This window comes from Mauremys reevesii, linkage group 12, assembly GCF_016161935.1.
Source record: "Mauremys reevesii isolate NIE-2019 linkage group 12, ASM1616193v1, whole genome shotgun sequence".
Lineage (NCBI taxonomy): Eukaryota > Metazoa > Chordata > Testudines > Geoemydidae > Mauremys > Mauremys reevesii.
The window spans coordinates 39140581-39282150 of record NC_052634.1 but is presented as its reverse complement, the minus strand read 5'-3'; the positions used below and the strand labels follow the sequence as shown (position 1 = coordinate 39282150).

The following is a 141570-nucleotide window of genomic DNA, read 5'->3' as shown; positions in this document are numbered from 1 at the left end:
TCCTCCTGGGAAAATACGGACGCATGGTAACACTATTGGTACAAAAAATACATACTGTGGCACATCCCTTAAATCAGAACTTTTTATAGGGAACCGGTTCCTAAGGAATGAAAGTCTTTTTTATATATACATATATATATATATATATATATATATAAATTTTTAGTTATCCCTGCCGGGGCCCGGCTGAAAATGACTGCCCAGAGTTCGAGAACTGTCCCTGTTCTCATTGGACAGATGGGGAGAAGCCTGAAGTACAAAGAAGGGAAGTGACCTTCCCAAGGGCCTACACAGCAAGGTGGTGGCAGAGCCAGAAAGAGAAGCTACCAGTCCTGACTCCTGTTCTAATGGACAAAAAAAAACAAACAAACAGAGAAAGGGATAGAGCCCAGGAATCGAGATGGTGGGGAAATTTCATTGAAACCATTTCTGTCAGAAAATCCCCTTCAGACTAAACCAGTTTGTTTCTCGAAATCAAAACAAGTGAGATGAAAGTTCTTTGCAAAAATATTTTGTTGCAAAACAAAAGCATCTCCTGTTTGTCACAGTGTGTTAAATTGTCTCGTCGCACACAAAGAGGAGACACTTAGATCTCAAACATTAGATAAGATGCTTCAGTCTGAGCTAAGTAATTGCTGCTCTTAACAATTTCAAAATAAAAAAATACAAATCAAATAGACTATTTCAGCTATTCTATTATGTCATAATCTGCTCTGAGTAAACGTGATAGGACACCGCATATTATGCACTACTCCTAGTGACACTCTCCAATGGATCCCCACCCACCGTGGGGTAGATAGGAGCGGATCATTATTATCCCTACTTGAAAGAGGAAGAAGCTAAGGCTGAGAAAGGAGAATTGACTTGTCTTAGGTCACACGGCCAGTCAGTGGCAGAGTTGGGAATAGGACCCAAGAGCCCTGATTTTCAAACTAACCATCGGATCTTGAATTTCAGACACTGAATGACCTGAATAAAGTGCTCTCAGATGAGCTCCAGCCCAACAACAGTGCACAATAAATATTCAGCAAGTATTTGAGGAGAACTGCAATGTTAGAGAGAATCATGAACTGCTCAGAGACAATTAATGCAGAGGAGCAGCAAAATTCATCAAACATATGACGGGTTCTGACTTATTTCCTTGGGCTTAAAAGAGAACAACAAGGACCTGAGTCTCCTCCCTGTCAATAACCCCCTGCTCAGCCAATCAGGGTAGAGACTGAGAACGGGAGGCTGAGGGTTCTCACCAGAGAGCCCAAAGGATGGCCCAGGTCACCGGTGGGGATCACTGCCCGAGCACTGTTTCAGCCCCACATTTTTGGGTGGACCTCCCACAGTGGGAGCTGCAGAGCACTTGTTACCTGATTTGGGAAGGGTTAGTAGGGACAGTGGAATTTATCCACTTAATTTAGGTTTATTTAATACTTAATTTTCTAATTAATTAAGAATGTTAGTAATAATTAATAGATATTAATAATATGGGTATGGCTCGCCAATATGTGTGATCAGAAGATAAAAGTTCGTCTTGAATCAGGCTTCACAGAATTTAATACCAAGGAGATTGGGGTATAACAGGAATTACACTGAGACAAAGTTTAGTCAAACAAGACCTTTTATTTAAAATCAATGAAACAAGAAGTAAATGTAAAATGTTAAAAGCAGTATGAGATTACAAAGTATCACAATTCTTTAAGAGATATGATATGATATTATACAGTCCTAAATGCACTCTGCAGCAAAGAGTACTAAAGTGAATTTCACACCTCTGCTAGAGGAAGTATAGTTATAAAGAAACTGGTTGTAAATTAAACCCTTCTTAGCATAGATGCTTAGAGGTGAAGTAGAAATTAAGAATTATTTCATACTCACAAAGAATTAATACTACGACTAGCATTGACAGCTTTCGTAGGAGAAGGAGGCTTCGAAGCAGGTTGAGACGACCAGGAAACAGAGAGATGTATCGCCTGCCCTAGTGGTGGATTATCACACCTTTTATAGGTAAAAATCCTTCCCTTTATGCCCAAATTTGTCTTTCCCCCATGGAAAGGTGAGGGTACCTGTTTTCATAGGCTGACCTTTGTATACGTACTAATGACAACTATCTACGTATCTTGTGGTAGACTTGTTGTATTTTGTGGGCAGAAATACCCTACTTTTGCACCTAACTAGGTGAAAGGTTAGCAGATATTCAGAAAGTCCCTAGACAGTTTGCGTAGGTTTGTTTCCTAGTATCACTTTTCTGAGTAAGGGTCTTAAAGGTTGCTTTCAGCATCACAGAGGAAATAGGCCAGGATGTCTGGTTTAGAAGCTTCTAGGTATCTTGCATTTATAGCTATTGCAAATTCTATTAATCTATGCAGCCTACACACTTTTATCAAAAAGACATTTTATACAGACCAACAGATTAATCCTCAGGGCTACACACTCCCCTGAGACACATACGCACACCCCTCCTGGTGTTGGGAGGGGAACAGGAGAAAGGACAAAAGAAGCAAGAGACAAAGAGAAAGTAGGGAGGGATGGATGGAGGAAAAGGTGAAACCAAAAGGACAAACCCTAATGACCCCAGTGATTCTAAGGGACAAAATAAATTTCCATGCCTAGAATTCAATGGTCACCAGATGGATCAGACTGAACAGGTTTCAAACCTCAAGGAGGCGCTTACCTTCTAAACAGGGATGGCTGTTTTCTAGTAAAATCAGGAAAAGGGAAGGAGAAAACTCGAAAGAGGTTCCTCCTGGCGCTCACGTACGTGAACCCGAATACTCTCTCAGTCCTCAAAGAGAGACCTGGAGAAGGAGACTTGCTGAAGCAAAGCCACAGGGGTCTCTGAGGTTTCCCTGGCCCCTCGCCCCTGTCCTGCCGGGCTGATGTCAGCATCTCTCTGTGAGGTCACCACCTCCCCACCACCTTTGACCAATAGTTTGAGGTCCTGCAAAAAGCCTTTGTGATGTCACTGCCACACCCCTCCCTTGCTGTGCTAATGTCCTGCCCCTGCCCAGGCACTTTGGAGGTTTGAGCTACTCCCTGTGGATCACCCCACTCAAGGAGCGTTCGTTCTGGGCAGCAAGCCGGCTAGACAGGAAAACATCAGACGCTGCTCCCAATGCTACACTCAGTTTTTCAGAAATTAGTCGACTTTATGGCCAGAAGAGACCATTAGAGCATCTAATCTGATCCCCTGCATATCACAGGCCTCCTGTATGACACCAGAGCTACTTTTGGGGCAAACACATTCCAGAAAGGCAGCTAGTCTTCATTAAATGACATCAGGAGATGGCAAATCCAACACTTTCCTTGGTAGCTTGTTCCTGTGGTGAATCATCTTCGCTGTTGAATATTTGTGTCATTTCTATTATGAATTTGTCTCTTTTCACCTTCCAGCCATTGGGTCTTGTTGTGCCTTTCTCTGCTACACTAAAAAGCCCTTTAATACCCAATCTTTTGTCTCCATTAAGGCCCTTCAACACTTCAATGAAGTCACCTTTCAATCTTCTTTTGATAAGCTAAACAGGTTGAGCTCATTCAATAGCTCACTAGAAGGCATTTTTCTCCAGCCCTCAGAACACTTCGTGGCTCTTTGGTCATCAGATTCCTGAACTGCAACTGGATGTGGTTCTTGTTCTTCTGCACAACATAGCTCCTGGAGAAGAGGGATCTGCGAATGTACATTCGTATGATACCTTTGTTTAACTGATGAAAACATAAACTAGACACTTAGAGGATTGGAACTGATTTCAGCTGATGGACAGCTTCGCTAGGTTTTTATGCATTTGGACAGCAAAATGTTGAGTGTTTACATTGATATCAAGCACTCCTGTATAGAGGAGCCCCTGAACATAATGGAGAATGGAAATTAAAATGTTTAACTTTAAAAAAAAAAGAAAGAAGGTTATAAGAGAACACAGGGGTTTGAACTGAGGACTATGTGAAAACTGCAGTTAAGCACTCTAACACTGAGCAATATCCCCAATGACAACAGGAGTATGGAATCGTGATGTCCAGGACTTTGAAGGACAAACCCTGATTCATCGAGCTCCTTTGCCATTCCCAGACCACAGGTGGTTTTCAAAATGGGGTTTGATTAAACTTCTTAAATGTGGCAAACACCACAGCTTGCGCACCCACCGATATAGCTTCTCCCACTGACATAGCTGCCACCTCTTGGGAAGTGGATTAACTGCACCCACAGGAAAACTCTCTCCCCTCAGTATAGAGGAGTGGTTCTCAAACTGTGTCAGGACCCCAAAGTGGGTCATAACCCTGTTTTTATGGGGTCACCAGGGCTGCCATTAGACTTGTTGGGGCCTGGGGCTGAAACCAAAAGTCTGAGCCCCACCACCCAGGGCTGAATCCCTCAAGCTCTGGTTTTGCCCTCCCCCAACTGGGGCAGGGCTCAGGCTTTGTCTCCTCTGCCTGTGCTCAGTGTAGAGGGTCTTCGTGTGTCTTTCTAGGGTCATGTAGTAAGTTTTTTTTTTTTTTGCAAAAAGGGGTTGTAGTGAAAGGAAGTTTGAGAAACCCTGGCATAGAGCCTCTGAATATGTCTAGACTTGGCTCCCTGGGGCAGATCAGACACTGAAAGTACAGCCATGGAGACACCACACACAAGCCTGGCCTAGCAGGCAAGAATCAAACCTCCACAGAAAAACGCCCGTTGTTTTCTAACCCATCTCCCTAAGCCCTCAGCCACCACCACTTAACAAAGGGGCTTTTCTACACGATGGTTCTGGTCTCACTGAAGGGTCATTTCCAATTGTTTGCTCAGACCAGCATTAGGGGAAATGGTGCCCTGGGCAAAGCTTGTACTTTGGCACTTCCCCATTGCCCCTGGACGATCCCCACTCCCCCTTTACCGCTAGCTCCTGCACTCCCAGCCCTTGCGCCTCCTTCTCCCCTAACTCCTGCCCCCTCCTGTGCCCCCTTTGCCCTTAACTCCCTGGGCCACCAGCCATTGCCCCTCTCCTGCAGACCCTCACATGGCTCCAGTGCTGGGGGCCCCGCACTTGTTCTCCCTTTCCCTGGGCTTTGGCATCACTAGCCCCTGCTTAGCCAGTAGGGTTCAGTGGTTCCCAAAATGTGGGGCATGACTCCTAGGGGGACACAGAGGAACATTCATGGAGTCAATGAAATCAATTGAGCTTCTTCAGTCTCTCGCTGGAGACATTTCCCTTGTTTTTAAAGGCAAAAATCCTGATCTTTCCAACGGGAGCTGCTGCTTCAATGTTCAGTTTGGGGATGGATTTGGCTGCGCTCAGAGATCTGCCCGCGGGTTACAATCTGCGATCCGAAGGGTCGAACGCAAACAGCGTTTAGATGGGACCGTTAGTGCCGCCCCCGTGTGGCCAAAGATCAGAACTGACCAGCAGAGTTTACAGCTGGAGCCTGGGACGCTCCTGAACAAACTGGGCACGAAGCCTCTCGCGTGGGACCCTCGCTGTGCAGCAGGAGGCGGAGGGAAGCTGATTGTCATGGCTTAGGGCAGCTCCCTGCCAGGCTGAGCCGGTGTCTGTGCTAAGCTCGGCATCAATCAGGTGATTCTGGGCAGTTCGGGGTCATGCTATCATGTGAGCAGCTTGTTTAGTTTACAGCAAAGGTTGAGTCCTACTTTGTGCACCGTGTGTGAGAATGAAAATCCTAAACCTCCCTTTGAAATATCAAATGCAGCAGGACGTGTTATTGTCCCTGCCCCAAAGCAGACAGACCAATGGAGAAATGCCGTCGAGTCCAAGGTAACACTCCACTGCCATTTTACCTTTTTTGCTTGCTAAACTCCTTCTTATCTGCCCGGCCCAGGCTGTCCTCTGCCTCAGCTGCTGCTCCCGGCCTGCTCTAGAGTCAGACACGCAGGGCCCCCAGGGGAACAGAGGCTGGGACAGGGCAGCTGCCTGGGCTGGGCTGGGAAGATGCTGGGAGTTCTCGTTCCCTGAGAGCTGGCCCGGCTCCCTTCTCAACAGCAAACAAATCAATTCCACGCCCCCTCCCCAGAAAAACCAGCCTGGAGCCAAGGGCAGCAGGGGACGATTCCCTCCAGTTCCCACCGAGGCAGGAGAGAACCCAGGGTGTTTCTAGCAGAGCTTATGGAACTGAGGTGCGGAAACCAGCCTTTAATAACAGGCAGTTCCAGTTTAAGCTCAGTGTTTTTAACAATTTCTACAACATTAAATAACCCTTCAGTCCTAGTGTCACCATCCATAAAATTGCTTCAGCCTCCTAAGTGCACAACTAAACATCTCTTCAAATCCAAGGGAGTGGAGATCAGTCAATGTTCAGAGTCATCCCACATAAAAGAACCATGTTGTGGTACATACTGGCCCCATCATGTGGCCATCGCTTTTCCCTCCTCCTCCAGAGTCAGAATGTGACCAGCTCTTACTGAAGGGGTGCAACACCCCTCCCTTGGTCTCTATGCCAGAGCTCCTATCAGCTCAGTGTCCTTCCCGCAAGAGTTGGCTGCTGAGAGGGTTGCGATGGGGTAAATGAAGGCAGAGGAGGATTGTTCCTGATGGGTTTTCTTTGTGTGTCTCTGTGATCCTGCTGGAGGAAGCATCATTTGTGCTTGTTTCAGTAGCTTGAGTTGGGCTCAGGTGGTGACCCTGAGTACAGGGATTCCTGCACTCTCTGCTCTTAGCCCCTCAGGAAATGGACAATGGAGCAACTTCAGAAATTGGATAGAAAGTAGCCTAAGAAAGTGTAACATAAGTGAGAAGAAAAACAGCATCTGCCTGTCCCTGGTGGTCTAGTGGTTAGGATTTGGCACTTTCACTGTCAAGGCCTGGGTTCAATTCCCAGTCAGGGAAAAGTGACTTTAAACCAGAACCGCTTTTGTTATTCTTCACTTACAACATAAACGAATCCCTGGTGTTTTCCTGATTCCCCCCATCTTCCCAGTGTCTCCATGGCAGGGCTGGCTCCAGGCACCAGCCCAGCAAGCAGGTGCCTGGGGCGGCCAATGGAAAGGGGAGGCTTCAGCAGCAATTCGTCCCTCTCAGAGGGAAGGACTTGTGGCCAAAAGCAGCAGAGGTTGAGCTGCCATTGATTGCAGCTTTTTTATTTTTTTTTCCACTTGGGGTGGCAAAAACACTGGAACTGGCCCTGCTCCATGGAAGACAATTTGTTAAATCCCAGATGAGTGCAGTTCTATCAGTTCTCAGCCTGAGTTCTTAGGTCTTAATCCTGAGGATATTGTCCCACCATGGGGCCATTTCCCTCCTCTCTTTCATACAGAAGCACAATTTTCTTTGCACAGACACAGGAACAGCAAGATCTTTCTCTGTCCCTTGTGCAAAGCAGGGGGCCAAATTCCATGGAAACAATGGACAAGCAGGGGGCCCTGGGCACATCCAGCCCTGGCCGTGAGATGTTCCCTCCCCTCTTTCTTTATGCCCCTGTTGTTATTTCATGGATAGTCTGGGATGGGGGAAAAGCTGAGTTCACTGCAGGTGGAGGGTAAAAAGGACCCTGAAAATCTCAGGCCCCAACCCCTGCTACCAGGATCACTGAGGTGCTGGGGATTTGAGTAGGAAAGGGACTGTGTGAATTGTCAAGGTGGGGAATGAATAACAATCTACAACTAGATCCACCTCATTAACCACTGACACAGGCTAATCCTGCTGCAGATAGAAGGGCTCTTCCAAGGCTCTATCTTGCTTTCTCCAATGCCATGAATGCCTGTCTTTTGCCCACTAGCTGTTGTGACTTGAGCACAAGAGGGGACGTTTGATCCAGAAGCCTGGCCATGCCTGGAGTCCTGGAGGGAGGGATGCGAGCTCCATTTCCTCTGAGTCCTGAGGCTGGGCTGCAGCCTGGCCTAGGAGGCAGCCCTATTGGTTGACCTACTGGCCCAAAGTCACTTGGGTGGTGTTGTCTTTCCCCAGGGATGCTGAAGGGCCTAAGGGAGGGAGGCTCAATACTCCCCCCATCAGTCAGGGCGGAAGAGGAGGGCTGCAAGAGTGGGCAGGTTGATGGCTGGGCCTTCTAGTGTTCGGTTGGGGTTGAGGTGGGGAACGCGAACTGGGAGAAATGGTTGCTGGCCTGTGAGGAATGGCTCAGCCGGTGGTGTAAGTGGACCTTGTCATTACCTACAAGGTTGTCATGCTCAAGACCCATCTGTGGTGAATTTCCTCAGCCAGGTATTTCCCCCTGCTCCACGAGTGCTGCTGAGACCGAACACGATGGCCTTCCACTTCTTGTGGGGCACTAGGACGTCCCTACCTAGTCAGGAGAAGTGCGGCTTTTCTGCCATATTAGAAGAGGGGTTGGGCCTGGTGGGCTTTGAAGCCTTGTACGGCTCTACTGTTTTGTGTTTCAATTTTCAGTGGTGGCTGAGCTGGAGGGCAGGTCAGGCCCGAGGGGAATGGTGGGGCAACCGCAAAGAACGCAACTGACTCTTCTGATATGGCCGTACTTTTTTTACCCCCCTAGGTGCAGCACCGGATATGGGATGGCGAATAGTGGGGGAAGGGGGATGCCCTCCCCCTCTAGTGTTCTTCTACCCACACCTTACACCCTACATGATTTTCAGTGGGTGGCTAGGTGGAAGGTGCTTGCAGGATGGCTTCATCCGCAACAGTGGCCACCCTCACAGCAGCGGCGGCCACAGCAGCGAGGCCCCCCCACATTTGGCTCAGTCTGAACAGAGGTCAATGTACCACTGGGTGAGACAGGCCAATTTTAAGGAGCTTCCTCTGATGGTGATCAACTGTCCCCAGAACTTACTGACAGGAGCTTTAAAGTATTTGCAAATGTGCACGGCCGGCATGTGCAGAGCAAAGGCTGCCCGGGAGCACTGTGTCAGGCTCTGGCACCGCTTGAGACAATGGACCATCTTCAGCCACCAGGCGACCCAGGATCTAACGCAGGAATGGGATGAGGAAGCAAGTCAAGCTGAGCAAGGCAGGCAAAAATTCATCTCGCCTTCGTGGGCGCTCACAATGATACCCTTTTTGTGTGCCAGAGCTGACAGAAACCTCCCAGACAGAGAAGCAGCAGGCCAAAAAAGCCCTCTACACCAACATTCCACACAAAGATGAACTACAAGCCACCAGGAACAGTATCCCCGATAATGTCACGGCAAACCTGGTGGCTGAACTTTGTGACTTTGTCCTCACTCATAACAGATTTGGGGACAATGTATACCTTCAAGTCAGTGGCAGTGCTATGGGTACCCTCATGGCACCACAGTATGCCAACATTTTTATGGCTGACTTAGAACAACGCTTCCTCAGCTCTCATCCCCTAATGCCCCTACTCTACTTGCACTACACTGATGACATCTTCATCATCTGGACCCATAGAAAAGAAAACCCTTGAGGAATTCCACCATGAGTTCAACAATTTCCATCCCACCATCAACCTCAGCCTGGACCAGTCCACACAAGAAATCCACTTCCTGGACACTACAGTGCTAATAAGCGATGGTCACATAAACACCACCCTATACCGTAAACCTACTGACCATTATACTTACCTACATGCCTCTAGCTTTCACCAGAGCACACCACACAATCCATTGTCTATAGCCAAGCTCTAAGATACAACTGCATTTGCTCCAACCCCTCAGACAGAGACAACACCTACAAGATCTCTATCAGCTGTTCTTACAACTACAATACCCACCTGCTGAAGTGAAAAAACAGATTGTCAGAGCCAGAAGAGTACCCAGAAATCACCTACTACAGGACAGGCCCAACAAAGAAAGTAACAGAACCCCACTAGCCGTCACCTTCAGCCCCCAACTGAAACCTCTCCAGTGCATCATCAGGGATCTACAACCTATCACTCACTCTCACAGATCTTGGGAGACAGGCCAGTCCTTGCTTACAGACAGCCCCCCAACCTGAAGCAAATACTTACCAGCAACCACACAACAAAAAAACACTAACCCAGGAACCTATCCTTGCAACAAAGCCCGTTGCCAACTCTGTCCACATATCTATTCAGGGGACACCATCATAGGACCTAATCACATCAGCCACACTATCAGAGGCTCATTCACCTGCACATCTACCAATGTGAGATATGCTATTATGTGCCAGTAATGCCCCTCTGCCATGTACATTGGCCAAACCAGACAGTCTATACGTAAAAGAATAAATGGACATAAATCACATGTCAAGAATTATAACATTCAAAAACCAGTTGGAGAACACTTCAGTTTCTCTTGTCACTCATTTACAGACCTAAAAGTCGCAATATTACAACAAATAATCTTCAAACCCGACTCCCACGAGAGACTGCTGAAGTGGAATTAATTTGCAAAGTGGACACCATTAAATTAGGCTTGAATAAAGACTGGGAGTGGATGGGTCATTACACAAAGTCAAAGTATTTCCCCATGTTTATTTGTCCCCCTACTGTTACTCACACCTTCCTGTCAACTGTTGCAAATGGGCCATCCAAATAATCACTACAAAAGGTTATTTTCTCCTGCTGATAATAGCTCACCTTAACTGCTCACTCTTGTTATAGTGTGTATAGCAACACCCATTTTTTCATGTTCTCTGTGTATATATCTTCCTGCTGCATTTTCCACTGCATGCATTTGATGAAGTGGGTTTTAGCCCACAAAAGCTTATGCTCAAATAAATTTGTAAGGCCTGGTCTACACTAGGACTTTAATTCGAATTTATCAGCGTTAATTCGAACTAACCGCTCAACCGTCCACACCAGGAAGCCATTTAATTCGAACTAGAGGGCTCTTTAGTTCGAATTTGGTACTCCACCCCGGCAGGTGGAGTAACGCTAAATTCGCACTTGCTAGCTCGAATTAGGCTTGGTGTGGATGCTAATCGAACTTAGCAGCTCCGGGAGCTATCCCACAGTGCACCACTCTGTTGACGCTCTGGACAGCAGTCCGAGTTTGGATTCTCTGGCCAGCCACACAGGAAATGACCCGTGAAAATTTGAATTCATTTTCCTGTCTGGGCGGTTTGAATCTGACGTTCTGGTTGCACATCGGGGCGAGCTCCGCAGCACCTGCAACGATGCAGAGCTCTCCAGCAGAGGAGTCCGGGCAATCCCAGAATAGAAAGAGGTCCCCAGCATGGACTGACCGGGAAGTCCAGGATCTGATCGCTGTGTGGGGCGAGGAGTCTGTGCTTTCGGAGCTGCGCTCCAACAAGCGGAACGCGAAGACCTTCGAGAAGGTCTCTAAAGCCATGAAAGAGAAAGGATACAGCCGGGATGCGATGCAGTGCCGCGTGAAAGTGAAGGACCTAAGACAAGGGTATCAAAAAGTCAGAGCGGCAAACGGACGCTCCGGAGCCCAGCCCCAGACATGCCGCTTCTACGAGGCACTGCATGCCATTCTAGGTGGGTCTGCCACCAGTGCCCCACCAGTGACGGTGGACTCCGAGGACGGAATAGTGTACCGGGACAGTTCCTCCTCCCTGTTCGCCGATGGGGAAGATGAGGAAGGGTCTTTTGAGGACGGCGCAGGCGACATCGAACCCACTCCCGCTTTCCCTGACAGCCAGGATCTCTTCATCACCCTCACAGAGATCCCCTACCAACCCTCCCCGCCCGTTAACCCGGACTCGGAATCAGGGGAAGGATCAGGCGGTAAGTGCTACAAACAGGGAAACATTTATTTTTTTAAGAAACAGGGATATATATAAAAAATAGAAATACTATATAAAAATTTTCAAATATGAAACTATACAAACAGCAGGTCTACACATATAGGAATGGAGCAATAGTCCTCTGGGGATAGTTCAAAAAAGCTCTCAGAGAGCAGCTGGAAAAGCCTCAGCAAGAGGTTTCTTGGGAGAGGTGCTTTATTGGGTGCTCCGTTGAAGCACACTCTTCCACGCCATGTCATCCTCAGGTACAGGGGGACCATCACCTCTACGAGCATGGCAGCGTAGGGTCCTGGTCTGTGCAGGGCTTCTGTTAACATCCGCTCTCTCTGTGTGCGCCTGACACGCCTCAGGGTGATGTCGTTGTGGAAGTGCTGCATCTAATTAGTGGAATTAGTGTACTCTTACTATTGTGCATGGTAGACTTTTACTTTGCATAAGAATGACCCTCGCTTAACAGAGTTTTACTTTGCATAAGAATGACCCTCGCTTAACAGAGTTTTACTTTGCATAAGAATGACCCTCGCTTAACAGCCACGTGTTGCAGGCCTCAGAGGAAAAGCATACAGGGGTCTTTCCCGTTCACTGGCGGGAGATGCCGCATAACGCTCATCTTTTCTGCTTTGCACATTGCCTCCAGCAGGAGAGCACAGCTAAGCACTAACTGATAAGCACTCTGTACTGTAAGGCTTACCAGGACTTTGTGCAAGAGGGATGCAGCTGTCTCTCCTCGCTTGTGCGCTATCCAGTGCAATCGCGCCGCCAATGAGAGCGTATTCCGAAATCTCGGACTAGTTCCGAGATCTCCTGAGACTTGGTTCCCTGTTTGGTCTTCTTAACTGAAAATGACTAGACTGTGTTTACTGTTGGCAAACATGTATTTGTTCAAGGAAATCACCTACTTTTTCGCATCACACAGCTTCGGCTCCTTCCCGGACTGCCCCGCCATCCCCCTCGCAGAGGCTGGCTCAGATTAGACACCGAAAGAAAAAGACAAGGGACGACATGTTCCAGGAACTGATGGCCAGCTCCAGAGCGGAGGCGGCAGAGCAGAGACAGTCGAGGGAGAGCCTGTGTCAGCAGCATCGCACACACCTGGAACGGGAGGATAGGTGGCGGCAGGAAGACCAGCAGGCGACTCAAACGCTGCTTGGTCTAATGAGGGAGCAAACGGAGACGCTCCGGCGCCTTGTAGATGTTCTGCAAGACCGCAGTCAGGAGGAGAGAGCCCCCCTGCAGTGCATCTGCAACCGCCCTCCAACGCCAAGAAGTCCTGTCCCCCCCTCACCCAAAGTGACAAGACGGAGGGGCGGTAGGGGCCGTGAGAACTGTCCCTGCACCGCAGCACACCGATAATGTTCGAGACAACTGTCGCGCTGTAAATTTGTACAAGCTCTTTCCTTACAGCATCAACCAGTCCCAACTCCAAGTTCAAACCCCCCACTGTGTATTACATTATTAAAAGCGGTTTGGTGTTACTGACTGTTTCCGTCACGTTTCTGGTGTCAGAAGACTTTCTGTTGTTCTGGGGATTGTAATGTCAGTGCATAGCCCACAGTGCCATGCTACAGACTTGGCTGCAGGGTCAACTGCAGGGCACACACAGACTGCAGTCACTAGGCACCAGGGACAGTCTGTGTGGTGTATGCTGCCCCGGGTCTTTCCTTGATGTGTATGCTTGTGCAGGGTCCTGGTGCCTGACATCCCCGAATGTAAAGGCAGGCTTCCCTTCACATGCACTTGGATCCTCACGATCCTCCCCGGTGCCCTGAGCCCCAAAAAGAGACCTCATCCAGGGGCAGATACTCACCCTTCCCCCACACCCCTCACCCCTTCCAACGCCCAAACCCACAGCCGTCATGGTAACCCCTATCCAAAGATGGCACCCTCGCCCTTCCTGCAAACCCACCCATCAGTGCACACCTTAACCAGCACAGAATGCTTCCATGTTTCAACGAAGAAACAGAAATGCAAAGTCAACGAAAGATTTATTATTAATTACTAAAACATGTCCTTAGTTTTAAAACGTCCTTGGGAAGTGGGGGAAACTTGGTTTATGATCAGGCTCTCTTAAAATCAAGTGGACAGTCACAGGTTACCCTGCTCTGCGAGGAAACTCGCTTTCAAAGCCTCCCTGATGCATATCGCTTCCCGCTGGGATATTCTCTCAGCACGGGTGTCTGGCTGATCGTAAACAGCAGCCAGGCGATTTGCCTCAACCTCCCAAGCGGCCAAAAAGGTCTCGCCCTTGCTCTCACAGAGATTGTGGAGCACACAGCAAGCAGCAATAACTACGGGGATATTCTTTCGCTGATGTCCGAGCGAGTCAGTAAGGTCCGCCATCTCCCTTGAGACGTCCGAAAGCACACTCCACCACCATTCTGCACTTGCTCAGCCGGTAGTTGAAGAGTTCCTTTTCAGTGTCCAAGGCGCCTGTATAGGGCTTCATGAGCCAGGGCATTAGCGGGTAGGCCGGGTCCCCGAGGATCACTGTAGGCATCTGCACATCCCCAACCGTTATTTTGTGGTCCAGGAAGAAAGTGCCTGCCTGGAGGCGTCTAAACAGACCAGAGTTCCTGAACACACGCGTCATGAACCTTGCCCGCCCACCCGACGTTGATGTTGGTAAAACGTCCCCTATGGTCCACCACAGCTTGCAGCACCATTGAAAAGTAGCCCTTTCGGTTAATGTACTCGCTGGCCTGGTGGGCTGGTGCCAGGATAGGGATGTGAGTCCCATCTATAGCCCCACCGCAGTTTGGGAATCCCATCGCGGCGAAGCCATCTATGATGACCTGGACATTTCCGAGAGTCACTACCTTTGAGAGCAGTTGCTCAACGATTGTGTGGGCTACTTGAATGACAGCAATCCCCACGGTAGATTTGCCCACGCCAAAGTGGTTCGCTACTGACCGGTAGCTGTCTGGCGTGGCAAGTTTCCAGAGGGCTATGGCCACTCGCTTCTGCACACTCAGGGCTGCTCGCATCCTTGTGTCCTGGCGCTTCAGGGCAGGGGACAGCAAGTCACACAGTTCAAGGAAAGTGCCCTTACGCATCCTGAAGTTTCGCAGCCACTCTGTGTCATCCCAGACCTGCAGCACTATGCGGTCCCACCAGTCTGTGCTTGTTTCCCGGGCCCAGAATCGCCGTTCCACACCATGAACTTGACCCATTGCCACCATGATCTCCACTGCCCGGCGTACCCTGCTTTCTGAGAGGTCTGCTCCACTCTCCTCACCGTGCTGCCGGAGCCTCCTCGCCCGGTTTCTCAGCATCTGACTGTGGAAGAGGTGGATGATAACGTGCGAGGAGTTGACAACGGCCATAAGTGCAGCGATGATCACAGCGGGCTCCATGCTCGCAGTGCTGTGGCGTCCGCGCTGTAACCGACCAGACAAGGGTGCGAACAGATTTCCCGCCGGCGCTTTCAAGGAAGACAGGGAGGGCGGGATTGACGGTTCAATGACGACACATTTTTCCCCCCAGCATGCATTGGGGGGAAATCCCACAATTCCAATGGGCAGCGGGGAGTGCGGGAACTGTGGGATAGCTTCCCACAGTGCACTGCTTCCAAAGTCGAAGCTGGCCCCGTGAATGTGGACTCAGAAGTTCGAATTTGTGTATTTAGTATGGATACACAAATTCGACTTATTAAGGTCGAATCCACAAATTCGACTTAAGTAGATTCGAAATAGTCCTGTAGTGTAGACAAGCCCTAAGTCACACAAGTGACATAGTCTAGGGGCTTGGCTACACTTGCAAGTTAGAGCCCATTAAAGCAGCCCTGGGTGCCCTAACTCCTGAGGTGTCCACATTCGCAAGGCACATGGAGCACCTGGGCTCTGCAGCTGGAGCGCTCCTGGTAACCCACCTCCATGAGAAGCATAAAGCTTGCTGAGCCCTGCTGAAATACCTGGGCATCAGTGTGGGCGACGTGTTGCATCACTGCACTGTGTTTGGCCTCAGGAAATGTCCCATAATCCCCTGAAGTCAAGTGCCCACTCTGGTCATTGTTTTGAAATCGGCTGCAGGCATGCGGATATCCCCTTTCAAAGCTCCGTTTCTGACAGCCGGCTGCTTATCTGCTCTGGGACAAAGCAACCATTAGTGTGGAATGCTGCTGCTGTTGTGAGTGTGTATGAGGGGAGGTGGGGGTCTGCTGCTGTCCGAACACACAAGACAGCATGCTGACACACTCTCAGCCCCCAAACACACTGTCGCTCCCCCCACGTACACACAACACACTCCCTGTCACACTCCACCCCCGTCCCCCATTTGAAAAGCACGTTGCAGCCACTTGCACACTGGGATAACTACCACAGTGCACTGCTCTCTGTGGCATTGCCAGAGCTGCTAATGTGGCCACTCCAGTGCGCTTGCAGCTGTCAGTGTTAACACACGGCAGCAGTTTCCCTTCTGTGGTTTAACTCCCAGTGCTCTGCATCTGCAAGTGTAGCCAAGCCCTAAATTTGCCAGACCAACTGAACTCAGTGACTGCCCTCCACCACCATGTGCAGTGAGTAGGGACACAGTGAAGCACACACCACACTTGCTGGCTCAGCCTTGTGCATGCTGGGGTGGCCACCTCCCCATTGATGAGACCTGGTCCCACCATCTCCGTGGAGCTCCAGTCTGCCCTGCTGCCATCCCTGTCTGTGTTGTCTTCTCTAGCAGTTGACTGGAAGGTGAGCATTGGCCGCACGCCATGTAGCCGTGTTGTCTCGAAGGGCGAAAGCAGGAGGAATGGTGCCTTCATAGCCCACCCAATATTCCATAACATAGTTAAGGAAAATATTTCTCAATGAACTCTCAGTAAAAGATCAGAAGCAGCCAGTGTCCGCATCAGTCTACGAGCATTGGTATTTTCTTGAAATTTGTCAGACCAATCTAACTAACATCTAACACACATTTGAAGTTCTTCTTTTCATACTGTTGCTCATTCTCAGGTTCTGCTTTGTCTCCAGACAGATCCATTCTCTTTCAGGACAGCCTTACTCTTTCTGTCTGTTTCACTCACTGAGGTGTCGGAGTAAACACTCCCCTTCCTTCTATTCTCAGACAAACACTAGTATTAAGTGTTTGCTACTGATGGGTCTAGAAAGCATTTGTCAAGTGGAAGATGCTGTTTCTGGGGGATTGCTCCCAAGATCCAGTACTTTGGGTTCAAACGTCTCCCAGCGTCCTTGGGGAAAATAACACCAGGGCTTTGTTGCAATATACAAGAAAGAAGAAGTTATTCCACCCCAGATGGGACTTGAACCCACAATCTCTGGCTTAGGAAGCCAACGCCTTATCCATTAGGCCACTGGGGCCCTGAAAAACAGTAAAAAGAAGGATGGAAATTCCCTCTCAGAATTGCACATTCCTCACATTCACTCAGAAGCCAAATACCATTTAATGACCTTACAGAAACGTCTGCATCCCCGGGCAGCGAGGCAACTGGGCAGGTGGCTGACAGAGCTGAGCACCACCTTTCTGCCAGCCATCTTTAGAGAAGAACCCCACCCTAGAGTCACCCCTCCCTCCTTCAGCACCTCCACGGCTGTGGCTCTGAGCGGCAGTAGGATGATTAGGGGGCGAATCCGGGGCTGGAAGGGGGGTAAGGTCAGCCTGTAAGGAGTAACCAGGTGGGGCAGACCCAGGGGGAGGCTGTGGGCTGCTGGTCGGTTGTTGGGATCCGAGCTCTAGATCAAAGCTGCACAGTGACCTGACACCCAGGGTTATAAGGCCGACATAGTGACCCCCTTACTGGCCTCGGTGACCCCCAAACCCTTGTTACTAAGGGCATTGAGGAGTCTCTGTCCCTTAATAACTTCTGGGAGCTCCCCAGCAGGCTGCAGGCATCAGCCGCCTCCTGCCTCACAGGTTAGACTCTTGGCGCTGTGCCAGCTGCCCCCTCGCTTGCAGGCCCAGTGTAAGAAGCAGGAGGCCCGGTGCTGGCAGAAGAGGGTTTTGATTGATTGACCTCTGTGTGATGGGCACAGGACGCTTCCACTCAGTAGCACAGCTGGGGGGGGAGCAGGGGGAGCAGCTAAGGGCGCCGGGTTCCTCCGGTGGGGGTGTGGAGCAGCCGTTCGTTTTCCTGTCCTTTTTGTGTGCAACTGCTGACAACAACATCCCAGACAGAGAAGCAACAGGCCAAACTATTACTACATAGCTGCCAAAGTAGCTCAGCTGGGAGAGCATTAGACTGAAGATCTAAAGGTCCCTGGTTCAATCCCAGGCTTTGGCAGGCCCTTTCATGTCTTTTTGCCCAGTGGTGGCTTGTTTTCTGGGAGCACAGTGGTCCCTGCACCCAAGGTGAGTCCCTGAGCTTGGGCTCTGCAGTAGGAAAAGATACTGTGGCCTTTCACCCCTAATTGGCTGGCCTGACATTTAACAATGAGGGACAGGAGCTGTCTCTCCTAAGTGAGTTATTGGTGGACCCAATATGGCAGGAAGAGAGTGCTAGAGGGGGTGCTGGGCAGTGACAGGCAGGTATAGAGGATGAAAACTCTTCTGTGCAGCTGAGGGAGGGCAGTACCAGGGAAGGGGCATGTGTGAAAGTGACCCTGTGGAAGGGAGTTGGGGGCCCAGGAGGAGGCACTTGATGTTCAGTGTCTTGGAGCAGCTGGACTTGGCCATGGTGGGTGTTCAGGAAATGCACATTAACAACTCTAGGGTAGCTTGATGGGCAGAGGGTGATTGGTGGAAGGGCCCATCTCTCTGGTCCTCCAGGCCAGGGAAGAATGATGGGGTTGGAGTCTTGTTCTTCACATTCATGGTGCGAGTACAGAAGGGGCTGGAGCTCCGACCAGGGAGGGCATTACTGGTGGCTTTGTCCTCCGTGTCACTGGTTACTGCTATATTAGTGTGTATGGTCCCCAATTAAGGCATGAAAGGAAAGTTCTATGAAGGAACTGGCTCCCTTCTTCTAGACTGCACGGTGTTTGGTGTCGGGGGGGATTTCAATTGTTGCACCGGCCTGAGGACTGCTGGTCCTGTTTTCCCGACTGTCAGAGGAAACTCTTCTATGATGAGCACTACCTGGCGCAGGTCTGTAGTGAGGTCGGCTTAGAGGACGTGTTTCTCCAGTGGAACCAGTGGAGGGTGGGCAGTAACCTCCTATTACTCTGACCCGAGCTCACACCAGCCGCAGAGGGGATACACCTTTCTGCGGGGACAGGCCAGGAGTCGCATTGACCGGATTTACGTGAAGGAGAGCACGTCGACAGCCCAGTGCAGGGTGGTGCCAATGGACTGTTCGGATCACGCAGCTCTCACCGTGTGCTCAATGTGGGCAATTCCCTGACCCAGGGCAGAGGATATTGGAAGCTGAACATCTAGAGCTTGCAAGATAAAGGAGCAGGGGGGCGAGGCCTGGAGGTGTTGGCAGAACGGGAAAGCATCAGAGGGTTCTGTGGTTACCAGGGGGATTGGTGGGAGTCGGTGAGGGAGGAGTTGGCGGCTTTGTTCCGGCGGTCGGGCAAACACCACAACATTAAAGAAACCAATGGTGCCACATCCTGCAGTGTCGCCTGTGGGATTTCCACAAGAGCATCCAGGCAGGGTAGCCAGTCAGCGTGTGACTGTACGATCGGATCAAGCGACAGCTGCCCGAGTTCCAGGAGATGAGGCTGCAGTTGGCTGATATGAGCAGGAGCATCGAGTGAAGGGAGGAGCAGACTCCCCTGACATTTTTGCAGCCTGCAGGGAATGGAGACAAAGCAGGGGGATGCAGGGACTCAGGGCAGGACCGACGGATCTGGTAGTGCAGGACCACAGTCACTGGAGGAGGAGAGAGAGTCCTGCGAGAGGAAGCTGCTGGTGGGAAGCAATAAGTGCAGAGTGCAAACCAGCCAGCTGAGAGTCACAGGGGTCTAGAAAATGAAACAGTAGCTGGTCCCATGGTGTAATGGGCAGCACTCGAGACTCTGAATCATAGAATCTGAGTTCAAATCTCAGTGGGACCTTGTGGTGATATGTTGCTTTGCTACACAAGCCCTGGAGCTCAATGTGCTTGGTTACCTTCTCTCAGGGTGAACTAGAGTGAGTTTTTTCCCTCACGCTGGGTGACTGATGCCCACTGGAGATAGGTCTTTGGTCTGGCTGGTTCAATGGGCTGGCGGCTATAGGTTGGGGTCCTAGAACTTAACAGTCTGGCTAGAGTTTCCTGTGGATTGATCATATGGTTGTTTCTTGCTGCTTCACCTGATGTCCACAACTTTGGTCCCTGCAGCTGCCACACTCTTCCTCTTGCCCACATGGCATTTAAAGGAAGGAGGGCCAGGGCCAGGCTTCATAGTCAGGGCTAGGCAAGAGGGAGGCAGAGTCCCAGGCTGGAGCCCAACACACCTCTCCTCCTCTGGGCACCTGGGGTGTTGTTCCCCCCTGTTCAGGCACCCCTGGGGCCCTGCACTTCACACAGCTCTCCCTGATTTCAGCTGTTAGTGAGGGAGCCTCACTGCTAGCGCAGACTGGGCAGTTTCTTGCATGAAAAACACTGTCCCAAAGCAGGACTAATGCTTAGAGCTGGTTATCAGTGATTTCAGATCTGTTGGTCTGCAGCAAGACTCTCCATTGAGTCTTAACCAGCTCTGTTATTACACAGGGAAGAACAAAAGGGTCAAATGGGGCCTGGAAGCCTTAAGAAGAATCCACCCCACCCAGTACAACACTTGTCGCTACCTACTCTCAGCCCCACTGAGAATGTTTAGGGGTCACCCGTCGCCTGTATCAACCTAGGAGTCTCAGAGAATCCTAATCAATAGGTGCTCCAGTGGCGCAATTGGTTAGCGCACAGTACTTATAGGGCAGTGCTGAGAGGAGCTATGCTGAGGTTGTGAGTTCAAACCTCACCTGGAGCTCTGGTTTTCATTAACCAAGTGGTGTCACCCCCTCATTTGGCCTGTGGAATGTAGAATTCAAGCCCTGGGTACCCTCAGGAGGGGGCTAATAAAAATGCCCCCTTCACTTATTACCTCCTCTCCAGGTCAGAATCTACCATCCTTTCTCCCCCCCAGCCCCTGTGCCAGGATCCCTCAAGCAGAGCCTGGAGTCCTGCCCTGTACTATTGACAAAGACTAAGTGTCAGGGACAAAACACTCAAATCCCGCCTGGTGCGGGGAGCCAGGTTTGCTCTTCAAATTCTGTCCTTGGTACATTTCCAGGCCTGGGAATGTCCCACAACAGCATTTAATGGGAAGCTGCCTGCAGAACAGTGACACTGCACAGAGCTCCTGTGGAGGAGGGGTGGGAATTAGTAACATTTTGAGGATCGTTTGGGAAATGAGCCTTTGCTGACAAGGTTTGTCTCTGTTCATATTTCACCTTCAGGTGTTATGTTGAGGGATCTTTAGTATATTTTTGTGAGGTTAATAACTATCTCCTCAACTTTATTTACTCAACTCAAAAATTGGTCACTTGATTTTTGCATCTCCCTGTGAAACTACAACTGACACGTGTGGCTTTCTACAGGGGGTCATGATGTTAAAGTTGGGGAATTCAGTCTCTGTACTTCTGGGGGGGTGGGTTGCTTTTTTACAGCTGCCTCAGGGCCAGGCACACCAGGCTGTTAGCTGCACCCACTGTCCTTGCCAGGGGCCCCTGCTGAACCCTGGGCGGCTGCACTGCAGTGCTGGGGTGACTGCAGGTAGAGAAGCTGCTGTGGAGCAATGAATTAGTCGTCACTGACAAGATTTGTCTCTGTTCCTATTTCACGCTATGGTGTTAGTTAGAGGAATCAGTACAGATTTTTACTATATTAATTAAACACTTAATTTTATTTAATCAAGCCAAAAACTTAGTATCACTTATTTTTTCTCTGTCCTAGCAAGAATGAATTGAATTTTGTGACTTTCTGGAAATGTGGGAAATTCAGTCTCTGTGTTTGTGAGCTGATGTTTTCCTCTCACAGGTCAGTGCCTGCATTGAAATACCCAGAGGGATCTAAGGGCAGGTGTACGCTGGGCACTGAACTGGCAAAGTGATGTCTCCCAGGGTGTGACCCCCCCACAAACCCATATAGTTAAGGTGACCTAAGCCCGGGTTAGATAGTGCTAAAGAAAAGGAAGAATTGTTCTGTCCATGCAGCTATTACAGGGATGGGAAAATCCCTCCAGTCACTGTCTACTCCAAAGTGCTATAGCAGTGCCACAGCAGCGTTTTAAGGGTAGACACAGTGAAAGTAGATTTATCTCCAGTTTGCACTATGGATGCTCAGGCACTAAGACTACGATAATAACAACAACAGCGCAGCGCTTGCGTAGTTGGCAGGATTCGAACCTGCGCAGGGAGACCCCAATGGATTTCTAGTCCATCGCCTTAACCACTCAGCCACAACTACTTAACATGTGTTTGTTTCACTGCATGATGATTTTGTTCTCACTGAATTGTCACTTCAAATTGTTTGCTCAGACCAGCTTCCCCAGCACACTCACGGCTGCACATCAGTGTAAGTGTGTCCTGGGCTGAACAGCGAGAATTCCTGCCCATTTCCTTTCCGGCTGGAGCAGCATGAGAGTGTGTTTGTGTGAACGACATTGCTGTAGATTGTTGTTCATTCCCCACTCTGACAATTCAGACAGTCCCTTTCCTAGTCAAATCTCCAGCACATCGTTCCAATAGCAGGGGTCAGATTTCTCTGGGGCACTGACATTTTTCAGAGGGATGGCGTGTGAACTCAGCCTTGCATTCTATCCCTGATGTTTCATGGACTAACAACAGCAGCAGAAAGAAAGAGCGAAGCCAATATCTCCCTGGCAGGGATGCAGGTGCCATGACCCCTCTGTCTGACCGTCGCCATTGCAGGAGAAAAAGGTTCACTGGCATCGAATGCCCTATCTCAGACCAGAGACACAGGGAGGTTTTGCTGTTCATGGATCTGTGCAAAGGAAATTGTGTCTCTGTGTGAAACTGAGGTCAGAAATGAAACGTCCACATGGTGGCCCAGTGCTCTAGGGAATGTGGGTGAAGGACTCGGGCTGAGAAATGATTTAACAGGGTTTGTTTCAATTTATTGCCCTGATTAAAATCTATGGCTAAAAGGCAGCCACTGTTGTTAGTACTTGTACCTGTGTAGGGACACCCCAGTGGGTGTCAAGTCCATTGTCTTCACCAGGGGCAGTCGATTATTTTAGCAAAGTACAAATTTCTTGGTCAAGGCCTAGGCTCCGGAGAAAACAATACACTGCTGATAAGAAGAAGTACATTAAAAGATTTTGCAGCCACCATGGGCATAACTATGATGTGTCGTGTTTCACTCTTTATAGCTGGGGCCACCTCCTTTCCCTTTAGCCTTGTAGTTGACCAAGGGCAAAGCTGAACATCTCCTCAGATACCAGGGAGCGTTTATGTCCATTCCTGTGAGCTACACAGGGGTTTGATGTTGCTGCTTTCAGTCCTCTGGCTCTGCCGGGATAAGGAACAATTCAGGCTGTCACTGCCCTTCCCCCAACACAGTTGCATGGGAACTGACCAAAGGAGCCTGCAGCACTGCCAACTCCTTTAGCACCCTCGGATGCAGCGCATCCGGCCCCACGGATTTGTGCTCATCCAGCTTTTCTAAATAGTCCCGAAGCACTTCTTTCTCCACAGAGGGCTGGTCACCTCCTCTCCATGCTGTGCTGCCCAGTGCAGCAGTCTGGGAGCTGATTTTGTTCATGAAGACGGGGAGGGGGGAGGGGGGGAAGCATTGAGTACATTAGCTTTTTCCACATCCTCTGTCACTAGGTCGCCTCCCTCATTCAGTAAGGGGCCCACACTTTCCTTGACTTTCTTCTTGTTGCTAACATCCCTGAAGAAACCCTTCTTGTTGTTACTCTTCACATCTCTTGCTAGCTGCAACTCCAAGTGTGAGTTGCCCTTCCTGATTTCACGCCTGCGTGCCTGAGCAATATTTTTATACTCCTCCCTGGTCATTTGTCCAATCTTCCACCTCTTCAAACGGCGCTGCCTGCCAGTGCACTCAGCCTCACTTGGCAGATAACAAAAGGGATCGAGTGGCCGTCCAGTTTCTGGAGAGTGGCTGACAACACCCGACCTTCTGCCCTGAGGAGAAACTGACGTGAGACAAGGCAGGGGAGGTCATTCTTGTATTGGACCAACTTCCGGTGGGGGGAGAGAGAGAGAGAGAGAGAGCGAGAGAGAGAAGCGACACGCAAGCTGCGCTCTTTCCCCAGTAGCAGGTGGGCCACGTCGTCTCTCTGCTGGCCTGGCTACCACCGGTATCTCGGCGTGGAGAAGAGAGGGGCTCCGGGGGATGCGTCGGGGCAGCTGTCGGCAGTGGGGGCTGGTGTGGGCGAGGCCGGCGGTCGGTCTGCCCCATGTGTTATAAGTGCGGGGCGAGCGAGGCGGCGGCCGGGTAGTAGGAGCTCATACTTATCTGGTGGAGGAGATTCCATGATCATGAAGGTGGTTTTCCTAGGATGAGGCTCATCCATTGCACTGCGGGTGTGCTGATCTCTGCCATTTCCCCAAATGCAGGAAACTTGACTGCATAATTTGTGGTAGTGGGGGACTGCATTTGTGCTCTCCCCTGGCAATTGGTTGGAACAACAGAAAACCAAAAATGTGCTGCTTAGGCTTAATGCACTGCAAAGCAAACTCTAAAGAAAGCAGGGTTTTTTTCTGTATCTTTGGGAGTGCTTTTTTCCACAGGTCTTGTACTTTTGGGCACCTTTGTCCTTCCTCCTTGTAAGCAAAGCTCAGCTCTGAAACTTTACTCGGGCCTTATAAGGCTCTCTGTCTTCTTGGGTTTTCCTGGTCTTTTGCAGCTGGTCTGCTCTCTAGTCTGCTTTTGGGGGTCTTGGACCGGTGCCTTCTTTGGCTCTAAGGGGAGCTGCCTGCCTGCTCTGCTTCTTTGCCTGCTTGTAGTTTCTTGCCCGGTGCTCCTTCTCAGGCTCTTCCACCTTTGATGGGAGGACGGCCTGTCCAAAACGCCTGTCCCACCTGGTCCCCTCGTCCAAGAGGCAGCCTCGCCCCCTGCCCTGGGGCCGCTTTGGCTTTCGCTGTCTGTTCCTGTCTCTTGGTGGCCACCCTGTCTGTGCTACGGAGACTAGGCTGTCACAACCCCATGCTGGAGGAGGTCTTTCCGTCGCTTGAGGCCCACCCACCGCCTCCCCGAATGCCCTTTAGCTACGCTGCGGGTTAGGGCGGCGTGGCCGTGTCGCCCAGCAGCGGGTTTTCCCTTTTGCACACCTCTGACGGACGGAGCTGTTTTGACTTAACTGTTCAGCACGCACCGACCCTCGGGCCTGGGCTGCACGGGGAACGTAAATCGGCGCGGCTACATCAGTCCGTGCCTTGGTCGGAAGAATTCTTCCCTCGACCTAGCTCCCGCCTTTCGGGGAGGTGGATGGCCGGCACCAACGAGGAAAACCCTCTCCAGGACCCTTCTCCGGGAACAGTGCCCTTCCGTTTGGGGAGATTATGCTGCTTTAAAAAAGAGAAATTGTTTAACTGCCTTTCTCTGAGGCAAGGTTGACTTTGTATTGCTTCCCTCGTGGCTCCTTATAGCAGTTGTGTTCTGAAATCTTTAGGGTTTGACTTCATTTATGATGAAATCTTGCTGTAACTTTATTCTAATTTTCAATGAGTAACTAGACCTGAGCTGTTTGGTGTGTTAGTGGAGGATTGTTTAAAAACCTGGGATTCCACTTTCGGCTGCCTTTCCATTACATTTCCTCTGAAAGCCCACCGAAAGCCTCCACTTCCCACATAACTCTCTCAAACCTGCAGTCATCAGGCATACAGAAGATGCTTACAGTTTCACTCCATACGAGTCCAGTTCCTTGCTGTTTCCTGTCTAACCACTGCACACATATGGTATCCCCTCCCTACCCGGAGCTGCTTCCTGGCTTTTCCGCTCAGGACAGGAAAACGAGAATGGAGAAGTAAGCTGTGCAGGGAACTCTTCCTCAGCTCGCACTCCACCCCCCAAGGGCCTTTCGAGGTCTTCTACGGACTTCAGGTTTCATTTGATTTCCAAGGTTTATGGGCTCATTAATTAGCCATCTCTCCTAATGCAGGGATCCCACGGGTCAGACCAAAGATCGATGGCCCAAAAGAGCTAAGAAACAGAAATAAAGGTGAGCGCTAGGCGTTACATTCAGATGAGCATCCAGAATCTGACTGTGCCCTAGCATGTTCAACGCTGCTGAAAAGAAGGAGCTCGTCAGGTCCCTCTGCTAGCACCCAAATCTGGTGGCTAGTCAGTCTGCTGGGAAATAAGGAAAAGGAAAAGAATTAAAGGAGTCAGGCAATAACAAGGAAATGAAAAGGTTTGTCGAACGGGTTCTGTCTGATTGACCATCTTCCCAGCTACCCATCCAAGTTAAAGACCTAGCCCAGTATCCTGTCTGCTGACAGCAGCCAATGCCAGGTACCCCCTACTATACTTTTTTCATACTATCGAAAAGCTTCAGCCAGTGACACCAGCTCAGGGAGCACTCTTCTGTTTTTCTCACAGCAGGCAACAGCCTTGCCAAAGCAAAGCCTTAAAAAATTGGGTACAAACTCATCAACATTCCTCTCCACGGAAATCTTTAGTAAAAGGCGAAAGATTTATACAAAGTGAAGAGAAAGCAGAGTATGTAGAACACGTGGCAGAGGCGCTGCCGGGGCAACCGCCTACGCTCCCAAAAGTCAGGGTGACTACTCTCCCAGCCCATGTCAAGGCCTTTTGGGGCTGATGTCATTTGCATGGTTACACCCACACCGGATTGCATGATGGGAATGCTTGTCCAAACGGTCATTTCAGCTGCTGCGGGTTCCCCAGTCTCTTTGTTATTGGGGCAGGAGTTATCCAGTGTATTTTCCTGTTGATTTTGGATCAAGGACAGAGTAACTGTACCTGGCATTTGAGGCCTGAGAGCGTCACCCTCGCCTGAAAAGTACTCACCATTAAGGGGTAGGGGTTCCTAACGGCAGCACATGGTGGGTGGTAGAAGTGGATGTTTCTTGGTCTCTTGCAGGTGCTGCTGATGTCCTTTCTGCTGTTCCTGGTGTGGAAAAGCAGAGGCAGAGGCGGTTTTGAATCTCTTCAAATTGTTGTAAGTGCTGCAGTTGCTCACCCTAAACTTATGCTGTTAGATCTCTTTCACGGTGTATTTTGGCCCTGAGAGGTAAAAGGTGTGTTGTTAGTGAGTGAGGTAGCAAACGTTAGTTGCAGAGGTGGTACATGTGCCACAGAAATCTTGTGTCTGCCCCTGCCCCTGCTCCTGTTCAAGAGTCCAGTATTTCCATAAACCCACCCACTGACCTGTGACTAACAATCTCGCTCTGCTAACTCTTCCAGCAAAACAGGCCAAAGAAAGTGTATGCGAGCGCTGTACCACAGCCCCGGTGCTCTTTTCGGTTCCTTCCCACAGAACTTTCCCTCCATAGCAGTCCAGTTCCTTGCTGTTGCTTGGCTAACCACTGCATGCATGTGCTATACCGTATGCCCTGAGCTGATTCCCAGCTTTTGTGCTCAATACAGCCTTGCCCCTCCATGTCTCTGTGGCGTAATGGGTCAGCGCGTTCGGCTGTTAACCGAAAGGATGGTGCTTCGAGCCCACCCAGGGACGACGCTAAGCCTGTGCTACTTTCTTGCTTCCCTAAGGCCTGTGGGGGGGAGCCTCAAAGGTCCCATTTTGCTGCCTCAGTGCTTTCAGCCGGTGGTCCAAAGAGCAGGCTGGATGCCATTCAGAAACCCATCTGCCAGCAGCCATGCCGGAGGCTCAGGCTTAATCCTCAAAGCCGATCACAAAAACTTTCAGCCGGGAACGTTTCGCTCCCTTCCCGCCTCTGCCCAAGCGGCAAGGGAGAAGCGGAGGAGACAGGCCGGCTCAAAGACGCCTCCCTCCCACTTCCCTGTACGCTGTGCAAAGCTCTTGGCTTGCCTCATGCCTCGTCAGGAAAGCACGGCCATGCGGCCCAAGCCTGAGTCACGTCCGCGGCCTGGCCCGCCCCGCCCCGGCTGACGGCGCGCAGAGCCACGCGGGTCAATGGCAGGTCGAGTCAGGAGCCTGGGCTCTTTCCCCTGACAGCCACACACACAGCGCTGCCTAGCGCCCCCAGAGCCTCCCTCGTGTTCTCCCGCAGCAGCCGCCTGCCGGTGTGGGTGGGAAAAGGAGACCAGGAAGCACTGCAGCCTCATTCCAGGACAGGAGGCCCTCGCCACGCCCAGGCCTGCCTCTTGCCTTCAGCCCAGGCAGCCGGAGGTGCCAGGGAGCTCCCTGGCAGGCTGCCGCTTCGCCTCAGCCACCTCTTGCCCCATGGCCTAGGCTCTTGGGGCTCTGCTGGTCACTGGCTCGCTTGAAGGCCCAGAGGGAAAAGAAACAAGCGCACGTGTAGCAGAGGATGGTTTTGATCCATCGACTTCTGGGTTATGGGCCCAGCACGCTCCCGCTGCGCCACTCTGCTGTTTCTTCACATTCTCCCCCCTGCCACCTAGCTGCCACTATCCGGATTAGTGCCTTACACGCCCTCGCTCTGGCAGGCAGATGTGCAGGCTGCTAGGCAGCTGCCCTGGTCACAGGATTTTACAGCTAGCTTCTACAGGGTAAAAAGGATCTAGTTGGGGTTTGGACCCCACTGGGAGCTGGGTAGCTGAGTGCCGGAGACGGGAGCACTTCTTAAACTGTTTTCAGTTACGCTTGTGGGGGACGAGGTTCAGCCTTGGATCCGTGTCTGCAGCAAGCAAGCACCTCTGGCTCAATCGCCCCCCGCCGTATTAGCAGACTAAAACGCGGCACGAACGCACACGCCTTGCAAAGAGGAGCCGGGATCTCGAACAAAAGTCAGCATTTTATTAAGATGAGGTTCAAAGAAAAAAAAAGTGTGCGGTTCAGAGTTTTGGCGTAGAAGTTTCTGGTGCTCAGGGAACAACGTACAGCTTACCCAAGGGGTGCGAAGTTTGGTTTAAAATGGGGTGGCGTAAGGAATACATAATCTGCAATAGCCCTGACTGGGGGTAAAAGGTTAACGTACAGACACTGAGTTAGGAGGGTATGTTGTCCATATGAGGGCTACGATCGGGTGTGGAGTATAACGAGCGGCTACGACGATGAGGATGGATTGACCCGCGTTAGGTGAGTTTTAACATTCGGTGTTTGGGAATCTTTGCCACAATCTAGTTGAAGCAGGGTCAGTATGAAGTCTACCCTGCCATCTGTTGGTGATCTGTCATCAAGGCCTTTTGGGGCTGATGTCATTTGCATGGTTACACCCACCCCGGATTGCATGATGGGAGTGCTTGTCCAAACGGTGATTTCAGCTGCTGCGGGTTCCCCAGTCTCTTTGTTATTGGGGCAGGAGTAATCCAGTGTATTTTCCTGTTGATTTTGGATCAAGGACAGAGTAACTGTACCTGGCATTTGAGGCCTGAGAGCGTCACCCTCGCCTGAAAAGTACTCACCATTAAGGGGTAGGGGTTCCTAACGGCAGCACGTGGAGGGAGGTAGAAATGGATGTTTGTTGGTCTTTCGCAGGTGCTGCTGATGTCCTTTCTGCTGTCACTGGTGTGGATAGACAGAGGCAGAGGTGGTTTTGAATCTTTTCAAATTGTTGTTAGTGCTGCAGTTGCTCACCCTAAGCTTATGCCGTTAGATCTCTTTCAAGGTGTATTTTGGCCCTGAGAGGTAAAAAGTGTTTTGTTAGTGAGTGAGGTAGCAAACGTTAGTTGCAGAGGTGGTGCATGTGCCAAAGAAGTCTTGGTCCTGCCCCCGCCCCTGTTCAAGAGTCCAGTATTTGCATAAACCCACCCACTGACCTGTGACTAACAATCTTGCTCTGCTAACTCTTCCAGAAAAACTTTTCTGCCAGGTTCTCATTCCAAACTATATTCCTATGAATTTAAGCTTTTAAATAGCATCAGAGTCCATCTCCTTCAGTATAACTCAATTTTTCACTTATCTGTCTAAGATTTTAAGTGTATGCTTTAACACATTATTTGTAATAGGATAATAATTAATTCTATTTTTCAACTAAAGAGAGAAGAAAACCATAAAATGTGCATTTAGAGAGTTCAGAAGAATCTCATGATGTTAAACACATATATTTTTTTCAATCTGTCTTAAATTGCGATTCTTTGGAACCCATGTCCCTTGTCTAACGATTTTTATGTAGGTTCGGGTGAGTCCCAAAATCATGAACTGCTAAGTACCATTCTACTGTTTTTGATTCATATGACCAGGATTACTACACTTTATTACTCCTGCCCTATTAAGAAAGAGTTTGGGGATCCCACAGCAGCCAAAATCACCATTTGGCCAAGCACCCCCATCGTGCAATGCGGGGTGGGTGTGACCATGCACATCAGCAACAAAAGGCCTTTACAACACATCACCAACAGATGGCAGGGTAGAGTTCATTCTGACCCTGCTTACATCCTCCCCCGAGCCAGGAATTGGTGATCCTGATAAATCACACTCCCTATTTTACCAGCTCACTGGTATTGAATGCTGATGTTATTGCTAGCGAAAGTAGCCACCCATCTCTGCCCTGTAGCATCCAGCTTAGCCCTTGTTAACACAGAAGTCAGTGGATTGTTCTCTGTCCATACCTGAAACTGAGCACCGGACAATTAGTCTGGAAATTTTTCAGTGATGGCCCATTTCAAGGCCAAGAACTGCAGCCGGTGGATGGGATAGCGAGTTTTGCTATCAGACAGTCCTCAGCTGGCAAAGGCTACAGATTTACATTTACCTTCCACTTCCTGGTAGGAGAGTGCTTCCAGACCCTCCAAACTGGCATTAGCATGCAGGATAAACGTTTGTTTGGGTCAGCAAGGACTAGGACTGGCACATGAATCAGGCAAATAATGATTTCCCGTAAAGCCCTGTCACATCTCTCATCCCACCATGTCCCCAATGGAGAGGAGAGGAGCCCCTCCCCTGTCCCAGGCCAGGCACACCAGATCTGTGTGGGGAGATGTCCATGATCCAGCCCAGGCGTGCTGGAGCTGTTGGGGAGAGAAGATCCTTCCTCAGCCCAAGCGCACCAGAGTTGATGTTGCAGTGGGGGAGAGGTATCTCTCATCTGGTTTTTAAATGCTCTGATGAGAGGGAGCAGGAGGAAGATTTTTCTTCTCCTTACATTTCAAACCCTTCACACCCTCTCCCCCAACCACTTTTTACTCTAGCCTGATCTCTCTCTCATGTCTCCAGGGCCGTTCTTAGCTATAGGCAGCTGCCTAGGGCACCACTAGGTCTGGGGACACTGCTCTGCTGGGAGCCTGGACAGATGGGAAGCAGTGGAGCATGTAAGAGCAGGGCTGCTGGGTCCTAGAGAGAGCCGAATGCAGCACAGTCTGAGGGAGGGGATTGGCTGCTGGGGTCTCTGGGAAGGGAAGGGGGGAGGGGTTGAGGAAGGAGCTCACCTGTGAGTGTGACTCTTTCCCCCCCCCCCCCCCCCGGCTGAGGTGAGGTGAGACAGGCTCTGAGGCTCTGGAACCAGTATCCTTTGTTGTCCCCCATAACATCCATTCTTCTCCCGCCCTGCCCCATGGAGCACCCCCTCCTTTCTCCCCCTCCCCAGGAGCATCCCTCTCTCTCCCCTCCCTCCCCTCCATCAGGGCTGGGTTGGGTGAGGTGCTTGGGGGTAGGTGGGGGGAGGCTGGCTGCCTGCTGAGGAATGACAGTGAAAGTAACTCACTTCCTCGGCAGTGAGCCAGGATTGGAATGTCACACGGGGCTGGGCTGGGGTTAGCCAGATGTGTGAAAAATCAAGACAGGGGGTTGGGGTAGGGTGAGCAGATATCCCTATTTTATAGGGCCAGTCCCAATTTTGGGGTCTTTTTCTTATATAGGCTCCTTTTACCCCCCACCCCCGTCCTGATTTTTCACACTTGCTGTCTGGTCACTCTAGGTGGGGGTAATTGGTGCCTATATAAGACAAAGCCCCAAATATCGGGACTGGCCCTATAAAATCAGGACATCTGGATCTGGTCACCCTAGCTGGGGAGCGCCTCTCCCCCAGGCTGGCAGCTGCCAGCGATCCATCTCATCCCAGGGGAGCTGCACAGGGCAGGATGAGCTGCTGTGGCTCCATGGGTGACCTGTCCCTGAGATTAGATGCTGTGCTAACTTCACCATGGTCTGTAAGGCTGGTGGTGGTGCCCATTGGCGTGTGATTGGACTTGAGGGTTTGCTGCTGCTGTTGCCACTCTGCACCCCAAGAGGTGGATTTTGGGGTCTACTGCAGCTGTTGGACCAGCAGGCTTGGGGGTGAGCCAAGCATGAAAGCAGTACTGTGTTGCCATTTAGATTGTCATTTAACAACTTTGTTTGCCAAAAATTCTTGCTAACAATCCTGAATCCAATTTCAATATTTAAAAAAAAATCAATATCTTAGCCAGAAAATTAAGTTGTTGACAATTATTAGTGACAGGTTTGGTTTGAGGCAGGGAGTGGGCCAGTTTTCATCAGAGAAACAAAAAATGTCGACTGACTTTCCTATAGTCTGTTACTCCTGATAAGAGCCCTCCAACAACTGTAATACGCTCATCTCCTTACTAGTGTATAGAGCAGGGGTCGGCAACCTACGGCACACGTGCCAAAGGTGGCAGGTGAGCTGATTTTTGATGGTACGCAGTGGCAGGCTGAGCGGCTCAGCCCATCACTGCTCTGGGGTTCCGGCTGCTGCCCTATTGCCAGCTGGGATACTGGCTATCGGCCCCACTCAGCACCTGCTGCTGGCCTGGGGACCCCCAAGGAACCCCAAGCTGGCAGCGGGCTGAGCAGGCCGGCAGAACCACCCAACCTGCTGTCAGTCTGGGGTTCCATTCACTCAGCCGGCAGCGGGCTGAGTGGGCTGGTGGCGGGCTGAGCAGGGCCGGTGGGGGGTTGAGTGGCTCAGTCTGCTGCCAGTCTGGGGTGCCGGCAGCACTCAGCCTACTGCTACTCCGGGGTTCCGGCTGCCGGCCCCTTGCCAGTCAGGAGCCCAGCCCCCGGCCCCACTCTGCCTCCTGCCAGCCTGGGTGAGCAGAATCCCAGGCTGGTAGCGGGCTGAGGGGGGTTGGCGGCCGGGATCCTGGCTGGCAGGAGTTGGTGGTCAGAACTCCAGACCAGCAGCGGGCTGAACAGGGCCTGGGATCCTTGTCTAGGGTTCCGGCCACCAGTCCCGCTCAGCCCGCTGCCAGTCTGGGGTTTCATTTACTCAGCTGGCAGTGGCCTGAGCAGGACCGGTGGCCAGGACCTCAGATAATAACAATAGTTTATTTATATAATATAGACATAGAGAGAGACCTTCTACAAACGTTAAAGTGTATTACTGGCACGAGAAACCTTAAATTACAGTGAACTTGGCACACCACTTCTGAAAGGTTGCTGACCCCTGGTATAGACTGACCATATGTTGTACTAAGATTCTCCTGCTTTTTTTTTTTTATCCTGTGAGTCAGTATAGCTTTTGCCAGCCCAGAAGTTGGGCAGCCAATGTTTTACGTTTTCACAATATTTTCTCCAACTTTCATAAAGTAAATACATAGTTAATATGAGTTAAAAAGGCCAGGGACACTTCCTTGTGAAGAATCTCTACAGCAGATCATGCTAGAGCTGTGAAAATGTCAGTTTTTGATGGAACTTTAGAGGCAGTGATTTATCATGTATTTTATCATATGAATGTGCTGCTATTGCTAATGTCTTTCCAAACAAAAATAAGGCACAATAGGACTTCTGTAACATTTCTGTGCGACCTTAATCTAGATGAGATGATTCTGTGCTGACTTCATTTTGGTCACTTTGTGCTTTACCTAGCAGTAAAACTAGGGTTATATTTTCCCACTGTTTGGAGACCCAGCTTATTAAACTGATTTTGCAGCCAAAAAAGCCAGAAAGATTGCTTTTAATTAAAAACAAATCTTTGTTTCAATACCTCTTCATATAAATTTCCAATAAAATTTTGACAAAATTAAAAAAATTATATTATTTGCATCATTCTGTCAAATCAGAATTTTTTCTATAGGGATACTTCTTTAGCGCTAGTGCATCAGCATTACAGTGTGCTTAGTTAAGTTAAACTGGTTTTAATAACGTGAATGTGGCAAGTTTTCCAATACTGTATGCTTATATTTGTGTTGCTAAGAGCAGATCAGGCACAGGGGCACCAGTTTCATAATCTCACCTAGGGCACCATAAATCCTAAGGACGGCCCTGCATGCCTCAATTATCTTTTTCCTGGCCTTGTTCCAGAGCCCTCACAGCCCAATTCTCTGCCCTACCGTTGAGCCCTCTACTGCACCCTGAATGGCTTTGGTTATTGATGGGATCTTTAAGAACTTTGGATTTAATACTAAAATTTGGACAGCTTTAGATTATTTAAAGTAAACCCTGTTTACTATTTTATTTTAATAAAGGTTGTATTGCTCTAACCCCTGGCCTTTAAGTGAGAAGGAGCAGAGGCATGGGCGGCATGGCCCCCGTGAAGGGTGGGGCCAGGTGATGGGGAGCACAGCCCCCCCAATTTTTTTTGTCTAGCCCACCTCAGTCCCCCACCAAACGAGAAGAGGCTGAGGCCACCCCTGCTGGTCACTGGGTGTCACCTTCTGTGCATTACTCTGAATGCCCACGAGGTGTCACTGCTGCTCCAAGGGAAACATGTGTTACCCTGATTGGCCACTGGGTGTCGCTGCTGCGCAAAGGGAGACATAAGAACAGCCAGACTGGGTCAGATGCAAAGTCCATCTCGCCCAATATCCTCCTGTCTTCTACCAGCGGCCAGTGCCAGGGGCCCCAGAGGGAATGAACAGAGCAGGGAATCAGCAAGTGATCCATCCCCTGCCACCCATTCCCAGCTTCTGGCAAACAGAGGCTACAGGCACCATCCCTGCCCACCCTGGCTAATAGCCACTGATGGACCTGTCCTCTGTTCATTTATCTAGTTCTTTTTTTGACCCCTATTATACTCTTGGCCTTCACAACAGCCTCTGGCAAGGAGTTCCACAGGTTAACTATGCAACTGCCCCGAATCCCCCCCCCCCCGGGTTGTATATGGAAAAGAGGATGAGGATGAGGAGAGCCATGATGTGTCTGTCACTGGCTGGTGCCTCAGTTTCCTCTAGGCAGCAGTGCTGCGGGCTCCTTTCGTCGGTTCCATGCAGCTGTGTCGGGGGAAGGGGGAGTAGAGGCTCATGCCCCCCAGCCCCACACCCCTCCAGCAGCAGCTGGGGAATCCAGGCCAAATGTAACCCTGGTAGCTGGGCCGGGATTAGCCTGGGCCGGGGTAGGGCTGGGGAGGAATTGCTGGGGAGACAGATGCACCCGCTGTGAGGGGAGATCCTCCCATTCCCTGCCAACCCCCCTCTCTCCTTGCAGCACAGTACCCCTTGGAACTTCTTTCTCTGTCGTGGGGTGTCTGCTGCCTGCTTCTCCCTTAGCATCATCTCTCCCCCGGGGCACTGGTGTTGCCCGTCCTGTGCATATAAGCAGGCCCTGGTGTGCCCCGTGGCGCTGCCCTGCAATTGGGGGGACAGCTGGTGGATGGAATATGGGGGTGGGCAAGGCTGGGGACCAGGACTTCTGGGTTCTCCCCCCAACTCTGGGAGGGGAGTGGGGGTTAGGGGGTAGAGTGAGGGAGGGGCAGGGCTGGGATCCAGGGCTCCTGCTTTTTCTGGTTTTCTCCACCTCCTGCGCTGCCTCCGTTCTTTCAGTGCATTTCCTGTTCAAATTCATTTGCTGACTTGTGCAACCCACCCCAGAGGTGGCTGCATCTCAGTGTTGGCTGAGGCACCCTTGGCTGCATCACCTCCTAACCGCGTCTCTCTCTCCCTGCAGGTGCCCCTGCAGCACTCGGCAAACATCCGCAAGATCGTGGGGCGCTTTGAGCATTGGGCAGGCAGGGGCCAGGCGCCCAGCCCTGCCTCCAGAGAATGGGACCCAGCCCCCGCTACTTTTTACAAGGATTAAAGAGGGGAAAGGGGGGCAAATCAGAGGAGGGGGGTGGCCAGGGTCTGAGCAGGGGGTGGAAATTGACTGGTCGGGGGGGGGGTCAAGCAGCTGGAGGCAGAGTTAGGAGAGGGGCTGAAGGGCAAAGTCAGGGAGGGGGGAAGAAGCCGGAGTTCAGCCAGGGGGAGGCGCTGCCAGAGGGTTAAACCCCGGCACAAGCAGGGGCAGAGGGGTAACAGTTACCCTGGGGGGCTGAGACTCCAGTGTTTGCAAAAACAGAGTGGGGGGAGCAGAGGGGCTTTTCTATTTCCCCTCCCACACGCAGCACCTCTCAGCATGGGCTTCCCAGGGCTGGGCTCTTAAAGGCACAGGCATCCCACTGCCTAGACAGTGCAGCTCCTCTCTGATGTAACCTGCTTAGGTGTTGCAGTAGGAGACTCAATTCAGTGAAACCGGCATTCCCTATACGCCCCCCAGCCAGGGGGCTGTGCACCCCTCCCCCGAATTTCCCCAAACCCCACCCCAGTGGTCAGGTAGTTACATGCAGCGCTGCCAATGTTGTCATTGGTTGCAAATTTGAATGGAAATTGAAACATTAACACACACTTTAAAAGCAGATCCAATGTATGAAAAATACTTGTACCTGAGAAAGTAAAATAGGTTTGAAAAGTCTGGACAAAGCCGGGTTCCTCACCCAGCTGTTGTGTTTGCTGACAATGTCGGTGCATTGGCTTCGGCAATGTTGGCCAACCTCAGAATTTCAAATGATGATTTGGAAGCAAGGTGTGGATGAGCTCTCCCCTGACAGCTAGTGATGAGCCAGGGTTGGGGGAGGCTTTGGGACCAGACTGTATTTACATGAACTCACCTACTCTGCCCAAGTATCCAGCAGACAGAGCTGGGCCGCCTCTGCTCTAGGTGCCCAGAGGAGGAGGGAAGGTGTGTGGGGCTCCAGCCTGGGAATCTTCTTCCCTCCTGCCAAGCCCTGACTATCAATACCAGCCCTGACCCTCCTTTCTTCAAGCACCATGTGGGCCCCAGGAAAAGTGTGGCAGGAAGAACCAGGGCCAAACTTGTGGGCATCAGGTGAAGCAGCAAGAATCCCAACCATCAGGGTAGCAAGTTCTAGAGCCCCAACCCACTGTGGCCACCCCAGCCAGAGACCTGACTCTAGGAGGTGTGAGTCACCCAGCAGGAGGGGGAAGATTGGCTCTTGCACAACTGGAGACAGGGAAGTTGAACACTGGGAGCTCCAGGGCTTTACCACAAGGTCCCACTGAGATTTGAACTCAGATTGCAGGATTCAGAGTCCTGAGTGCTGCCCGTTACACCATGGGACCAGCTCATGCTGCCCTCTCTGCACATTGGTGATCCTCACGGGGCTGGCTTGTGTAAGGGGGCTCTTGGCCCTTTACTAAAACTTAGCGTGGGAGGGGGCGGGGTTTGGTTGGCTAGTTCCCAGTCCCGGGGGAAGGGCCAATGGGGAATCAGGACCCTGAGACTGACAGTCCCCAGGGGCAATGGGGAGAGGCCAAAGCTCCAAGTTAGCCGCACTGACAGGCCAGGCAGTGTAATGGGGGAGTCACCAGGCCAGGGGGTCCCATCCTCCATGGGAGCTGGAACTGCCTGGGCCAGAGTGGGGCAGAGCTAAGGAGAGAGCAGGAGCCCGAGAAGAGCCAGGGAGCAGAGCTGTGCAGGTGTAGTGCCAGAAACTGCTCCCTGTAGGACTTTGCTACCTGGAGCAGTTACTGAGACCTGAGGTTGTTCTTATTTGCTGACTTGTCCTAATTGGCTAAAACTTGACAGTGGTTTCTCTAGCAAAGGCCAGTCCCTGGCCCCTTGGTCCAGACATCCTCATTCACCTCAGGCTTCAAGTTGAGAATCATTTCCCCTTCCCGCTCTGTGGGAGGGGAGACTTTTAAACCCGCTCTCTGTGCGACTGCACATGGCTAAGCAAAGAGAACAAACCCCCAATCCCCCCTGTGCTTTGGGGGCCAGGTTTGCGGTGGGAATTCTGTAGTTCAGATGACTTCACACCTGGGCATTGTGATTCTTTACCAGTTTCTCTGGCATTGGGGCAATTTTGTCCTCACAGCTGTGATGGCCGAGTGGTTAAGGCGTTGGAGTCGAAATCCAATAGGGTTCCCCTGCGCAGGTTCAAATCCTGCTCACAGCGAGGCCTGTCTTTTAGCCAGTCTCTCACCCGGGCAATACCTCTGTCCAACCCCCTGAGCCACTCTCAATTCTCTCCCCACCCCAAGTAAATCCTGTTCTGCTCCTTTCACAGAGATCCCTGGGACACCCCCTCACACTGTGTCCCTGAGGGGTCAGGCAAACTCTCAGCACCTGAAACCTCTGCCACTCACCTGGTGCCCCATAGATTAGCCATGTCGACGTGCTCTCCTTCACGTAAATCCGGTCAGTGCGATTCCTGGCCTGTCCCACGCAGAAAGGTGTATCCCCTCTGCAGCTGGTGTGAGCTCGGGTCAGAGGACTAGGAGGCTACCGCCCACCCTCCACTGGTTCTGCTATGGAGAAACACGTCCTCTAAGCCAACCTCGCTACAGACCTGCGCCAGGTAGTGCTCATTGTAAAAACGTTTCCTCTCACAGTTGAGAAAACGGGACCAGCGGTTCTCAGGCCGGCTGAGACAATTAAAATCCGCCCCAACACCAAACACTGTGTGGTCCAGAGGAAGGGAGCCAGTTCCTACCATGGATCTTTCCTTTCACACCTTAACATCAAGTGCCTCCTCTTGGGCCTCTGAATCACTGCCACATTCCACATGCCAGATGCCCCTTCCCCAGTACTGTCGTCACTCAGCTTTGCAGAGGAGCTTTCCTCCCAAGTCCCTGCCCCCCCGGCACCATCTCCGAGGGCCGTCCTGCCTCACTCTGTTCCCGCCATTTTGGGTCAACGAATAAGTCATGTGGGAAAGACAGCTCCCATCTCTCATCTCTCATTGTTATAGGTCAGGTGGGCCAGCTAGGGGCAGAAGCCCATGCTCTCTGTTGTCCTGCTGGGGAGCTCAAAATCAGGTACTTGCCTCAGATAAAGGTGCTGCTGCCCTCCCAGAAAACAAGCCACCACTGCACAAAAAAGGGATGAAAGGGCCTGCCCAAGCCTGGGATTGAAGCAGGGACCTCCGTCTACCGCTCTAGCGACTGAGCTACTTTGGCAGCTGCATGGGAGCATTTTGGCCTCCTGCTTCTCTGTCCTGGAGGTTTTTGCAGCAGTTGCACACAAAAAGGACGTCATTGGGAGCGGCCCATGAAGACAAGACTCGCTTTTGCCTGCCTTGCTCAGCTTGACTTGCTGCCTCACCCCGTTCCTGCCCTAGTGCCCGGGTTGACCTGGTGGTGGAAGGGGACTGGGGGCCAGTGGCACGGGGAGGAAGTTGAGCTGGACCCTGAGCTAGACTAGACCCTGACAGTGAGAGTCTGGCCACCACTTGCCACCCCACCCTGTTGTCCTGGCTTCCCCCACTGGGTGTCATTTTGGGAGGGAAGTGGGGCTTCTGCCTCCCCTCCCCAATTTTAGCTGCTTCCCCTGCTCCTCCCCCCCCCCAGCTATGCTACTGAGTGGAAGCGTCCTGTGCCCATAACACAGAGGTTAATTAATCAAAACCCTCTTCTGCCAGCACCAGGCCTCCTTCTTCTTACACTGGGCCTGCAAGCGAGGGGGCGGCTGGCACAGCACCAAGAGTCTAACCTGTGAGGCAGGAGGTGGCTGACGCCCTCAGCCTGCTGGGGAGCTCCCAGAAGTTATTAAGGGACAGAGACTCCTCAATGTCCTTAGTAACAAGGGTTTGGGGGTCACTGAGGCCAGTAAGGGGGTCACTATGTCGGCCCTATAACCCTGGGTGTCAGGTCACTGTGCAGCTTTGATCTAGAGCTCGGATCCCAACAACCAACCAGCAGCCCACAGCCTCCCCCTGGGTCTGCCCCACCTGGTTCCTCCTTACAGGCCGACCTTACCCCCCATCCAGCCCCGGATTCGCCCCCTAATCATCCTACTGCCTCTCAGAGCCACAGCCGTGGAGGTGCTGAAGGAGGGAGGGGTGACTCTAGGGTGGGGTTCTTCTCTAAAGATGGCTGGCAGAAAGGTGGTGCTCAGCTCTGTCAGATACCTGCCCACTTGCCTCGCTGCCCAGGGATGCAGACGTTTCTGTAAGGCAATTAAATGGGTATTTGGCTTCTGAGTGAATGTGAGGAATGTGCAATCCTGAGAGGGAATTTCCATCCCATGTTCTACTGCTCTTCAGGGACCCAGTGGCCTAATAGATAAGGCATTGGCTTCCTATGTCAGAGATTGTGGGTTCAGATCCCATCTGGGATAAAAAACCTGGTGTTATTTTCACCAAGGAAGCTTGGAGACATTTGAACACAAAGTACTGGATCTTGGGAGCAATCCCCCAGAAATGGCATCTTCCACTCCACAAATGCTTTCTAGATCCATGGCATCTTCCACTCCACAAATGCTTTCTAGATCCATCGGTAGCAAACAGTTAATACTAGTGTTTGTCTGAGACTAGAAGGAAGGGGAGTGTTTACTCCGACACCTCAATTAGAGAAACAGAGAGAGAAAAAGCAAGACTGTTCTGAAAGGGAATCGATCTGTCTGGAGACAAAGCAGACCCTGAGAATGAGCAACAGTGTGAAAAGAGGTTCAAATGTGTGTTAGGTGTTAGTTAGATTGGTCTGGCAAATGTCAAGAAAATACCAATGCTTGTAGACTGATGCAGACACTGGCTCTTTCTGATGTTTTACTGAGAATTCATTGAGAAATATTTTCCTTAACTATGTTATGGAATATTGGGTGGGCTATGAAGGCACCATTCTTCTTGCTTTCGCCCTTTGAGACAACACGGCTACATGGCATGCGGCCAATGCTCACCTTCCAGTCAACTGCTAGAGAAGACAACACAGACAGGGATGGCAGCAGGGCAGACTGGAGCTCCATGGAGATGGTGGGGCCAGGTCTCATCAATGGGGAGGTGGCCACCCCAGCATGCACAAGGCTGAGCCAGCAAGCGTGGTGTGTGCTTCACTGTGTCCCTACTCACTGCACATGGTGGTGGAGGGCAGTTACTGAGTTCGGTTGGTTTAGGAAATTTAGGGCTTGGCTACACTTGCAGAGGTAGAGCGCTGGGAGTTAAACCACAGCAGGGAAACCGCTGCCGTGTGTTCACACTGACAGCTGCAAGCGCACTGGAGTGGCCACATTAGCAGCTCTGGCAATGCCACAGAGAGCAGTGCAGTGTGTTAGCTATCCCAGTGTGCAAGTGGCTGCAACGTGCTTTTCCAATGGGGGACGGGGATGGAGTGTGACAGGGAGTGTGTTGTGTGTACGTGGGGGGAGTGACAGTGTGTTTGGGGGGCTGAGAGTGTGTCAGCATGCTGTCTTGTGTGTTCGGACAGAAGCAAACCCCACCTCTCTCACACACACTCACAACAGCAGCATTCCACACTAATGGTTGCTTTGTCCCGGAGCAGGTAAGCAGCCGGCTGTCAGAAACGGAGCTTTGAAAGGGGATATCCGCATGCCTGCAGCTGATTTCAAAACAATGACCAGAGTGGGCACTTGACTTCAGGGGATTATGGGACATTTCCTGATGCTAAACATAGTACAGTGACGCAACACGTCATCCACACTGATGCCCGGGTATTTCAGCAGGGCTCAGCAAGCTTTATGCTTCTCATGGAGGTGGATTACCAGGAGCACTCCACCTACAGAGCCCAGGTGCTCCATGTGCCTTGCCAGTGTGGACACCTCAGGAGTTAGGGCTCCCGGGGCTGCTTTAATGGGCTCTAACTTGCAAGTGTAGCCAAGCCCCTAGACTATGTCACTTGTGTGACTTACTTGTGCTATTGTAATAAATACAATAGACGTGCAATGGTCAGAACTTGCACCAGCAGAGAAGTATATTGCAGGGAAACCCTAAGGAAATTAAGAGTTTAAATTATCCTCCACATGTCCCGCGTCCCACTAAAATGAATCCAACCCACAGGTCACATGGGCAGAAGTATCAGTGTCAGGATGCTACATTGTTAGCATAGTAAATGAAGCTGCAAAATAAATGATGTTTAAATGACCTCACTCTATTTTTTACAATTCGGTATTAAGAGGTAATAGATACAGATGGACACCAGGCAGGGTCGGTTGGAGGACGAAGCCTTTATGCTTCCATCCCCCACCACTGTCAAGTTTGAGCCAATTAGGACAAGTCAGCAAATAAGAACAACCTCAGGTGTCAGTAACTGCTGCAGGTAGCAAAGTCCTACAGGGAGCAGTTTCTGGCACTACACCTGTGCAGCTCTGCTCCCCGGCTCTTCTCGGGCTCCTGCTCTCTCCTTAGCTCTGCCCCACTCTGGCCCAGGCAGTTCCAGCTCCCACGGAGGATGGGACCCCCTGGCCTGGTGACTCCCTCATTACACTGCCTGGCCTGTCAGTGCGGCTAACTTGGAGCTTTGGCCTCTCCCCATTGCCCCTGGGGACTGTCAGTCTCAGGGGCCTGATTTCCCATTGGCCCTTCCCCCTTCTATTGGGACTGGGAATTAGGCAACCAAAACACCCACTAAGTTTTAGTAAGGGGTCAACAGTCCCTTACTCAAGCCGGCCCTGTGAGGGTCACCGATGCACAGAGACAGCAGCATGAGCTGGTCCGATGGTGTAATGTTCCATGGGCATCCTACTAGATTGCCAGCTGCTTTTCAACTGCAGTGCGGAGACTGTGTGTGGGGAGAGATAGTGAGTGTGTTGGGGAAGAGTGAGTGTGTTGAGGTACGTAGGAGAGGATCATTATTAACCCTACTTGAAAGAGGGAGAAAAATAAGGCTGAGAAAGGAGAATTGACTTGTCTTAGGTCACACAGCCAGCCAGTGGCAGAGTTGGGAATAGGACCCAAGAGCCCTGATTTTCAAACTAACCATCAGATCTTGAATTTCAGACATTGAATGACCTGAATAAAGTGCTCTCAGATGAGCTCCAGACCAACAACAGTGACACTAATTATTCAGCAAGTATTTGAGGAGAACTGCAATGTTAGAGAGAATCATGAACTGCTCAGAGACCATTAATGCAGAGAAGCAGAAAAATTCATCAAACATAGAACTGGTTCTGACTTATTTACTTGGTCTTCAAAGAGAACAACAAGGACCTGAGTCTCTTCCCTGTCAATAACCCCCTGCTCAGCCAATCAGGGTAGAGACAGGACGGGAGGCTGAGGGTTCTCACCAGAGAGCCCAAAGGATGGCCCAGGTCACCGGTGGGGATCACTGCCCGAGCACTATTTCAGCCTCACATATTTGGGTGGACCTCCCACAGTGGGAGCTGCAGAGCACTCCCCCCGCAACACACACACACACACACCTCGTTCCTGGTGTTGGGAGGGGAACAGGCGAAAGGAGCAAGAGACAAAGAGAAAGGAGGGAGGGATGGATGGAGGAAAATGTGAAACAAAAAGGACAAACCCTAATGACCCCAGTGATTCTAAGGGACAAAATCCCAGGTGCGAAATAAAATTCTGCCTCCTTAAGCTCGTGTTTTCCATGCCTAGAATTCAACAGTCACCAGATGGATCAGACTGAACAGGATTCAAACCTCGAGGAGGCTCTTACCTTCTAAACAGGGACGGCTGTTTACTAGTAAAATCAGGAAAAGGGAAGGAGAAAACTCGAAAGAGGTTCCTCCTGGCGCTCACATACGTGAACCCGAATACTCTCTCAGTCCTCAAAGAGAGACCTGGAGAAGGAGACTTGCTGAAGCAAAGCCACAGGGGTCTCTGGGGTTTCCCTGGCCCCTCACCCCTGTCCTGCCTGGCTGATGTCAGCATCTCTCTGTGAGGTCACCACCTCCCCACCACCTTTGACCAATAGTCTGAGGTCCTGCAAAAGGCCTTTGTGATGTCACTGCCACACCCCTCCCTTGCTGTGCTAATGTCCTGCCCCGGCCAGGCACTTTGGAGGTTTGAGCTACTCCCTGTGGATCACCCCATTCAAGGAGCGTTCGTTCTAGGCAGCAAGCCGGTAGTTTTGGATCATCTGCAAATTTTGTCAGCTCACTGTTTATTAGATCATTTATGAATATGTTGACTAGTCCTGGTCCCAGTACAGACACCACTAGTTCCCTGTTTCCATCCTGAAAACTGACCATTTAGTCCTACCCTTTGTTTCTTGTCTTTTAACCAGTTATTGATCCACATGAGGACCTTCCAGAGGTGAAAGTAAGCCAGTATGTTACCGTATGGGGTACCGGCAAGAGCCGATACGCTGTGCCAGCCCGGCCCGGCTTCCCCAGGCTGGTGATTTAAAGGGCCCAGGGCTCCCTGCAGCGGCCGGAGCCCTGGGCCCTTTAAATCACCTCCCGAGCCCCCCTGCCGGAGCCCCAGGGAGCAAATCATTACCATGGATGCTGCTCTCTCCCGCTCTGCCAACACAGAGCAGGGGCGGCAGAAGCTTCCTTACAGTGGGGGGGGGGGGGAGGCACCATTGTCCAAACTGTGGCATCCCCATGACACCCCTTCCCTAAGGACCCCCACTCACACCACCTCTCCCCCCGAGGCCACACCCACAGACGCCTCTTCCCCAAGACTACACCCTTCCCCCACCCTCCATCATTTGTCCTAACAGCCAGTAAAGAGTGGTGGGGCCATGGCCCTCTAAAGCCCCTGTTCCAGCCCCCCTGACACAGAGCTAAGCAGGCAGCAGTGTGTGCGTGTGTGACAGAGAGTGCTGTGCTGAGCTGAGCCAGGGAGAGAAGGGGGCTGATGTCGGGGCTGTCCCCTGCCTCAGGACTGGTTGCTTCCAGCAGCTGTCTGAACTTAGAGACAGTGTGCGACACACTCACTCTTCTGCAACGCACACACTGTCTCTCCCCTACACACACACACGCTCTCTACCCTATCACACACATTGCAGCTGAAAAGCAGCTGGCAATCTAGTAGGATGCCCATGGACCAATGGGATAGAAACCTGCATCATGTGATGCTGTACCAGCCCCTGAGGCATTGCAAACCCTTCCCAAAGCACCCTGCAGGCAGTTGCACAGTGGGATGGCTACCCACAATGCACTGCTCTCTGTGGCAATCCAAGAGATGCTAGCATGGATGTGCTCTGGTGACACAGGGCATAGGGTGGACATGCAACAGCTGTTCAATTAAAACACTTTAACTAAAGCCGTGTTACTCTTTTACGTAGACATAGCTTAAGAGTGAGACAAGACCCAGCTCCATTGAATCTAAAGAACCACAACTTCCTCTGTAGTTGGCAGGATTTGAACCTGTGCAGGGAGACCCCAATTATAAATAAATAATGAAGCTGTTCTAAGCAGAGGGGAGAGAGCTGTCCCATCTGTGCAGTTAACCCATCTCCCCGAGAGGTGATAGCTATGTCAGTAGGGGAAGCTATGTTGGTGGGTGTGCAAGCTGTGGTGTCTACATGTGTATATAAAGTTTAATCAAACCCCATTTTTTAAACCCCTGTGGTCTGGGAATAGAAAAGGAGCTCTCTGAGGCAGAGCCCGTCCTTCAAAATCCTTAAGATCACGGACTCGCCAATGCAAATGTCATGGGGGTATAGCTCAGTGGTAGAGTGTTTGACTGCAAATTAAAAGGTCTTTGGCTCAAACCCAAATGACCCCTTACAAGCCTGTTTCTTCAAGAAAAATAATTCCATTTCTAGTATGCTCAGGAGCCCCACTAAATAGGGATTTCTGAACTAAATGGACACCCACAATGTTTTCCTGTGCAAATGCATAAAAACCTAGCAAACATGTCCCCCAGCTGAAATCAGTTCCAATCCTCTAAGTGTCTAGGTTTGTTTTCATCAATGAAACAAAGGCACATGAAGACACATTTGCAGGTCCTTGACCTCCATGGGCTACAATGTGCAGAAGAACAAGAACCACATCCACGTGGGAGGCATGAGCTAGTCTGTATTATATTTGGTAAGTAAGTTGCCATTGGGACTGAAAACTCTACCGAGGGTGGAGAGGAACCTCTTAGAAAAATAAAATAACCAAGATTTACCAAACTCCCTGTTACACAATCAATCCTCTCTTTGTGCACACGGCATCAACTGGGGCTCTAATAAATGGCAACCTTCCTTTAACACAGATCGTTGTTCCTTGTGACTTTCAGATGCATTCAAATAGCAGCTGTTCAGAGGTCATGTGCTGCTAGTTCATGAGCAGCAGCAGAGTCTCTGTACGTTTCCCAACCGTAGAGCTGGGTGTGTCTGCATCCAAGTAACTGCAGAGTCAGTGTAGTACCAGACAGTTAATTGCACAGTCTCACTTTCTGGTCTCATTCATCATTTGGGTAGAAACAGCAACGGTTTGGTGGGTTTTGTTTGTTTTTTCTCCCTTCGTTTTCTCCTAAGGAATGTGTGATCTTGAGCATGTTAGTTTCAGTTCCCTGTGGGTTGGGAAAATTCCATCTCCTTGAAATAGCTGGGGAAGTGACCTGTTTGTATAACCTAAAATAAAGGAACTTTTAAAGAAGAAACTGCTTTACAAATATGCTGGGATAAAAACAGTAAATTCCACAGTCAGACACCAGGCCAGGATCAATGGATGGGGCCAGGATCAATTAATTACAGAAGAAACAAACTCTTGGGAAGTAGCTGTAATTTGTCCCCAAACCTTTCCTTGTTCTCATATGCTATCAGGGATTCTCTTCTAGAGGGCAGAGTTAGGGTCATCTGGGCATGTACCCTCACTCTGTATTCCCTGTTTTTCCAGAGTTTGAGTTTTACTGAACTTGATGTTCTGGAAGGTAAGCGATAGTCACAGTCAAAGTTAACTCTCTGTTAACAAAGGTTTTGTTAGTGACAAATAATGAGACTAATCCCTCACTGCGGTAATTCCACGGACTTCAGTGTACTCTTTCCCCATTTCTAGTTCCAAAAAAAATAAGCAAATTAAAACAACCTTGAGAACTAAAATGCTGTGAGAAAGTGGAAATTTTAGTAGCTCAAATAATTCAGTTTCTGCTGTGTCTTGCGCATGTGTAAATGGCACAACACATTAATTTATAAGCACATCTTTCTTAACTTCTTTAAATGTTCTGTAGTACATTGACTAGATCAAGTGGGTTGTTCAATGCAGTGAGGTTTTCATGCATTGCCTCATACATATTTTTCATATTATGTAAATGAACACAACTCATCAAACACAAAATTGTGTATTTCATGCTGTGAACTGTATCGGTAGCTCAAATTAATAGGTTTATTTTCTCTCTTTCTCTCTCTGTGAGGCACAACAAAATAATTTAGTGATACTGAAAACGTTCCCTTCTCCTCCAGAACTGCCTTGGAATCACCTTCCCTTTGTAGATTAATCTGCCCCTGTGTCGCTACAAGGAAAATATAGTTTCTATGAAAAAAACACATTTTTTTAATTAAAGGGACTGAAAGAGAATAGGTTACTCAGACATAGGTTAGGGGGTTGTTACAGGAGTGGGTGGGTGAGATTCTGTGGCCTGTGTTGTGCAGGAGGTCAGACTAGATGATCATAATGGTCCCTTCTGACCTTAAAGTCTCTGAGAATAGCCACATGAGGGCGACACATCAGGAATGCAAAGCAACAGGTTCCTGGTTTGCACATTGATGGTGACAAGGGATTGAACTCGACTCCCCTCTTTTCACAGACACATTTGTTTTATTCTCTGAGGTCAAACATCAGTTTAAATGTTGTACTTAGTCCTCTGCCTTGTAGCTTCAACAGCCGCAGATGCAAGATGAGTTACTGCAGCCTAGACCTTGTGTCCGTGTTTAGGTGGTTTTCACCTAAACGTTCAAGCAGCTCCCAGTAATGTCCCGAGCTCCCCAAGTCCCACTGACAGCTGAGCTCTTCCTGCCCACTGAGCCCAGCTCAGACAGTGGGTGGGGGGTGAGTTTGTACCCGAATAACTGACAGAGCCAAGCAAGGAGCAAAGAAATGTTTGCTTCGGTCACTAGGTCTGTGTTTCTATTGCTCGTTTGCTCTCTCCCCTTCCCTGATAAGGAGCAACGGTAAGAGAAGAAGAGGTTAAAACATGTGCTAGGTGGTGGCTGGGTTTGGATGACAAATTTAAAACCATCTCAGCGCCCTCTAGTGTGACACTGACACCATCAGATTCTCACCTTTCACTCACACGTCATTAATAACAGTTTCCCTGAACTACTTTGCTGTGATTATTTCAATGGCTCCGACACCGATACCTGCTGCCCCTTCTGGCTGGTTAATTGCGCTATTTGGAACCTGCTCCTAAAATTACACCCTTCCTGGGAGCAAGATTCAGAACTGCCCAAGGAAACCCCATTGGGTTTCAAGTGCAGCCCAGGCAGGGTGGCAAGGGGACAGCACAGGGGTCTCAGAGCTTCTTCTTCCGCCTCACAGAGAGAAGGTTAAGGGGGGGCACTAGTTATGACTCCTGGGTTTTAGTCCTGGCTGTGGGAGGAAAGGGGTGTTTAGTGGATTAGAGTTGGGGGCTTAGGAATCAAAGAGGAAACATCTCCCTTTTCAGCTTCAATGCACATTGAACAAGAACATGGCTTCTCATCTCTTAGGTTTCAGAGGAGCAGCCGTGTTAGTCTGTATCCTCAAAAAGAACAGGAGTACGTGTGGCACCTTAGAGACCAACAAATTTCTTAGGTTCTGTTGCCATCATGTGGTCATTTCATTTCACTTCTTATTGTTAAAAGGTCTGGGTACTTCAATGAGGCTAATCATCTAGTGGAACAAGCTCCGCAAGGGACGTGGTTAATTCCCCATCACTGCCCTGTGTAAATCAAGACCGCAGCTCTTGCTGCAAGACACCTGGTGTGTGGGTGTCCCTGTTCCCCTTCAGAACCTCTGGGACATGGTGCTTTCCTCCTCCCACTTCAAGATCCCCATCATGTGGGTGCTCCCATCCAGGATCTCCGGTGGGTGTCTCTGTCCCCCAACCCCATGAACTAGCTCCCGTGTGTGGTTTCCCTTGCCTGCCCCAGCCGGGATCTGTGGGTGTCTCTGTTCCCCTTTTCAACATACGTGTTGCTTGGGTGCGTCCCTCACCCCAAGTCAGACTCCCCATCGTGTGGGTGCTCCCATCCCCACTGCAGGCTCTGCGGGGGGTGTCTGTATAAAAAGAGACTGTGTCTCACTGTCTTGCCCAGGCTGCGCTGCAGGGGCTACTCACAGGTGTGATCCCACTACTGATTGGCACAGAAGTTTTGACCTGCTCTGTTTCTGACCTGGGCTGCTTCACCCCTCCTTAGACAACCTGGGGAACCCAAGCTGCCCCGGGATCACCATATTGATGCTGAACTTAGTGCAGACACCCAATTGGCACAGCCCCCTGCAGCCCAGAACTCCTGAGTTCAAGCGATCCGCCGGCCTCAGCCTCGCCAGGAGCTGGGATCACAGGCACCAGCCACGGGGCCCAGATTGCTTTGCAGCCTGGCAGCTGGAGCTTTAAACTCTGCTTGTGAGCTCTGTGCCTTGGCCAGACGGGGACAGCCTGGAACTGGGAAATGCTCCTGCTTCCCCCGTCTCACGTCGAGCTGCAGGCGCCGCTGTTCTCCCAGGTAAGATCCCGGATGTTTTGGTGCCCCCTTCCCCCGCCCAGGTGTCCGGGTACCTCTGCCCCCCATACAGAATCCTGGATGTGTGGGTGTCCGTCCCTCTGCAGAGGATCCCGGAGTGTGGATGCCCTTGTTCCCCCCTACAAGATCCTGGGTGTGTGGGTGTCACTCTCCCCCCAGTAGATCTCTGGTGGGTGGGTCCCCAGGGTGTGAGTGCTCCCATCCCCGGATACGGGCTGGGGGGGGGTATAACTGGCTCTCCCTGTCCTGCCCAGGCAGTGCTACAGCAGCTGTTCACAGGGGCAGCAACCCCACTGTCACCCTGCAGCTTTAACCTGCTCCAGGGGTGACCTGCTTCACCCTCCTGTGGGAGCCCGGGGACCCCGAACCTCCCAGAATCACCTGATTGATGCCGAGCTTAGCACAGACACCGGCTCAGCCTGGCAGGGTGCTGCCCTGAGCCCTGACAATCAGCTTCCCTCCGCCTCCGGCTGCACAGCGAGGGTCCCACGCGAGAGGCTTCGTGCCCAGTTTGTTCAGGAGCGTCCCAGGCTCCAGCTGTAAACTCCGCTGGTCAGTTCTAGTCTTTGGCCACACGGGGGCGGCAGTAACGGTCCCATCTAAACGCTGTTTGCGTTCGGCCCTTCGGATCGCAGATTGTAACCCGCGGGCAGATCTCTGAGTGCAGCCAGATCCCTCCCCAAACTGAACATTGAAGCAGCAGCTCCCATTGGAAAGATCAGGATTTTTGCCTTTAAAAACAAGGAAAATGTCTCCAGCGAGAGACTGAAGAAGCTCAATTGATTTCATTGACTGGAGGTTAAGAGGCAATTTAATCACTGGTTTAAATACGTTTTACAAATTCCCAGAGGGGGGCATATGTGATTTTAAACGGTTCTTTAATTCACCAGACAAAGATTGAACAAGACCCCTTGGCTTGCAGTCGATGTTAGAAAATCCCACCTGGAAATGACCGTTTTTTAACCGTGAGGCTAATTATCTAGTGGAACAAGCTCCGCAAGGGAGGTGGTAAATTCCCCATCACTTGCAGTTTGTAAATCAAGACTGCAGCTCTTGCTGCAAGACACCTGGTGTGTGGGTGTCCCTGTTCTGTGTTTCGGGATCCCTGGTACATGGTGCCTCCCTCCCACCAGTTCAGGATCCCCACAATGGGAGCTCCCATCCCCCCACCCAGGCTCTGCGGGGGTGGGGAGTGTATAAAAAGAGACCGTTTCTCACCATCTTGCCCAGGCTATGCTGCAGGGGCTATTCACAGGTGCAACCCCACTACTGATCAGCAAGGGAGTTTTGACCTGCTCCGTTTCCGACCTGGGCCAGTTCACCACTCCTTAGGCAACCTGGGGACCCCAAGCTTCTCAGGGATCACCATATTGATGCCGAGCTTAGTCCGGACACCCGATCGGCACAGCCCCCTGACAAAGCCAGAGAGAGCAGCAGGTTTCCCCTATTGTTTCCCAATCTTGTTTTCTTGACTAGTTTCTCCTCTGCACCAACTTGCTTTTTTTGCTTTGCGAGCCTGGCTAGCTCAGTTGGTAGCATATCAGACATTTAATTTGAGGGTCCAGGGTTCAAGTCCCTGGTCAAGTGATAAACTACTCACCAAGACCTTAAGATGTCTTGTTGGAGTCCTCTTTGATGTTACTTTTTCTCTGCAGGATTTTCCCTTTCCTCAGAAGGGCCTTTTTGTGTGTGGGTTTGAAGGGGCAACTTCCTGACAGCCCCTCTGTCCTTGCAGCCTGGAGGAATAAAGGCCTCTGGGCATAGAGGATGTTCCTTCCCTGCACAGACACACACAGACAAAGACACAGAATATCCCTAAGGAATTACAATCACCTGCTGCCTTCCCCTTTCCTGCTGGATCCCCAAATGAATATGCTCTTCAGCCTAAATCCATGTCCCCTCTTTTCCCAGTGCCCCTCAGACCCAACCCTCAGTCCCTCCTATGCTCACTGCTCCTCACTCCCAATCAGAGCCTGCTCCTCTTCACCCTTCTCCTCTGTCCCAACCCACAGCCTCCTCCTATTCCCAGTGCCCCTCAATCCCAACCCACAGGCCCCCACTCCTCACGCTGCTCCTCAATCCCAACCCATGGCTCCCTCCTTCCCTCCAGCAGCAGGTGCTTCAGACCCCCTCAGGAAGATTTTCTTGCAAGGTTTCATGTATGAGTCTGCATGGGGATTTTACATTATGTTGGAAATAGGTTGTGTTGCCGAAATGATCACTTGTGGCTGGTGTTGGATTCCCAGTCTCCTTGTTATAGGGGCAGGAGAAATAAAGGGTTGTTATCCTTGTTGTGTGAAGCGAGGGCAGCACAACTGTGCTTGGCAGACCCCGATTGAAGGACTCACCCTCACTTTAATAGCACTTGCTAGGCAGGGGACACCGGTTCCAAAGCCAAGTGGGCCATGGTCTGGCTGTCAATACTAAAATTTAGGTGTTAGACCAATGTTAAAACAGGGTGGCTATGGGGGGATGAATGAGTCCCTAGACAACATAGTGAGTATGGTGCCTTTTTATTTTCCCTCTTTTCCACCCAGGCTGGCAGGTAAACTGGACAGAGGCACCTCTGGGCGTGCACTGACTAAGGACAACAGCTGTGAGTGGGGTGCAGAGAGGGGATGGCTCATGTTAAAGGACTTTTGGTTGCCGGAGTTATGAACCAAAGGGAGAAGGACACTGCCCAGCTTATTTGGGGGTGGGATTTTCCCTCGTGGTTTATGTTTATGTGTTGGGGCTGCTGAAATGACTTCTGCTAACCCTGGGCTTACATTGCAGTGTAGACATACCCTGAGAGGGCATCTATACTGTGACAAAATCCCTGTGGCCCGGCTGGCCTGGATGAGCTGATTTGGGCTCCTGGGGCTCAGACTGGAGCCCAGGCTCGGAGACCCTCACCCCTCGTGGGGTCTCGGAGGTTGGTCTCAAGCCCAAGTGTCTACACTGTAATTTTATAACCCTGCAGCACCAGCCCCACAAGCCTGAATCAACTAAACCAGGGTTTGAGAATAGTGACTTGGGTGTGTTAATGGCAGTGTAGACATAATGCTAGGCTATGTCCACACTGCAATGAAACACCCACGGCTGCCCCGTGCCAGTGCAGGCTCCCAGGCTAGGGCCGTGGGGTGGGAAATTTGCACCGTAGACATCTCGGCTCAAGCTCAATATCGGGCTCTGGGAGCCCTCAAGGTTGGGAGGGAGTTTAGCAAGCAAACAAGGTAGAACGGCAGTGGAATATTACCCTGGACTCAATGGCATTTCTCCATTGGTCTGTCTGCTTTGGGGCAGGGACAATAACATGTCCTGCTGCTTTCGTTATTTCAAAGGGTGGTTTAGGATTTTCATTCTCACACATGGTGCACAAAGCAGGACTCAACCCTCCGTGCAAACTAAATGAGCTACCCACAATGAGCCCTTTGGTGTGAGAGCTCAGACCTGCCCCTGTCCCAGAGGGAGGGGGTCACCTGTGATGGGCTTGGAACACTGACCTATCAGCTTTTAACTCCCAAACTTTCAGTAACTCTATTATCAGTGCCTGTGAGTGTAATTTAAACCCTAAGGAAAGCCAGACTGGGCTAGACCACAGGTCTACCTAGCTCTGTGTTTTGTCCTCTGACAGTAGCCAATACCAGGTGCCCTAAGAGTTACTCAGCAAGGCACCACTGGGAGTTGAACCCAGCATCTCCTGTTTACAAGGCAGGTGCTTTAGCCAGCTAAGCCATGGTGCCTGCCTGGTGCTAAAGCACACTGTCTGCCCACACCTGACTCTCTGCCATCCCCACGGGGGCCTGACAAGCTTTGCATGTGTTTGGATTCTGCAAAGCAGAGGAGCAGGTGACGTTTTCCTTGCAAGCTGTGTGTGTGTGTGTATGAATCTTTGGCCAGGTCTGCACTATACAAAGTTATTTCAGCATCATTATATTGCTCAGGTGTGTGAAAAACACACAACACTCCCTCGGTCGGCAGCTTTTGGCTGGTGCACACACTGCAATGCCACGTCTGGCGACAAAATTGCCCTGTTTTGGTGACAAAATAAAATGATTTCAATGAGAAGGCTAGAGCTTTTTGCAGCAAACTTAAAGTGACAAATTGTCAGTGTAAATGCTGCTGGTCATTATATCACCAAAACTGGTCTCCACCAGTATCCCACCATGAACTCGCCTGCCCTGCATTCCTGCTACAAAGGCTGGGTCCCTCCTGTTTCATAGCTCCAGAAAGTTCTGACAGCTGAGCTGTTATCTACACCGGGATTAGGTTAATAAAACTGCATTGTCAGCCTAAGTAATGTAATTACACCAACCTAATTTCATAGTGTGGACCTGTCCAAAGAATCACACACACACCTTGGGAGCAAAACTTCACCTGCTCCTCTGCTTTACAGAAACCAAACAGGAGCAACACTTGTCAGGGCCCAGTGGGGATTGGCAGAGAGTCAGGTGTGGACAAACAGGATGCTTTAAATAACAGCAGGTACCATGGCTTAGCTGGTTAAAGCACCTGCTTTGTAAACAAGAGATTGTGGGTTCAACTCCCAGTGGTACCTTGAAGAGTGGCTTTTGGGGCACCTGGTATTGGCTACTGTCAGAAAAGAAGATTCAGAGCTAAATGGACCTATGGTTTAAATTACACTCACAGGCACTGATAATAGAGTTACTGAAAGTTTGGGTGTTAAGAGCTGATAGGTCAGTGGTCCAGTCCCCTCAATGTGGTTTTACCGTTTCCACTTGCTAAACTCCCTCCCAACCTCTATAAAATTACAGTGCAGACATATGGGCTTGAGCCCAGCCTCTGAGGCCCCACGAGGGGTGAGGGTTTCTGAACCCAGGATTCAGCGTGAACACAAATATCTGCACCACAGTTTTTAGCCCCTCAGCTTTAACTCCAGGAGACCAAGTCAGATGACCCAGGCCAGCCCTGCTGCCATCTTTATCCCAGGAGAGATGGACTCTAAGGGGACGTCTCCATTGCAATGTCAGCCCAGGTGTGGCACGCTGTGCTCAAAGCAGCATCTGGAAGCCCCATATTCACCACTCTCATATAATGATGCCATGGTTTGTACAAAGTCTGCCTGGTGAGGTATCATTTCAAAAGTCTTGATCTGTTGAACATTAATATCGGGTTGGATTGTGTGTGCTCGCATTGGTTGAGAAGTTATGAAGTTTTGCTCTGTGTGTGTTACTGACATATGTTATGAGGTTGGGAAATGCCCCCCACCAGCCTTTCAGGTGTGACAATGGAGGACCCAGACTCGCTGCTGGCCCATTGAAGGGATCCACACTCCCAAGGACTATCCCAGGAACCGTGTACAATGCAGGCTTCTCCGAGATAGCACAGTGACAATGGACACTGCTTGACTCACATCGTAGCAAAGGAGCTTCCTAGCAAGTTGGAAGAAACTATGAAAGAGGGGAAGAGACATCATGACTTGGCCTCTCTCCCCCACAACTCAGCAGCTGGAAACACACCTGGAGGACAAAGACTGAACTGAACTGATTCAGAAATCAGAAGAGAATAATAACAATAATACTTTCAAACCAAAGTCCCCAGACAGACTAGTACTGGTGTGTCAGCAGAAAATTTTCAGTTTGGGGAATTTTGTTTTCTCGGTCAGACCTTGCCAAGGGAAGCAGGGAGAAAATGTTTGAGTTGCCTCCTTCAGAACAGCTTGGCCTAGACACTAGCTCTGGTTCACTGCTCTGGCCTTGCTCGGGTTGAGGGTATTTTAATAATTTGGGCAGGTCCCAGGGTGTTTGGGGGAGATGATGAGGATGTTCCCTTTTGACATAAAAACTAAGAAATACAGCACTAGAGAATTTTTTTTAAAGAAATCTGGGATTTAGACATTTTATTCAAAGCAAGAGAGTTCTGAGTTTCTGAGAAGGTTTTTGTTTGCAAGAAGCAACATTATTTGATCTGTCATTGTACCAAAGGGGGACGTAGTTGTCTACAAAGGAGGAGTGAAGACTAAATGCATCCAATGAGAAAAGGGTTCGAACCCATGCGTGCAGAGCACAATGGGTTAACAGTCTATCACCTTAACCACTCAGCCACCTCATCTGAGCGGTAACAAAAAGACAGGAGGAGAAATCTAAGGGCAGCAGAGATAGGGACAATAAGGCGTTTTTAAATACTGAGCGGAAGCAGGGGCTGAATGAGCTCCCCCCTCACATCTAGTGAGGAGCTGGGGGAAAGACTTCAGGAACAGACCGTGTTTGCATAGACACACCTACTCTGCCTAGCTATGCAGCATGATGGGGCCGCTTTCCCAAAATGACCAGTTTTGGCAGGTGGTGGGTTACAAATCACTTTAGGAGTGAATAGAATGAAATGTTATTATCCTTCCTGCATGAGTGAAGGGCAGCAGAACATTCCTAGTCCGTCCTGATGGAGGGCTGGGTGGGTGGGTGAGGAATTGCTTTTATTGGACTGCATAGAAGTGATTGAGAACGTCACCCTAAAACAGTGGTCCCCAAGCATTTCACACTGTGCCCTCTTAGCCATGGCTGTGGCCCCTCGGAAGCCGCAGTCAAGAACCGGGGCTGGGAGTGGGTCTGTTGCTTGCTGGGGAGAGGGGGTGCAGACAGGGGTAAGGGGGTCGAGGCCAAGCTGGGAGCCAGAGCCCCAGGCTGAGGGTGGGGTTGGGGAAGAGCTGGAACAGAGTGGGGCTGAGTGCTGCTCCCTCCATGGGGGCTGGCTCAGGCCCTGAGGTGCCCCCATGAATGTTCCTCTGTGTCCCCCTAGGAGTCATGCCCCACATTTTGGGAACCACTGAACCCTACTGGCTAATCAGGGGCTAGTGATGCCAAAGCCCAGGGAAAGGGAGAACAAGTGTGGGGCTCCTAGCACTGGAGCCATGTGAAGGGGCTGCAGGAGAGGGGCAATGGCTGGTGGCCCAGGGAGTTAAGGGCAAAGGGGGCACAGGAGGGGGCAGGGGTTAGGGGTGAAGGAGGTGCAAGGGTTGGGAGTGCAGGAGCTAGCGGTAAAGGGGGAGTGGGGATCGTCCAGGGGCAATGGGGAAGTGCCAAAGTACAAGCTTTGCCCAGGGCACCATTTTCCCTAATGCTGGTCTGAGCAAACAATTGGAAATGACCCTTCAGTGAGACCAGAACCATAGTGTAGAAAAGCCCCTTTGTCAAGTGGTGGTGGCTGAGGGAGATGGGTTAGAAAGCAACGGGCGTCTTTCTGTGGAGATTTGATTCTTGCCTGCTGGGCCAGGCTGGTGTGTGGTGTCTCCATGGCTGCACTTTCAGTGTCTGATCTGCCACAGTGCCCCAGGGAGCCAAGTCTAGACATATTCAGAGGCTCTATGCCAGGGTTTCTCAAACTTCCTTTCACTGCAACCCCCTGCTGCCAAAAAAAACTTACTACATGGCCCTGGAAAGAGGGACCAAGCCCCTCCACACTGAGCAGAGGCAGGGGAGACAAAGCCTGAGCCCTGCCCCAGTGAGGGGACGGCAAAACCAGAGCTTGAGGGATTCAGCCCTGGGTGGTGGGGCTCAGACTTTTGACTTCAGCCCCAGGCCTCAACAAGTCTGAGGCCAGTCCTGGTGACCCCATTAAAACAGGGTTTTGACCCACTTTGGGGTCCTGACTCACACTTTGAGAACCACTGCTCTATGCTGATGGGAGAGAGTTTTCCTGTGGGTGTAGTTAATCCACTTCCCAAGAGGTGGCAGCTATGTCAGTGGGAGAAGCTATATCGGTGGGTGTGCAAGCTGTGGTGTTTACCACATTTAAGAAGTTTAATCAAACCCCATTTTTAAAACCACCTTTGGTCTGGGAATGGCAAAGGAGCTTGATGAAGCAGGGTCTGTCCTTCAAAGTCCTGGAGATCATGAGTCCATACTCCTGTTGTCATGGGGGTATAGCTCAATGGTAAAGTGCTTATCTGCTGCTTAAGTGGTCCTTGATTCAAACCCCTGTGTTCTCTTATAACCTTCTTTCTTTTTTAAAAAAAAAGGAAAACATTTTCATTTCCATTCTCCATTCTGTTCAGGGGCTCCACTATACGGGGGTGCTTGATATGAATGTAAACACTCAACATTTTGCTGTCCAAATGCATAAAAACCTAGCAAAGCTGTCCATCAGCTGAAATCAGTTCCAATCCTCTAAGTGTCTAGTTTATGTTTTCATCAATTAAACAAAGATATCATAGGAATGTACATTTGCAGATCCCTCTTCTCCAGGAGCTGTGCTGTGCCGAAGAACAAGAACCACATCCAGCTGCAGTTCAGGAGTCTGATGACCTAAGAGCCACCAAATGTTCTGAGGGCTGGAGAAAAATGCCTTCTAGTGAGATATTGAAAGACCTCAACCTGTTTCGCTTATCAAAAGAAGATTGAAAGGTGACTTCATTGAAGTGTTGAAGGGCCTTAATGGAGAGAAAGGATTGGGTATTAAAGGGCTCTTTCATCTAGCAGAGAAAGGCATAACAAGACCCAGTGGCTGAAAGGTGAAAAGAGACAAATTCATATTACAAATGAGACACAAATATTCAACAGCCAGTATAATTCACCACAGGAACAAGCTACCAAGGAAATTGGTGGATTTGCCATCTCCTGATGTCATTTAATGAAGACTAGATGCCTTTCTGGAATGTGTTTGCCCCAAAAGTAGCTCTTGTGTCATACAGGAGGCCTGTGATATGCAGGGGGTCAGATTAGATGCTCTAATGGTCTCTTCTGGCCATAAAGTCGACTAATTTCTGAAAAACTGAGTGTAGCATTGGGAGCAGCATCTGATGTTTTCCTGTCTAGCCGGCTTGCTTCCTAGAACGAACGCTCCTTGAGTGGGGTGATCCACAGGAGTAGCTCAAACCTCCAAAGTGCTTGGCCAGGGGCAGGACATTAGCACAGCAAGGGAGGGGTGTGGCAGTAACATCACAAAGGCTTTTGCAGGACCTCAGACTATTGGTCAAAGGTGGTGGGGAGGTGGTGACCTCACAGAGAGATGCTGACATCAGCCAGGCAGGACAGGGGTGAGGAGGCAGGGAAACCTCAGAGACCCCTGTGGCTTTGCTTCAGCAAGTCTCCTTCTGGAGGTCTCTCTTTGAGGACTGAGAGAGTATTCGGGTTCACATAAGTGAGAGCCAGGTGGAACCTCTTTCGAGTTTTCCCCTTCCCTTTTCCTGATTTTACTAGAAAACAGCCGTCCCTGTTTAGAAGGTAAGAGCCTCCTTGAGGTTTGAAACCTGTTCAGTCTGATCCATCTGGTGACAGTTGAATTCTACGCATGGAAAACACGAGCTTAAGGGGGGCAAATTTTATTCCCTTAGAATCACTGGGGACATTAGGGTTTGTTCTTTTTGTTTCATCTTTTCCTTCATCCCTCCCTCCGTCCTTTCTCTTTGTCTCTTGCTTCTTTTGTCCTTTCTCCTCTTCCCCTCCCAACACCAGGATGTGTGTGTGTGTGTTGCAGGGGAGTGCTCTGCAGCTCCCACTGTGGGTGGTCCACCCAAAAATGTGGGGCTGAAATAGTGCTCGGGCAGTGATCCCCACCGGTGACCTGGGCCATCCTTTGGGCTCTCTGGTGAGAACCCTCAGCCTCCCGTCCTCTGTCTCTACCCAGATTGGCTGAGCAGGGGGTTATTGACAGGGAGGAGACTCAGGTCCTTGTTCTTCTCTTTTAAAACCAAGGAAATAAGTCAGAACCAGTCATATGTTTGACAAATTTTGCTGCTTCGCTGCATTAATGGTCTCTGAGCAGTTCATGATTCTCTCTAACATTGCAGTTCTCCTCAAATACTTGCTGAATAATTACTGTGCACTGTTGTTGGTCTGGAGCTCATCTGAGAGCACTTTACTCAGGTCATTCAATGTCTGAAATTCATGATCTGATGGTTAGTTTGAAAATCAGGGCTCTTGGGTCCTATTCCCAACTCTGGCACTGGCTGGCTGTGTGACCTAAGACAAGTCAATTCTCCTTTCTCAGCCTTAGCTTCCCCCTCTTTCAAGTAGGGATAATAATGATCTGCTCCTACCTACCTCATGGTGGGTGGAGGATGGGGATCCACTGGAGAGCGTCACTAGGAGTAGTGGATAATATGTGGTGTCCTATCACGTTTACTCAGAGCAGATTATCACATAATAGAATAGCTGAAATAGTCTATTTCATTTGTATTTTTTTATTTTGAAATTGTTAAGAGCAACTACTTAGCTCAGACTGAAGCATCTTATCTAATTTTCAAGATCTAAGTGTCTCTTCTTTGTGTGCGAGGAGACAATTTAACACACTGACAAACGGGAGATGCTTTTGTTTTGCAACAACATATTTTTGCAAAGAACTTTCATCCCACTTGTTATGATTTTGAGAAACAAACTGGTTTAATCTGAATGGGCTTTTCTGACAGAAACGGTTTCAATGAAATTTCCCCACCATCTCGATTCCTGGGCTCTATCCCTGCCTCGGGGGGGATTTGTCTGTTAGAACAGGAGTCAGGACTGATGGCTTCTCTTTCTGGCTCTGCCACCACCTTGCTGGGTAGATCACTTCCCTTCTCTGTACCTCAGGCTCCACCCCATCTGCCCAATGGGAACAGGGACAATTCTCGAACTCTGGGCAGTTGTGAGCCTGAGTGAGATAAGGGACGTTAAAACCCTCTGTGAAGGAGAAAGGGGAGTTTCACGGTGTTTAGCACCAAGGAATTGTAAAGTTTGCTAAAATGTCTAGTCTGTGGAAACAAGAAATGGTCAGGGCCAAACCTTTTAACCACTGCCTTTTTTAAAGCCCCTTCAGGGATGTGAGTCCCTGTCACTTTTAGGTACCTGGGGTTCTTTGCCAGCAGGAGAGAAGAGGTTCCTGCCTCCATTTTTGTGGCCTTAACAAACCAGGTGTTGTGCCCCAGTTCTCGTCTGACATCCCTGCAAAAAAAAATCCTCCCATCCATGAACAAGACAGGACCTATCTTTAAAAGGGGAACAAAGAGACCCCTGGGACTTACAGACTAGCTAGCCTCACTTCCATAGCTGGAGAGATCCTGGAATACATTATAAACAATCAGTGTGTCAGCAGCACCTACAGGATAATTTTGGTTCTTAGGACTAGTGAGCATGGATTTGTCAAGAACAAACCATCCCAAACCCAGCCTCTTTCCTTCTTCGGCAGGGTTCCAGGCCTAGTGGAGGTGGGTAAACAGTAGATGGGATCTATCGCCGGGTTACTAAGGCTTTTGACACAGTCCCGCAGGACATTCTCACAAGCAAATGAGGGAAATGCGGTCTAGATGCAATCAGTGTCATGTGGGGGCAGAGCTGGTTGAAAGCCCAGACTCCAAGAGCCCTTCTCCATGTCCGGCTGTCCAATGGAGAGGGTGCACCTAGTGGGTCCGGCAGGGATCAGTCCGGGGTCCGGTACTATTCAATATTTTCATTACTGATTTGGAAGATGGAGTGGAGAGCATGCTGCTAAAATTGGCAACTGACACCAAGCACTTTGGAGCACAGGATTGGAATTCAAAACACCCTTAACAAATTGGAGAATTGGTCTTCTTGAGCCAAACTCCATGGCTGGGCCCCTCTCTCTAGACTGGGCTGAAGTGAAACCCCAGAGCCAAACACTCCTCCTCCTGGGCCGTGCGCTCCACCCTTGAATGGTCAGATGCTGCTTAGCTCTGTCAGAGCAGCTTTGGCTGGGGGATTCTCCCAGCACTCTCCACTAGCGGGAAAGTACTAAATCCCCAGCAATGGAACCCAGGAGTCCTAACTCCCAATCCCCTGGCCCAGTCACTCCAGCAGAGCACACTCCCTCTCAAAGGCAGGGGGAGCGGCCATGAGGGCTGCTTGTAATTGCCAGCTGTGGGAGGGAGTGTGCAGCAGTGGTTAGCGAAGGGGCCTGGAGAGAAGGACTGCTGGGTCCCACCCATCCTTCTGACACTTGGTGTGACCCTGAGCCAGTAGCTTCCCCTCCCCAGGCCTGTTTCTCATCAGTGGGGTTGGAGTCGCAGTCCCGACAGCCCAGGGGGGTTGGGAGGCTCCAGGAAGGTGTGTAAAGTGCTGGGATTTCAGGATCCTGGAGGCGCTGTCACCCCTGCCCTAGGGCGGTGTTCTACACCCGCTGCTGCTGGTCAAGTTTCTCCTTTCCCTGGCAATGAGACAGACTTTTGTTTTCCCAGCCAGCCGATCGCCCAGTGCCATCACCCTGGCTGCTGGCTGGGCAGGGTAACTCCTCAGGTCACCACCCCCCTCTCCAGCCTGCCTTGGCTTGGAGTGTGAGGAGAAGGGCGAGGGATGACACTGAACATCCTCCATCCAGCGCTCCGTCACCAGAGCAAGTGAGTGGCATTAGGGCTCCTCGGTGGCGCCCCCTGTCTGTCTGGGGGGAGGCAGAAAGAGGGGGAGAGAATCTCTCCCAAAGGAGATTGGATTTGCAAACAGCCCCCAGGAGCCCCTCACTCTCAGACCGGGCAGGGGCTTCTCCAGAGCCGTCTCCAGTGTGTTTGGCAAGGTCCCAGCAATGGGGCTCCCAGCCCTTCCCTTGTGGGAGACTGTTCCCCAGGCTGAGAGTCTCTGAGCTGGGCCAGACCCGGGGAGCTGCTGAGCATGGAAATCAATGGGAACCGAGGGGGCCCTGGCCTTGCTATGCCGAGGGACTTTGAAGTGGGGAATGGTTTCCCAGGAGAAGTCAGGACACCTGGGTTCTGTTCCTTCTCTAGCCTGGGCGGGGTTGTGGGGGGGAGGTGTGAGTGTGTCCTGGGCTGGCAGGAGGGAGCTGCTTGTCCAAAGTGACCGATGGTCTTTGTGACTGACCCCAGTGCTCGAAAAGGACGAGACTCCCCGGTTCTTGCAGCCCCAGGGATGAGGAGGGGGAACGTTGAGGGGGAGCAGATCATGCAATGAACTCCTGCCAATGTGTGTAGCTTGCACTCCCTGCACCCCTGTGGGGGGAGGAGGAGCTGCTCTGGCTGGGGCAGGGATGGGGAGAGACCAAACAGGCTGGTTAGTGAGAGGCTGCCCTGACCCCAGACTCCCAGGCTCCTTAGGATGTTCAGGAAGAAGGCTCTGCCAGTGGCCCCAGAGCCTGAGGGAAGCAGCTGCCATCTTCCCCAGGAGCGGAGGCCCTCCGTCCCCACTGGCGGGGAAGGAGCTCCCGGACGGACCAGGAGGTGGAAGTTCCCAGCCTTCTGGAAGAGGAAACCTGCTCCCGGCGCAGGCGCTGAGGTGGGAGAGGCACCGGCCAGGCCAAAATGGAGCTGGGCCAGGATGCAGCTGGGCAGGCAGGACCCAGCCCAGGAGCAGAACCGGGCAGGGTGGCTCCAGGGATGTTCAGGAAGAAGGCTCTGCCAGTGTGGGCAGCAGCGGCCCCAGGAGCCCAGCCCCCATTTCCAGCAGGAGGCATCGCCCTGCCCGGTCAGTGGGACCTTCCAGCCTTCCCAGGGCAGGAGGTGGAGGATCCCTCTCCCAGCCCCAGCAGCTCGGCCCGCTCCCCTTGGGACAGCAGCAGCGCCTGCGACTCGGACAGCAGCGAGGCCGACAGACGCTTCTGCTTTGTTCCAGGTGAGGAGCCAGGCTGGGCTCAGGGAGGGGTGAGGAGGGGGCTGTGAACACCCCAGGCCCAGGCCCTCGAGCAGTGCTATGGGGGCGTGTCCCCAGCTCAGGTGTCTGGCCTGAGCCACTGAACCCCACTGTCACTAGATGCTGCCACTGTAATCCTTGGTGCTCCATTGGGTTGGGGGTGGGAGGCACCTCCCAGGAGTCCAGGACAGTGGGGTCTCTTGCTATGGGCTCCTGAAGGAGTTGGCGGCTGATGACACTGAGGCTACTTGGAATCAAATACATTTGAGATACAAGTACAGAGCCCATGTTCATAACTTCAGCTACAAAAATGGTGCACACATCCAGCCAGCGTCATTATCACCAGCAAATCATAACCTTGTCCTAGACACCACACACGCCAACCTTTGCACAATGTTTGCTGCACATATATAACAGTGGTGGCAACAATGATCTCTACGGTCCCAGTTCATATTAATAACGTCACAGCAGGCTATAGAGAAGTGGGAGGGAGGCGTCTTCCAGCCGTCGTGTCTCGTCCGTTTCTCCCTTGCCGCTTGGGCCGAGGTGGGAAGGGAGCGAAACGTGCCCGGCTGAAGGTTTTGTTCTCGGCCTTGAGGATTAAGCCCGACCCCCTGGCATGGCTAGGTCAGGGTTGTCCTGGGCTCTGGCGGGGGGAGGGCTCAGCTGGGAGAAGGGGCAGACGAGGGGATTTTGTCTCTGATAGATAAGGGCTTTGTCAGCAGGAAGCTGTAGGTCACATGCTGGGGGTGACAATGGGGTTTGAGCTGGGGCAGCAGCAGCAGGAAAGCAACGTGTGTGTGGGGGGGGTGGGGGGATTCACTTGGTAAAAATGAACCTGCCAAGCTGCTCCCTCTGCTGGAGCAAAAGACTCTAATTTATCTCCTCAACTCCCCTCCATGAAAATCTCCACCCTCCCCCCGTGCTGAGAGACCCCCTCACTCCCATGGAGATTTGTAATTGTTCTAACTCTTCCTTGGCCTTGTCCAAATAGTTTTTCCAGAAAAAATGATCAAGGACATTTCAAAAGAGAAAAACAAAACAAACCAGAGAAAGCCCCACCACACCCAGTTTGGGGCTGAATTTTTCTACTGTAATTTTGAGACAATAAAACTCACCCCTCTATTGGCCAGAAACCAAAGCCAGACCTCCCCCGCTGTAGCTGTGACTTCTGCTACCGAACCACCAATGCACTGACTCCTCTTGTGAGACATTTCTCTGCACTGCTGCTAATCCAGTTACTGACTCCAGGAAACATTTTCCTTAGCCTGGCTCCATGTGTCACTGGTTTCTATAGCAAAAGCCAGTCCCTGGCCCTGTGGTCCAGACATCCTCATTCACATCAAGCTTCAAGTTGAGAATCATTTCCCCTTCCCGCTCTGTGGGAGGGGAGACTTTTAAACGCGCTCTCTGTGAGACTGCACATGGCTAAGCAAAGAGAACAAACCCCCAATCCCCCCTGTGCTTTGGGAGCCAGGTTTGCAGTGGGAATTCTGTAGTTCAGATGACTTCACGCCTGAGCATTGTGATTCTTTACCAGTTTCTCTGGCATTGGGGTAGTTTTGTGCTTACAGCTGTGATGGCCGAGTGGTTAAGGCATTGGAGTTGAAATCCAATAGGGTTCCCCTGCGCAGGTTCAAATCCTGCTCACAGCGAGGTTGGAGTTTTAGCCAGTCCCTCACCCGGGCAACACCTCTGTACAACCCTCTGAGACACTCTCAATTCTCTCCCCACCCCAAGTAAATCCTGTTCTGCTCCTTTCATCAAGGTCCCTGGGACACCACCTCACACTGTGTCCCTGAGGGGTCAGGCAAACTCTCAGTGCCTGAAGCCTCTGCTACCCACCTGGTGCCCCATAGATCAGCCATAGCCCTGGTTCTGCTCCTCTCTCTAGAGTGCGAAAGGAGCCAAGTCAGCGACTCCATGGGAGCCATTTCCCCACAGGAAGTGCATTGAGTGCAGCTGGGGGGCTGGCGCCGCTGCTGCCTGTGGGGCTGGCAGGGGGGCTGATGTCTGCACAGACTCTCAGCTGCCAGGCCGGAGGGGGCACTTGGGACCTTACCAGACTGGCTCAGTGAAGACGGGGGGTTGACAGAGCAATACAGATGCTCTCCAGAGCACGGAGCAGCAGCCGCCCATGCAGCCAGGCAATGAGCATTTCCCACAGCCTGGAGCCGAGGGGGAGGCGGCAGCTGCTGTTCCAGCTCCTTGGGGACAGGCCCTGTCAGCCAACAGCCACTTCTTACTCCCCACAGCTAAGGGCGCCGGGTTCCTCCGGTGGGGGTGTGGAGCAGCCGTTCGTTTTCCTGTCCTTTTTGTGTGCAACTGCTGACAAAAACATCCCACACAGAGAAGCAACAGGCCAAAATACTTCAATGCAGCTGCCAAAGTAGCTCTGTTGGGAGAAGCGTTAGACTGAAGATCTAAAGGTCCCTGCTTCAATCCTGGGCTTTGGCAGACCATTTCATCCCTCTTTGTGCAGGGGTGGCTTGTTTTCTGGGAGCACAGCAGTGTCTGCACCCAAGGTGAGTCCCTGAGCTTGGGCTCTGCAGTAGGAAAACACAGAATGGGCTTCTGCCCCTAGTTGGCCCACCTGACCTTTAACAAGGAGAGATGGGAGCTGTCTTTCCCAACATGGCAGGGAGAGAGTGAGGCAGGGTGACCCTCAGGAATGGTGCCAGAGGGCTGCTGGGCAGTGACAGGCAGGGATTGGGGATGGAAGCTCCTCTGTGCAGCTGAGCAAGGGCAGTACCAGGGAAGGGGCATCTGTAAAAGTGACCCAGCAACAACCTCTCCTCCTCTTGGCAAACTCCCATGCCAAACACCCACTGAAGGTCACCAGCATGCGGGGCGGCTGCTGATGCTCTGTGGCCAAGGTAACAAGATGGTAGGAAAGCAGGGCCAGCTCCCATGGTAGGGCCTCTTACCGTTCCCACTCTCCATGCTCACTTTTGCAGTGGGGCAGGAGATTTTACCCCAAGAGGCTTTTCCCCAGCTGGCGAGAAGCAGAGAAACACCCAGGCTTCGAAGACGTTATGTAGCAACCCCCTCCAGCACAGGGACAGGCGCACACGCTAGCCCGGGCAGCCGCCCACTTTCTTTGGCAAGTCAGGAATGGCAAAGGCGAGACTGGAAGCACCTGGGGCTCATGCCCCAGCCTTTGTGACGCCCAACCCCCAACTCCTTCCCGGGGCTCTAGCTGAAGCCAGAGCATTGGCCTGAGCAGCCAAGAAGAGGTTCCAGCCCTGCAAGGAGCAGGACATTCAGCACAACAGTAAAACTGCAGCAACACAACCACCAAAGGACTCGACCCCTCAATCTTCTGATCCACACTCAGACGCCTTATTCATTAGGTCACATGGGAAAAGGCTACTCCAAGCACTTCTTTGGAAAAGGCGGATATTGTTCTTCTCAGGTCATCTGCTGAGGGGGGCCGAGACTCTTTGGGCACAAGAAGTCGAGTTCCCAGTGACACGTGAGACTTAATTCTCTGGAGCCAGGTGCAGGGTTTTGGCAGGGAGGCTCAGGCATGGGGGATTGGGGTGCAGCGGACGGACCGGCTGTCTAGGTGTGGAGATTTAGTCGCACTGAGGCACAGGAGGGAGGAGGAGGAGGAATCCTGCTGACAGGCAGTGGCTGTGCAGAAAAAGGGGAAGGGTTCCTGGGACTTTTTTGGCCTCTCTTTTGCCTGCCTGCTCACTCTTGTGGTGAACGGTGAAGCTGTTTCTTACTGTGGAAGCCAGTAAATAATTAACAAGGTTTTGAAGAGATCTTAATGAATGTTAGTTAGCATGAGTTAGGTTAACTGTGACCCTGGTGACGTGAGGAAGCAAGATAATGTAAGACAGAGTGAATTGTGTGAAAGTTATTACGACCTTGCAATGTGCAGTCTTGCAGTCTTGTTTTTCTAGTGAGATAGCAGGAAACCTTATGTATAAACAAAATGTATTTGTTGTTTTTTACTGTCTGTATTATTGCTAGAAATTGTCTGTAAAAGGTATAAAGGCTTGCTGTGATTGTTTACCAGTTGAGAGACCTGTCCAGGACCCTGTGTCCTATGGCACTCTCTCCCTCCATGGTAATTACTGGAGAAATAATAAAGTATTTGATTTTGCTGCATCCAAACAAAAAGTGAGAACTGAGTTTTTCTTCGACAATTTGGGGGCTCGTCCGGGATGGCAACGCCCACGGACCCACAGACAACTACTACGGATCATTCCCCTTCGAACCCCATGGCGCCACATGAGAGGTATGAGACCTTTTGAAATCTCTATTGGGGTATCGGAGGAGGACTTTCCGTGAGGACGTCTGTCTCTCTGTTGGGCTCACGCCATCTGAACTTATTGACTGTGCAGCAGGATCAGATGCAAAGTGGTATTGGGGAGAGGCCCCAATAAGGTTAGTTTATTGCAGTACTGGGAACTGCTGAGTTGGCCAAGGAAATGCATAAGGTAATGCATAAGGTAATGCATAGGTAAATGCATTAGAATGCACCGGTGCTGAGGGGTTTTTACCGCCTCAAGAGGGGTTGTCATACCGCCTCATGGTATTGGTCCGGACCAGGTAAAGATGCATCATGGTTAAAAAAAAAAAAAAAGATAAAAAGGTTGAAAAAGGGTTAAAAAAAGACAGAAAAAGAAAAAGGAAGAAAAAGAGGCCTTGGGGTGTGTGTGTACACCAGTGTGAGTGGCTGTTACCGGGCTAGCCCAGTAACTAGTGGATCTTTAGGAGATCCGACCCACGGTGGGCTGACTCAGCCTGGCATAGTCCGGCGAGGAAGCTGCCTGGGTCTAGGAGTGTGTGAACCCATCTTCCCTCCCCTTTCCTTGTGAGTCTCTCCTGTGTGAGTGGAAAATGGGTAAGGGACTGTCTAAATATTCCACCTTACCCCCTAAGGGAACCCCAGCATATTACATGTACGTACATTATGGTCCTAAAACCTGCAGGTATTTAAATGATTGGAATCTGTATACGCGTGAAAATTCATTTAAACAATGCCCATTAGAAGGTACCTTCAATCTAGATAAGATCATATATCTCAGTGGAGCTTTAATCATAAAGAAAAACCTCTGTTACAGTGTGAGCAATTTGTCTAGGAACGGGTTAATTTGAAATTTGGCTTAGCCCTGAGATAAGGGAGAAGTTGTTTTGTCTTCAAGGTCATGAATTAGTGCGGACTATGCTAAGTGCTAAGTAAAACTGCTTCAGCCCCAGCTGGTTGTGGAAAATAAAAAAAAGGCAAACCAAAAAAAGCAGTATAAGTTACAAAACTGAGATTGCATTTGCAAAGCTTAACGGTTCAGTGAGATCCAACAGTTTTTGCAACCCTGAAGCCGGACAGGCAGCTGACCTGAACTGAAAGAGACGCCGCAGGAGATTCCAGGGTGTAAAAGAACAGCCATCCCAAGAGTGGCAGCATGTTGGAAATGCTGGACAAGCTGTATACAGGATAATCTCCCGTCCACCTATTTCCCTTCTCTGAACATTATACACAGACATACCAGTCTGGATATGTGTAAGTATTAAAGTGGCTTAAGGCTTGGGGCATTCATATTTTTCCCGAGTGATGTGGGAGCATTCCCAACACTCTCCATTGTTGTTTTATTATTTTTAATGAAGCTTTAAAATTTGATTATATGCTCTGTCAGTTTGATCACCTGACATAAGGGATAATTGGTAACAGAAATTTGTCACAGTTTGGTGAGCAATAGAGAATTGGAAAGCACTGTAGAATTTACACCATCTATCTGTTTTACCCTTGTTAGTTTATGTTTGCTTTGTTTGGTACTGTTGGTGTTAGGTGTTAAGAATAGCATGATTATAGGTGAGCTCTAATAGAATAAGGAAACACTATTTGGTTTTGGTGCACTATTTAGCTTTGGCTCTGTTTTGTTTAACCGGTTACTGATGTTTTTCTGCTCTGTTCATTTGGGCGTTAGGTGTGTGAGCGGAACTGAACTTCTCGTTCGTAATTCCTCAGGGTGGAAGCCATGTGTGCGATGAAGCTCTGGGGTTGTCCTGAAATTTTACAGTCCCGCCCCCCCATAGCGGACAATATAATAGAAGTAGAAAAATTTGGCTTAGACTGTAATTTTCTTTGTTTTTTGTGTAATTTTCTTTTCTGTTTAAGTGTCAGCACACAAATGGGTGGGTCTCTGGGTATGCCCCCAAAGGGGTTTGGATTATGTGTTAAGTGAATGGCCATGTATTTTTGCCCAGGTGGCAAGCCTTACTAGGAAGGACTCAGGTAGTCTTGTGAGTAGAAATGTTTTGGGGACAAGACCAGAAGGGTGGGGGCTAGTTGCGTAGCCCACCCTCCTAGCTAAGAACTGGTTGTGGAACAAGCTAGTGTCCATGGACGGGACGATTCAGCGAGGAAAAAAGGATCGGGCCCAAGCGGGAGGGCAACAGACAGAGAGATTTGGAAACTTTTGAGGGTGTAGTGGAAAGAAGGAGTAAGTGAATATAAGCATGAGGATTTCAAATACTCAGAAGGATATTTGGAATGGTGATTTGCATTGGTAAAGTGGCTGTTGGAAGGAGAAAGCAATTGATTTTTAAGTGAAAATGAAAAATTGACTCTGTGTTTGCTGGGGGGAACAGCACTTGAACTTTGTGAAAAAGCTGAAGAGAACAGTTTTTTGGTGTCTTTGACATGTTTGTGAATGAATTCAGGCAAAGAAATTATTAGATTGCACTCATTTGGCTATGAACAATTTTGTTAAATCAGTTGAAGAATGTATACAGTGCTATGTAATGACATTGTATTAGGCCCTACAGGCACTATAAGTGGTGATGTTTTCTTTCAGTGTTTAAAAGCAGGAGTTAAAAGAAATAAAAACCAAGCCGGAGAGCATCTGTGTTAATGCAAATTAACTAACTGATAAGGTAGAGGCCGCTGAACCAGGGCTGTCTAAGAAGCACATACGAGAAAATATGGGGTAATTCCTCTGTTTTGCCTAGAATCAACAAGAGTATTTGTATATTTTAAGTATTTAACTGCCCCGAAGGGGTGGACCTCTGTTTTTGTCTTTCAGATAATCAAAGAACATTAATGCCAGCTACACAGCATTCAACATACTATGATTTACTGGCAGTCACAATTATGTTCTGTGTTCTGTGTTGTGGTGTTTTGCCAAAAAAATTGTTGTGTTTAATATTTTCATGAGATGGTCTGATTTGACATCAAGCGAAAATGTTGCATTGCAATGCAGATACTTGTTTTGTTCAACTTAGAGTACAAAGTGTTTAGTTATATCAGAAAAATGTGATATACTACAGTCTAATACATTTTCTTAAGTAAGAGAAAGAAACTACATTGGCCAAATCTTTTAATTGAGAATTGTTGTTAAAATTTGCATACTGACAGTCTTTGGAAGCAAGGACATGAAAAGTTAACCCACTCCCCATATTGTACAAGGGATCCTTCTGGCTACCTCAGACTTTTAGCCAGAGGGCTGGGGATGGTGGATAGCTATTGGACTAGAAGTTATATTAAGTGAACTTCTCAAAGTGGGTGTGCTTGTCCTGGCTTGTTCTTCCAAAGTTCTGTAATAAGATTATTTTAGTGAAAGGGTATATGTGGCATACATTGAATGATAATACTTCTGTACTGTATAACAGTACTGTTTATGTGTTCATGGTATGAAAAAGGTGTATAATTGAAGAGTAAAAGTTTCCTTTGTAGGTTAAATGAAGAGAAAAAAAAAAAAAGCCAAGTAGAGAATGGCTAACATGCGCTGGCCCCAGTCAAGGACACCGCTTGGCTGCCTACCAAGGGAAGGGGGGGGGAAAACTGGTTGTTGCAGTTACACGAGATTGGTGTGCAGCGGCCAGCCCACTCTCCTCCTTGGGGAATTTTTGTGAATATTCAGATTGATTTTATTTCGATGTCTACATGTTGTGGTTCTGGATATGTATTTGTTTTAGTTGATGTATTTACCAATTGGGTTAAAGCTTTTCCCTGCAGGAAAGCAGGTGTCAGGACTGTTGTGACATTTTGCTTAAAGATTTTGTGCCACGTTTTGGCATCCCTGTGACTATCAACAGTGATCGTGGAATTCATTTTTACTGGACAGATTGTACAGGAGTTATGTGCAACTCACTGCCCTCACCACCCAGAATCTGCTGGGACAGTGGAACGCCAGACCGGGATTTTAAAGAATAAACTGGCCCAGATTTGTGCTGAAACGAACTTAAGGTGGCCAGATGCCCTTCTTTTGGCACTGAGGTGTATGAGAACCATTCCCAATCGAACGACTGGACTCAGCCCTCATGAAATTTGACAGGACACCCCATGTTGACTACTAACTGCACCCCCGCTGACCCCAGCTCAGATGGACATTCATTTGCTGGATAACATAATGCTTAAATATTGTCAGGCACTAATGAAATGTGTTAAGTCTTTTTATACACAGGTGATGGAAGCACTACCAAAGGATCCTGTGCAACCTTGCCACTCGTTGGAACCAGGAGCCTGGGTCTACATAAAGATCCATCAGCGAAAGACTGCCTTGGCTCCATGCTGGAAAGGCCCTTTCCCAGTCCTGCTGACTACCGACACCGCTGTGAAGTGCCACAAACTGGCTGCTTGGACCCAGGATTCTCACTGCAAAAAGACCCCTCCACATCAGAAGAATTTTCCTATTGATGATTAGCCTATTCTTTCTTCTAGTTCTACTGTGCTTCTGGACAGCGGGGAAAGGGCTCCCTTGACCACTGACAGACCAACTGTGCCTTTAGACTTTTCTAGAAAAGAGCACAGCTATTACAGGGTGATATGTGCTGGAAACCTCTCCCCTGTAGGATGCTAAACCTCGATTGTTTTGGGAAAGAAGAAGACACACTCACTCCACTGACATTGCCAAAGTCCAGGAATTCCTGACTGAAAAGGACACTGAGAACTGACCCTGGTGAAGAAACAAAGAATTACATACTGGCAGGAAGAAATTTGTGGGACCCATGCTTGGGACTGTGGTATTATTTGGATTTTGGGGTTTATTCTACAGGCTGTGCCCTGTGTTTTGGATAAATCCTTCAGTATGTATTTCCCTCCCTAATTGGATTTTGCCTGACATTGCCCTTATCCAGTTTTCTACATACCCAGATTGCTCACAAGGGGCTACCATTAGATAAGCACAACAAAAAGGCCTGGGTTATTTCCTCTGGACAAAAAGGGAATTGACCAGATCCCTGTGGGCTGGGTTATTTCATCTGGCCAATAGTGTAGTAGCCATTTGGACTGTTCTTCCAGGCCAAGAACGTGATAAGAAATTGGGGCAACTACAAAAGGCCACTAGTCTTATTTTTGAAGCTCAGCTATCTTCAGTACAGGCTGGAGTTGCTGAGTTACATGTAATTTCCACCCTTAGTTCTATGACCCAGAAGTTACTGACAGAGATGTTATTGAATATCACTGAGGCTGGGAAGGCATTGCAGTGGGATCTGGACTAGACTTGGCCCACTGCCCTTACAGACGTCAGGAGTACCCTCTGATCTGTGGTCATGAAGACATACTTGGACACTTTCTGGATGGAAGTGTGGACATTCACAGTGCTCCTTCCAAGCATATGGACCGGTTAGGGTGGGTGTGGGCTCCCACATACCGAATCCTGCTGGGTCCATGGGGAGGATGCCTTTGGGACTGTAATTGTTTACCGAGACATCTGGGGAAATTAGACCACCTGGTATCTCCAACTGATTTCTAGACAGTACCCCTAGAATGACACCTGACATTTTGGATGAGAATAGAGAGTCAATGGACATTTTGGCCGTTAGAACCACCACAGCTCAGTGTATCTATAAACTGAAGCTAGGGGAAGTTGTCACTGTTTATGACAATATTTGTTGAGAGGGTGGAGGTCAAGGAACCACCTGACGGGACACCCATTTTTTTTCAACCTAATGATAGCTGTGTATGCATTAATGCCACCACTTTACAAGATATACATATTGATCTTACCACTGCTGCAGGCAATTATATCATTTACTGGCCTGCAGATAGAATGCAGATAGAATATTGTAAGTAGCTCTTGGATTTTAGGTATATTTTGATTGGACTAGAATAATGCCTGATCAGTTTCAAAATTTGCTTTCATTGTTACCAAAGGTTCAAAGAATCTCTGAATTGCAAGGGCAAATTCCCATGCTTTAGAATATATATCAAGATGGAAGGAATGCCTATCATACAGCTTATAGAGTGTTTATTTTATGTACTAGGTATGATGTTTTGTGCTTTGTGTTCGCAATTGTACAACAGCCCCATTATATTATTCCTATGGGATTGTTATTGTTTGTAATGTTGTTAGTTAATTTAGGATTATATTATTGTTGTTGTTGTTGTAAATATTGTAAGAATAGCAATACCTTTCATGTTCATGCTAATTATGCATTGTCATTACGTCCCATGATGGTTGACATGTTTGCTGTGGAATCTGAAGTCCATGGTTTCATGCGAATTGAGATTTGAAATTGTTTGTTGTACTAGAAGTACAAAAGGGGGGAGTGTGGAAGCCAGTAAATAATTAACAAGGTTTTGAAGAGATCTTAATGAATGTTAGTTAGCATGAGTTAGGTTAACTGTGACCCTGGTGACGTGAGGAAGCAAGATAATGTAAGACAGAGTGAATTGTGTGAAAGTTATTACGACCTTGCAATTCAGTCTTGCAGTCTTGTTTTTCTAGTGAGATAGGAGGAAAGCTTATGTATAAACAATATGTATTTGTTGTTTTTTACTGTCTGTATTATTGCTAGAAATTGTCTGTAAAAGGTATAAAGGCTTGCTGTGATTGTTTGAGAGTTGAGAGACCTGTCCAGGACCCTGTGTCCTATGGCACTCTCTCCCTCCATGGTAATTACTGGAGAAATAATAAAGTATTTGATTTTGCTGCATCCAAACAAAAAGTGAGAACTGAGTTTTTCTTCGACATCCCCATGGCGGAGGGGCAGGCGTACCAGCACCTCGGCACGCCGACGGGCTTCCGCGTCCGGCAGACCCCCGAGGACACCATCCAGGAGATCCTGCAGGACGCCGCCAAGATCGACGCATCCCTGCTGGCGCCGTGGCAGAAAATCAACGCCCTCAACACGTTCCTGATCCCCCGCATCGCCTTCGTCCTGAGAGGATCTGCTGTAGCAAAGGTGCCCCTCAACAAGGCGGACAACAACATCCGGCAGCTGGTTAAGAAGTGGCTGTCCCTACCCCAGAGAGCCAGCAACGAGCTCGTATACATCGCTCACCGTCACGGCGGCGCCAACGTCCCCCGCATGGGAGACCTCTGCGACATCGCGGTAATCACGCATGCCTTCCGCCTCCTGACGTGCCCGGACGCCACAGTTAAGAACATTGCGACGACCGCCCTGCGCGCCGCCACCGCGAGGCGAATCGGCAGACCCCCCTCCGACCAAGATGTGGCCACCTTCCTGAGCGGCTCCCTGGATGGAGAATTCGGCCGGTTCAGGGACGACGTCGCCTCGCTGTGGTCCCGCGCCCGCAACGCCACCCGCCGACTGGGAAAGCGACTGGGCTGCCGCTGGGTATGGAGTGAAGATCGGCGAGAGCCAGGAGTCCTGGTACCATGGATCGGGACGGAAGACAACACCATCGTCAGCCCTGGAGCCAGAGGCATGCTAGAGAAGACCCTGAAGGCCGCTGTCCACGCGCTCTACGTGGACACCCTGAAGAAAAAGCCGGACCAGGGCAAGGTTTTCGAGGTCACCAGCAAGTGGGACTCCAGCAACCACTTCCTCCCCTCAGGCAGCTTCATCCGTTTCGCCGACTGGCGGTTCATACACCGCGCCCGGCTGAACTGTGTCCCCCTCAACGGAGCCATCCGCCACGGGAACCCGGACAAACGCTGCCGGAGGTGCGGGTACGCCATGGAGACCTTGCCCCACGTCCTGTGCAGCTGCAGGCCCCACGGCATAGCCTGGCAGCTGCGCCACAACGCCATCCAGGACCGCCTGGTGAAGGCCATCGCCCCGCACCTGGGAGAGATCGCCGTCAACTCCACCATCCCCGACACCGACAGCCTGCTGCGCCCGGACATCGTCGTCACGGATGAGGACCGGGAAAAGATCATCCTTGTCGACATGACGATCCCGTTCGAGAATAGGACCACGACCTTCCGCCAAGCCCGAGCCCGCAGACTCGAAAAGTACGCTCCCCTGGCTGACACCCTGCGAGCAAAGGGCTACGAGGTCTACACCGACGCTCTGATCGTTGGGGCCTTGGGCGCCTGGGACCCCCTTAATGAGCGCGTGCTGCGGACCTGTGGGGTGGGCCGTCGCTACGCGCAGCTCATGAGATGCCTAATGGTCTCGGACGCTATTCGATGGTCCAGATACATTTACACAGAGCACGTCACCAGCCACCGTCAATACCAAGAGTGAGCCGGCGTGGCTTCGCGCACCCATAGGGCTGAAGTGACCTGTAGACTTCCCCTGCTGGACTTTATCCCCTGAGCCCTGAACCAACCAAACTGAACTCTGCCCCGTGAGGGTCATCCTATCATCATTACCCAGTCCGCTCATTTATTCATGCCCACGACTATCCATAACCTGTTTGTATGAGTGATGTACCCTCACTGCTTGCTGGCTGTACCTTGAACTCACCCACCGTATACCCCGCACTGGGGACATGACAGACTGTGTATATGTATATGTATATGCCGTCCAATACCCAAACGCTAACATCCCCCTACAACCTGTATGTTACCCCCAATGACACAATAACTGACGCTTCAAACACTTTTTGTATCGTTTATTTGTAAATATTCTCTAATAAACTTTAAATCTGTTCTTATCAGTTTAATAACTGATCGGTCCTTTATTTGAGGACTGTATGTTAAATTGATTTTTGAAACAAGGGGATGGAATAGGAGCTTGCTCTGTCCACCCCATGCATTGACCTGGTATTGCAGTGTCTCCAGGACCAGTGTCTCTTCTTCGGGGGGAAATTGTCTGGTTAGAAAAGCAGAAAAAGTTTCACTCTAAAGATGCTGATTTGAGAAGATTTTTTTAAAGTAGTTGAAAAATCAGGTCTCTTTAGCACTTTGGTTTCTTCATGACAACATATTGTTAAAATTTATTGGGAATGTTTTCTGAGTCTACAGATATGAGTTTCTTTGTCTTGCTGGAAGATTGTTTTAAAAGCTGAGATTCTTCTGTTTGTTGTGAGTCTTTTCAACAACATGAGGGACGAATGCTTTCCGGACTGAGGGTCTATTTAGGAGATGGTTGGTTGTGGGGGGGGGGGCTGTGTGTGTGTGTGTGGGACACAGATTGGTAATATTTGAGGTCACATGTATATCAATAACTGGTTGAGTTACACAGACTTCTCCCCACCCAGCCTACGTTCCATGTATCTTGACTGAGCCTGCCACCCACCATCCCAGAGCAGAAGCCTGAAGCCTGAGCCCCACCGCACTCCCTCAATTACAGCCCAGGAGGCTGTGGCCACAATAAAAGCCCCTGGTGGCCACATTTGAGAAATGCTGGAGCCTCACAGTAAACAAATCCCAGCAGGTTTGTCACACCCTGTCCCCCACCCTTTCCCCACCCGGGGGATTTCCTGCCCTCTCCCACACAGACCAACCTTCCTGGAAGTTCCCACCCCCTATGTATTTACTGCCCTTTCTCCCCACAAAGGGAACCCGCCAGCAACTCCCTGATAATCCCTCCCTCAACTGGCTCCACCGCAGCCATTTCCCTTCCCTGGCCCCTGGAAGGACGGAATGAGCTGGAGCAAAAAATGGATGTTGCGCTGCAGCCTGTTAGGGCAAAAAAGGCAACTGGGGACATATCAGAACAGGAAATAATTTCACAGCACAATTCCCCCCAGGCTCTTTCCCTGCACACAGATATTCCAGCTTGTCCTGCATGGGACAGAAACATTCAAATCTAGGGCTGTCAATTAATCGCAGTTAACTTACGCAATTAACTTTAAAAAAATCATGATTAATCTGTTTTAATCACACCATTAAACAATAGAATATCAATTTAAATTTATTATATTTTGTTTTTCTACATTTTCAATATATTGATTTCAATTACAACATAGAATACGAAGTGTACAGTGCTCACTATATATAGTTTTATTACAAATATTTACACAAATATTTATCTCTTTATCATTAAAGTGCAACTTGCATATGTAGATTTTGTTGTTGTTGTTGCATAAGTGGACTCAAAAAGAAAACAATGTAAAACTTTAGAGTCCAGTCAGTCCTACTTCTTGTTCAGCCAATCGCTAAGACAAACAAGTTTGTTTACATTTACTAGAGCTAATGCTGCCCGTGTCTTATATACGTCACCTAAAAGTGAGAACAGGCTCTCTCGTGGCACTTTTGTAGCCAGTGTTGAAAGATATTAACGTGCCAGATATGCTAACATCCATATGCCTTCATACTTCAACCACCATTCCAGAGGACATGCTTCCATGCTGATAACGCTCGTTAAAAAAATGTGTTGTGACTGAAGACCTTGATGAAGAACTGTATGTCTCCTGCTCCATGGTTTTATCTGCATTCTGCCATATATTTCGTTTTATGGCAGTCTTGGGTGATGACACATGTTGACGCATGTTGTTCACTTTAAGAACACTTTCAATGCAAATTTGACAAAACACAAAGAAAGTATAACGTGAGATTTCTAGAGATAGCTACAGCGCTTGAGCCAAGGTTTAAGAATCTGAAGAGCCTTCCAAAATCCAAGAGGGACGAGGTGTGAAACATGTTGGCAGAAGTCCTCAAAGAGCAACACTCTGATGCAGACACTACAGAACCTGAACCACTAGACAGGAAAATCAACCTTCGGTTGGTGGCATCTGACTCAGATGAGGAATATGAAGGTACTTTGGCTTGTTATCGAGCAGTACCTGTCATCAGCATGGAAGCATGTCCCTGGCCTCTGATTGCTAGAAGCTGGGAGGGGAGAACAGGGGCTAGATCTCTCCATGGCCGCCTGGTCTGGTCACTCCCTCTGAAGCCCATAGCCAGGGCCAGCCTTAGGGGTGGGTGCCACCAGGGAATTGCCCAGGGGTACCATGGTCAAGGGCGGTGCTGTACGGTGGCAGAGAGGTGTGTGCTGCCGGTGTAAAGTCAGAAACTGCTCCCGGCTGGCAGGGGAGTGCTGCTCGGGGTGGTGCCCAGATTTCTCCCTGCTCCCTCCCGGCATAGAAACATGGGGGGAGGGAGGGGAAGAGAAGGGGGAGATAGTGGTGATGAGCAGATACTGCTCCCCCCAATGTTCCTCCGTGCCCCCCAGGGGGCCATGAGGGGGGAGCAAGGAGCAACATCAGGGCTCCCAGCATCCAGGTCACCTTCCCCACCACTTGGGCTGCATAAGGGGAGGACAGAGAGCAGCAGCCCAGGTGGGGAAGGTAACCTGGAGGCAGGGAGCCCTAATGTCGCTCCTTGCTCCCCCTCTCACAGCCCCCTAGCGATGTGCAGAGGAGCAGTGTTCAGGGGCGGCGGGGGGAGCGAACAGCAATGCCAGCTACTCCATGCATCCAGGTCAGTTTCCCAAGTGGGCACAGGAGGGGTGCAGGGGTTAGGGAAAAGGGGGCACAGTGCAGGGATTACAGGTGCGGGAGGAGGCAGGGGTTAGGGGTGCAGGGGTTAGGGGAACTGGAGGGGGCACATGGTTAGGGGTGCAGAGGTTAGGAGGCAGGGTGAGGGTGCAGGAGGGGGGTGCAGGGTTGGGGGGTAGGGGTGCCAGAGGTCACAGGTTTAGGGTTTGGGGGGCACAGGGTTAGGGGTGTAGGGGGCACAGGGTTAGGGGTGAGGGACATAAGGGTTCTGGAGGGGGTGCAGGGTTAGGGGCACCAGAGGTTGGGGATGTAGGGGTTAGGGGTGCTGGAGGGAGTGCAGGGGAGCACAGGGTTAGGGGTGCAGAGGGGGGCACAGGGTTGGGGCGTGGGGGAGGACGCAGGGTGAACAGTGCAGGGTTAGAAGCACAGGAAGGGGCACGGGGCTCTCCTGTAGCCCAACCCCACAGGAGACTGACCCCATGTTTAAAGAACAAACCTCTATACTAAGGGCTGCAATATCCACTGGGGTGAGACAAACGGCACCAGTTCCTTGCTGCCCAGCCTGTGAGAGCTCTGACTGTGCGTCTATGAAGGGAACAGCGAATGGAAGTTAAGTGGCTCCGGTTCGCGCTCTGTTAGAGTCCCACCGGGAACAGTGAGCAGAAGTTAAGTTGCCTCCTGTTCTATAACTGATGGGTGGGGGGGCAGCAGGGATTAGGGGCATGGAGAACGGGGGTGCCTGACAGGCGTTGGGCTGCGGGGTTCCCTGCTGCGGGGTTCCCTGCTGTAGCTCCGCAGACTGGAGCCTGCTCCTCCTGTGCAGGGCCAGCTCCAGCTTTTCTGCCACCCCAAGCAGGAGGGGGGAAAAGGACAAGCTGTGGCTCTTTGGTGGCAGCTCAACCACACTGCTGCTTCTGTGGCAGTTCGGCGGCGAGTCCTCCCTCCCTTCCTCTTTGGCAGCAATTCGGCGGCAGCTCAAAGACTAAGACAGGGAATGAGGGACCCGCCGCCGAATTTCCGCCCAGGACCCAGCCGTGCTGCCCCGATACCGGACGGGCCCCCCCTTTGAATTGGCCGCTCCAAGCACCTGCTTGCTACACTGGTGGCTGGAGCCAGCCCTGCTCCCGTGACAAGCAGGGGCTGGTGCAGAGCGTGGCAGGGCAGGGAGATGACATCTCCCCTAAGGGCGGGGCCTTTTCACAGCAAGGGCAGCACCTCCCCGCAGCAGCACAGACCCCACCTGCTCCTCCTGCTTTCTCCTGACACCAGCACCACCCTTCCCAGCACCGCCTCATGGCAGCATCTGCTTCTGGACTCGCACCAGAAATGGGAAGTCTGGGCCGGGCCTGGCAGCAGCTATCAGGAAATGGAAGCAGGAGACACGACCACTCCCATGGTGCTGTGGGGCCCGTCCTGGCTGGGGGGTGATGGAGGCAGTGGACACTACCACTCCCATGGTGCCGTAGGGGTTTCAGGTGGGGTGCCCCCCCACCACCAGGGTTGGGCTCCAGGGAAGGTTTGGCCGCTTAAGGGACTGGGTGTGTGGGCGGGGGTTTGCTTGGAGGAGGTTTGAGGACCAATAGCGAAGGGGAAGTTGGACACTGGCCAGAATACCAGGAGACAAGGCAGGTGAGGTGATACCTGTTACTGGCCCAGCTTTGGAGCCACACAGGGTCTTCTTCATGCAGGGGAAAGGTGCTCAGAGCATCACAGTTCAATAGAAGGTGGAACGCTCTGCCCCGAACACCAGACTTTCCCCTACTGCCTGGACCGGGGGGGGGGGGGCTGTCCCCATTCTCCTGTAAACAGCCTGTGAAAGTAGAATAAATTATATTGTAAAAATAAGAATGGATTAAAGAAATGTTGTATGTACCTTTAAGATGAAATAAGAAATGTTGAAATACAGGTGCCAGGAAAAGAAACATTAGGCATAAACAATGGTGCTAATGGCAAAACATTAACAGAAGATGGGTAGTATTTAGTAAGGGAATAAAATATGCATGCCTAACCCAGGTAAACTTATCTGATTCTGCCTCCTTTGTTATCTTGTTAAGTTCTCATCCTTTTATCTGTATAAATAAGATAGTTTGTGTCTTGCATGGGGCTCACATTATCTGGGTGTTATTAGCAGAAGCGCTGTGCTAATAAAACAGAGTGGTCTGACAAACTGTGAGTCCTGAGTCTAACTTTGACAATTTGGAGGGTCCACCGAGATGGCAACCGTCTTCACTGGGGCTGTGTGATTCCTGACTGTTTTTGTAGGACGACCGTGGAAGCCGGCACCTGGGCATTTGGCCTGAGCGGTCCTCCACCAGAACGGAAAGGTGCACGACCACAGTGAAGTCTACGCCATTGAACCTGTTGGTTCCCACTCTGTTCTGGTAGGGATCCCGGGATCTGACATCAGGAATCTGGTCAGGTAATTATTTCTGTGTTTTGTCCGGACTGAGGACTGTCCTGTCTCTGTGTCTATCCGTCTTCCTGTGGAGTGTTTGAGTCTGGGTGCCATCTCCGTCCGGGGATCGGCCAACCAAGGGGTTCCTGTCCCTGCGGTCTGAGTGAGTGGAATCTGCACAATTGCAGCCGCACCACACTTTGGGTAAATCCCTGGGTGTGAAAGCAAGGGCAATTGAGGCAGTAGCCTGTGGGCTCCTTTTGTATGTTGCACTGGGCATTGCTCTCACGAACCCGAATTTCCTTCTTGTGCGATTGGTGTGTGAAGTCCTCCTGTATGGGTAACCAGACGTCTAAGTCGGGACAGTTCCCTAAACGAACGCCGGCTCATTTTATGTATTTAGGATGGGTCCAGACTCCTGTAAGAAGGGTCCGGACTCCTGTAAATTTCTGGAAAAATGGTCTAGGCTAACTCAGGGGGATCCCAAAACTCAGTGGCCACTGTTAAAATCTTGGAACAAAGACCGAGTGGACGTCTTAAAGGACAAACTCGGCCAACCTAAAACTAAATTGGCTAAAGAAGAGGTTAATTGTTTCATTCAGTGGTGGGAAGAGGCAAATCGTAGCTGGACAAAATCAAAAACTCGCCTCTCTCAAATATTCAAATAATAAGTTGAAAGCTTTATTAAAAGCCTCCTCTCCCACCACCAGACCGAGCGCTCCCCTTTACCCCGTTCTCAAAAACCCACCCTGGATCGATCCAACCCCCTTAATACTCCCATCTCATTGTAAAAAGGACAAAAAGCCCCTTGTTCTGTTCCCCTTTGTTGTCTGCCTCAAAAACTGATTCTTTAGTGTTCCACTAGCAATTCAGCAAGGGGGGGGGCGCTCCTCAACTAGCCCCCACCCTTCCTGGTCCCTTTCCTTGAACATTTATTTCAAAATTGTGAAGTGACCACAATATCACTCACAAACGGTTCATTTGCAGGGGGGGGGGGGAAAGAGCAGGATCGGGCTCAGAAAAGCAGGCAAGCAACAGATAAAGAAACTGAAAAACAGGTTGGAAGCCCTAAGGGCATAGTGTAAGGAGTAAGAAAAGCAGTAAGTGCAGGCATGAACCCCTGGAACAATACTTAAAATGGTGAAATCTGAGGTGATAAAGGTGTTATTTTGGGAGATAAACAAGTGATTTATGGAAAGAGAGTGAAAAGTTAACTCTCACAAAGGCTGGAGAGAATTAAGCAGTTAAACTTTGTGACAATGTTAAAAAGGACCATGTTAAAGAGAGAATTCTTGGTTTCTTTGCAGCCATTCTGAAGGGAAAATGGGCCCTTTTCCAAAAGAGTGCCTGTAAATAATCCAAATATATATAGAGCTATGTAAAAAAAAAAAAAGTGTAAAGGAATGTTAAGGAAAAGAAAATGTGTATGTATCTATTTGTCTGTGAAAATATGTAAAGTTCTAAAAATCTAAACGAGCACATCTGGTTTGTAAAACTCCTGTTTTGTAGGTGTAAGATAAATTGGTTTTGTTTTTGTTTTTAATGCCACTAAAAATTCATTTGACTCTTAATTCAAAGTTGCAAAACTGACAGACCTTTTTGCAAGACACAGGTAATTAGTGTTGTTTGGCTTTGGGATTTAGCATTTAACCCTTAAGGGGTTAAAAATTTTTAAATAAAACGAAGTCATGGCTGCAATAGGGCAGTCAAAATCAGGAGAATAGGAGAGATTCTGGAGTCTTTTGTTTGATTGGTTGTTGGTGTTTTTTTTTTTTTGTAACAATAGCAGATAAGAGCTGTAGTGAAAGAAAAAAAATTTAACAGTGCCCTCTGAAGCAACAGCAGAGGTGAGGTGCATAAAACAAAAAGAAGCAATGTTAAAAATACTGAGCCTTAAAATGGCTCTGTGTAATCAGACTGTCACTTTTGATAAGGGTACATGAAAACTCTGTAAGAAAAAAAAGAAACAGTTACATTATATGTAAAAATTGATATGGCTAATGTTTAAAAAAAAAAGTTGTAGTATAGAAGGACTGTGCTTTTTCCCTAGGACATGTGCAGTGTATATTGTAAAAAGGGGTAAAAGAAATACAAATGAAATATGCTACTGAATTAAAATCCTATTAGGGCTCCAAAAAGAGCCGCAATAGACTGTTTTCTTTTTCACATCTGTGTGTGTTTTGTAAGCAGGAGTTGAAAGTGGAAAGAAATCAAAACTCTGGTGGAAGTTGATTGTGTCCCTTTTAAGACAGAGTCTCTGAGCTCTGCTGATGGCTTTGAATCCAAAAGCCAAGCCTGTGTTGAAGCAAATTACCTAACTGATAAAGGAAGGTGAAAACTGCCAGCACAAAAGAAATTGCCTAAATAAAAGACATGGTATAACAAGATCCCTTTAAGAGATTTGACGCTAAATGTTATTGTTAATATTAAACATTGAAATAAATTTAATGTTAGTAAGTACCCCTGTAACAACGTATAGTGTGTATGATTTTTGGAAAAATCCTTTAAGGTAATATGGTAATGATGCTTCTCAGCTATTACCTGTGAATAAACTTAAAGCTTAACACAGCAGGAAAAACATTACAAACTTGGTCTGCTATATAAGAAGAAAAACTTGAGGTACACCACCTCATGAATTTAATAACTAATCAGTGAAATAATTTCCCCATAACCCTTAAAGTAAAATCCATTAAAACCTGGCCTGCCTATTAAAAAAAAAAAAAACACAGGAAAATATGGGGGTAATTCCTCTGTTTTGCCTGCAATCAGCAAGGGTATTTGTAAAAGAAAGGAATCTTTTAAGCAACAATCAATGCCACCCTGAAAGGGGTAGAAAAATGTTATTTTTGTCTTTCAGAAAATCAGAAAAAGCTAATACCAGCTACAGAACAACCTATCACAAAAACAAATAAAAGTTTTAAAAAAAACCATACTGCAATAGCTATGGAATGTACTAAAATGCAGATATTTAGAACATAAGATGTTTTGGGTAATATCAGAGAATATTAAGGTTTTAATACATCTGTTAAAGCAAAGAAACAGATAATTGTTTAATACCTATCAATATAACTGGATGCAGTATGACTCCAGTACGGTAAGACAAAATTTGTTAAGTGAAGAAATTGTTGTTAAAATTGCACACCCCAACAGGCTCTGGAAGCAAAGATATGGACAGTTAACCCACTCCACAGATTGCACCTGGGATCCTTCTGGCTACCTCAGACCTCAAGCCAGTGGGCTGGGGAGGAAGGGAAACTATTGGACACTAGAGGTTGTACCAAGTGGACTCCTCAAAAGTGGGTATGCTTATCCATGCCTGTTGCTCCAAAGCCCTGTAGTAAAGACATCTCACTAGGATCTTCTATGTGGGATAAAATTAATAATTAGACCAAAGTATTGTATAACGGGCAATGTGTGTGTTAATTCTTGGAAAGAAGTGTTTTAAAAGGATAGAAGTGTTAGCAACCCATCAGTAGACAAATGTACATGTAATGTAAGTACTGTGTTTACAAATAATCACATTTACTATTTGCCACAACCAAAAAATCTCAGCTTACTGTAAGCACTGATTTAGCTGAGTTCTCTATTAGTCTTAGCATTGAATGGCAAACAGTTACCAATTATCTGTTTAAAAAGGTAAAAAGGTAACATAGTTCCTAAAAACAAACAAAACAATGTGGGAAACAGAACCATTCATATTATCTGGATGGTCTCCCACAACTACTGGCATACTAATGTTACTACCCCTAATTGTTTTTGGTTTTAAATTGTATGTGTTTAATTGAAATGTTTAAAATATGTTGGTGGATAAAACAAATGTATGCAAAGCTAGAGCCACAGGCCCAAATCACCTCCCAGTGTTTTACTACATAAGAAGTGACACTGGCGATTGATAATCTTAGTGTCAAAAGGGGGGTATGTAGGAGCTGGACTTTATAATGTATAATTTGATTTCATCCTGCTAGCCACCCTTTTTGAATAGCAGAAAGAAATGACCCTCTGGGACTATAAGATTCTGTTTTCCCATATGCATTACAAATTGGGCCCTCTCTAAGGGCTTGGCTACACTTACAAATTTACAGGATTCTCTATTGTGTCTATGTTAAGTAAATTAGAGAAACATTGAAGGCCTGTGTCTCAATGTAAATTGTCTTGGTTATTCATTGTAAAACTTAGCAAGGTTTAATTTGCAATGCCTTTTTGCTCGATATAAAATACTACTGTTTGTATTCTCAATCTGTTTGTGTGAATGAGGAATGAATGCATCAGGAAAAGATAAGGTGTGAAGGCCATTGTTATAGCCAGAGTCAAGGAAAGAAGCAAAAAGACTTAAAGAGTATCAAAGAATCATCAGGCACTGCTTACTACCCAGACGGCTGTTAAACTGTCTGGCATCCGCAGCATGAATACATGCTTTGCCGTGTAAGAATGCACCACCCCAGCGAACCAATCATCACCTCAGGACCATGCAGAGTCAATTTTGACTCCAGAAGATGACGTAGAGGAACAGCCTGCAATACCTTACAATCTACGTTCTCGAAAGGGTTGCCAGAAGCAGACGACTACCTAAAGCAAGGCCCAAGAAAAAGCAGTAGTGAGCCTAGCGCCTGCTGCCTGGTGGACATAAAACTGTGACTACAGTTCCCTCAGTTGAGGTTGTCAGAACCAGAAGGGCCCTGCCTCCAACATGTGGTGCCTGTTCCTCGGCTGTTGGTGTCTGAAGGTCTGGGGAGTCCACAATGACAATTCTTTTATCCAGCAGCAAGTGTGGATAGCTCAGACCCTTAATATTTCTAAATGCTGGGTCTGCAGCCACATCCCAGCCCACTGTCAAACTGATGTTCCTGTCCTGGCTATCCCACTCAATTCCCCAGACCTCACTGGAGGACCTTGTCCGTTTAACACAATATGGAACAGTAATGACACCTGGGAAGAGACTATTGGCAGTTCCTTTAACCCACTTGGGGGAGTAATACACCGGGCAAAAAGGCTCCTGAGGTTAAAAGAAGTAGTTAAAATAATGGCAAATAAAACTGGAGAAAGTTTAAGAGCCCTGGCCAAAGAAACAGGGGCGGTCCGACAGGTGGCCTCCAAAACCGTCAGGCATTGTACATAGTGCTGGCGGCCAAAGGAGGGACCTGTGCTCTCATTGGAAAACAATGTTGTGTGTTTATACCTGACGATACCAATGAGGTAATAGATCACGCCACTTAGAACAAATCGCATATCTTCCCATGAAGAGCCAAGTTCTTTATGGAAGTGGCTAAGTATTCTCTGGCATAGGAAACTGGTTGTTTCAGGGAGCCCTGACTATCCTGTTTGGAATCCTAATAATTTTTGTATGTTTTCAGTTAGTCTCCTGTTGTACCCAAAATTGTGTAAGGCATGCTACTCAGGTGACTGCCCCAGAACAGAGTGCTAATATGATGATTTTGAATATTGCTGATGAACAAAGAGATAAAGAACGGTTAATATGTGGAACCTAGTAAAATTTTGGTCATGGCGTAAGCTTGACCAAAAGGAGGGATTGTGAAAGTAGAATGAATTATATTGTAAAAATAAGAATGGATTAAAGAAATGTTGTATGTACCTTTAAGCAGAAATAAGAAATGTTGAAATACAGGTGCCAGGAAAAGAAACATTAGGCATAAACAATGGTGCTAATGGCAAAATATTAACAGAAGATGGGTAGTAATTAGTAAGGAAATAAGATATGCATGCCTAGCCCAGGTAAACTTATCTGATTCTGCTCCCTTTGTTATCTTGTTAAGTTCTCATCCTTTTATCTGTATAAATAAGATAGTTTGTGTCTTGCATGGGGTTCACATTATCTGGGTGTTATTAGCAGAAGCGCTGTGCTAATAAAACAGAGTGGTCTGACAAACTGTGAGTCCTGAGTCTAACTTTGACACAACCAACACCCACAACCTCTACCATGATAGCACCCTGTCTGGGAACAACTCACTGCTCAATAGCTGAAGTGTGAAATCCTCATTTCTGTGTTGTTCTATCACTGTAGTCCCGACTTTCCTCTTTCTTGTCTGTATAATCTCTGTCTGGTTCTGTGATTGTTTCTGTCTGCTGTAGAATTAAATTGTTGGGTGTAAACCAATTAAAGTGGTGGGGTATAATTGGTTAGATAATCATCTGATAATATGTTAGGATTGGTTAGTTACATTTCAGTAAAATGATTGGTTAAGGCATAGCTAAGCAGAACTCCAGTTTTACTATATAGTCTGCAGTCAGTCAGGAAGTAAGGGGGGGGAATGGGAATGAGAATGGGGGTAGAGGAATTAGAATTATGTTTTGCTAAGGGGGGGGAATAGGAACAGGGAATGGGAACAGGGACACAGGCAAGCCTCTGTGGTGTCAGAGCTGGGAAAGGGGATCCTGAGGCAGGAAATTGGAATAATTGCTTGCTGGAAGTTTACCTCAATAAACATTGAATTGTTTGCACCTTTGAGCTTCGTGCATTGCTGCTCTCTGGTCACGCGAGAAGGACCAGGGAATGGGAGGGTGATGGGATAAACCCTCTAACAACTCCAAGTACGTCTTTCAGGGTGTGAAAACCCCCAGAACCAGTATAATTAAGCTGACCTAAGCCATGGTTAGATAGTGCTAAATGAAAGGAAAGATTCTTCTGCCAATGCAGCTGTTACAGGGATGGAAGCCCCTCCCCTCACTGTAGCTACTGTCTACTCCACAGGGCTAAAGGAGTATTTTAAGTGTAGACAGCCTCAGTGTGAGACCAGATCTGGCTCCATAGATGCTCAGACATTAGGACAACACACTAATGCTTCCATAGTTGGCAGGATTCAAAGCTGTGTGGGGAGACCCCAATGGAAGTCCAATCCATTGCCTTAACCACTCAGCCACAATTATTTGAAGTACAGCTACTGCCCTACACAATGATTCTGTTCTCACAGAATTGTCACTGCAACTTGCTCAGACCAGCTTCCCCAGCACACTCACGGCTGTGCATTAGTGTAAGTGTGTCCATGGCTGAACAGCAAGAGTTCCTGCCCATTTCCCTTCCAGCTGGAGCAGGATGAGAGTGTGTTTGTGGTTAATGACATTGCTATAGATTGTTGTTCATTCCCCACACTGACAATTCACACAGTCCCTTTCGTATTCGAATATCCACCATATCATGCCAATAGCCGGGGGCAGGATTTCTCTGGGGCACTGAAATGTTTCAGGGGGTTGGTGCATGAACTCAGCCTTGCATTCCATCCCTGATGTTTCATGGACTAACAACAGCAGCAGAAAGAAAGAGCTGAGCCAATATCTCACTGTCAGAGGTGAAGGTGGCCACGTCCCCTCTGTCTGACCATCGCCATTGCAGGAGAGAAGGGTTCAATGGAATCGAATGCCCTGGCTCAGACAAGAGACACAGGGAGGTTTTGCTGTTCATGGATTTGTGCAAAGGAAATTGTGTCTCTGTGTGAAATTGAGGCAGGAAATGAAACGTCCACATGGTGGCCCAGTGCCCTAAGTAATGTGGGTGAAGGACTCTGGCTGAGAAATTATTTAAAAGGAATTTGTATCAATGTATTGCCCTGATTAAAAGCTATGGCTGTAAGGCAGCCACTGTTGTTAGTACTTGAACCTGCGTGGAGACACCCGAGTGTGTGTCAAGTCCATTGCCTTAACCAGGGATAGTCGATTATTTTATCAAGATCCAAATTTCTTGGTCAAGATCTAGTCAATGTCTAGATGCCAGAGAAAATAAAACACTGATGATAATAAGAAGAATATAGAAAGATTTAGCAGTCACTATGGGCATAACCATGATGACTGTTTCATGTTTCTCTCTTTATATCTGGCACCACCACTGCCTTTCCCTTTAGTCTTGTAGTTTACCAAGGGTAAAACTAAACATCACTTCAGATACCAGGGAGTGTTTGTGTTCATTCCTGTTAGCTACACAGGGGCTTGATGTAGCTGCTTTCAATCCTCCAGCTCTGCCGGGATAAGGAACATTTCAGGGTGTCACTGAACTGAAGGAGGGAGATCACTTTTTGACAGGTTATGCCGCCTCTTAAAGGTGTTTGTCTGGCTGGCAGCCCTGGTTCCCAGGACTCTCCTGAGGGAAGAAAGTTTCTGTGCAAAATACTAAAACTTTTAACAGAGAGGAGGGAAAGGCGATGGCCACATGATGGGGCCAGTATGTACCACAACCTGGTTCTTTTATGTGGGATGACTCTGAACATTGACTAATCTCCACTCCCTTGTGTTTGAAGAGATGTTGAGTTGTACACTTAGGAACCTATAAGGCTGAAGCAATGTTATGGGTGGTGACACTACGATTGAAGGGTTATTTAATGTTGTAGAAATTGTTAAAAACACTGAGCTTAAACTGGAACTGCCTGTTGTTAAAGGCTGGTTTCCCCACGTCAGTTCCATAAGCTCTGCTAGAAACACCCTGGATTCTCTCCTGCCTCGGTGGGAACTGGAGGGAATTGTCCCCTGCTGCCCTTGGCTCCAGGCTGGTTTTTCTGGGGAGGGGACGTGGAATTGATTTGTTTGCTGTTGAGAAGGGAGCCAGGACAGTTCTCAGGGAACGAGAACTCCCAGCATCTTCCCAGCCCAGCCCAGGCTGCTGCCCTGTCCCAGCCTCTGTTCCCTGGGGGCCCTGCGTGTTTGACTCTAGAGCAGGCCGGGAGCAGCAGCTGAGGCAGAGGACAGCCTGGGCCGGGCAGATAAGAAGGAGTTTAGCAAGCAAAAAAGGTAAAATGGCAGGGGAGTATCACCTTGGACTCGACGGCATTTCTCCATTGGTCTGTCTGCTTTGGGGCAGGGACAATAACACGTCCTGCTGCATTCGTTATTTCAAAGGGCAGTTTAGGATTTTCATTCTCACACACGGTGCACAAAGCAGGACTCAACCTTTGCCGTAAACTAAACAAGCTGCTCACAGATTCTGGCAGCCACAATGAGCATTTGGGTGAGAGCTCAGACCTGCCCCTGTCTCAGAGAGAGGGGGTCATCTGTGTGGGGACTGGACCACTGACCTACCCGCTCCTAACTCCCAAACGTTCAGTAACTCTGTTATCAGTGCCTGTGAGTGTTATTTAAACCATAAGAAAAACCACACTGGGCCAGACTAAAGGCCCATCTAGCTCTGAACCTTGTCTTCTGACAGTAGCCAATACCAGGTGCCCCAACAACCAGTCAACAAGGGACCCCTGGGAGTTGAACCCAGGATCTCTTGTTTACAAAACAGAAGCTTTAGCCAGCTAAGCCATGGTGCCTGGGGGTAGCTATAACACACTGTCTGCCCACACCTGACTCCCTGCCATCACCACCAGGGCCTGACAAGCTTTGCTTGTGTTTGGATTCTGCAAAGCAGAGGAGCAGGTGAGGTTTTCCTTGCAAGCTGTGTGTGAGTGAATCTTTGGCCACGTCTGCACTACAAAGTTGTTTCAGCAGAATTATATTGCTCAGGTGTGTGAAAAACACACAACACTCTCTCGGTCAGTGGCTTGTGGCTGGTGTACACACTGCAATGCCACGTCTGGCGACAAAAGTGCCCTGTTTTGCTGACAAAATAAACCGACTTCAATGAGAGGGCTAGAGCTTTTTGCAGCAAACTTAAAGTAACAGAGTAAACACTGCTGTTCATTATATCACCATAACTGGCCTTCCCCAGTATCCCACAATGCCTGCTGTGAACTCGCCTGCCCTGCATTCCTGCTAATGAGCCATGGGCCCCTCCCCTTTCATCGCTCTGGGAAGTTCTGACAGCTGAGCCTGCTGCTCTGCTCCGGCAGCCATGAGCAAATCACTGCCGTGGATGCTGCTCTCTCCCGCACTGCGAACACAGAGCAGGGTGTTGGGAACTTCCTGACAGTGTAGGAGGGCCACTGGCATGTGAACTGTGACACGCCTATGACACCCCTTCCCTCAAGGAGGCTCTTACCTTCTAAACAGGGACTTCTGTTTTCTAGTAAAATCACTAAAAGGGAAGGAGAAAACTCAAAAGAGGTTCCTCCTGGCGCTCACATCCGTGAACCTGAATACTCTCTCAGTCCTCAAAGAGAGACCTGGAGAAGGAGACTTGCTGAAGCAAAGCCACAGGGGTCTCTGAGGTTTCCCTGGCCCCTTGCCCCTGTCCTGCCTGGCTGATGTCAGCATCTCTCTGTGAGGTCACCACCTCCCCACCACCTTTGACCAATTGTCTGAGGTCCTGCAAAAGGCCTTTGTGATGTCACTGCCACACCCCCTCCCTTGCTGTGCTAATGTCCTGCCCCTGCCCAGGCACTTTGGAGGTTTGAACTACTCCCTGTGGATCACCCTGTTGCCGGCTCAAAGAGCCCGAGGCGGAGCAACAGCAGGGTTCGTTGCCCGGTGTGCGTCGCACTAATTATCACACCAGGGTGGAGAAGCAAAACCAGGTTTATTTGAGCCCAAATAGGGTGCCAGGGAGAAAAGCATTCTCAAATCCTGCACACCCGCGCGCAGGCGGGATCCCAGCATTTATACCCCCCTTGTTTGTGTAAGCCTTTGTCTGGTTTTCCCCTCACCCTCCCTTCCCAGCAGCAGTTACTTAAAACATTACATTTCAGCGTGTTAGAAAAAGTTCTCATCCATAAGCTTATCTGTTGGCCTTGACAGAACAAACGCATACAGATTTTCCTTCCCCCTCTCCCCCTCCTCCCCGCCGCTTCTGCTGTTTCAAACTCCTACATTTGCAAGCGGAGATTGCTGACAGCTACACATTTTGCTTGCAGTCTGTTAGCATCTTAGGCTGGTTAAAATTCACAGCATGTAAGAACTTTGGTTCACTTCAGGCCCAAAGTCACAACTTTGGTTTACTCAGGCCTAGTGGCACCAACAACCCCACTCAAGGAGCATTCGTTCTAGGCAGCAAGCCGGCTAGACAGGAAAACATCAGATGCTGCTCCCAATGCTACACTCAGTTTTTCAGAAATTAGTCGACTTTATGGCCAGAAGAGACCACTAGAGCATCTTATTTGACCTCCTGCATATCACAGGCCTCCTGTATGACACAATAGCTACTTTTGGGCAAACACATTCCAGAAAGGCATCTAGTCTTCATTAAATGATATCAAGAGATGGAGAATCCACCACTTTCCCTAGAAGACATTTTTCTCCAGCCCTCAGAACATTTGGTGGCTCTTTGCTATTGAACGAGCTCAACCTGTTTAGCTTATCAAAAGAAGATTGAAAGGTGATTTCACTGAAGTGTTGAAGGGCCTTAATGGAGAGAAAATATTGGGTATGAAAGAGCTCTTTAATCGAGCAGAGAAAGGCATAACAAGACCCAATGGCTGGAAGGTGAAAAGAGACAAATTCATATTACAACTAAGGCACAAATATTCAACTGCGAGGATGATTCACGACAGGAACAAGCTCCCAAGGAAAGTGGTGGATTCTAATTCTAATTCCTTATGAATATTCTGTGTGTTTAGGGGAGGAACATGCTATATGCCCAGAGGACTTTATTCCTCCAGCCTGCAAGGACAGAGGGGATGTCAAGGAGTTGCTCCTTCAATCCTCCCCACAGAAAGGCCCTTCTTACAAAAGGGAACATCCTGGAGAGAAAGAGTAACACTGAACAAGACTCCAGAAAGACAGATTTTTATAATCACAGTGAGAAGTTTTTCACCTGACCAGGGTCTTGAACCCTGGACCCTCAGATTAAAAGACTGATGCTCTGCCAACTAAGCTAGCCAGGCTCACATGCAAAAAAGCACAAGTTGGTGCGGAGGTGAAGCTAGTCAAGAAAAAGCGAGACAGCCACAATAGGGGAAACCTGCTGCTCTCTCTTCCCAGCCCTGGCCTGGCTGGGTATTAGCGCTGGTTAAAAAGACGGGAAAATATCAGCATCTACCAGCCTTTCATAGCTGTACAAGACTCAGGCACAATACAGAGGTGCCCATCTGCAAGTGCTGAATGGTTGGATTGGCTAATGCAGCCTGTAGACGTCCAGGGCACTCTGGGATATAGAGCCAAGTGTCCATCACCATCATTCTTTCAAAGGGATAATGATAATGGTAGCAAGGTTCACAACTGACTCAGCAGTTGCATACAAAGGTGCACGTTTGGCAGTTACGTTGGCTCAGGTTGGCCACCCCGGTCTAGATGTAGAAGTTACAACATTTAAACTGGAAAGAGGGGCCAATTTCCCCATCATTTCCCACCTTTACATCCAAACACGATGAAGGTAGCAGATAGAGCCAGAGCAGGTTGTCTATGGGACCAAGTATATGCAGAGTATCCTCGACAGAGGTTTGTTCAACCTGTTCTTAAAAACCTCTGAGGACAGAGACACCACAGATGCCTTTGGGAGCCTATTCCAGAGCCTAACTGCACTCAGAGTCTGACATTGGTGAAGTAGGAGGCTGAGAAAAACAACACTGGCTGTCAGAAAAAGACAGCCCTCCCTGGTGCTTTAAGCAGTGGTTTCTGGTGTTTTAACAGCCATGGCCTGGGTTCAATTCCCCTTAAAACTAGAAGTTCTTCAATGAAAATCTCCATTCACTTTGCATGTGAAATGGAAAGGAAAAGAGGGCTTCTTGTCCTTATCAACAAGGCAAAGAATGGCTTTTTGCTCAGTAAATATTTTTAAAAGGTGCTGACTCGACCTGAAGATCTCATTGCATTTGTATTTACAATGGAATGATTCTCTCTAGGATAGACAGAAATTCTTCAGCTAGACTCAGATTCCACGGGAATACGAGAAGCGATTGTGTCTAACACCTGCCTTTTTTCGGACAACAGTGATGTCCAAGTTTTCCATGGACATTTCCCTTCCAGCACCTCAGGCCCCATCCAACAATACAAGAAACTGAAATGCACAGAAAGTTTCTCACCATAGGATTCACTGACCAGGCCGGGGGAAAAGTTTTGCCAGAACACTTGGTTATAATATCCCTCCCTGACCTTAAATGGAAAGCAAGGGGCTAACTCTCAGAGCACATAACCACAGCTTATGAGTCTCACATTCTACACTGTCCATGTACCCTTCTCCCTCCCCCTCTATATTGACCAGCCAAGCCTGCCCCCCTCAAGCCAGGCCAAGACTCTTCTGGGTCAGGAGCTTGGAATTTACCCAGCGAGGGGCTCTAAACGCACCACTTTTGAAGATGTTTGAATTCCCTCCAACTTCTCTCATACAAATGCTGAATAGTTGGTGGTGTAAGGTTACAGGAGAGGTTGAAATTAGGCTATTTCGTCAGATAGAAAACAGTGATTGTGTCGGGAGTGGGATGTGAATGTGCACGTACATATGGAGCCTAGAGCAACAAATGACAGTGTTAGAGGGCTTATTCCTTCACCCTCTCACTTCCCTGGTCCTTCTCGCATGAACAGAGAGCAACAATACCCGAAGTCCAAAGGTGCAAACAATTCGATGTTTATTGGGGTGAACGTCCAGCAAGCATGATTCCAGTTTCCTTCCTTAGTGTCCCCATCCCAGCTCTGACACCACAGAGCCTTGCCTGTGTCCCTGTTTCTGTTCCCATCCCCTGTTCCCATTTCCCCCGTAGCAAAACAGGATCCCAATTCCCCCATCCCCAGTCCCTGTTCCCATTCCCCCGCCCCCCGCCTTCCTGACTGACTGCAGACTGTATAGTAAAACCTGAGTTTTGCTTAGCTATTCCTTAACCAATCATTTTACTGAAATGTAACTAACCAATTCTAACATACTGTAACATGATTATCTAGCCAATTATATTCCACAACCTTCATTGGTTTACACCCAACAAAATTAATTATACAGCAGACAGAAACAATCAGAGAACCAGACAGAGACCATGCAAATAAACATACAAAACAATACAGAAGGGAGGATTTCACAACTACATCTATACAGACATAAGGGTTTTCCAGCTGTGTCTATTGATAAGTGAGTTCTGGCCAGACAGGATGATGCTACCAAACTAAGGGCTTGGCTACACTTACAAATTTGCAGCGCTGCAGCAGGGTGTGAAAACACACCCTCTCCAGCGCTGCAAATTGCGGCGCTGCAAAGCGCCAGTGTGGTCAAAGCCCCAGCGCTGGGAGCGCGGCTCCCAGCGCTGTACGTTATTCCCCACAGGGAGGTGGAGTACGGACAGCGCTGGGAGAGCTCTCTCCCAGCGCTGGTGCTTTGACTACACTTAGCGCTTCAAAGCGCGGCAGCACTTTGAAGTGCTAAGTGTAGCCACAGCCTAAGTTTCCCTTTCTCTGGAGGTGACAGGAATATCAGGACAGGATTGTATTCCTCACAGCCCAATAGCAACTTATTTCACTGTGACTAGTTGGGAATGTGTGAATGTGACCATACACTTCCCACCTTCTGCCTGCCTTTGCTGCTTAGCCGAAGAACCAGGCCTCAGACTGTCACAGTAAGAGAAGGCCATTACACAGACAGACAGTGATTTTTTATTCTTTCTTTTATACTTTTATAACTAGCTAAGTGATAAAAATACACCTAAATTCTTAAAGTACAGGCCTTTGCAGACAGGCCTGAATATCTGTATCCTAACAGTCCTCCAGGTCAGGCAGACTCTGGGTAAGGGAGTGGGAACTCATTGCTTCTCTGTCTCTCTTCCCCTCATCTCTGCTGCTCCCACTCTGAGCTTTCTCAGCACCTGGCCCCACAGCGCTTCCTGGCAGCCAGAGACTGCGCTATCTGCACCTGCAGCTGTGGCCTCTCTCCTGATTGCTAAGGAAAGGAACCTTTCCAGGAAATGGCCACAGCTTCTGGGAATCCCTGTGTGGCTGTGAACAGAGTTTGGCTCCTGGTACACAAGGCAACTTAAAAGCTGAGCACGAAGACAGGGGCTTGAACCCTAGACCCTCACATTAAGAGCCTGATGCTCTACCAAGTGAGCGACCTGGGGCCTGGTAGGAAACAGCTTCACCATTCACCACAAGACTGATTATCCCAGCGTGCAGGCAAGAGTGAGCAGGCAGGCAAAAGAGAGGCAAAAAAAGTCCAAGGAACCCCTCCTCTTTTTCTGCACAGCCACTGCCTGTCAGCAGGATTCCTCCTCCTCCTCAGGGAGACTAAATCTCTCTGCCTAGACAGCCGGTCCATCCGCTGCACCTCAATCCCCGATGCCCGAGCCTTCCTGCCAAAGCCCTGCACCTGGCCCCATACAATTAAGTCTCACGTCTCGCTGGGAACTCGACTTCTTGTGCCCAGAGCATCTCGGCCCCCTCAGTTGATGACCTGAGAAACACAGTGTCCGGCTTTTCCAAAGAAGAGCTTAGACCCTCATCATGTGGCCTAAAGGATAAGGCATCTCCCTGTGGATCGGATGATTCAGGATTTGAGTCCCCTCGTGGTTGTGCTCACTTTGTGCTGAAAGTCCTGCTCCCTTCAGGGCTGGAACCTCTTCTTGGCCACTCAGGCCAATGCTCTGGCTTCAGCTAGAGCCCCGGGAAGGAGTTGGGGGGTGGGCGTCACAAAGGCTGGGACCTGAGTCCCAGGGGCTTCCAGTCTCGCCTTTGCCCTTCCTGACTTGCCAAAGAAAATGGGCGGCTCCACTGCCAAAGTGAGCACCTGGAGTGGGAACCATAAGAGGTCCCACCGGGGGGCTGGCCCTGCTTTCCTACCCTCTTCTGATGTTGGCCACAGAGCATCAGCAGCCGCCCCACATGCTGGCCTGTGGGTGGCCTTCAGTGGGGTTCAGCACAGCAGGGAGCAGGCTGGCCCTGTGGCTGTCTGCTGGCCACACATAGGCATGGTCCTCTCCTCCTCTTGCCCTGGTCTCTGTGGCTTTTAAGCCTTCCCTTGGAGCTGTCAGCACCAGCCGCCTCTGCTCTAGGTGCCCAGAGGAGGAGAGGTGCTGGGCTCCAGCCTGCCCAGCCCTGACTATGAAGCCTGGCCCTGGCCCTGCTTCTTTCAAGCGCCAGGTGGGCAAGAGGAAAAGCACAGAGGCAAGTGCCAGACTTGTGGGCACCAGGTGAAGCCGTGAGAATCCCAACCCTCAGGTGTCAGTAGCCAGTTCTAGAGCCCTGACCCATCCAGTAGGAGGGGAAAAAATGGCTCTTGCAGAGCTGGAGACAGGGAAGTGGAGCAGTGGGAGCTCCAGGGCTTTACCACAAGGTCCCACTGAGATTTGAACTCAGATTGCAGGATTTAGAGTCCTGAGTGCTGCCCATTACACCATGGGACCAGCTCATGCACCCTTCTCTGGCCATCAGTGACCCTCATGGAGCCTGCTCGAGTAAGGGACTGTTGGCCCCTTACTAAAGCTTAGTGGGGGTTTTGGTTGGCTAGTTCCCAGTCCCAGTAGAAGGGGGAAGGGCCAATGGGAAATCAGGACCCTGAGACCGACAGTCCCCAGGGGCAATGGGGAGAGGCCAAAGCTCCAAGTTAGCTGCACTGACAGGCCAGGCAGTGTAATGAGGGAGTCACCAGGCCAGGGGGTCCCATCCAGCGTGGGAGCTGGAACTGCCTGGGTCAGAGTGGGGTGGAGCTAAGGAGAGAGCAAGAGCCTGAGAAGAGCCAGGGAGCAGAGCTGCACAGGTGTAGTGCCAGAAACTGCTCCCTGTAGGACTTTGCTACCTGCAGCAGTTACTGAGCCCTGAGGTTGTTCTTGTTTGCTGACTTGTCCTAATTGGCTAAAACTTGACAGTGGTGGGTGATGGAAGCATAAAGGCTTCGTCCTCCAAACGACCCTGCCTGGTGTCCGTCTGTATCTATTACCTCTTAATACCGAATTGTAAAAAATAGAGTGAGGTCATTTAAACATCATTTATTTTGCAGCTTCATTTACTGTGCTAACAATGTAGCATCCTGACACCGATACTTCTGCCCACGTGCCCTGTGGGTTGGATTCATTTTAGTGGGACACGGGACATGTGGAGGATAATTTAAACTCTTAATTTCCTTAGGGTTTCCCTTTAATATACTTCTCTGCTGGTGCAATTTCTGACCATTGCACGTCTATTGTATTTATTACAATAGCACAAGTAAGTCACACAAGTGACATAGTCTAAGGGCTTGGCTACACTTGCAAGTTAGAGCCCATTAAAGCAGCCCCGGGTGCCCTAACTCCTGAGGTGTCCACACTCGCAAGGCACATGGAGCACCTGGAGCACTCCATGAGAAGCATAAAGCTTGCTGATCCCTGCTGAAATACCCGGGCATCAGTGTGGACGACGTGTTGCATCACTGCACTGTGTTTGGCCTCAGGAAATGTCCCATAATCCCCTGAAGTCAAGTGCCCACTCTGGTCATTGTTTTGAAATCGGCTGCAGGCATGCGGATATCCCCTTTCAAAGCTCCGTTTCTGACACCCGGCTGCTTATCCAGTCTCAGCCCCCCAAACACACTGTCACTCCCCCCACGTACACACAACACACTCCCTGTCACATTCCACCCCCGTCCCCCATTTGAAAAGCACGTTGCAGCCACTTGCACACTGGGATAGCTAACACACTGCACTGCTCTCTGTGGCATTGCCAGAGCTGCTAATGTGGCCACTCCAGTGCGCTTGCAGCTGTCACCTCCCATTGATGAGACCTGGTCCCACCATCTCCGCTGAGCTCCAGTCTGCCCTGCTGCCATCCCTGTCTGTGTTGTCTTCTAGCAGTTGACTGGAAGGTGAGCACTGGCCGCATGCCATGTAGCCGTGTTGTCTCAAAGGGCGAAAGCAGGAAGAATGGTGCCTTCATAGCCCACCCAATATTCCATAACCTAGTTAAGGAAAATATTTCTCAATGAACTCTCAGTAAAAGATTAGAAACAGCCAGTGTCCGCATCAGTCTACGAGCATTGGTATTTTCTTGAAATTTGTCAGACCAACCTAACTAACACCTAACATACATTTGAACCTCTTTTCACACTGTTGCTCATTCTCAGGTTCTGCTTTGTCTCTAGACAGATCCAGTCTCTTTCAGAACGGCCTTGCTCTTTCTTTCTGTTTCGCTCATGGATGTTTTGGAGTAAACACTCCTTCCTCTATTCTCAGCCAAACACTAGTATTAACTGTTTGCTGCTGATGGGTTTAGAAAGCATTTGTGGAGTGGAAGATGCCATTTCTGGGGGCTTGTTCCCAAGCTGCAGTACTTTGTGTTCCAACATCTCCCAGCTTCCTTGGTGAAAATAAGACCAAGATTTCTTTGCAATATACAAGAAGAAAGGAATTTTTCACCCCAGATGGGACTTGAACCTACAATCTCTGACTTAGGAAGCCAATGCCTTATCCATTAGGCCACTGGGGCCCTGAAGACCAGTAGAAAGAAGGATGGAAATTCCCTCTCTTAATTGCACATTCCTTCAGATGCCAAATACCCATTTAATGGCCTTACAGAAACGTCTGCATCCCCCGGCAGCGAGGCAGCTGGGCAGGTCCCTGACAGAGCTGAGCACCACCTTTCTGCCAGCCATCGTTAGAGAAGAACCCCACCCTAGAGTCACCCCTCCCTCCTTCAGCAACTCCACGGCTGTGGCTCTGAGTGGCAGTAGGATGATTAGGGGGTGAATCCGGGGCTGGAAGGGGGGTAAGGTCGGCCTGTAAGGAGTGACCAGGTGGGGCAGACCCGGAAGGAGGCTGTGGGCTGTTGGTTGGTTGTTGGGATCCGAGCTCTGGTTCAAAGCTGCACAGTGACCTGACACCCAGGGTTATAGGGCCGACATAGTGACCCTCTTACTGGCCTCGGTGACCCCAAACCCTTGTTACTAAGGGCACTGAGGAGTCTCTGTCCCTTAATAACTTCTGGGAGCTCCCAGCAGGCTGCGGGCGTCAGCCGCCTCCTGCCACACAGGTTAGACTCTTGGCACTGTGCCAGCCGCCCCCTCGCTTGCAGGCCCAGTGTAAGAAGCAGGAGGCCCGGTGCTGGCAGAAGAGGGTTTTGATTAATCAACCTCTGTGTTATGGGCACAGGACGCTTCCACTCAGTAGCACAGCTGGGGGGGAGCAGGGGGAGCAGCTAAGGGCGCCGGGTTCCTCCGGTGGGGGTGTGGAGCAGCCGTTCGTTTTCCTGTTCGCACTCCCCTGCGGTGTGAAAATTGGGGAGGGGAGGCAGAAGCCCCACTTCCCTCCCGAAATGACGCCCAGTGGGGGAAGCCAGGACAACAGGGTGGGGCGGCAAGTGGTGGCCAGACTCTCACCGCCAGGGTCTAGTCTAGCTCAGGGTCCAGCTCAACTTCCTCCCCGCACCACTGGCCCCCAGTCCCCTTCCACCACCAGGTCAACCCGGGCACTAGGGCAGGAACAGGGTGAGGCAGCAAGTCAAGCTGAGCAAGGCAGGCAAAAGCGAGTCTTGTCTTCATGGGCTGCTCACAATGACGTCCTTTTTGTGTGCAACTGCTGCCAAAACATCCCAGGCAGAGAAGCAACAGGCCAAAATACTGGCCTACAGCTGCCAAAGTAGTTCAGTTGGGAGAGCGTTAGACTGAAGATCTAAAGGTCCCTGGTTCAATCCCAGGCTTTGGCAGGTGCTTTCATCTTCTTTGTGCAGGGGCAGCTTGTTTTCTAGAAGCCCAGTGGTGCCTGCACCCAAGATGAGCAGGGTTTCCCTGGGGTAAAGCAATATTGGGGGCCCCTTCCATTAAAAAAAAGTGGCAATACTGTATTCTCACGGGGCCCCTGCAGGGCCTGAGGCAAATTGCCCCACTTGCCTCCCCTCTGGGTGGCCCTGAAGGTGAGTCTCTGATCTTGGGCTCTGCTGTAGGAAAACATAGAATGGGCTTCTGCCCCTAGTTGGCCCACCTGACCTTTAAGGATGAGAGCTGTCTTTCCCAACATGGCAGGAAGAGAGCAATGCAGGGTGACCCTCAGGAATGGTGCCAGAGGGCTGCTGGGCAGTGACAGGCAGGAATAGGGGATGAAAACTCCTCTGCGCAGCTGAGCAAGGGCAGTACCAGGGAAGGGGCATCTGTAAAAGTGGCTGTGTGGAAGGTGGAAGGGATTTGGGGGCACAGGAGGAGGCGCTTGATGTTCAGTGCCTTGGAGCAGCTGGACTTAGCCATGGTGGGTGTTCAGGAAATTCCCATTAATAACTCTAGGGTAGCTCAATAGGCAGAGGGTGATTGGAGGAAGGGCCTCCTGGCCAGGGAAGAATGATGGGGCTGGAGTCACATTCATGGTGCAAGTACAGAAGGTGGTGGAGCTCTGACCAGGGAGGGCATTGCTGGTGGGCTTTGTGCTCTGTGGCACTGGTTACTGCTATATTAGTGTGTATGGTCCCCAGTTAAGGCATGAGAGGGAAGATCAAAGGCTCCCTTCCTCTGGACTGCATGATGTTTGTTGTTGGGGGGGGGGGGGTTAATTGTGTCAGCCGGCCTGAGCACCGCTGGTCCTGTTTCCCCAACCGTCAGAGGAAACATTTTCACAATGAGCACTACCTGGCGCAGGTCTGTAGTGAGGTCGGCTTAGAGGAGCTCACTCCAGCCACAGAGGGGGTTCACCTTTCTGCGGGGACAGACCAGGACTCGCATTGACCGGATTTATGCTTAGCTTTTGTGTCTTTAGCATATTGCTTCTCAGATTCTTTCTTGGCCTGACTTGTTACACTTTGACACTTAACAGGCCAGAGTTTGTGCACCTTCCTATTATCCTCACTAGGATCTGATTTCCAAATTTTGAGGAATGACTTTTTGCCTCTAACAGCCTCCAGTACTTGGCCGTTTACCTAGAGTGGCGTTCTGCTGGTCCTCCTATTGTCGCTTCTGATTTAGGGCAAACGTTTCATCTGAGCCTCTAATTGCAGTGTTTTTAAACAGTCTGCATGCTGCTTGCAGGCACCTAACACTTGTGACAGCAGCTCCTTTTAATTCCCACCTAACCATCTGTACTTATGCCGATAGGTCGACTTTAGGTCTTTAACTTTGAGCGGTAGCTGAGAAGATGGTAAATTGGGCAGAAACCCATTCGACAAACCTCTTCATTTCCTTGTTATTTCCTGACTTCTTCATTCATCGCCTTTTCCTTATTTCCTGGCTGAGGCGGAGGCCTGCCAGAGAGCTCCCTGGCACCTCTGGCTGCCTGGGCTGAAGGCAAGAGGCAGGCCTGGGCATGGTGAGGGCCTCCTGTCCTGTAATGAGGCCGCACTGCTTCCTGGTCCCCTTTTCCCACCCACACCGGCAGGCGGCTGCTGTGGGAGAACACGAGGGAGGCTCTCGGGATGCTAGGCAGCGCTGTGTGGCTGTCAAGGGAAAGACCCTTCTTCTCTAAAGATGGCTGGCAGAAAGGTGGTGCTCAGCTCTGTAAGTGACCTGCCCAGTAGCCTCGCTGCCAGGGGATGCAGACATTTCTGTAAGGTGCAGAAAGAGGGTATTTGGCTTCCAAGTTAATATGAGAAATATGCATTTAGGAGATGAAATTTCCATTCTTTCATCAGGGCCCCAGTGGCCTAATGGACAAGGCAATGGCTTTCTAAGCCAGAGATTGCGGGTTTGAGTCCCATCTGGGGTGGAAAACTGTCTCTATGTTGCAAGGAAACCTTAGCCTTATTTTCAGAAAGGAAGCTTGGGAGATGTTTGAACACAAAATACTGGATCTTGGGAAAAATCCCCCAGAAATGGCATCTTGACAAATGCTTTCTAAACCCATCAGTAGCAAACAGTTAATACTAGCGTTTGTCTGAGACTAGAGAGAAGGGGAGTGTTTACTCGCACACCTCAATGAGTGAAACAGAGGGAAAGAGAAAGGCTGTTCTGAAAGAGAAGGGATCTGTCTGGAGACAAAGCAGCTGTGTGAGAAGAAGAGGTTCAAATGGCTGTTAGATGTTAGTTAGTGTTAGAGGGTTTATCCCTTCACCCTCCCATTACTGGGTCCTTCTTGTGTACCCACAGAGCAGCAATACCCAAGGTGCAAACAATGAGATGTTTATTGGATTGAACTTCCAGCAAGCAATGATTCCAGTTTCCTTCCTCAGTGTCCCCATCCCAGCCCTGACGCCACAGAGCCTTGCCTGTGTCCCTGTTCCCATTCTCCCCCTTAGCAAGACATAGGACATATGGTGACACATTTCCTGATCGGGCCAGGCCTCAAGGTGGAAGGTGCTGATATTCCATTTGTCCCACTGTCCTGTGCGTAGTGCAGTGCCCTGCACCTTCTCTTGTACAGGTGGGCCACACCTGTTCCAATTAGCGTTCCAGACTTCCCACTATAGTGGGCCTGGGAAGGTTGGGTCCAGGTTGTCTTGTACAGGGGGGAGGGGCTTACTCCATTACTTCTAGGTTATTTCCATAGGCAACGTATCACAAGTATACTTAGCAATACACCAGCCGCTGTAACAATCCACAGCAACACCGAGAGACCTGAGCACTAGCCGCATGGTCCAACATCCTGGCCACCACCGAAACACCTCCTCTCCTCCTTCGACGGGGTCAAGCTCTTAACGTGCCCAGTTGCAATACGCTGCCGCTGCAGGTTTTCGTGCTTTTGTCCATATCATAAGTCCATTGAATGTCCACAGAGAAATGGGTTATTGTCCAAACCAACTTAACCACGTGGTGTGGAATCAGGCTGTATGTGCTGGTTTGATTATTCACAGCAGTAAGATTCACAGATCTATCTGTGCCCCAAAGCCCAGAGAGCAGTGTGTAGTGTGGAATTTGGTTAGGGGCTGGTGTAATTGTGCCCCCAGTAATATGTACATTTCCAGCAAAACACCTCATACACAGTACACCCAATTGTCCACCCCTTGCCACGGGCCATTGGGTGTGCTCCTCCATGGCCATCAGGGAGGGGCACATTCAAACATCTTCTCTGGCTTTACACCATTTTACACACACCCCCATTGATTCCCAGCGAGCAAATCCCCTTCTCATTATTCCCATACGGCTTGTGGGGCCCACCTTAGCAGCCGATTCACTTCCAGATACCACGGTAGCTATTACACAGGTGCTGGCCTCCTAGTCGAGCATTTTGAATGTCCACACACATCTTCCCCAGGTCAGCCTTTGAAGCCACCCCACCCACGTCATGAGGTTTTCTGTTCATTGAAACACAACAATGCTGACAACAAGACAAACACCACAGACAAACAACACAAAACAGAGATTCATGGTATTCTGGGTTAGTCTTTGCTGGCACCAGCTTCCTTGTAGAGTGTCTGAAAACAAAAGAAACAATTTCCACACACCTTCAGTGGGGACAGATTAATAACAATAATACCACTTCCTTTTACAAATTTCCTTCCTAATTGCAGGAAAAACAGAAGAATTCCTCCAGGCTGTCCTTATTTTGTTCTATAGTCAGATAGTGAATTACCCCACTCGGGTCCTTTATGAAATTCATGAGGTGGTGTGCCTCAGTTTCCCCTCTTGTACAACAGACCCAGTTTGCAATAGTTTCTCTGCTGCACCAAGCTTTAAGTTTATCCGCAGGTAATAGCTGAGAGACAGCTTTAGATTTAGCTTTAGCACTGTACATACACACACACACTCCTTAGGGTTAACCTGTCCCCCTTATTTTCAGGCTTGACTTGTTTTTTCACCTCCCTTTCCTGGAGGGCCACAATCTGAGTCTTCCAGTAGCTTGTTTGCTGACCAGATGTATTTATTATTTGCAGCTCCTTTGTGCTGCCACTGATGGGCAGTTCTCTCCTTCCCCCATCAGCTAGGTCATTTGCATTCACCCCGGCTTTTGGGCTTGGCTTTTGGATCCAAAGCCATCAGCAGCTCAGAGACTGTCTTAAAAGGGACACAAACAACTTCCACCGGAGTTCTGATTACTTTCCACTTTCATCTTCTGCTTCAAAACACACAGATCTGAAAAAGAAACCACAGCCTATTGTGGCTCCCTTTGGAGCCCTAATAGGGTTTGAATTAAGTACCATGTTTTGTTTGCATTTCTTTTACCCCTTCTCCAATATACACTGCACACGTCCTGGGAAAACGCACATTCCTTCCATAGTTTAACCTTCATAACATTATGTTACAAAACATAAGTCTCACTTTAGGTTTTTAAAACCTGACACAATTACACACAACATTTTGTTTTGTCTAACATCCCTTGCACTGCAATAATTTTTTTTTACACAACTGTACCCCGATTACACGTCCATCTTGTACAACCAGAGACAGCCAGGCAGGCACGTTATGCCAATAGAAACCCCGGACATTCCTTTAGTGATTTTGCTAACATTACCCAGGAGTCAAATCATTTTGATGAGATTATCTCTCCGCCTGCTGCCTGCAGCCGTCCCCTATAGACCATTTCTGTGGACAAAGGGCCCATTTCCCCTCAGAATGGCTGTGAAGGCTTCTCAGGACAAAACTTTACCTGACCCTCTTGTATAATTTAATTACTAAGCTTCCATGCAACGTGAGTGCACAGAGCTGCACATACAGTTACATTTATATAACTGGGTTTTATTATTAAACCAAAAACTGCCTTCTTGTAACACCACAACTGTTGCCTTTTGCTATTTCCACAACTCACAAATGTTTACTTTCCTCCAAACTCTGTATTATTAATTTTTGCAAAGCCCTGGGCGGCTGCACTGCAGTGCTGGGGTGACTCTGCAGGGGGAGAAGCTGCTGTGGAGCAATGTAGAGCAGGTGCAGGAAGGAGCCGGGGTCACTGTTCACATTGTGAACTGCACAATTTTCCATATTTGGGAATGTCCGAGAACAATTCTAGGGTAAGGTGAATGCAGAGCAGTGACACTGGAGGTGCCCAGACCTCCAACAGGGGTGGTGTGGAAATTAATAATGGGAAGATCATTTGTGAAATTAGTCGTCACTGACAAGATTTGTCTCTTCTTATTTCATGTTATGGTGTTATTTAGCGGAATCAGGACATATTATTACTATGTTAATTAAATACTTAATTTTATTTAACTAAGCCAAAAACTTAGTGTCACTTATTTTTTTCTCTGTCCTAGCAAGAACTAAATGAATTTTGTGACTTTCTGGAAAGTGCAGCGAGATTAAATGTGGGGAATTCAGTCCCTGTGTTTGTGAGCTGATGTTTTCCTCTCACAGGTCAGTGCCTGCATTGAAATACCAAGAGGGATCTAAGGGCTGGTGTACGCTGGGCACAGGGGTGTTTGCAGAAGGGGCGGGGCCTCAGGTGGAAGGGGCGGAGCAGGGCGTTAGTCTCCCCCAGCTGGCGGTTCTCACCCTGCCCATGGTGTTGCAATGACAGAGGCTGCCCAGGCTGCACTTGTAGTGAGGTTCCCCCACTAGGTGGCCGCGCAGAGGCTGCAGGAGACAGGCAGGTGGCAGCAGGGGAAGTGGCGACACAGGAGCTCTCAGCAGCAGGGTGAAGGACAATGCCGTGGAGTGGCAGCGACGCAGAGTGAACAGGGCAAACCGAGAGCCAGTTGAGGGAGTGTCGGAAGCAGAAGCTGAGGTGTCTTTTGATGCCTTCCCCTCCCTCCCCCACCCCTGGGGCTTTGCTGCCCAAGAGGAGTGGGGGTTGGGGGAAGGAGAGCGGAGGGGTCTCTTAAAGGAACATTGGATTGGACTGTCACACCGCAAGGTGAGAAACTGAGGCACAGCACTGCCCAGCGTACTCTGGGGTGGGGGGTTGCTGATGAGCGTAGATTTGAATGTGGTTGTGGGGTTTTCCCAAACTCAGGCTTGATTCTCTTTCTCTTTTAATAGAAGTTCTCATTGGCTCTCCGCCCACGCAGAGCTGGGGAGTGGGGCCTGTTGCCTTTTCCCCAGGCTGAAAGGTGACACCTGCTGGCGAGTGAGGGTCGGTTTGGGTGACCCCCACTCAGGGCAGGCTAAGGGCAGGTCTCTGCCCTTTACTCAGCCCAGGAGGAGTTTTTTGCACTAACATCCCAAGTGTGCAAGTCCGTCCCCGCAGAGCTGCCCCATAGGGTGACCTTAAAGAAACTGGAAAATGGGACAGGGCGTGGGGGGTAATAGGCTCCTATATAAGAAAAAGTCCAGCCAAACCTTTAAAAACGGGACATCTGGTCACCCTGGAGCAGCCCCGCACTCCTGCTCCCCGGTTGGTGCGTTTGTAACCCGGGGGCTGAAGCCGACGTGAGAAAGGGAAGTGAGCGAGCTCGGAGCTCTCCGGCGCCACCTGCTGGGAGCAGAGGGCAATGACTGAGCGACGTCCTGGCTAATTTAAATATCACCTTGTTCTCTGCCGGGTGGCTCCACTGGAGAGCTGGGGCGTGGCCTGAGTGTGGCAGCACCTTATTTGCATATATTAAAAGCAGCAGTTTGGGGCCATTGGGGTAAAATATGAGTAAGTTTTGGGGTTGGGCCCCACATGTTTAGTGCAGGCTGTGGGGAGCCGGGCTGAGCAGAGCCTGCCCCGACGGGTGTGTGGTCACCCTGAGCTGGGAGCGTGTTGCCAGATATGGGGAAGGGGCTGGGTTGGGGGTAAGATTGGCTGTGGAAAGCAGTAAAGGATTCCCCCATTTTTGGTGTCTGGATGGAGTTCTCATTGTGTAAATGGAGAACAGCAGTGGGGGGACAAAGGGATTTGAGACTTGTGTTTTGCGGGTTGCTGGGGGGCCTGACCTGAGCCATCTGGGGCGGGCTGCTGCTGGGTGGGGTAGGATGGGGGGGTGCTGTCTGTGTGCTTGAGAAGAGGGGCAGTTCCTGGTTGGCTGGTGCTGGCCTGTCTAGTGTTTTCTGACAGCTGAACTCCCATTGGCCTTCAGGCAGGGCGGGTCTCTGAAACCTGGTCTCCCATTGGGCCCTCCCCAATTGACGTTTCTGACAGGCTCAGCTCCCATTGGTGACGTTGTCTGACAGCGATGCGGGGCGGAGCCGCCAGGGCCTTGTGCGCCAGAGCTCAGTGCCCGCCCACGAGAAGCGGCGTGAGGCCGCAAGGGGCTGGGTCCCGCTGCCTGGCGGAGGAACAGAGACTGCAGCAGCGGCGCCGGCGAGAGCCATCAGCCGGTCCTTAGTTTCTGCTTGGTAAAGGCAAGTTAGTGGGGTCCATCCGTCAGAAAAAGAGTCCCAGGACTTCTTGCTGGGCGCCAGGGTCCAAAAGTGGCGCATTCCCTCCTGAAAAGGGCTGTGTTTCGAATGTCCGTCCAGTGCGTTGAAGGGAAGGATCTGCGTGCCTGGGAAGCTGCGTCCCTCCAGAGGCGCTTGAGAAGCCAAAGGGGCCGTGGGTAAGTTTGTGATGAGGTGAGTGTGAAGTGTGGAAGGGGAAGGGTGTCAAGAGGAGGTTTTGAGAGGAAACAAGGTGCTGCTGAGCTGGTAGGTGAGGGCAAGGTCCCAGGCGGGTGTTGTGTGAGGAGCTGTGTAGGCCCGAAAAGGCGTCGTGCTGGGCAAGGGCAGGTGAGGAGGGCCAGGGCTTTTCCCAGGGCTGTTGCTGCGGCCAAGGCCTTTGGGAAGCAGAAGAGGGCCAGGGGTGCTGTTGCCTGCTGGGGCCCATGCGACGGTGTAGGTGTACGCTGACCATAGCTGGTCTGTGGGAGCTGGGGCCCCTTCCCGTGCCCCTTTCCTTGTTAGTATAGTGGTGAGTATCCCCGCCTGTTACGCGGGAGACCGGGGTTTGATTCCCTGACGGGGAGGGTGACCCCTTTTGAAGGGGGGAACAAAGAAATCCCTGGCCTGCCCACCCCATGCCTTGCGTTCTCCTTCAATGGCCACTTCCCTTCGCACCCCGAACTGATGACTTTCACCTCCAGAGAGACAATTACCTCGCAAGGACACGCTGGCCCTAGCCAAAGCCTCTCCCTGGCCTTCCGCCCCCGGGCCCAGCTTCGGGGCCTGCACGTGGGGGCACGTTTCAGAGCGGCGAAGGGAAATAGGCTGGCCAGGGGCATGAGCACTGATTTCCCAACACCCCCCTGCAGTTTTGTGAACTAGTTACATGCCAAACCTGGTTGCTGAACTTCGCGACTTTGTCCTCACCCACAACTATTTCACATTTGAGGACAATATATATCTTCAAGTCAGCGGCACTGCTATGGGTACCCAAATGGCCCCACAGTATGCCAACATTTTTATGGCTGACTTAAAATAACGCTTCCTTAGCTCTCGTCTCCTAATGCCCCTACTGTACTTGCGCTACACTGAAGACATCTTCATCATCAGGACTCATGGAAAAGAAGCCCTTGAGGAATTCCACCATAATTTTAACAATTTCCATCCCTCCATCTACCTCGGCCTAGATCAATTCACTCAAGAGGTTCAGTTCCTTGACAGTACTGTGCTGATAAGAGATGGTCACATAAACACAACCCTTTACCGGAAACCCACTGACCGCTATACTTACCTATATGCCTCCAGCTTCCATCCAGGACACGCCACATGATCCATTGTCTATAGCCAAGCTCTAAGATACAACCATATTTGCTCCAATCCTCAGACAGAGATAAACACCTACAAGATCTCTATCAAGCATTCTTAAAACTACATTACCCACCTGCTGAAGTGAAAAACAGGTTGACCGAGACAGAAGAGTACCCAGAAGTCACCTACTACAAGACAGGCCCAACATAGAAAATAACAGAACACCACTGGCCTTTACGTTCATCCCCCCAATTAAAACCTCTCTAGCGAATCATCAAAGATCTACAACCTATCCTGAAAGATGATCCCTCACGCTCCCAGATCTTGGGAGACAGGCCAGTCCTTGCTTACAGACAATCCCCAAACCTGAAGCAAATCCTCACCAGCAACCACAGAACAACAACACTAACCCAGGAATCTATCCTTGCAACAAAGCCCGATGCCAACTCTGTCCACTTATCTATTCAAGTGACACCATAATACGACCTAATCACATCAGCCATGCCATCAGGGGCTCGTTCACCTCCACATTTACCAATGTGATATATGTCATTATGTGCCAGCAATGCCCCTCTGCCATGTACATTGGCCAAACCATAAATTCTCTTTTAAATATAATAAATGGGATGTAAAGCAGATGTCAAGAATTATAAGATTCAAACACCAATAGGAGAACACTTCAACCTCTGGCCGTTCAGTAACAGATTTAAAGATGGCAATTTTGCAACAGAAAGCTTCAAAAACAGACGCCAACGAGAAACTGCTGAACTTGAATTAATATGCAAACTAGATACAATCAATTTAGGCTTAAATAGAGACTGGAAATGGCTGAGCCATTACACACATTGAATCCATTTCCCCATGTTAAGTATCCTCACACCTTCTTGTCAAACTATCTTAAATGGGTCATCTTGATTATCACTACAAAAGTTTTTTTTCTCCTGCTGAGAATAGCTCATCTTAATTAATTAGCCTCTTAGAGTTGGTTGGGCAACTCCCACCTTTTCATGTGCTCTGTGTGTATGTGTGTGTGCTTATACATATATCCTAACTATATGTTCCATTCTATGCATCCGATGAAGCCATTTATCAACATTGAATTTCATCTGCCATTTTGTTGCCCAATCACCCAGTTTTGTGAGATCCCTTTGTAACTCTTCGCAGTCTGCCTGGGACTTAACTATCTTGAACAGTTTTGTATCATCTGCAAATTTTGTCACCTCAATTTTTACGCATTTTTCCAGATCATTTATGAGTATGTTGAACAGTAATGGTCCCAGTACTGACCCCTCTGGGATACCACTATTTATCTCTCTCCATTCTGAAAACTGATAATTTATTCCTACCCTTTGTTTCCAAGATTTTAACCAGTTACTGATCCATGAGCGGACTTCCCTCTTATCCCATGATGGCTTACTTTTCAAAAGTCAATTTAAATTAAATACATTTTTTTTTAAATTATATATATTTTTAGAAATTTAGACCTGTTATGTGTAACTTGCATTATCCTTAAGTTAAATTTGCATTATCCTAACAATACATTTACTTTGTTCACATCTCTTTATATATCTCATTGGCTGACACCCCTGTAAATTCAAACACCCCCCATAATTTCAATTCCTGGGGAAACTACTGGGCGCCGCCTCCTGCCTGGCGAGAAGGCGCAGCACCGGGGGGGTCACAGGGCGCGAGGGGCTTCCGCGTGCGGCTGTTTTCTGCCGGTCGCGGGGTGACGGTTCCTGCCCGTGGGGGCCGGGGGGTCCCGATGGCAGCTGGGGGCTCTGGCATCCACCTGCGCGGCTGGGAGCCACGGGCTGCAATGGCCGGGGGCTGCGGCTTCTCCTCACCCCCCCGGTGACTGGGAACGCCAGGCTCTGCCTGCAGTGTCTGAGCGCTGGGGGCTCCCTCTCTTGCCTCGGGCAGCTGAGGACTGCCTGGGGCGGCTGGGAGCTCCAGGGTCTTCGGAGCTGCAGGGTCTATTAGCAATGACATGGGGCTGCAGGGTCCTCACGCCATCAATGCCTATTGGGAAATCCTGGGTCCATCCGCAGCAGCTGGGAGCGCTGGGGTCCACTCGTAGGAGCTGCAGGGTCCATACGCAGTGGGTGGGGCTGTGGAGCTCCCCGGCCACCCATGGCTGCTGGGAGCTCCAGGGTCTGCCTGTGGGAGCTGTGGGGAGGTGAGGGGTTTGGGGTGGAGGAGGGGGCTCCAGCCTGCAGGATGGGGCCGAGGGATTCAGAGTGCAGGAGGGGGCTGTGGGTTGAGGCAGGGGGTCGGGGTCCAGGACGGGGTGATGGCTCTGGGGTGGGGGCAGGGATGAGGGGTTCCAGGTGTGGGAGGAAGCTCTGGGCTGGGGCAGGAGGTTGAAGTGCAGAGGGGTGAGGGCTCTGGGGTGCAAGAGGGGGCTCTGGGTTGGAGGGGTTCAGGACTGGGGCAGGGGGTTGGGGTGCATTGTTACCTCGGGCGGCTCCTGGTCAGCGGCGCAGCAGGGGGGACCTACTGGCCACTTCCAGGGCGCAGTGCGGTGCCCTAGGACACGTAGGGACCAGCCTGCCTGAGCCCCGCAGCACCGCTGACCGTACTTTATAACCCAGTCACCCCACTGGGAGCTCCAGGGTCCCCCTGTCACATGTGGTACCTGGGAGCTCTGGAATCCACCCACAACAGCTGGGAGCTCTGGGGGCCTCCCGCTGCTCTCAGTAGCTGGGAGCTGTGGGGTCCATCTGTGGTGGCATGGGCCTGTGGGAGCCCCTTCCGCCACTGGTGGCTGATAGCTGTGGATCTCTGACAGTCACGAATTCTGTGATTCTGTGACCCCCTTTATATAATCTTAGCCTTAATCGTTGTTGACTGTCTCTCTCAATCTAGTGGTCTGCTCTAGCACAGATGGGACAGGGAAGACAGACGCTCACCCCCCAGCACAGATTTGGGCAGCAATGGCTCTTGGGCTATTTGCTGTGCATGCAGAGGACTTGTCCAGGCCGGTGGAGCAGCCCAGCCAGATAAGGAGCTGGAAGAAGAAGACCTGAGGAGCCTGGACAGCCCTTTTCTCCACAGCCACTCCCTATCGGCAGGATTCCTCCTCCTCCTCAGTGAGACTAAATCTCCCCACCTAGACAGCCGGCCTGTCTGCTGCACCCCAGTCCCCCATGCCTGAGCCTCCCTGCCAAAGCCCTGCACCTGGCTCCATAGAATTAAGTCTCACATCTCACTGGGAACTCGACTTCTTGTGCCCAGAGAGTCTTAGCCCCCCTCAGTAGATGACCCAAGAAACACAGAATGGATTGGAGAGACTTTTCCATTATAACTGTGTGGCCTAACAGATAAGGCGTCTGACCTCGGATCAGGCAGTTGTGTTTGTGCAGTTTTAACTTTGTGCTGAAAGTCCTGCTCCCTTCAGGGCTGTAACTTCTTGGCCGCTCAGGCCAATGTTCTGGCTTCAGCTAGAGCCCCGGGAAGGAGTTGGGGGATGGGCGTCACAAAGGCTGGGGCGTGAGCCCCAGGGACTTCCAGTCTCGCCTTCCTGACTTGCCAAAGAAAATGGGCGGCTGCCCAGGCTAGCGTGTGGAGCAGTTTCCCTCTTCCAAATGTGCGCCTGTCCCTGTGCTTGAGGGGGTTTGCTAAATAGCGCCTTGGGAGCCTGGGTGTTTCTCTGCTTCTCGCCAGCTGGGGAAAAGCCTCTTGGGGAAAAATCTCCTTCCCCACTGCCAAAGTGAGCACCTTGAGTACGAACAGTAAGAGGCCCCACCGGGGGGGTTGGCCCTGCTTTCCTACCATCTTCTGATGTTGGCCACAGAGCATCAGCAGCTGGCCTGTGGGTGGCTTTCAGTGGGTGTTTGGCATGACAGGGAGCAGGCTGGCTGGGTGTCTCTGTGGCTGTCTGCTGGCCACACGTAGGCATGGTTCTCCCCTCCTCTTGCCCTGCCCTCGGTTGCTCTGTGGCTTTTAAACCTTCCCTTGGCACTGTCAGCACCAGCCGCCTCTGCTCCAGGTGCCCAGAGGAGGAGAGGGGCTGGGCTCCAACCTGGGACTCTGCCTCCCTCCTGCCTAGCCCTGACTATGAAGCCTGGCCCTGACACTCCTTCCTTCAAGTGCCAGGTGGGCAAGAGGAAGAGTGTGGCAGCTGCAGGGACCAAAGTTGTGGACATCAGGTGAAGCAGCGAGAAACAACCATCCGGTCAACCCACAGGAATCTCTAGCCAGACTGTTAAGTTCTGGGACCCCAACCTATAGTGGCCAGTCCACTGAACAAGCTGGACCAAAGACCTATCTCCAGTGGGCATCAGTCAGGGCTGCTGAATTAATTTTGCTGGGTGTAAGTTAATTAGGGGAGTGGGATATAATTGGTTAGAGAATTCTGTTACGATTGGTTAGTCACATTTCAGTAAAATGATTGGTTAAGGTCTAGCTGAAAATATTACTATATAAACGGGTCAAACAGGAAGTGGAAGGAGAAATTGGAATCATGCTAATGGAGGGGGGATGGGAATAGGGAACAGGGACACAGGCAAGGCTCTGCGGTGTCAGAGCTGGGAAGGGGGACACTGGGGAGCAGACTCTGTCGGTGTATAGAGATAAGCCCGACTGGTGTGAAGGGCTTCAGAATCTGCTTGCTTGGAAACTAACCCCAGTAAACATCCCTTTGTCTGCGCTTCCGACTTCTGGTCTTTTGCTGCTTATTGATTGTGTGACAAGAGCCAGGGAAGTGGGCAGGGGAAGGGAAAGCCCTGTAACAATGGCTCCTTGCTCCTCTCCCTCCCCAGGCTCAGGGGTCAAGGATGGACAGGACTCCAGGCTCTGCTTGAGGGATCCTGGCACAGGGGCTGGCAGGGAGAAAGGATGGTAGATTCTGACCTGCACTCAGGAGAGGAGGTAATAAGTGCAGGGGGCATTTTTGACTCATCCTCAGTGTCCCCTGGGCTGGAATACTACATTCCACAGGGCCAAATGAGGGGGTGACCCCACTTGGCTAATGAAAACCAGTGATCCAGGTGAGGCTTGAACTCACAACCTCAGCATAGCTCCTCTCAGCACTACCCTATAAGTACCGTGTGCTAACCAATTGTGCCACTGGAGCACCTGTCAATTATGCTTCTCCGAGACCCCTAGGTTGATACAGGCAAGAGCTAGGGGCTGTGTGCACGCAGCGGTAGGGCAGGCTGCAGGCACGGGGTAGCTAGTGGCGGTTTGCAGGCAGGATGGAGCTCAGGTGCTGGGAGGAGGGTAGCTAGGGGCTGTTTGCAGGCAGGATTGTAGGTCAGGCGCAGGCAGGAGTACCTGGGGCTGTGTGCAGGCAGGATGGAGCTCAGGTGCCAGGAGGAGGGTAGCTAGGGGCTGTGTGCAGGCAGGATTGTAGGTCAGGAGCAGGCAGGAGTACCTAGGGGCTGTGTGCAGGCAGGGGGGAGCTCAGGGTGCCGGGAGGAGGGTCGCTAGGGGCTGTTTGCAGGCAGGATTGTAGGTCAGGGAGCAGGCAGGGAGTACCTAGGGGCTGTGTGCAGGCAGCGGGGAGGGTGACTAGGGGCTACTCCAGAGATATACAGAAGAAGCCTCGTGCTGCCCACAGTCCTTGCACCCAGGGCGCCCCGTGGGAAGATGAGCCGATGGGACACCAAACGGATCCATGTCCAGGGATGTGACAGGCTCCTTCCATGAGCACAAAGCAGCAAACCCCGCAATGGCCCCAGCTCCCCATGGCGCGGAGGGTGAGCGGTGGCAGGGGAAGGCAGGGCACACAGGGCTGGCTCGGGGCTTTGCCAGCGTGAACAGCGGGGAGATGGCAGGGAGCTGGCAAAGGGGAGCCCAGGGGCAGCGCTCAGGATGTGGATTTTCACGCCTGTCTGGAAAGGCCTAGACATTAACAATGCAGGTAGATGATTCTCATGTAGCTAGTCACAGAGGTAGGGAAAACAGAATCACAATCACTGTTTGCCGGTGTCAGGGCTTCTCTCACTGGGACAGTCTGAGGCCCTGCTCTTTGGCTACGCCGCAGGGGCAGCCATAGGCTGGGAAGCGAACGGTCACATCCTCACCAGTCACACTGAAATAAGGTGCTACTGGGCTGTTGGGAATACAGTCCTGTCCTGACAATGCCCAGCACCACCAGGTAAAGATGGTTAAAGAAAACTGAGTTTGGTAACGTCCTGTCTGGCAAGAACTCACCTATCAATAGCAAGGGTGTGACACCCTCATTTCTGTGTTGTTCTATCACTGTAGTCCCCACTTCCCTATTGTTTGTCTGTATAATCGCTGTCTGGGTCTGTGATTGTTTCTGTCAGCTGTAGAATTAATTTTGTTGGGTGTAACCCAATTAAGGTGGTGGGACATAACTGGTTAGATAATGGTGTTAGGGTTGGTTAGTTACATTTCAGTAAAATGAGTGGTTAGGTCTAGCTAAGCAGAACGCCAGTTTTGCTATATAGTCTGCAGTCAGTCAGGATGTAAGGGGGGGGGGAATTGGCATCATGTTTTGCTAAGGAGGGGAATGGGAACAGGGACACAGGCAAGGCTCTGTGGTGTCAGAGCTGGGACTGGGACACTGAGGAAGGAAACTGGAATCGTTGCTTGCTGGAAGTTCAACCCAATAAACATCTAATTGTTTGCACCTTTGGACTTTGGGTATTGCTGCTCTCTGTTTACACGAGAAGGACCAGGGAATGGGAGGGTGAAGGGATAAGCCCCCTAACACTAGCTAACATCTAACATTTGAACCTCTTCTTTTCACACCGTTGCTCATTCTCAGGTTCTTCTTCGTCTCCAGACAGATCCATTCTCTTCCAGGACGGCCTTGCTCTTTCTGTCTGTTTCACTCATGGATGTTTTGGAGTAAACACTCCTTCCTCTATTCTCAGACAAACCTAGTATGAACTGTTTGCTGCTATTTATCCTCAGACACAACTATTTCAAATTTGATGACAATATATATCTCCAGATCAGTGGCACCGCTATGGGCACCCGCATGGCCCCACAATATGCCAATATTTTTATGGCTGACCTGGAACAACGCTTCCTCAGCTCCCGTCCACTCACGCCCCTTCTCTACCTACGCTACATTGATGACATCTTCATCATCTGGACCCATGGGAAAGAGACTCTGGAAAAATTCCACCATGATTTCAACAGCTTCCACCCCACCATCAACCTCAGCCTGGACCAATCTACACGGGAGGTCCACTTCCTAGACACTACGGTGCAAATAATTGATGGACACATTAACACCACCCTATACCGAAAACCTACCGACCGCTATGCCTACCTTCATGCCTCCAGCTTCCATCCCAGGCACACCACAAGATCCATTGTCTACAGCCAAGCACTGAGGTACAACCGCATCTGCTCTAACTCCACAGACAGAGACCAACACCTACAAAATCTCCACCAAGCATTCTCAAAACTACAGTACCCGCACGAGGAAATAAGGAGACAGATCAACAGAGCCAGACGTGTACCCAGAAGCCTCCTACTGCAAGACAAACCCAAGAAAGAAACAGACAGGACTCCACTGGCCATCACATACAGTCCCCAGCTATAACCCCTCCAGCGCATCATCAGGATCTACAACCCATCCTGGAGAATGATCCCACACTTTCACAGGCCTTGGGTGGCAGGCCAGTCCTCGCCCACAGACAACCTGCCAACCTGAAGCATATTCTCACCAGTAACTGCACACCGCACCATAGTAACTCTAGCTCAGGAACCAACCCATGCAACAAACCTCGATGCCAACTCTGCCCACATATCTACACCAGCAACACCATCAGAGGACCTAACCAGATCAGCCACAACATCACCGGTTCATTCACCTGCACGTCCACCAATGTAATATATGCCATCATATGCCAGCAATGCCCCTCTGCTATGTACATCGGCCAAACTGGACAGTCTCTAAGGAAAAGGATAAATGGACACAAATCAGATATTAGGAATGGCAATATACAAAAACCTGTAGGAGAACACTTCAACCTCCCTGGCCACACAGTAGCAGATCTTAAGGTGGCCATCCTGCAGCAAAAAAACTTCAGGACCAGACTTCAAAGAGAAACTGCTGAGCTCCAGTTCATCTGCAAATTTGACACCATCAGCTCAGGATTAAACAAAGACTGTGAATGGCTTGCCAATTACAGAACCAGTTTCTCCTCCCTTGGTTTTCACACCTCAACTGCTAGAACAGGGCCTCATCCTCCCTGATTGAACTAACCTCGTTATCTCTAGCTTGCTTCTTGCTTGCATATATAAACCTGCCCCTGGAAATTTCCACCACTTGCATCCGAAGAAGTGGGTATTCACCCACGAAAGCTCATGCTGCAAAACGTCTGTTAGTCTATAAGGTGCCACAGGATTCTTTGTTGTGTTTGCTGCTGATGGGTTTAGAAAGCATTTGTGGAGTGGAAGATGCCATTTCTGGGGGATTGTTCCCAAGCTGCAGTACTTTGTGTTGAAACATCTCCCAGCTTCCTTGGTGAAAATAAGACCAAGGTTTCTTTGCAATATACAAGAAGAAAGGAACTTTTCACCCCAGATGAGACTTGAACCCACAATCCCTGACTTAAGAAGCCAATGCCTTATCCATTAGGCCACTGGGGCCCTGGAAAGAGAGATGGAAATTCCCTCTTAGGACTGTACATTCTCCTCACATTCACTCAGAAGCCAAATACCCTATTTAATCGCCTTACAGAAACGTTTGCATCCCCTGTCAGCAAGGCAACTGGGCAGGTCGCTGACAGAGCTGAGCACCACCTTTCTGCCAGCCATCGTTAGAGAAGAACCCCACCCTAGAGTCACCCCTCCCTCCTTCAGCACCTCCACGGCTGTGGCTCTGAGTGGCAGTAGGATGATTAGGGGGCAAATCCGGGGCTGGAAGGGGGGTAAGGTCGGCCTGTAAGGAGTAACCAGGTGGGGCAGACCCAGGGGGAGGCTGTGGGCTGCTGGTTGGTTGTTGGGATCCGAGCTCTAGATCAAAGCTGCACAGTGACCTGACACCCAGGGTTATAAGGCCGACATAGGGACCCCTTACTGGCCTCGGTGACCCCAAACCCTTGTTACTAAGGGCATTGAGGAGTCTCTGTCCATTAATAACTTCTGGGAGCTCCCCAGCAGGCTGCGGGCATCAGCCACCTCCTGCCACACAGGTCAGACTCTTGGTGCTATGCCAGCCACCCCCTCGCTTGCAGGCCCAGTGAAGGAAGCAGAAGGCCTGGTGCTGGCAGAAGAGGGTTTTGATTAATCGACCTCTGTGTTATGGGCACAGGACGCTTCCACTGTGTCCTCTGCTGGCTTTTCTTCAGCAGCGCCTAGCGGCCCTGGCTCCAGGCTAGTGCCTGGTGAGCTCTGGCACTGGCAGGAAGCCCTGCAGGGTGAGAGAGAAATGGACGAGTCACACCGGCTCAAAGACGCCTCCTCCCACTTCCCTGTACGCTGTGCAGCTCTTGGCCTGCCTCATGCCTCATCAGGAAAGCACGGCCATGCGGCCCAAGCCTGAGTCACGTCCGCAGCCTGGCCCGCCCCGCCCCGGCTGACGGCTGCGCAGAGCCACGCGAGTCAATGGCAGGTCGAGTCCGGAGCCTCGGCTCTTTCCCCTGACAGCCACACACACAGCGCTGCCTAGCGCCCCCAGAGCCTCCCTCGTGTTCTCCCGCAGCAGCCGCCTGCCAGTGTGGGTGGGAAAAGGGGACCAGGAAGCACTGCAGCCTCATTCTGGGACAGGGGGCCCTCGCCACGCCCAGGCCTGCCTCTTGCCTTCAGCCCAGGCAGCCAGAGGTGCCAGGGAGCTCCCTGGCAGGCCGCTTCGCCTCAGCCACCTCTTGCCTCATGGCCTAGGCTCTTGGTGCTCTGCTGGTCACCGGCTCGCTTGAAGGCCCAGAGGGAAAAGAAACAAGTGCACGCGTAGCAGAGGATGGTTTTGACCCATTGACCGCTGGGTTATGGGCCCAGCACGCTCCCGCTGCGCCACTCTGCTGGTTCCTTAAGCCCTCCCCCTGCCACCCAGCTGCCGCTATCCGGATTAGTGCCTTACGCGCTCTCGCACTGGCAGGCAGATGCACAGGCTGCTAGGCAGCTGCCCTGGTCACAGGATTTTACAGCTTCTACAGGGTAAAAGGGATCTGTTTGGGGTTTGGACCCCATTGGGAGCTGGGTAGCTGAGTGCCAGAGACGGGAGCACTTCTTAAACTTTTCAGTTAAGCCTTCAGCTTGTGGGGGACGAGGTTCAGCCTTGGATCCGTGTCTGCAGCAGGCAAGCGCGTCTGGCTCAATCCCCCCGCTGTATTAGCAGACTAAAACCCAGAGCAAACGCACACGCCTTGCAAAGGAACAGGAGCCGGGATCTCGAACCAATGTCAACATTTTATCAAGATGACGTTCCAAGAAAAAGAAAGTGTACAGTACAGAGTTTAGGCGTAGAAGTTTCTGGTGCTCAGGGAACAACGTACAGCTTACCCAAGGGGTGCGAAGTTCGGTTTTAGATCGGGTGGCGTAAGGAATACATAATCTGCAATAGCCCCAACTGGGGGTAAAAGGTTAACGTACAGACACTGAGTTAGGAGGTATGTTGTCCATGTGAGGGCTACGTTCAGGAGTGGAGTATAACGAGCGGTTACGACGATGAGCATGGATTGACCCGCGTTAGGTGAGTTTTGACGTCCAGTGTTTTTTAATCTTTGCCACAATCTACTTGAAGCAGGGTCAGTATGAACTCTACCCTGCCATCTGTTGGTGATCTGTTGTCAAGGCCTTTTGGGGCTGATATCATTTGGCATGGTTACACCCACCCCGGATTGCATGATGGGAGTGCTTGTCCAAACAGTGATTTCAGCTGCTGTGGGATTCCCAGTCTCTTTCTTATTGGGGCAGGAGTAATCCAGTGTATTTTCCTGTTGTTAGTACTTGAACCTGCATGGAGACACCCGAGTGGGTGTCATGTCCATTACTTTAACAAGGGGTAGTTGATTATTTTATCAAGATCCAAATTTCTTGGTCAAGGTCTAGTCAATGTCTAGATACCAGAGAAAATAATACACTGATGTTATTAAGAAGAATATAGAAAGATTTTTGCAGTCACTATAGGTATAACTATGATGATTGTTTTATGTTTCACGCTTTACATCTGACACCACCACTGCCTTTCCCTTTAGTCTTGTAGTTCACCAAGGGTAAAACTACACATCACTTCAGATACGAGGGAGTGTTTGTGTTCATTCCTGCTAGCTACACAGGGGTTTGACATAGCTGCTTTCAATCGTCCAGCTCTGCTAGGATAAGTAGCATTTCAGGCTGTCACTGGACTGAAGAAAGGAGATCATTTTTTGACAGGTTATGACTCCTCCGAAAGGTGTTTGTGTGGCTGGCAGCCCTGGTTCCCAGGTGTCTCCTAAGGGAAGAAAGTTTCTGTGCAAAATACTAAAACTTTTAACAGAGAGGAGGGAAAGGCGATGGCCACATGATGGGGCCAGTATGTACCACAACATGGTTCTTTTATGTGGGATGACTCTGAACACTGACTGATCTCCACTCCCTTGTGTTTGAAGAGATGTTTAGTTGTGCACTTGGGAACCTATAAGGCTGAAGCAATTTTATGGATGGTGACACTAGGACTGAAGGGTTATTTAATGTTGTAGAAATTGTTAAAAACACTGAGCTTAAACTGGAACTGCCTGTTATTAAAGGCTGGTTTCCCCACGTCAGTTCCATAAGCTCTACTAGAAACACCCTGGGTTCTCTCCTGCCTCGGTGGGAACTGGAGGGAATCGTCCCCTGCTGCGCTTGGCTCCAGGCTGGTTTTTCTGGGGAGGGGACGTGGAATTGATTTGTTTGCTGTTGAGATGGGAGCCGGGCCAGTTCTCAGGGAACATGAACTCCCAGCATCTTCCCAGCCCAGCCCAGGCTGCTGCCCTGTCCCAGCCTCTGTTCCCCTGGGGGCCCTGCGTGTTTGACTCTAGAGCAGGCCGGGAGCAGCAGCTGAGGCAGAGGACAGCCTGGGCCGGGCAGGTGCTAGGAGCAGAGCACCAGAGGCCTCTACTGGCTCCCTCCTCAGCAGCAAACAATCAGTCCCCACCCGCACCCCGGGACAGCAGCCTGGCGCCAAGGGCAGTGCCCAGTGGGGGTTTCTCTTTTTCCTCTTCCTGGGGTGAGCAGGGACCTGGGGGTGTTTCTAGCAGGGCAGTTGGAACTGAATTGGGGAACCAGCTTTTAATAACAGGCAGCTCAAGTTCAGACTAATTTTGTTACAATTTCCTTTACAAGGTAAAATAATTCAAAAGTAAACAGGCAGCGGGGAGATGGCAGGCAGCTGGCAAAGGGGAGCCCAGGGGCAGCTGGGGTCTGGAGCCGGCCCTGTTTGTAACTCTTTTCTCTCGGGCATAGAAAGAAACGGCTTTTTGGCTTTTCATGATACAGGAGTCAGGTTCATTCACTGTGCAGAATCAATGTGCCCAGAAGCCTGTTGTGTTTCATTTCTTAGGCTCCGCTGTCATCGTGTGGCCATTTCCTTCCCCTCCTTTCTGTCCAAAGCGCAGAGCCCAGTTCCTCCAGGGAGAGAAGGACATCTTTCTTCTTTCCTTCCTCAACAGCCCCCTTCCTTGGGGAGCCCTTTGCTGGGATCTGGGTGGGGAACAGCCGTTTCTGAGGATTAATTTCACACCATATTTGGTGTTGATATATAGATTTTACAGCCAGACTAGATCACTACGTACTTCTGCTCTGACCTGATTCAGAACAGAGTCCAGAGAATTTTATCCAGTGACACCTACATCCACCCCAAGATCTTCTGGCTGAACGAGGAGGGTTCATTCAGAAAGTCATCGTGTTTGGATGTAAAGGTGGGAAATGATGGGGAAATTGGCCCCTCTTTCAAGTTTAAATATTGTAACTTCTACATCTAGACCAGGGTGGCCAACCTGAGACTGAGAAGGAGCCAGAATTTCCCAATGTATCTGCCAAACGTGCACCTTTGTATGCAACTACTGAGTCAATTGTGAACCTTCCCATCATTATCATTATCCCTGTGAAATGATGATGGTGATGGACACTTGGCTCTATATCCCAGTGTGCCCTGGACGTCTACAGGCTGCGTTAGCCAATCCAACCATTCGGCACTTGCAGATGGGCACTTCTGTATTGTGCCTGAGTCTTGTACAGCTATGAAAGGCTGGTAGATGCCGATATTTTCCCCTCTTTTTAACCAGCACTAATACCAGGCCAGGCCAGGGCTGGGAAGAGAGAGCGAGCAGCAGGTTTCCCCTATTGTGTCCATCTTGCTTTTTCTTGACTAGCTTCACCTCTGCATCAACTTGCACTTTTTCTGGGTGAGCCTGGCTAGCTCAGTTGGCAGCGCATCAGACTTTTAATCTGAGGGTCCAGGGTTCAAGTCCCTGGTCAGGTGATAAACTTCTTACTATAATTGTAAAAATCTGACTTTTGGGAGTCTTATTTGGTGTTACTCTTTCTCTTCAGGATTTTGCCTTTCTTAAGAAGGGTCTTTGTGTGGGGAGGATTGAAGGGGCAACTTCTTGACATCCCCTTTATCCTCACAGGCTGGAGGAATAAAGGCCTCTGGGCAAAGAGCATGTTCCTCCCCTGCACACACACACACACAGAATATCCCTAAGGAATTAGAATCACCTGCTGCCTTCCCCTGTCCTGCTGGATCCCCAAATGAAGATGCTCTTCAGCCTAAACCCATGTCCCTCTTTCCCAGTGCCCTCAGACCCAACCTCAGTCCCTCCTATGCTCACTGCTCCTCACTCCCAACCAGAGCCTGCTCCTCTTCACCCTTCTCCTCTGTCCCAACCCACAGCCCCTCCTATTCCCAGTGCCCTCAATCCCAACCCACAGCCCCCTCCTATTCCCAGTGCCCTCAATCCCAACCCACAGGCCCTTCTCCTCATGCTGCCCCTCAATCCCAACCCACAGCTCCCACCTTCCTCCAGCAGCAGGTGCTTCAGACCCCCTCAGGAAGATTTTCTTGCAAGGTTTCGTGTAGGAGTCTGCATGCGGATTTTACGGTATTTTGGAAATAGGTTGGGTTGCTTGCCGAAATGATCACTTTTGGCTGGTGTTGGATTCCCAGTCTCCTTATTATTGGGGCAGGAGAAACAAAGGGTTGTTATCCTTGATGTGTGAATCAAGGACTCAACCCTGGATGTAAACTAAATGAGCTGCCCACAGATTCTGGCAGCCACAATGAGCATTTGGTGCGAGAGCCCAGACCTACCCTGTCCCACAGGAAAGGGACCACCTGCAAGGGGCTTGGACCACTGACCTATCAGCTCTTAACTCCCAAACAATCAGTAACTCTATTATCAGTGCCTGTGAGTGTAATTTAAACCATAAGAAAAACCACACTGGGCTGGACCAAAGGTCCATCTAGCTCTGAATCTTGTCTTCTGACAGTAGCCAACACCAGGTGCTCTAAAAGGATCTCAACAAGGCACCACTGGGAGTTGAACCCAGGATCTCCTGTTTACAAAACAGGTACTTTAACCAGCTAAACCATGGGGCCTGCTTGTGATTAAGGTACAGTGTCTGCTCACACCTGCCTCTCTGCATCCCCACCTGAGCCTGACAAGCTTTGCTTGTGTTTGGATTCTACAAAGCAGAGGAGCAGGTGACATTTTCCTTGCAAGCTGTGTGTGAGTGAATCTTTGGCCAGGTCTGCACTACAAAGTTATTTCAGCAGAATTATATTGCTCAGGTGTGTGAAAAACACACTATGCTCCCTCGGTCGGCAGCTTGTGGCTGGTGCACACACTGCAATGCCACGTCTGGCGAGAAAACTGCCCTGTTTTGCTGACAAAATAAAACCACTTCGATGAGCGGTCTAGAGCTTTTTGCAGCAAACTTAAAGTGAGAGTGTCAGTGTAGATGCTGCTGTTCATTATATCACCATAACTGGCCTCTTCCAGTATCCCACAATGCCCTCTGTGAACTTGCTTGCCCTGCATTCCTGCTACAGAGCCATGGGGTCCTCCCCTTTCATTGCTCCGGGAAGTTCTCACAGCTGAGCCTGCTGCTCTGCTCCAGCAGCCAGGAGCAAATCACTGCCGTGGATGCTGCTCTCTCCCGCACTGCGAACACAGAGCAGGGTGGCGGGAACTTCCTTACATGGGGGGGCACCGGCATCCAAACTGTGACACCCCCCAGGACACCCCTTCCCTCGAGGAGGCTCTTACCTTCTAAACAGGGACGGCTGTTTTCTAGTAAAATCAAGAAAAGGGAAGGAGAAAACTCGAAAGAGGTTCCTCCTGGCACTCACGTCCGTGAACCCGAATACTCTGTCAGTCCTCAAAGAGAGACCTGGAGAAGGAGACTTGCTGAAGCAAAGCCACAGGGGTCTCTGAGGTTTCCCTGCCCCTCTCCCCTGTCCTGCCTGGCTGATGTCAGCATCTCTCTGTGAGGTCACCACCTCCCCGCCACCTTTGACCAATAGTCTGAGGTCCTGCAAAAGGCCTTTGTGATGGACAGCTTTGCTAGGTTTTTATGCATTTGGACAGCAAAATGTTGAGTGTTTACATTAATATCAAGCACTCCTGTATAGAGGAGCCCCTGAACATAATGGAGAATGGAAATGAAAATGTTTAACTTTTAAAAAAAAAAGAAAGAAGGTTATAAGAGAACACAGGGGTTTGAACTGAGGACTACGTGAAAACTGCAGTTAAGCACTCTAACACTGAGCAATATCCCCAATGACAACAGGAGTATGGAATCGTGATGTCCAGGACTTTGAAGGACAAACCCTGATTCATCGAGCTCCTTTGCCATTCCCAGACCACAGGTGGTTTTCAAAATGGGGTTTGATTAAACTTCTTAAATGTGGTAAACACCACAGCTTGCGCACCCACCGATATAGCTTCTCCCACTGACATAGCTGCCACCTCTTGGGAAGTGGATTAACTGCACCCACAGGAAAACTCTCTCTCAGCATAGAGCAGTGGTTCTCAAACTGTGTCAGGACCCCAAAGTGGGTCATAACCCTGTTTTAATGGGGTCACCAGGGCTGCCATTAGACTTGTTGGTGCCTGGGGCTGAAACCAAAAGTCTGAGCCCCACCACCCAGGGCTGAATCCCTCCAGCTCTGGTTTTGCCTCCCCCAACTGGGGCAGGGCTCAGGCTTTGTCTCCTCTGCCTGTGCTCAGTGTAGAGGGGCTTGGTGCGCCTTTCTAGGGTCATGTAGTAAGTTTTTTGGGTTTTTTTTGGCAAAAAGGGGTTGTAGTGAAAGGAAGTTTGAGGAACCCTGGCATAGAGCCTCTGAATATGTCTAGACTTGGCTCCCTGTGGCAGATCAGACACTGAAAGTACAGCTATGGAGACACCACACCCCAGCCTGGCCTAGCAGGCAAGAATCAAACCTCCACAGACAAGTGGCTGTTGTTTTCTAACCCATCTCCCTAAGCCCTCAGCCACAACCACTTAACAAAGGGGCTTTTCTACACTATGGTTCTGGTCTCACTGAAAGGTCATTTCCAATTGTTTGCTCAGACCAGCATTAGGGAAAATGGTGCCCTGGGCAAAGCTTGTACTTTGGCACTTCCCCATTGCCCCTGGACGATCCCCACTCCCCCTTTACTGCTAGCTCCTGCACTCCCAACCCTTGCACCTCCTTCACCCCTAACTCCTGCCCCCTCCTGTGCCCCCTTTACCCTTAATTCCCTGGGCCACCACCCATTGCTCCTCTCCTGCAGCCCCTTCACATGGCTCCAGTGCTGGGGGCCCCGCACTTGTTCTCCCTTTCCCTGGGCTTTGGCATCACTAGCCCCTGCTTAGCGAGTAGGGTTCAGTGGTCCCCAAAATGTGGGGCATGACTCTTAGGGGGACACAGAGGAACATTCATGGAGTCAATGAAATCAATTGAGCTTCTTCAGTCTCTCGCTGGAGACATTTCCCTTGTTTTTAAAGGCAAAAATCCTGATCTTTCCAATGGGAGCTGCTGCTTCAATGTTCAGTTTGGGGAGGGATCTGGCTGCACTCAGAGATCTGCCCGTGGGTTACAATCTGCGATCCGAAGGGTCGAACACAAACAGCGTTTAGATGGGACCGGTAGTGCCGCCCCCGTGTGGCCAAAGACTAGAACTGACCAGCAGAGTTTACAGCTGGAGCCTGGGACACTCCTGAACAAACTGGGCACGAAGCCTCTCGCGTGGGATCCTCGCTGTGCAGCAGGAGGCGGAGGGAAGCTGATTGTCAGGGCTCAGGGCAGCTCCCTGCCAGGCTGAGCCGGTGTCTGTGCTAAGCTCGGCATCAATCAGGTGATTCTGGGCAGTTCGGGGTCCCTGGGCTCCCACAGGAGGGTGAAGCAGGTCACCCCTGGAGCATGTTAAAGCTGCAGGGTGACAGTGGGGTTGCTGCCCCTGTGAACAGCTGCTGTAGCACCGCCTGGGCAGGACAGGGAGAGCCAGTTATACCCCCCCCCAGCCTGTATCGGGGGATGGGAGCACTCACACTCTGGGGACCCACCCACCAGAGATCTACTGGGGGGAGAGTGGCACCCACACACCCAGGATCTTGTAGGGGGGGACAAGGGCATCCACACTCCGGGATCCTCTGCAGAGGGACAGACACCCCCACACCCAGGATTCTGTATGGGGGGCAGAGGTACCCGGACACCTGGGCTGGGGGATGGGGGGCACCGAAACATCCAGGATCTTACCTGGGAGGACAGCGGCGCCTGCAGCTCGAGATGAGATGGGGGCGGGGGAAGCAGGAGCATTTCCCAGTTCCAGGCTGTCCCCATCTGGCCAAGGCACAGAGCTCACAAGCAGAGTTTAAAGCTCCAGCTGCCAGGTTGTGAAACAAGCTGGGCTCTGTGGCTGGTGCCTGTGATTCCCAGTGCCTGGGGAGGCTGAGGCTGGCGAATCGCTTGAGCTCAGAAGTTCTGGGCTGCAGCGGGCTGTGCCGATCGGGTGTCCACACTAAGCTCAGCATCAACATGGTGATCCCAGGGAAGCTTAGGGTCCCCAGGTTGCCTAAGGAGGGGTGAACTGGCCCAGGTCAGAAATGGAGCAGGTCAAAACTCCCATGCTGATCAGTAGTGGGATCACACCTGTGAATAGCCCCTGCAGTGTAGCCTGGGCAAGACAGTGAGACACGGTCTCTTTTTATACAGACACCCCCCGCAGAGCCTGGAGGGGGGATGGGAGCACCCACATGATGGGGATTCTGACTTGGGGGGAGGGACACACCCAAGCAACACAGATCTTGAAAAGGGGAACAGAGACACCCACAGATCCCGGATGGGGGCAGGCAGGGGAAACCACACACGGGAGCTAGTTCATGGGGTGGGGGACAGAGACACCCACCAGAGCTCTTGGATGGGAGCACCCACATGATGGGGATCTTGAACTGGGAGGAGGGAAGCACCATGTACCAGAGGTTCTGAAGGGGGAACAGGGACACCCACACACCAGGTGTCTTGCAGCAAGAGCTGCGGTCTTCATTTACACAGAGCAGTGATGGGGGATTAACCACGTCCCTTGCGGAGCTTGTTCCACTAGATGATTAGCCTCATTGCCAGGGCGGCTTCAGGAAGTGCGGGGCCCAATTTGAACAGTTTCGATGGGGCCCCGGCAGGGATGACTAAAACAAAAAAACACTTAAAAAAAAACCCTTTCATTTCTTCCATGTATTATTTACTTTCCGTGACTATATAAATAATAACAAAATTATCTATTACATACATTGCATCATATATTAATTAGCTGATTTGCACTTTCATATCAGGAAAATAATTTGTTTTGATAGTTGTACAACTGATTTTCTTCACTAATGTTTATTTTATTAAAATTTATAAAACATTTCCTTATTAATATAAAATTGCCCCCTTCTCCCCCCCCCAGCGCCGCCCGGCCCCATGGAAACAAACCCTCCTTCTCCAGCTCCGCCCCATCGAAACAAGGTTCGGTGCGGGCAGGAAGAAACTGCACATGGGGTGACCAGATCACAGCAGTAAAATAGGACCTGCCCCCTCCCTGCTGGGCCCCACCATCACACCCCTCTTCACCCCCTAGCCCCCCGCTGGCTTGCTGCGTCCCTCCTAGTCAGTCCCCACCCACCACTCGCCTCCTTTCACCTTCTCCCTCGCCTGCCAGAAACCCCCATGCCCGCCCATAGGCGACAGGTTTGTATAATTTTTGGTGGGGCCCAAAATGGTGGTGCCCCCCCGCTCCCGCCCTGTAAGCTGATATAAAATGAAGCTACAACGCGTCAGTGCCACAAGATTACAAGGGTCAATTAAAAGTGGAAAGTCAGAAGCGGCACTTGCCTACTTCAATATACGGTATTATATTTTGTTGCACCTGTTGTGACAAAGTGGGAATGTTCTTAATGTTTTCTCTGAATACTGTGTGGGTGCCTCAGTTTCCCCTGCAAGATGCCAACTGAAGGTGTTGGGGACAAAGAGATCAGGTGGCCTCCTTGTCCGGAAGAGACACAGAGGCCAGAGGAGGGAGTGTCAGTTTGGAGCTGGCTGGGGAAATGGGGAGAGACCCAGAACTTGGTTCTGGGCTCCCCACCCCACAAGATGGGCCTGACTGAGGGGTCCTGTTTTCTGTACCAACAAGCTCTGTTTAAACTGTGTTCCTGTCATCTAATAAACCTTCTGTTTTACTGTCTGGCTGAGAGTCACGTCTGACTGTGGAGTTGGGGGTGCAGGGACCTCTGGTTGCCCCAGGACCTGCCTGGGCAGACTCGCTGCGTAAGGTGCACAGTGTGGAAGGGCTGAATGCTTCGAGGTCAGACCCAGGAAGGTGTAAGCTTCCTGCACTGGAGACAGTCTGCTCCGATAGAGAAAGCTCCCCCAGAGTCCTGACTGGCTTTGTATGGAGTTGTTCCAAAGCATCCCAGCATCCCCTTCCACACCGTGCGCTTCCCGGAAGTCTGCACAGGCACTGACACTCCCTCCTCTGGCCTTTGTCTCTTTTCCAGGCATTAGGAGGCCACCCGATCTCTCTGTTCTCCAACACCTTCAGTTGGCACCTTGCAGGAGAGCGGCCCAGGCCATCAGTATCCAGGAGACAGGGTTTCAGCCATTCTCTGTGCAGACGGCATCACACTAGCACTCTAGGGCTCTACAACAATCACACCCCCTTATCCCACCATCTAGATCCTTGAGAAATGCACAGGGGAAACTGAGGCACCCACACTGTATTCAGAGAAAACATTAAGAACAGCCCCACTTTGTAACACCTGTATACAACCAGTTATACACTTTAAAGGGGTGTAAAATAGTCAAGTATTGTGCTAAACAAAATGATACTCCAAACTGACCACCAAATTTAAGTTGCATGTTTTTCCCCTCAGGTGTGGGCTCTGGGGTTGGGCTGGGGATGAGGGGTTCACAGTGCAGGAGGGTGCTCAGGGCTGGGGGTGCAGGGACTGGGGTGGGGCAGGGCTGGGGATAAGGAACTTGGGATGCAGACAGGCTGCCCCAGGGCTAGGGCCAGAGAGGACCCCCCTCCCTGTTACCGGCAGCCGCAAGCTCCAGAGGAGGGACCCATCATCCCCACCTCCCGCAGCACACTCACTCTGCGCCACAGTCACTGCACATGCTCCTAGGGACTCTCTCAGGTCCAGAAAGCCCACTCGCCTTCCCTGTGGTGGGTACCGGGTGTCACGGAGTCCCTGGGCGATGCTCTGGAACTGCTCCCCACCAAGCCAGGCAGGACTTTGGGGAGCCTCCTCTCCCTCGGAGCAGACTTTTTCTGGGCAAGAAGCTCACACGGCTTCACCTTCCTGGGTCTCTCCTTGGAGCATTCAGCATCCTCTGCCCCTCTGTGCGCTTCCCACAGTGAGCCCGCCCAGGTGGGGTCCTGGGGAAGCCAGAGGGTCCTGCCCCACTTTGCAGTCAGACGTGACTCTCAGCCAGCCAGTAACACAGAGATTTATTCGATGACAGGAACAGGGTGTAAAACAGAGCTTGTAGGTACAGTGAACCGGACCCTAGGCCGGGTCCATTCTGGGGCAGTGAGCCAGACCCCCCTTGTCTGCACTTCACGCCTGGTCCCCAGCCAGCTCCAGACTCCCAAACCCCCTCCAGCCCCCACTCCTCTCTGCTCACCTGATCTCTTTGTCTCCAACACCTTCAGCTGGCACCTTTGCAGGGGAGGGGCTCAGGCCATCAGTTGCCTGGAGACAGGGTTTCGGCCATTCTCTGTGCAGACACCATCACACTGGCCCTCTAGGGCTTTACAACAATCACACCCCCTTATCCCACCATCTAGAGCCTTAAGAAATGCATTGGGGAAACTGAGGCACACAGACAGTATTCAGAGAAAACATTAAGCACATTCCCACTTCGTAACACCTGTATACGACCAGTTACATACTTTGAAGGGGTGTAAAATAGTCAAGTATCGTGCTAAACAAAATGATACTCCAAACTGACCACCAAATTTAAGTGGCATGTTTTTCCCCTCAGGTGAGGGTTCTGGGGTGGGGCTGGGGATGAGAGGTTCACAGTGCAGGAGGGTGCTCGGTGCTGGGAGTGCAGGCTTTGGGGTGGGGCAGGGCTGAGGATGAGGAACTTGGGGTGCAGACAGGCTGCCCCAGGGCTAGGGCCAGAGAGGACTCCCCATCACCACCACTGGCAGCAGCAAGCTCCAGGGGAGGGACCCCTCCTCTGCCCCTCTGCCCCCACAGCACACTCACTCTGCCCCACAGTCACTGCACATGCTCGTAGGGCCCCTCTCAGGTCCAGAAAGCTCACTCACCTCCTCTATGATGGGTACTGGATGGGGGGGGTTGCCATCACAGGTGGCCTTCCATGTTGCTGCCCCTCACCATAACTTCACTGTGGATGGGGGATGGGGCTGCCCCTTCCCCAGCATGGGGCAGGGGCAGGGGCAGGGGCAGGGGTGGGGGCGGAATCATAGGGTCAAACACTCACAGAAGCCCCAGCAGCTGCTAAGGTGAGTGATGTCCGTCTCCAGGCCGGAAGTCCCCTTCGTGTCTCCTCCAGGTAGCGGGAGAGGAGGGCTGCCAAAAACGGCAGGGTCCCCTCCCTCCTGAGGTGCTACAGCAGCTAGCACTGCTCTTATGCTGTAGCCCTTAGGCGCGGCAGCAGCAGCAGCAGAGAGAGACGCGCTGCGCACTCTTTACGTTCAGGCAGGGAAGCTCCGGGGTGGAGGGGGGGAAGATGCCATTTCTGGGGGATTGTTCCCAAGCTGCAATACTTTGTGTTCAAACATCTACCAGCTTCCTTGGTGAAAAATAACACCAGGTTTCTTTGCAATATACAAGAAAGAAGGAGTTCTTCTTCGAGTGATTGCTCATATGCATTCCAGTTAGGTGTGCGCACGCCGTGTGCACGTTCGTCGGAAGATTTTTACCCAAGCAACACTCGGTGGGTCGGATGGGTGCCCCCTGGAGTGGCGCCGCTATAGCGCCAGATATATACCACTGCTGACCCACCCGCCCCTCAGTTCCTTCTTACTGCCCGTGTCGGTCGTTGGAACAGTGGAGCGCGGCTTAGCTGACCTCCACTTCCCTAGCTACTCGTAGTTTCTCTCGTTAATTCTTGTATATATAGTTCAGATTTATATAGTTGTAGTTAACTTTATTCGTTTGTAGTATAGTTAGTGTATATAGTTCATACTATATATATGAATGGGTCACAACCTTAGCCCAACCGAAGGCACTGAAACAAACTCAAATGATGCTTCAGCTTCCTCCCTCAGCATCACAAGACCAACACAAAGAAAACTCCCGAGGAACGGGGCTCTGAGCATTGCCAGGTTGTGAGTTCCGTGCCCTCAGGAAGCAGCCAAAATGCTCGAACCCCCACCCGCTTCTCTTGGACCGCTGGCAACATGGTGTTTGCACAGGAGCCGCAAGCCCGTCTTTCCTGTCTTTGTCTATCCCGGCCCCCAAATGCTTTCATCGGATGCTGGAGGGACCTAAGGACCTGCAGGTTCCCGCACCCACCTCCTAAAGCAAACAGTCCTTCCCTTCTCTGACATTCCTGGAGCCGCACATCCTTGGAAGAGTTTTACCCCAGGGGGTTCTGATTCCCTGCGAAAAGATGTGTCTGGCGGCCGGCGGGGAACTGTCTTCTCTGCCCCCTCTTTGGGCGCTGAGAAGCTTTTTCTGAGAAACAGCACCTCCTCCTGGTGGGAGAATCCTAAATTCCACCCTCCCACCCAGGTTTCTCTGAGCAGCTGCTAGATGATTTTCCCACTTCTCTGGTCTAGACACCAGCATCTAACTAGCCTTGGAACGGGCCCTGTTTGCTAGCTGGAGAGCGAAGGAACCAGGAAAGAAGGCAAATGTCAGGAAACGAATCTCAGCACGCAAAGAAACTTCCTTCGCTCTTCTTTTGCACCGTCTGTGCCTTTGCTACCCCTTGAGGCCTAGCCTGACTAGCTCAGTCGGTAGAGCATGAGACTCTTAATCTCAGGGTCGTGGGTTCAAGCCCCACGTCGGGCTTTTCATCTTGCACTCTTCGACATCACTCTCTCCCTTAGAGTCTCAGAGCATAACGGAATCCACTCTTTGTCCTCTCAACCAGCTGAGGCGGTCTCGGACCTTTAGTACATCATGAAGACAAGACACATTGACAATTCCATGGTCCTAAGAGAGTTGAGTCTCTTCTAGCCCAGGCAAGAGAGGGAAAAAATAACCTTTCAGAAGCTGATTGCCCCCCTCCCCCTGAGCAGCCATCTAGAGCTTCTCTACTTATTTCTATATCTTCGCCAGCGCTCAGTAGTTGAGATAACTGCTTCTTTCTCAAATCCTCCACCAGCCCTCTTCATTGGGATGGAGATTGCTTAAGGCTGACGATTCCACCACATCTTATTCATCCCTCATACATTTCTGTAAGCCCATGGAGAGTAAAACAAGATAGCAACAAAACTGTTTTTTTTTAAAAAAAGACATGGCCTCAATGTATAACAATACTGGAAATTGTCTTAATATGTTTTCTGTTTCTTTTTCATATCAGTGCTAAAAATAGGAAGGGAACCGTAAGGAAACGAAGAGCTCAGAGCTTGTGTTAACCTCCTTTGAAGACGAACGAATGGCCTCAGTTGGACAGAAAGTAGGCCTAGAAAGTTATGCCCAACCCCAACTGTCATCTCCTGGTGGTCTAGTGGTTAGGATTTGGCGCTTTCACTGCCACGGCCCGGGTTCGATTCCCGGTCAGGGAGTTATCCTCTTCAACAAAAGTCTACCTTGCCTTCCTCGCTTGGAGTTCAACCAGAAGAATGCAACTTCCTGGCCTCCTTCAGAATGCTCGGAAACTCTTTAGAGGCCATGGGGAAAGCAAAGCTTCCAACTACTCCAATATGGCTATCTGCCCCTTAAAGCCCAGCCTCTGCACCCTTTTACACAAATACACTTACTTGTGCAAACAATTTAGTTTTTCCTTCTTACCGAGCCTAACCTAAATTAGAACAACATTGCACTTTGACCCAAGATCTTTTTCTTTTCTTTTCACTTTTCTTGGTGAAACCAAACCAAACCAAACAATCATTTTGGGTCCACCAAAATATTTCACTAAATATAATATTCATCCAAAACCTTTCACCCAGCGCTATATACAAGTCTTTGGAAGTAACACCGGAGAAAGATCATTAAGCTTTTCCATTCCTAAGATCTAGCCGCTGAAGGCTTCTGAGCATGGGCTATGGGCCTTTCACCTCTAGGCCAGTGGTTACCCTCTTGCTCAGGTGACTACTGATGAAAGGCAACGTGGTTTAGTGGCAGATCCATTTCAGCCTCCCCCTTCCAATGTCTACAGGAGGGTGTTTGTTTCGCATTGCATCTAAGAATCAAATCAATTCTCTTGAAACCTCAACCTGGAATCAAGGTGATTGTAGGTCAAGGAAGGAAGGTTTTGTTCATCCTGTTCTAGTAAATGCTCAAAGTTGCGATGCTTCTTGGAGCTTCCAGACACATTGGCCAGAATTTTCAGAAGGTCTCACACCCACCGCTAGGGCCAGATTTGCAGAAGAACTAGGCTCCCAGTTAGGCACTAAAATCTTTAGCGAGATTGTCAAAAAGGCTCAACCTATTTTTCCAAAAGATGAGTTATTTTGGAAAAAAGCTTGTAAAGATTGTGGGTGCTGGTTACTTGTCTATGTGGCCCACACTGCTGGAGTTGGAGGTTCACCATTGTTTTCTCAGAATGCGGTGTCCGTAGTCTGCCTCAGTTCTGGTGTCCATCCTTTATTCTCCTAATAAATTAGCAGGGAGACTAAAACAACATCGGACTCACAGGGCTCCCGGAAACCTGCCGATTTGGCTCACGGTGAAGGTGTATACAAATCATCTGTGCTGTAGAAGGGCTCTGGGAGTTGAAAGAGTTGTGAATTTAACCCTCTAGGTTTCGGGCCTAATCTGAAACTGTTTCAAAACCAATTCCTTAAATAGACCATAGTTTGAAGCATCAGCAATAGGCATCTTACTGAATATATCCAGAGCTTTCCCAGCCAATTTGGCAACCAAAGTTGTCATCTTCCCTTTCCCGAATAAGCACTTTGTCTGTCCTCCGGGCAACACGCTTAAAAATCACTACCAGTGTCTCAAAGCAATCAGCTGTGCACATATCCTGCTCGACTACGCCACTGTGATGGGTTCGGTCACAGAGATCCCCTTGGGACTGAAATTACTTCGAGCCCGTTTTCCCTGCCAGCTTGGGACTCCAGAACCCTGCCTTGTTGAGCCAGACACCCTAGCCTGCTGCAACACAGACCCAGGCTCTGGGCCACACCCCAAAGCTGCAGACTTTAACTCAAAACAGCTCAGCACCTGTCTCCAGCACCCAGCTCCCAGTGGGATCCAAAACCCCAAATAAATCCCTTGTACTCTATAAAGCTTATACAGGGTAAATTCCTAAATTCTTCACCCTCTAGATCACTGATAGAGAGAGATGCACAGCTGTTTGCTCCCTCAGGGATTAATCACTTCCTCTGGGTTTATTAATAAACAAAAGTCATTTTTATTAAGGTTAAAAAGTAGGAGTGAAGTGATTTCAAGTAATAACAGACAGAACAAAGGAAGTCACCAAGCAAACTAAAACAAAACATGCAAGCCTAAGCCTAATACATTAAGAAACTGATTCCAGGGAATAGCTCACCCTCAGAGGTGTTCCAATCAGCTTCTTTCACAGACTAGACTCCTGCCTAGTCTGGGCCCAATCCTTTCCCCTGCTTCGGTCTTTGTTACTTCCAGCAGACATCTTAGGTTTTCTCATGACTGGCAGGGGTTTTCTCATGACTGGCAGCTCCTTTGTCCTGCTTCACCCCCTTTTATAGCTTTGGCATAAGGCGGGAATCTTTTGTCTCTCTGGGTCCTCACCCTTCCTTCTAAACGGAAAAATACCAGATTTAAGATGGATTCCACTATCGTGGTCTCTGTAAGACCCCCTAGTTTCCATTCTTCCTGGGTTGGCCCACACGTACACAGGAAGGTTTGCAGGTCAATAAACCATTTACAACCAATTGTCAATGGGAGCCGTCAAGGTTTTAAACCGCCATTAGTGGCCCACGCTTTGCACAATTACAATAGGACCTCAGAGTTAGACTTCATATTTCCAGCTTCAGAGACAAGAATGAGACATGCATACAAATAGGAGGCATATATTCAGTAGGTTAGAACCTTTGTTATGATACCTTACAAGAGACCTTTTGCATCAAGCATATTCCACTTACATCATACTCACACTTATAAGCATCTTTTCATAAAACGTATGGAGTGCAACGTCACCGGGTGCCCTACCTACCCTGCTTTCGCTGCTTCCTGATGGCACAGAATTGACAACAAAAGAGCCAGGCTAGGAGGCTTCTAAAACCGAGAGAGCTGTTCTATCGCGTCCACATCCTCTCAGGAGGTGTCAAAGCCCCTCTCTCCGTTTCCATCCCCCAAATCCTATCAGCTCAATGAGTTTTGTCCTGGAAGAGCCTCGAGGGAGGCAGAAGAAGCGGAGAGGATTGCGTTGGGGGTAAATAAAACAGAGACGAGTTGTTCCTCTTGGGATTTTGGTGTGTTTCCCTGGTGATCCTGACGGAGGAACGGGAAGCATAATTCCATTTTTTTCAATGCCTCGGATTGGGTTCAGCTGGTGAACTCTCTGCTTTTGTTCTCACAGGGGAATGGAGACTGGACCGGTTTCCCAATTTGGACAGAAAGTGGCTTGCCAAAGCCGAGGAGAGCCTGCTTCCTGCCTGCACCGAGTTGACAAACTGGGGAAGCCAAAGCTGAGAGACCCGTAGACGAAGTCAGAGTGCTATCCGCTCACATGGAGGGGGAGCACAAGCCCTGCCTGGGTTTCTCTGCCCAAATTATAATCAGTTGAGTGATTTTCCTGGACGAGCCTCTAGGTAGGCAGAAGAAGAAGTGAAGAGGGTTGCGATGGGGTAAATGAAAGCTGAGGACTCTTCCTCTTGAGATGTCTTTGCCTTGCTCTTGTGATTCTGATGGATGAACCTAAAGCGTCATTTGAGCGTGTTTCAGTGCTTTTCCTCGGGCTCAGGTTGTGATGCTGAGCACAGGGGTTCCTTCACTCGCTCTGCTTGGACCCTCTGTAATGGGGAACGGACCAGCTTTCGAAAGAGCCTAGTGGAGCTGAACGAAAACAGCAGTAAACATCCAGGTTCACCCTAGATTAATCTTTTGTCCCCAATTTTCTTGGGGAAACAAAACAAAAACAAGGTTTTCTTAAGAACTCAACACCCATTCAGGCTCCAAACTCTTTTGCAAGATTTCCACAAGGGCTCAACACCCTGAGTGCTGAGCTAGTTTGGGAAAAAAAACCCAAACAAGGCTGGTACCGATTGTGAGTGCTGGCTGCTTGACTCTGTGGCCCACCGTGCGGGAGTTTGAGGTTCTCATTAAGCTAAGTGTCTCTATTCTGCCTCTGTCCTAGTGTCCATCTAATAAGTGAGGGGGGAGATTAGAACACCTCAGAAGGCACAGGGTTGTAGGAAACCTGAAACTTTAGATGAGGGTGATGGTGTCTAAAAACCAGATGTGATGTAGGTGTTGAAAGCGAGATGGCCCTCTTCTGCTTCCGAAAGGCTTTGGCCACAGCAACAGCCCTGGGAAAAGCCCTGGCCCTCCTCACCTGCCCATGCCCAGCATGACGCCTTTCCGGGCCTACACAGCTCCTCACACAAGACCCGCCTGGGACCTTGCCCTCCCCTACCAGCTCAGCAGCACCTTTTTTCCTCTCAAAACCTCCTCTTGCCACCCTCCCCCTTCCACACTTCACACTCACCTCATCACAAACTCACCCACGGCCCCTTTGGCTTCTCAAGCGCCTCTGGAGGGACGCAGCTTCCCAGGCACTCAGATCCTTCCCTTCAACGCGCACTGGATGGACATTCGAAACACAGCCCTTTCCAGGAGGGAATGCGCTGCTTTTGGACCCTGGCGCCCAGCAAGAAGTCCTGGGACTCTTTTTCTGACCGATGGACCCCACTGACTTGCCTTTACCAAGCAGAAACTAAGGACCGGCTGATGGCTCTCTTTGCAAACGGACGCCATCAGACTGAGCCACGAGGCGTGCTGCAGGATAGCCCCTCCCCACCAAAAAGCAATGTCGTGACCCAGATTCGAACCGAGGCTGCTGCGGCCAGAGCGCAGAGTACTAACCACTATACGATCATGGCCAGGCGCTGGGGGCGTAGGCAGCAACCCAGTAGAAAATGCTCAGCTCTGTGCTCTCGGGGCAGCCACCTACCTCGCCAGCATCACAGGTATTTCTCAAGTCTCCCCATTACAGTCACAGGTAAAATGCTGAGCAAAGGAAAAAAAACAGGAAGCCAATCCCATGCCTGTCCCTTTTTCTGTCTTCCTCCACCCCTGGACCAAGTCCCTCCCCGTTTGTCTGGGCCATTGTCCTCATGCCCCTGGCCAGCCTATTTCCCTTTGCATTTTTCCGTGGAGAGGAATGTTTATGAGTTTGTACCCAATTTTTTAAGGCTTTGCTTTGGCAAGGCTGTTGCCTGCTGTGAGAAAAACAGAAGGGGGCTACCTGAACTGGTGTCACTGGCTGAAGCTTATCTATAGTATATGAAAAAAGCTCAGAGCTCTGAAAATGGTTTATTTACTTTAAGATTCTCATGTTAGTGAGATTGTTTCCTAGCTAGCAGGGGACTGTTTTGTGATGTGCATTCTACTGGCTCTTTGGTTTTGTATGTTTTTGGGAGGAACGGTGGAGGAGAGTATCACGGTTGAAGAGCAGCAAAGAAATGTATTGTTGTTTGTGTTAACGTTTGGTTTTTCCTAAAAGTGTATGGTTTGGAGTCATTTGTAACTCTTCGGTTAGTTATTGGTAACGGCTTCTTATTGGGCCCCTGAGTTGAAAAGCTGCTCTTGCAGATTTTAGTTTGTCATTGTTGGAAGGTCAGTTCAAGAGCTGCTTTCTTAGTCTAGTCCGTGAGGGCTCTTCCGCCGCCCTCCTTAATATACCTTCCAGAAGGTGATTGCATGGTTTCCCTCGTCTTCCCACAGAAGAGAAATTGTCCATCCCTTTCCTGTGGGGAAAACACCAGTGTTTTAACTTAGGAAACGGTCAACGTTTTGCCCAGATGAGTGCTAGTTCATAGGCGCAGAAGAAGAGGAAGGCTGTGGCCCTTTGAGTCAGATTCCTAGCGTTTCAGGCCAGAAGGAACCAGCCGATCACCTCAGAGGGACTAAGGGGCACCAATGCCCCAAATGGCAAGGAATTGCTTTGATGCAATTGACTGTCTGTTTGAGCTAGTTCTGTGGGAAGGAGCAGAAAAGAGCCTCCGGGCTGTGGAATAGCGCCTGCATAGGCTTTCTTTACCCTGTTTTGCTGTAAGAGTTAACAGTGAGAGATTGGTAGTCCAGGTCAGTGGGTGGCTTTATGGAAATTAGGAGTATAGAGGGGAAACCAGGGAGAGGAAGGCATCTGCAAGACTTGTCTGTCTTTGAACAGAATTGTGTGTTAAGGGTTCTTGCTTCGAAGTCTTCCACTGGAGGCATTTTGGGGAAGTGATTCTCAGGTAGAGTTCCCAAGTTGTGGTGGTTGTTGCGGTTCTGGGAGCTCGTCCTGGTGAGGTCGAAATGGGTGGGCGCAGGGGTGTGCGTGCATAGCAGAATGTGAGTATTGTTTTTGGGCTCCTTGGAGCTCAGATCAAAGTGTTGTGTCTGTTCTTATCAGTTTAATCTCTGATACATCCTTGATGTGAGGACTGTATATTAACTTGATTTTTGAAGCAGGGGGTTTAGAACAGAAGCTTGCTTTGTCTGCCCTATGCATTGATCTGGTATTGCAGTGCTTCCAGGATCGGTGTATCTCCTTTAGAGGAGAACCTTCTGGTTAGAAAAGCAGAAAAGAGTTGAACTGTGATACTTTCTTTAAAGCAAATGTTTTTTGAAGTAGCAGAAAAATCTGGGTGTTTTTCTTTCTTTACAGTTTCTTGGAAGTGTTTTGTGAGTCTATAGATGTGAGAGGTTCTTCTTTTTCTTGCTAGAGAGTTATTTAAGAAGCTGGACTCCTTCTTTCTGCTGTGAGTCTTTTCAACAGTATGAGGGACAAATGCTTTCCAGATTCTGGGTCTGTTGGGGAGATGGGATTTTTTTGTTTGTTTTTTTTTGTATTTTTCGGGGGTGGGGTGGGGCGGTTGGTAATATTTGAGGTCACGTGTATATCCACAACTGCATGAGTTACACAGACTTCTCCCCACCCGGCCTACGTTCTATGTATCTTGGTTCGTAAGATCAAGACAAGGCACTAGGTGTCGTGCTGCACCCAGCACACAGGGGCCCCAATCCTGATTTCCCAAGCCTACTGTAATCTAAATGCTACATAATCACCCTTAGCTTCTCACTGTTGCCTTCCTCGCTATTGGAAAATCCCCCAACTCATGACAGTGGCTTACAAATCAGGAGGATTCTTTTTAAAAAAATTGTAATGTGGGTTCTCTTTCTTTCCCTTCTGGTTTTCTGACCCAGGCAAGCTAGAAACTTACCTTTCTAGTGTGGCCAGAGCCCCAGAGAGCAGCAGCCCCCGGCGCCTGGGGCTGGCAGGCAGCGGGGCTCCTCACTTTAATTTCACCCACCAAGTATCAAGTGTGAACTCCTCAGGCACTAGAACAGCCTTAACATGGAGTCACAGACAGACCCCTTGGGCACCCTGACTCTATCTTGCTACCCAGGGGTAGTAGAAGCTGCTGTAACACGCAAGCTCTGTATGTCCTTTAGGGCTAACCCTAGCCAAACAGCCAGGATCCCTTGCTGCTGCTTAGAAGGTGTGCCGTCTCCCTGAAGTCCAAGCAGCATCATGGGGAGGGGGGAACAACAGTTTCTTCCTGACAGGGATTTTTATTCCATTCCCCCAGAGCTCAAGCTGATGGGGGCAAGTGTTTGTGCAGGGCTCTGCCTCCTTGTAGGTGTGTGAGGAGGAGCAATCAGCCAAGTCTTTTGTCCACGGATGATCCACAGTGGCTTGCCTGATGTCTCAGTCAGGGCCTTCTCTTGTTGGAAAGGAGATGACGCCTCTTCTGATAAACTACCATTTCACACTTGGTAATACTTCTCTCCTGACTGGTGGCGTGGCGGCGGCAAGGGGGTTTACAGCTTTAGTGCCAACGCTTATATATCACCTTACAACATGGGCTACGGCTATTATAGGTGAGAATAATGCATGCAGCAACTCACGAGCTTGTCATAAACTCTAAACACGTTTTTTATAAAGTTAATGCCTGTTTTAACAACACTAACAAACAGGTGAGCAAGACTAGTTTCCAGCCATGCGTTTGTCACTTTTCAGTAAGGCCTAGGGGCCTTGGCATGAGCTGGCACCTGGTCTGCCAGTGTCAGAAGAGGATCTGCCCTCTCTTATCCCCGGGTGTCTGTACTGGGAGCAGTACTGTTCAACTTAGTCATAAATGATCTGGGGAAAGGGCTAAACAGTGAGGTGGCAAAATTTGCAGATGATACAAAATTGCTCAAGATAGTTAAGTCCCAGGCAGACTGCCAAGAGCCACAAAGAGATCTCACAAAACTGGGTGACGGGACAACTGAATGGCAGATGAACGTCGTTGCTCATAAGTGCAAAGTAATGCACATTGGCAAACATAATCCCAACTATCCCTATAAAACGATGGTGTCTAAATTAGCTGTTACCACTCGAGAAAGAGATCTGGGAGTCGTTGTGGATGGTTCCCTGAAAACATCCACTCAATGTGCAGCGGAGTGTTGGGAATCATTAAGAAAGGAACAGCTAATAAGACAGAAACTATCATATCGCCTCAATAGCAATCCATGGTACGCCCACATCTTGAATACTGCCTGCTGATGCGGTCGTCCCAATCTCAAAAAAGATATATGGGAATGGGAAAGATTCAGAAACGGACAACAAAGATGATGAGGGGATATGGACCAGCTTCCGTCTAAGAAGAGATTCATAAGATTGGGACTTTTCATCTTGGAAAAGAGATGACTAAAGGGGGATACGAGGGAGGTCTATAAAACCATGACTGGCATGGAGAAAGTAAATAAGGAAGAGTTATTTACTCCTTCTCATAACACACGAACTAGGGGGTCACCAAATGAAATTAATAGGCAGCAGCTTTAAAACAAACAAAAGGAAGTCTGTCTTCACGCCCCACACAGTCAACCTGTGGAACTCTTTGCCAGAGGATGTCGTGAAGGCCAAGACTATAACAGGGTTCAAAAAAGCACTAGATAAATTCATGGAGGATAGGTCCATCTATGGCGCTTCGCCAGCGGTGTCCCTAGCTAGGTATCCCTGTTTGCCAGAAGCTGGGCATGGGCGACAGGGGATGGAGCACTTGATGATTCCCTGTTCTGTTCATTCCCTCTGGGGCACCTGGCATTGGCCGCTGTCGGCAGACAGGATACTGGGCTAGGTCTTTAACTTGGACGGGTAGCTGGGAAGACGGTCAATCAGACAGAACCCGTTCGACAAACCTTTTCATTTCCTTGTTATTGCCTGACTCCTTTAATTCTTTTCCTTTTCCTTATTTCCCAGCAGACTGACTAGCCACCAGATTTGGGTGCTAGCAGAGGGACCTGACGAGCTCCTTCTTTTGGGCAGCGTTGAACATGCCAG

The 141570-nt window shown here is 50.1% G+C and overlaps 17 non-coding genes across 17 annotated transcripts; 12 read left to right on the top strand and 5 right to left on the bottom strand.

The window, feature by feature from the left end:
- The first annotated feature begins 6725 nt into the window (after positions 1 to 6725).
- TRNAE-UUC lies at positions 6726 to 6797 on the top strand. The gene has a single exon. It is a non-coding gene; the product is annotated as a tRNA-Glu (tRNA).
- A 10018-nt stretch (positions 6798 to 16815) lies between these two features.
- TRNAR-CCU lies at positions 16816 to 16888 on the bottom strand. The gene has a single exon. It is a non-coding gene; the product is annotated as a tRNA-Arg (tRNA).
- An 847-nt stretch (positions 16889 to 17735) lies between these two features.
- On the top strand, positions 17736 to 17808 carry TRNAF-GAA. Its single transcript has one exon. It is a non-coding gene; the product is annotated as a tRNA-Phe (tRNA).
- Positions 17809 to 20328: 2520 nt separating this feature from the next.
- Positions 20329 to 20422, top strand: TRNAI-UAU. Its single transcript has 2 exons — positions 20329 to 20366; positions 20387 to 20422. It is a non-coding gene; the product is annotated as a tRNA-Ile (tRNA).
- A 1396-nt stretch (positions 20423 to 21818) lies between these two features.
- Positions 21819 to 21900, bottom strand: TRNAS-AGA. Its single transcript has one exon. It is a non-coding gene; the product is annotated as a tRNA-Ser (tRNA).
- A 2029-nt stretch (positions 21901 to 23929) lies between these two features.
- Positions 23930 to 24093, top strand: LOC120376287. Its single transcript, XR_005587185.1, has one exon. It is a non-coding gene; the product is annotated as a U1 spliceosomal RNA (small nuclear RNA).
- A 1937-nt stretch (positions 24094 to 26030) lies between these two features.
- On the bottom strand, positions 26031 to 26146 carry LOC120376013. The gene has a single exon (XR_005586939.1). It is a non-coding gene; the product is annotated as a U5 spliceosomal RNA (small nuclear RNA).
- A 901-nt stretch (positions 26147 to 27047) lies between these two features.
- On the top strand, positions 27048 to 27121 carry TRNAN-GUU. Its single transcript has one exon. It is a non-coding gene; the product is annotated as a tRNA-Asn (tRNA).
- Positions 27122 to 36687: 9566 nt separating this feature from the next.
- On the bottom strand, positions 36688 to 36759 carry TRNAQ-CUG. Its single transcript has one exon. It is a non-coding gene; the product is annotated as a tRNA-Gln (tRNA).
- A 754-nt stretch (positions 36760 to 37513) lies between these two features.
- Positions 37514 to 37595, top strand: TRNAS-CGA. Its single transcript has one exon. It is a non-coding gene; the product is annotated as a tRNA-Ser (tRNA).
- Positions 37596 to 52635: 15040 nt separating this feature from the next.
- Positions 52636 to 52709, bottom strand: TRNAT-UGU. Its single transcript has one exon. It is a non-coding gene; the product is annotated as a tRNA-Thr (tRNA).
- Positions 52710 to 64062: 11353 nt separating this feature from the next.
- On the top strand, positions 64063 to 64144 carry TRNAS-UGA. Its single transcript has one exon. It is a non-coding gene; the product is annotated as a tRNA-Ser (tRNA).
- An 11100-nt stretch (positions 64145 to 75244) lies between these two features.
- LOC120376437 lies at positions 75245 to 75434 on the top strand. The gene has a single exon (XR_005587315.1). It is a non-coding gene; the product is annotated as a U2 spliceosomal RNA (small nuclear RNA).
- Positions 75435 to 99741: 24307 nt separating this feature from the next.
- Positions 99742 to 99814, top strand: TRNAF-GAA. The gene has a single exon. It is a non-coding gene; the product is annotated as a tRNA-Phe (tRNA).
- A 32067-nt stretch (positions 99815 to 131881) lies between these two features.
- Positions 131882 to 131954, top strand: TRNAK-CUU. The gene has a single exon. It is a non-coding gene; the product is annotated as a tRNA-Lys (tRNA).
- A 646-nt stretch (positions 131955 to 132600) lies between these two features.
- On the top strand, positions 132601 to 132673 carry TRNAE-UUC. The gene has a single exon. It is a non-coding gene; the product is annotated as a tRNA-Glu (tRNA).
- Positions 132674 to 138599: 5926 nt separating this feature from the next.
- LOC120376396 lies at positions 138600 to 138794 on the top strand. The gene has a single exon (XR_005587276.1). It is a non-coding gene; the product is annotated as a U2 spliceosomal RNA (small nuclear RNA).
- Positions 138795 to 141570: the final 2776 nt, after the last annotated feature.